The 144179-nt window shown below is 47.2% G+C and overlaps 5 protein-coding genes across 14 annotated transcripts; 4 read left to right on the forward strand and 1 right to left on the reverse strand.

Annotated features, from left to right (window-relative positions):
* The first annotated feature begins 6361 nt into the window (after positions 1 to 6361).
* On the forward strand, positions 6362 to 16379 carry RAE1 (ribonucleic acid export 1). The gene is made up of 13 exons (XM_061562358.1): positions 6362 to 6516; positions 6983 to 7074; positions 7751 to 7855; positions 8851 to 8943; positions 9082 to 9168; positions 9619 to 9705; positions 9920 to 9991; positions 10853 to 10960; positions 12098 to 12204; positions 13194 to 13263; positions 14600 to 14794; positions 15342 to 15427; positions 16176 to 16379. The coding sequence occupies exons 2-13, from the start codon at positions 6991 to 6993 to the stop codon at positions 16180 to 16182; spliced, it is 1101 nt and encodes a 366-aa protein (XP_061418342.1). The 5' UTR covers positions 6362 to 6516; positions 6983 to 6990; the 3' UTR covers positions 16183 to 16379.
* A 4294-nt stretch (positions 16380 to 20673) lies between these two features.
* LOC133349127 (transient receptor potential cation channel subfamily A member 1-like) lies at positions 20674 to 44342 on the reverse strand. Of its 5 annotated transcripts, none has more exons than XM_061562335.1 (18): positions 44152 to 44342; positions 42436 to 42519; positions 40592 to 40691; positions 39722 to 39855; positions 38365 to 38451; positions 37738 to 37888; positions 36499 to 36660; positions 35670 to 35779; positions 28840 to 28936; positions 28490 to 28515; positions 28215 to 28306; positions 27199 to 27307; positions 26019 to 26189; positions 24881 to 24951; positions 23809 to 23976; positions 22562 to 22680; positions 21502 to 21707; positions 20674 to 20841 (listed from the first exon to the last, which is right to left on the reverse strand). In XM_061562335.1, exons 2-18 carry the CDS (start codon positions 42475 to 42477, stop codon positions 20815 to 20817), a joined length of 1872 nt encoding a protein of 623 aa, XP_061418319.1. In that variant the 5' UTR covers positions 42478 to 42519; positions 44152 to 44342; the 3' UTR covers positions 20674 to 20814. The 5 variants fall into 5 exon arrangements, with proteins under 5 accessions (XP_061418319.1, XP_061418320.1, XP_061418321.1 ...); XM_061562336.1 differs by having other exon boundaries at positions 44109 to 44342; XM_061562337.1 differs by lacking the exon at positions 44152 to 44342 and adding an exon at positions 42780 to 42811.
* On the forward strand, positions 25240 to 55310 carry STMND1 (stathmin domain containing 1). 5 transcript variants are annotated; one of them, XM_061562376.1, is made up of 7 exons: positions 25240 to 25317; positions 27209 to 27309; positions 30502 to 30535; positions 47543 to 47669; positions 49022 to 49142; positions 51759 to 51895; positions 53744 to 55310. In XM_061562376.1, exons 4-7 carry the CDS (start codon positions 47592 to 47594, stop codon positions 54032 to 54034), a joined length of 627 nt encoding a protein of 208 aa, XP_061418360.1. In that variant the 5' UTR covers positions 25240 to 25317; positions 27209 to 27309; positions 30502 to 30535; positions 47543 to 47591; the 3' UTR covers positions 54035 to 55310. The 5 variants fall into 5 exon arrangements, with proteins under 5 accessions (XP_061418360.1, XP_061418358.1, XP_061418357.1 ...); XM_061562374.1 differs by having other exon boundaries at positions 25271 to 25317; positions 27105 to 27309; positions 47543 to 47741; XM_061562373.1 differs by lacking the exons at positions 25240 to 25317; positions 27209 to 27309; positions 30502 to 30535 and adding an exon at positions 46363 to 46499 and having other exon boundaries at positions 47543 to 47741.
* A 5645-nt stretch (positions 55311 to 60955) lies between these two features.
* Positions 60956 to 77488, forward strand: LOC133349152 (RNA-binding protein 24-like). The gene is made up of 4 exons (XM_061562389.1): positions 60956 to 61457; positions 66023 to 66146; positions 70423 to 70471; positions 73471 to 77488. The coding sequence occupies exons 1-4, from the start codon at positions 61299 to 61301 to the stop codon at positions 73913 to 73915; spliced, it is 777 nt and encodes a 258-aa protein (XP_061418373.1). The 5' UTR covers positions 60956 to 61298; the 3' UTR covers positions 73916 to 77488.
* Positions 77489 to 86684: 9196 nt separating this feature from the next.
* Positions 86685 to 114644, forward strand: LOC133349153 (adenylyl cyclase-associated protein 1-like). 2 transcript variants are annotated; one of them, XM_061562391.1, is made up of 12 exons: positions 86685 to 86809; positions 87931 to 88031; positions 90662 to 90739; positions 92967 to 93110; positions 94766 to 94851; positions 96452 to 96557; positions 98953 to 99154; positions 103524 to 103756; positions 106257 to 106380; positions 109288 to 109370; positions 110401 to 110541; positions 112350 to 114644. In XM_061562391.1, the coding sequence occupies exons 1-12, from the start codon at positions 86698 to 86700 to the stop codon at positions 112431 to 112433; spliced, it is 1494 nt and encodes a 497-aa protein (XP_061418375.1). In that variant the 5' UTR covers positions 86685 to 86697; the 3' UTR covers positions 112434 to 114644. The 2 variants fall into 2 exon arrangements, with proteins under 2 accessions (XP_061418375.1, XP_061418376.1); XM_061562392.1 differs by lacking the exon at positions 86685 to 86809 and adding an exon at positions 87284 to 87469.
* The last annotated feature ends 29535 nt before the right edge of the window (positions 114645 to 144179 follow it).

Below are 144179 nucleotides of genomic sequence, written 5' to 3' on the forward strand. Positions count from 1 at the left end.
CTATACATTTCCACATGATGATAAGCCACTTCGTTCAGCTGTCACTCGTCGCTAGGTAGCTTCTGAAAAAAGAGCTATAGAGTTTAGTGGACCTTTCCTGGGAAAATAAAACATAGTTAAGATTTAGTTTATATTTCACCACATTATTCAGTACTGTTTGGATCGGTTCATGTTTCATTCACCACTGATGTTAGCCCTGGATGGAGTTCACGCCCAGGACAACCAACACTTAGTGCAGTCGTGCTAACCACCGCACCACCTCTCCATCCGTGTATGAGACATATATACATCCAAATATTCAGTTCCTTACCACTGCAGTAACGTGATATATACTAGGCGTCGAGAACACACACGTGTCCTTTCATTGGTATGATAAGAGAAGATCCAGAGACTGGAGTCTGGTAGATCTCACTCTTAGCTTACAGTGTTTGAATATTAAAATCCCAATTTTTACAAAAAGTTGGCCAATGTCCCTTTGATGATATTTGATTTTCAGTGAAAGGATACAACAGATGCACGCTTGGAATAACATTGAGTTACAGGAGGAGGAACACGTGGATGAGATGAACGCACGCAGTTTAACGACGTCCACACTGGTAAGAGGAGTGGCTGGGGTGGGAGAGGGACGCGTCACGGCTCGAAGGGGCGATGCTCAACGCTCAAGAGCAATGACGGAGCAGCAGACAAGGGATGGAACGCGCCCGTGAGCACTCCACGGAGGAGATGGAGCGGTTGAATCAGATCGTGAATAGCTGCTGGGTGGATTGTTACGTCGCGTGGCTGTGAGAGGTGGCAACGGCCGGGGGGCTTGGGAAGGCGACTGGACATCTGTGAAAAAAAGCTTTGTAGCACATCGGATTCCTCCATTAGACATATTCTTTCTAGATTTGAAGCTTTCGTGACTGCAAGGATTCATACTCTTAGTTCTTTCGGTAAAGTCACGTAGGTAAAAAATGAAATTAATAAAAATAAAACAATAAAAATCACGACGTTTCGGAGGCAACACAAGTCTCCGTCATCAGGTGGGACCGTCACAGCCAGATTTGCTGCATCAAGTGAGGCAAGGGATAACATCTTGAATCCTTGCCTCACTTGATGCAGCAAATCTGGCTGTGACGATCCCACCTGATGACGGAGACTTGTGTTGCCTCCAAAACGTCGTGATTTTTATTTTATTTTTATTAATTTCATTGTTTACCTACGTGACTTTACCGAAATAACTAAGAGTAAACATATTTTGATTGATTCATCCAGCAGTTCATTGACCTTGGCTGATAATTATGATATCTCCATCACTGGTACTAATATAGAAACATCATCAAAGCGATTATTGTCTGCCGAGATGTGAATTGTGTTTCAAGTATTATTCATATTAACATATAGAATAGTAAATAATTAAATTTAAGTTTAATTTATTTGTGTACATTCTGAGCATGTGACACACGGGATAATGCAAGCGGTGTTTTTGTTTTGTATGTAAAGTGTCACACAGTGGGAGACCTCGCCGCGTGTCTCTTGCAGATCGTTCTGAATCGAGAACTGACCTCCCCAAAGTGTCACATTTGCCAACCCGGCGGATTGAAGTGCTTGGGCTTCCGATTTTGTGTAACCCTTTTCACCGATTTTGTAAACAAAACTCGTTGTCAATATTTCACCCACCACCCCCACATTTGTTTTTTCTCTTTCTCTACAATGCGGCAGGGATGAATTTCAGATTTGATGGCTTGAATATTCGAGTTTTAAGGACAATTTCACGGTTATTTTTTAATTTGAGCGGCACGGTGGCAAGATGTTAACTACCTTACCTGGTTTGTAGGAAGTCGTGGGTTCGATCCTGTATATTTGGAGTTTTCGTTTTCTCTCTCTCCCTAGGTGGTGGATTTTTCTTCGGGTCCTCCGGTTTTTCCCTCCACATTTAGAATCAACATCACGCGTTTAGAGTGTTCGATTGCTTTACATTTCCACATGATGATAAGCCACTTCGTTGAGCTACCATTTGTGGCCAGATCGCTGTTGAAAAAAAGCTGTGTGTCTCGGTTGGCCTTACCTGGTAAAATGAAAAAAAAATGTGTTTAGTTTATTCCCACAATGTACGAATGTTAAAGTGTCCTTTGTGTGCTAACATTAGTGACGTCACCCGATTGTCAATTTGGGCGTAAGTGACGTCACGGTTTGTTGTTTTTTACCGGTCTGTTCCGATTCAAAACAAAAGCAACAAAAATCCCAAATTCGAATCTTCCGAAATGTCGTAACTAGGCCTCTGCGTTTCGGAGTTTCATTTCGGAATAACCCAGTGCCGGATTAAGCTAGTGCGGGCCTGTAACATAAAACACAATATTTTTTAACTTGCATAGGTAAAGTAATTGTATTTTTTCATTTGCTATACAGCCAGATAATACGATAAATTGCTAACCTTAAACACACAGTCGTTCATGAAAGTTGAAGGCGGTATAGTACTATAGTAATAGAGAAAGTGCAGGATCACTCAACCGGAATTGATAGCTTGGAAGCATTTAGCGCGGGGCCCTTGAAAGTGCGGGGCCCGTAGCTACTACATATGCAGCTACTTGTGCTACTAGGATAATCCGGCACTGGTATAACCAGGAGTAGGTCCTTAACAAAGCGCCTATGTTTTGATTTAAAGCTTTCGTGACTGCAGGGATTCATATTCTTGGTTCTTTCGGTAAAGTCAGGTAGAAGGGAAATAATAAAATAATAAAAATACAATACAATAAAATTATCACGACGTTTCGACTGCGACACAAGCAATCATCATCAGGTGTGAAAACCACAGCAAAGAAAATTTGAAAAAAGTGGCGGGATTTTTTCTTAACGTGAGAAATAACCAAGAATATGAAGCACCTATGATTGCGCTTTACGAACCCGCGCTAGACGGCAAGTTGTTTTTAAAAATATCGGCAGGACGCCCCTTCCTTCCCATCGGGTTGGCAAGTGGAAAAACATTATCCGTGGACGAGGGCCCGACGGGTATTAAAACATGACACCATTGCTCGCATCATTGAAATCTTGCTCTATAAAGTAAATCCAAGCGATTGATGTACACACACACACACACAACTTTGTAAATAAAGAGCAGAAACAATACAGCTTTAAACTTGCCGAGCGCAAGCTCTGTAATCTATGAACACGTGGGGTCTATCCGAGGGATGTATGGTAAGAGAAAGAGCCGCGTTGTTTATGAAATAAGTCGCTGTACGATTTCCCTGTACATTGTTTGGGCTGCTCATAATCGCCAGCGTTTCTACTGCGAGTGCATGCAAACGTCCCAGGTCATTTGTGGCATGAGCGGTGGCGATGTCCCCTTGAGTGTGTCCAGTCTCCATCGGCTGACACATACGGACGTGTGTACATGTATTGTAGATGCGAGAGAAAAAACACTGACGCTTATTTTAACATTGAGAGAAACTTTGGAGAGGAAACGGAAAATATATATACTGTACTGTATATAAAATGAATGCGTGTATCTCGATACGATGTGATTTTAAAGAGGAGCATTTGACTGAAATTATTATACGAAATAAAGAACTTTATTAAGCAACCGGCTGGTGCATATGGTTCTCTTTTAATCCACGCTCTATCAGAAGTTCTGTCAAAATCAGTTCATGCTGTGAACGTATGCACTCCGTGCTGACGATATGTTTTCTCATGAAAGCTCCTACGTCTACTTTATACATCGTACTGTATATCCATGTCGTAGCTTTCCCGAGATTAAACTTTAAATAATACGACTCTTTTTTTCATTATGCAGAGGAGAGCTTCAATTAAAGTGCGCATCTGTGCTGCATTTTATGCTGCATACTTCATCATAACAACTTTAACTCGCAGTCCTTGTCTGACCGACCATACTTCACCACGCTGGTCAATGCAAGTTAGTCAAGGGAGTGTGGAAGAGCGCGGTTCGGATATCACTCGCCACTGATGTTATAGCCGTGGCCTGGAATCGAACTCAGGTCGGCAAAGGTTAATAGTGTGACGCGCGAATCATTGCGCCACGGCTCGCTCTCCCAGCATAATTCAGGAGTCGTTATTAATTAATTACCTTATATCGCAGCCTAGTGTAGTACACTGCATTTTTCGCACACCACACTTTAGGTGTGTCTCGTACATAGCTCAGCAGGTACTGTTTGTGAGAGACTGGGTCTTGAATGATAAGGGAGCGGTAGTGTAGCGGTGACTGCGCTACGAACCTGGGGACACGGGTTCGATTCCCGCTCACGGCCGACATCAGTGACGATTATTTGAACCGGTCCTTGGCCTCCGCTACCTCGACTCAGCCTCAAATGAGTACCTGGTGCGGTGTGTAAACATCGACACTAGGGAAACAAAGGTGGCCGAGCGTGGTGCTGGCCACCCACCCCCTCGTGTTACCGTGCCGGCCATCATAGGTGCTCGCTAACAGCACTTGCCCCAACAGTCTGTTATAGCCTACACGGGGGATTTTTGTCTTCAATGATAAAATAAATAAAGACATTTGGCACAAAGCTGCCAATATCACTGAATACCGATGTTAACCTTGGCCAATGAGCAAACCCACTGTGTTCCCGCTCCCTAACCATTGTAATTAATACATCGCCCCAATTGTGTCATTTCATTCGGTGATTGTAGACCAAATTAGCGCCAATTATAACCCAGCTTTCAATGTTTACCGAGAAGCGGCGTTCTCCGTTGATGGCGGTTTCTTGGAGCAGTCAGAGAGACAGACACGTGCGTCACCTCGGAGCCACTTTGCATGAAGACAAAAATAAAACGCATAAACAATTCAGCGAACAGGAAAAATCTGGAATTCCCGGAGATGCTGGAAAGAAATGCCATCGATATTTCATCAATGTTCTGCCTCGTGTGCCACCGCAGATTAGTTTTGACGGCACAGATGTCATGCATTGTTAAGCAGCTCTCCAACCAAGTTTATAACTCGTGAACAAGCGAGATACTTCATAATTAAAAAGACAAGAAAGGTTTCTACGGGAAGAAATTAATGCTGACCTGGACTAAGATGCCGTGTTTGTTTTTTGTTGTAAATTTCAACTAAAATTATTCCGTTAACTCGTTGATGCCCAGGGGTATAGTATTAACAATATAACAATAATAAAAAAATATTTGCAATTGCTGTAATGTGGGGAACAGTTGCCGCAGTGATTCGTACAACTGAACGATGGGTCCCAGCCATCTGAGTTTCATTCCGGGCCACGGCTAACAATCAAGTGGCTAGTGACATGTGAAAGGGCACCGCCGTTACCTTCGCCAACCTGAACTAGCCACTATCGTCGAGTTTACTTAAATCGTTGGTTTGTGTAGCCAATGCAATTATCCATATGTGTCTTAAGTTAAGCAACGTGGTAGTTTTATGCCACAATTCTTGTCATTAACCTTCAACGACCCATTGCTCAAACGCCTTTCATGTCAGAATTTGATCAATACATTTGTCACGTATAAATAATATACGTAGAAATAATATCTATACGTAATTAATAAATATTATCGGTATAGCGAGATGGTTACTACCTCGCCTGGTGAGTTTGATCCAGACCCTGACGCCTAGAGACTTGACGTTGCATGTCTCTCTCCCCATGGTCGCATGGATGTTTCTCCGGGTCCTCCGGGTTTTCTCTCCACATTTAGAATCAACATCACACATTTAGAGTATTTGGCTGCCATTAATTCCCACGTGATAAGCCACTTCGTTGAGCTATCATTTGTGGCCAGGTCACTTCTGAAAAAGAGCTATACAGCTCAATAGGCCTTACCTGGTAATATAAACATAGTTTAGTTATAGTGAGTTAATATCTTGGCAGCGTAATTTAAGCTGGGTTGGAGGGGGAAGGGAGCCTTGACAAATCCTCTTGATATGCAAATTCCTTTGTCAAGGCGCCCTTCCCCCTCCAACCCAGCTTAAATATACGTTGCCAAGAATGGTGGTGCTCATTCAGACGCTGTCTCTGCGAGAGACCTGTTCTTCACATGAGGACGGCTGCTTGCGTTGTGGCCGAAACATCGTGAGAATTATTGTATTATGTTTTATTTTTATTATTTTATTATGTTTTATTTTTATTATTTTATTATTCCCCTTCTACGTGACTTTACCGAAAGTACCAAGAAGATTAATTGAATTTATAAAGGGTGAGTAGGTGAGTGAATTAATGAACGAATTATTTAATTTATTAATGAAAAGTGGGGTGAGTGGGTGAATAAATGAACGAATTAATGTATTAAATAATGGTGGAGTGAGTGGGTGAATCAATGAACGAACGAATGAATGAACCCTGAGAACCAAAGAGAATGAATGAATCAATCTAAAGATTTGGGTATGAAGCTCCGCCCACTCCCACGACGCCACGTGACCTGCCCCGTCCAATGGAAGCGGCTCCCGCTCAGCTCTGCCGAAGCTCTCTAACGTTCTGCAAACGTGCTTCGTTTTGGGCTGCAAATGCGCGTCTCTCGCGCCTCCTGAGCCGTTCCCGTGTCCGGCGGAGTCGGTGTCGAACCCAGCGGGTCAAGGTGAGAGCGGACCCCGGGTGGTCGCACGAGCCGTTCGTGTTATCGCGTCGCTTCCCCCGCGGGACATGAGGCCGGGTAGGCCGCAGGTCGAGCACCGGTCTTGCCTGGTCGGGCTACCGATCCTGAGCGCGTAGGCGGCCCCCGACCGCGTGGCGAGGCCGGCGTCGGCGTAACGCCGCCACCGATAAAGACGCTTTCGAAACGGCGCGATTTTAATGTTTTTTGTGCACGTATTTATTTGCTGGTATTTTATTATTCAACCAAAAAATGTGCGAGTTTGATGTGGGGGGTTTGTTTGGAATTAATCGTTGTGAGTTATAATGAAGCTGCCCGTTCAGGATAACCGCGTGTGTGATGCGGTAGAGACCAAGAAATCCATTCAATCGGCGCCTTGGTTCATTGATCAGACTGACACCCATTTTCGCCTCTTAATTGTTGTTGTTGTTGTTGTTCTCTTTTCTTCCAGGTGTAAATATGAGTCTGTTTGGCACCAGCACGGGGTTTGGAGGAAACACGATGTTTGGAAACGCGGCTACGGACAACCACAACCCAATGAAGGTGGTAACACTTCTCTACGCGTGCGATTTTCGCCTCGATCGCGGCAATTGCAATCACCACCACCACCACCATCGTCGTCGTCACCACCGCTGGGTTTGCAGTTACCCGATGAGAGACATTTGATGAACTTAGGCAGTGAAGAGTGACGCATGTACTGCCTTGTTTTACTCGTGGGCAGTGCAACATCCCCGTGGTCACCGCTTTCACGCGCCCGTGCTGATCAGTTTTGCTGAATGGGTTCAGCTATAGAACATTAAAATATACGTTCTTTATAAGAGCATAGAGTCATTGGGCATTGTCCATGGAGTAAAAAAGCAAGAATTGGGTTGGGTGGGGGGGACTGTCTAGTTCCACTCTGGCCCGGCACCTGGGCCTCTCCAGCCCATGCACCCTGGTGCAATTGCACTGCCTGTGCACTCAATAGCCACACGCATATTCTTACCGCTGAATATGTAAGATCTTTAGATATGTTTTGTACAATTGATGTGAACAAAAGAATAACACGTCTTGCTATTCATGCCATTGCAAGAAAAAGAAAACTGAATTTTATATTTTCACTTAAAAAAATATTTTCCTGATGTGTTGCAAAAGCGTCAGTGGTTCACTGAGTGTATTAGAATGGAGGAGCGTTGCGTGTGCGTGCAGTGCTGACCTGTCGCTAACCCCCGTCTCGTAGGATATCGAGGTGACTTCTCCGCCAGATGACAGCATCAGCTGCTTGTCGTTCAGCCCCGCCGCTCTGCCCGGAAACTACCTCATCGCGGGTTCCTGGGCGAATGATGTGAGTGAGATCGTGGTGGCAGGCAGCATGCTGTGGCCTTGAGGGATGCAGTGCAGCCGAGGTGACCCGGTGGCTCAGACGTCAGAACTTAAAAGGTGCCGCAGTGGCGAGATGTTAATGCCCTCGCCTGGTATGCAAGAGCTCGTGGATTCGATCCCAACCCTGACGCTTATTTATTTGGAATTTTCGTGTCTCTCCCCGTGGTCGTGTGGATTTTTATCCAGATCCTCCAGTGTTCCCCTCCACATTTAGAAACATGCGCATAGAGTATTTGGCTGCTATACATTTCCACATGATGTTAAGCCACCATTGTTGAGTTATCATTTGTGATAGCCAGGCCCTTTCTGAAAAAGAGCTATCTCAGTGGGCCTTACCTGGTAAAATAAAATTTAGTTCAGCTTATAGTTTAATTCTAACTCCTGAGCTGCACCACCAAGAATCTGGCTTCGAATCCAGCCTGTGATTAAACCAGGTTCTCACTTGTGCTGAGTTTATGGTTTCAACTCAGGCTACCAATGACTGTTGAACCATTGCATTAATGTTGGTTATTCGCTTAATTCAGCTGTATTCATCTTTGATAATTTTAATTTCGGTTGACTGCCACCCAGCAAACATTTCAATGTCGCAGGAAGTTTGGGAGAGTGCACGTCCTAGTATGGCAAAAAAATGTTACCTGAAGGATTTTACTCTGATGGCTGACCACTATATAAGCTACGTTTGTCATTGACAAACGTGCTAAGTCGTGGGCATCAGAAGGTAGTACAGAAAAACAATCGTGGTACTCTATATACTTCCTGCCTTCACTGCACTGACAAGCATGGTGATGAAACATCCACGACCTCTTGTATGTATGTTGAACTTCTTTCGCGCCGTACGTAGCCAACCGTGGAGTGAGGAGGCCCTCATCCAGCAAAGGATTGACAAATGGCAATGCGTGTACAATTAAACATCGTAACAGCAAACAGGTTTAACGTCACTGTGTTGTCTCGCTGCAGGTTCGCTGCTGGGAAGTGCAGGACAGTGGACAGACCATTCCCAAGGCCCAGCAGATGCACACAGGGCCCATACTGGACGTCTGCTGGAGTGACGTGAGTGACATCATTCATCGTTCAACTGGATACACCCCCAATGTCGAGGATTTTACATTCTCTTTGCCCTTTTGCGAGGAGGCTGCCTGCGTGGGTTCATGTGCACACGGAGGCATTTTCACTGTGTGTTTGTTTCAGGATGGAACGAAAGTGTTTACTGCGTCCAGTGACAAGACGGCCAAGATGTGGGATCTGAACAGCAATCAGGCTATCCAGGTTGCACAGGTCAGTGGTTCGTTTACTCTTTGTGTGTAGTTGAACAGTAGAACGGAAATATATACTACACGTCGAACCCTGCGGCCAATCCAGTACTGGATGACTGCCACGCTGAGCGGGTCGTGGAGGTAATTGACCATACTTCACCATGCTGGTCACTGTCGGTTGGTAAAGGCAAGGCGCATAGAAATGGGCATGCAGATTCATAGTACAACATTGGATTTTGCTTCACTGCCCTCTGCTAGCCATCACATAGCCCTGCTGCCACCTATGCCAACTTGGCTGCGTAGTGGTCACCCATGCACACATTCCCCTGGCCTCCGAGATCTGGTGAGATCAGACCCATCCTGGGTAAATTGGGCATAGGACAGATATCACCTACTCTTATTTTAATTAAAATTGCAATTGCTTCTGTGCTGTTGTCTTGTATAACGCGTCTTGATGTTTTATGTGTTGCAGCATGATGGACCAATAAAGACAATACATTGGATCAAGGCACCAAGCTATAGCTGCATTATGACAGGCAGCTGGGATAAAAGCTTAAAGGTTTGTGCGATTGTGAAAGCTTCCGAGACATTTATTCTTCACCATGTTGTCCACCAAAAGCCTTCCTGACAAAATATTCAATTTCTGAAATAGAATGTGGTGGCACATGCAGACGAGTTTCTTTTTCTTAACCCTATAGCTTTTATTTTTCTGTCGCGCCATTATTTGTGCAATAATTATCCCTGCTGGTTTGTTTGCATTGTTGTCTCTACAGTTCTGGGACACGCGCACTCCAAACCCTTTGCTCACCATTCAGCTGCCAGAGAGGTGCTACTGCGCTGATGTGGTACGAATCCATTCACTCGCCTTTTGGATACCCAACAAAGACTTAGACGTGTCACACGATGAACCGCCGTCAGTCATTGTTAATGCAAGCACTGTAGGTTGCCGTGTGATTCAGGAGGTACATACCTCCACGTTAGAACACCAGATACGATAAAGTACAATTTGGATTCAATTAGCATCTAAAATGCATTGCTATGCAGAAACGTGGCATATTTATTTTATATAGTAGTCAGAGGCAGAGTAAAAAATTTACATCTTGAGCCTGGACTTGAACTGGGGCAGGGGGAGTCAACAGGACAGATGTCTTGGCGAAGGGTGTCCCAGACCATAGGAGCAGCAGAGGAGCATGAGCGAACTCCCATCGAGTGAAAATTGACTGAGATACAGAGTTCAATATTGAGTTTCAGCCTTCGATATTTAAAACAGATTCTCAAATATAGTGAGTTGATGATCTCAGCCAAGTAATCAATTACTACACAAGCCCCATCATGAAAATATATTTGTTGCTTCATTTGACTTATTCCAACTCTGAGTATTACAAATGTAGGATTTATTGTCATAGGACTTGCACCACAATAGTGGGACGTGGTCTGCATACTGTGAATAAGGGACCGTTCAGAGAACGTCTGAAGTAGTCTTTTCACAGGCCATTCTCAAAAGCTGAGGGACGCACCGCTGTGCGATAGTTCTGAATGGAATTTATTCTGTCTCGTGACAATGCCATTTGCACGATTGGAAGTGAAATGGAGAAAATATAAAAATGTATATTAAACAAATGAACACACACTGTGGAGTTGGCTTGCTTGTATGCGTGTAGTTATATCAGTGCGGTCGAAGTGAAAAGTGTGTGTGTTTGTCTCAGGTTTACCCCATGGCTGTGGTGGCAACAGCCGAGCGTGGGCTCGTGGTGTATCAGCTCGAGAACCAGCCCTCGGAATACAAACGCATCGACTCCCCACTAAAGCACCAGGTCTGCTTCAAACCGCAGATTGTGTCTTGCATGTGCATAGTGATTATACGTCAGAGGTCGCAACTGGGTAACCGATATCCGTACCCTACCCGGCTACCCGTACCCGGCCGGGTACGGGTACCCGTTTGCGACCCTGGTGCGGCCGGGTACGGGTAGACCGTGAGTCACTGGTGAGTAACTCTTTGTCACTCATTTCCCAACGTCTTGTCTCTTCTCACAATTCAAGTTCCTAGAATCAACCCACCCGCGCCTGCAACATGGCTTCATCCCAGAGGTCGCAATCAGGTACCTAATACCCGTACCCGGCCGGGTACGGGTAGGGTACGGCCGTGTACGGGTACCCGTTTGCGACCCTGGTGCGGCCGGGTACGGATAAGGAATCAAAACCCGTTTGCGACCTCTGTTATACGTGCATATTACTGCATAGAGACGGGAGGAGGGGGGGTGCAGTATCACAGTGGCCTTTACGCTGCACTCTGAATCTGGTGCAATAGCGCCATCAACCTCCGTTTGATTATCAGCCGTGGCTAACACCGACGACAAGCGACATCTGAACCGGTCCTTGTAATCTTAGGAACTTGCACTGAGGAAGTTATGGTCAACCCCATGACTGACATGGCCTGGTGAAGCCTTTATCCGGCAATGAACTGGCCATGAACTGTAAATTGTTATACTTAGAAAAATTACATTGTTACCTCCGTTATCGTTTTTATTGCCTCTGTTGTGCGAGTGGGCTCAGAATTTAATGGGGTCACCCAATCCACCAAGTTCTCCCCAATTAAAATTGCATCTCTGTGCTTGCTATGAGCAAACACTTAAGTTCTGTGTTCAGAAAATACCACATTATTCACTCGGGTAAGTTAGTACACAGCTTTTTTAATGACCAAATATTTCAAAACACATTACAAAATTATAATTTCTATTAGAGTGTTCCCGAGATAATTCCCGCCTTGATTTGGTATGCATTATTTTAAGCCCCGAGAGAAGTGGAAAATAAATTGTCTACCAATTAAAGTATACTATCGTTCATTCTTTACTCAATCAGGTGAAAGCCAATTACGGCAACAATTATTGTGATTTTTAGTCATCATAGGTGGTGCTTAATGTGACTTGGACGTCTGGTGTTTGTATTTGCAGCATCGCTGTGTGGCTATTTTCATGGACAAGCAGAACAAGCCGACGGGATTTGCACTGGGCAGCATCGAGGGCAGAGTAGCCATCCAGTACATCCAGCCCGCCAACCCGTAAGGGACAACAGCTACTTTCGCGCGAGCTATCACTATTCTTTCTTGCTGTTCTCGCTAAGGAGGCGTTAGAGATGCTTGGCTTTTTTTTTTCTCCCTGCCAAAGCCGTCTTAATACTCTGAACAATTATTACTACTATAATGTGATGTATAACTGTTGTCTTGAATTAAAGCTTTCGTGACTGCAGGAATTCATATTCTTTGTGTCTTTCGGTAAAGCCACGTAGATAGAAAAATAATAAAAATTTCACGTTTTTTTTTCCTGCCTCTGCAGCTCTCCCGCTATTTTTTTTCACCTGATGACAATTGCTTGTGTTGCGATCAAAATGTCGTGATATTTATTTTTTATCTACGTGGCTTTATCGAAAGACCCAAAGAATATAACTTATCATAATCCAGGTGTCACAACCACTTGATAGCATTACATTTAAAGCAGTCAGGATGACTTGATGATCCATCACTGCCTGATTTTGCTCCAGTCACTCGCTCACCAGCGGTCAGTTGCCTCCTTATAACTCCTATATCGCTACTACCATGGTCACTGTTCCCATAAACTTCACTTATTTATTCCTCCACCGATGTTGAGCACTCGGTCTACCGGACTGATTTTTTCATCTCATCCACAGTGTCTCAATCACCACACTGCAGGTCAAACCACTTCTCTTTCTGCTTCTTTCGCTTTTCCCAAGCTATTATAAACCTGCCCAATTCAATACATGTGTTCACCAAATATATAATACTCCTTAAATAGTGCTGTTCGTTGCTGGCCACTTGCTATTTTAGTTTAGTGTGTGTTTCGTTTGTTGTTCTTCCCCCGCACATCCGATTAGCACGGTTGGCTGCGTACGGTATGAAAGAAGGTCGACATACATACATTTGGGGCCTCTACTCAGCAACCGCGATTATAAACGAGTTGATGGCATCGGCCTAAAGTGGCCGCCATAATACCGAGCTCACGAGTTGCCCATGTTTCACAAATATTGTTGCAGAGCCAAAGATAACTTCACATTCAAGTGCCATCGCTCCAATGGTCAAACGGGTCCCCAGGATATTTATGCGGTGAGTGCCATCAAGGTGTTTGTTTTCTTGTGTGTTCATCATAATGAATGTCGGAGGGGGTCCCTGGCTTAGGGGGCCTCATTACACTTGTACTGAGCTGGCTCGACTGAAACTGGGTCCATATCCAGGTGTCAGCCACCCATTATTTAAACACATTCCTACGGAGTGGGCAGGTAGGAACTTGGTTGGACAGCGCATTCGTGCGATCCGTGTCACGCGGCGAGTCACGTGGTGCTGAGCCCGCCTGAAGCGCTCTATGAAATACAAATCGAGGGCGTGGCTATGCACGACAGACAGACAAGTAATCCCTGGTGGGCAGTGTGGAACTGTTGTTCCTACCTGTAACAGGGTTCTCCAGTGTAGCCTGTTTACTGGTGATTGCACATCCACAATTACTGTTGGTTGAGTCGTCATATTCCAACTGGTTACACGTTTTATTTAATTGTGATACGATGACCACCCTGCTGGCCATGTGAAAATTGCAAGGGACGGTTAAAATTAGTTCTGCGATTACAATTTCTGGGGCTTTTGGAAAGAAGGTAATGTTTCACTGCTTTCTGCGGGAGTTACAAATGCATACCTCTTTTTATATCTCATCACGTAACATTGATATCACAGCTATATATACAGCTGTCTGTCAGTATTGCTGGATGAAGGCCTCCTCGTGCAGTGTCCCAATATGAAAGCTGTTTGACCATACTTCACCACACTGGTCAGTGCAGGTTGGTGAAGGGAAGGCTCGGTATAATTTCGGATATAACTCACCACTTAGCCATGACCGGCAATTAAACTCCAGTAACAAAGTTTATAACATGAAGAGCGCTAACGATTGTGCCACCATTCCACTTGCTGCTCTCATACAATTGAGAGAAAAAAAAAGCAAAACGAAGAAATGTTGGGAAAAGGTCTTAACAGTGGTCATAATAGTATCTACAGGCCATTGCTATAGAGCAGCGGTGGCCAACTGGCATCTCTTGAGCCCACATGCGGCTTTAAATACACCCACATCCGGGTCTATCGAAGGGGCATAACATAGAATGATCAATTTCTCCTGTGCTGGAAACTGTCAGTATATATGCACACACACACATATATAGTTGACTCTTTGCAGAACTCATGGATACCTTTTGGTTCTTGGCCTGTTACAGGTTGGCCTGTTGTAGAGCAATAGCTCCTGTAATGGCCAGTTGATGCTAACCAAGCTGACCTCCGATAAGCACGGTTGGCTACATACGGGTTCGAAAGAAGTTCAACATAAATGCGTACGCACGCAGAGCTTATCTAATTGAATCTGTCATTCACCCGGTCCGCGCGTGTTGCTTTTTCGTGTCACAAGGTCAACGGAATTGCATTCCACCCAGTGCACGGCACGCTAGCGACGGTGGGCTCCGACGGCCGTTTCAGCTTCTGGGACAAGGACGCGCGGACCAAGCTGAAAACCTCCGAGCAGCTGGATCAGCCCATCACGGCCTGCTCCATCAACAACAATGGCAACATCTTCGCCTATTCCTCCAGCTACGACTGGTCCAAGGTCAGTTCATCTGCCCTTACCAGAAGCCCTTGTGTTGTTACGTGTGTGCATGCGCTCGCTCCGCTGTTCAGTCTCTCGGATCGTTTCAAGACGAAGCTAGGCGTTTAAGGATTATCTGTCGCGACACGATGAATTGCCACTATTTAGGCTTGCTATCAGATTCGAAAACCAATTAGTTTTTTGGTCCAGTTTTTTATTTCAGTCGTGTGTGCTGCCTGTTTTGTCTCGTACGTTTTCTCTCATTCGCACAGTCTTCAATGTTCCATGAGCTTAAATAGCCATTACCGTGTCTGTAATGTATCATCAGCCACGATCTGTTCTGGATGAAAGTCTCGAAACGTCTTGTTGTGTCAATGTATCCTTGTGGCTCACTTGAGACTTTAAAGTAAAAAAAAATCGATATGACAACTTAAAGCTCATGTCAGACAGACCGGGGATACAAGCTAGCCGTGTATCGACGAAAGCTGTTGAATTTATTGTTTATTGTGGGGGCTGGTTCCATCTTTCATTCATAACCCTTTTGTTTGTCTGTCCTTGGTGTTGTCAGGGTCACGAGTACTATAGCCCACAGAAGAAGAACTACATCTTTCTTAGGAGTGCCACGGAGGAGCTGAAGCCCAGAACAAAAAAGGGGTTTGTGACTTGCACAAAATACTTACTTGCATTATTGTTGACAAGTTATATACCCAAGTAAGCCTCAACTGAACCTCAATTCGGTCTCAAGAGTACTGCATTTCAATTTTGGGAAACAATACCATTCGTGAGTGTTGGGCTTTGTGTGAGAGGAAATTGGAAATCTCAAACCAGAGAAATCGCGCGATGCTTATGAGGGGGGGGGGGCAGAGGTCGCAAACTGGTTTTGATTCCTTACCCGTACCCGGCCACACCAGGGTCGCAAATGGGTACCCGTACCCGGCCGGGTAAGGGTACCCGTACGCTACCCGTACCCTACCCGAAATGAGTGACAAACGATTACTCACCAGTGACTCACGGCCTACCCGTACCCGGCCGCACCAGGGTCGCAAACGGGTACCCGTACCTGGCCGGGTACGGGTAGCCGGGTATCGGGTAGGGTACGGGTACCGGGTACCCGGTTGCGACCTCTGGAGGGGGGTGACTCATCACTGCCATCCACTGGCCACCTCGCAGCCCCATGCCTTAAACATCTGGCAAGCCCTGTGTGGTCGGTTCTATAACTACGAAGTGATATTTTCCCTTAGTTTGCAATGTAAATCAGTGTGAACAAAGTTGCAAATTAACCTTAAGAAATGATGTGCAAGTGGCCAATGGTTGCCCCCATGTCTAAGGCTTAGATTGTGAGCTCCGATGCAATTGGCCACGAGTAAAAATGTTCGCGTCAACTGTTGTCTTCTGCTTGCAGGATTTGAAGGCCTTGGGAAGATTCTTCAATGCTTTCCTGTGGTGTTGGATTCAAAGACTGCTTTACGCAAACGCCACTGGCACACAACTCAATTTTAGCGTTCTTTGGTTGTATTTCAGTTCTAAATCCCTTTGCACATCAGTCATGTCCTTATTGTAAATCATCCTCAATTCATGCTACGAATAAACATTTGTTATAAAACTACTTTCACTTGGGATTTTTGTGCATGTGTGTGTTATGCTGGGAGCGGTAGTGCAGCAGTTAACGGGCTGCGCTACGAACCCAGCAACCTGGGTTCAATTCCTGCTCTCGATCAATCGGAACTGGTCCTGGGCCTCCCCAAGATCGAGTCAACCTCGAGTACAAGGGGGGTCTCCGATAAAAGTCGGGGTTCGGGGCTGGAAAGTTGAGAATTATTACGAAATCATGTAAAACTGGGAATTTTCTCCCAGAATAAATAGCAACCAAAATACGTACTGTACATGTACTATACTTCACAATGCATAATGTTCACAAGTTCAAACACCATTAAACACTTATTTGAAAACCATTTTACGAGCATTTCGAAGCAGCCCTGTATGGTTTTAAAAGTTTTTTTTTAATAGACATTTTAAACATTTTAGTGTAAAAAGCTCAATCTTAAACAGCATTTTAAAAGATTGAACCTAAAATTTGTAAGATCTCACTTTGGGTGAATTATTTGTGTTGAAGCGTTGTGACGATATTCTGCGATAAAGTCTGCACCGATTACAGCGAGCACGATGGGACTGAGAAGATGGTGGCGCGTGCACGAGTTGTACAAAACGTCCCGCCCCCCTCAGCCAAGTTCAAGTGAGCCGAATCGAAAATAAAAATCGTCACTCCTGTTAGCCGTGCCCGGGAATGGAAGTCGGCTCGCCAGGCTCGTAGCGCAGCGCGCTAACCACGCCACAGCCACGCACAATGTTGTCGACTTGGCTCGGCTGAACCGAATCGAAAACGCCGTAGATGCGGGGAAGTTTTACGTTGTGTTCCTCAAAGCCGGCGATGTGAGTGCGAAACGACGTATATCGGGGTGACGTATATCAGGGACCACGGGTGATAAAGGCGACCGTGCGTGGTGCTGGCCACTTACCCCTTGTGTGGCGTGCCGACCTTCATAAGTGCTCGCTAACAGTACTTGCTCCTACAGTCTGTTGAGGCTATATGGGGGATTTTTGTCTCGTTTGTATTTTATACACTTCAACCCATTAAGTTTCAAATATAACTGCACTAATTAGATTCGTTTTATATACTTGAACTGTGCCAAAGACTTGCACATGGAATTCAACAAAATGTTGAACTCATTAACTGTAAGCCATAAAACAACAGTTAAAATAGACTTGTTCCTTGCTAGCTTTTGCTGTTGGACTTTGCACGAATAAAAGTTTTAAGTACTGCGAATTCTGCCAGCCACATGTTTGTGCTTTGTACATTTTAATTACCAGCACAAAGCTTCACTAAAAAGTGTTAATTCACAAGTGGGTGGTTTTGATCGGTCGGCTAAGCACAAGCGGACGACAATGTAATGTGTGACTGGGTCAAATTTACAGATACGACCCGACTAATCAACTTGAGCCAGAGCTAAAAACGTGCAGAGCTGGGAAGGATTCCACAGCCAAAAATGTTGCCGTGTTCTGGCCTTTCGTAACAAATCGGTGTACGAGTATAAGTTTTGCACTTGAAGAACAGCAATGATAAATCCTTTAGCCCGTGAGAGCCCACTAAGGTGGCATATTAACATGACCTATAAAAACTCTGGTGTATTTCTACTAACAGTGACCCAAACTCAGAATCAACTGTCATTTTGCTTATTGTGATATGGGTTGTGAACTGCACACAAACTTTAGATTGGGTACATTTTAGATTAGTCTCCAACCAGTAAGTGTTCAATTTGCACGCCCTTCATTTTTGTCGGGGCTTAATTACGAAGCTGAGGAACATACCCACACTAAGCCAAGCTGCCACAAGGCAATACTTGTATCATTGTCAAAGAATATTAACTTGTGAGCATTGGGGTGACGCTTCTCACCATTCGCAGCCCTGAACCAACTAGAAATGTCATGTTCTTTTGGCGTAGGTGAGTTTCTCCACTGGCGTGCCGCTGTTAATTTCTCGCAATTATGTGTCTATCCAACGTTACGAAGTGTAGCCGATTACAATTTCTAAATTGTTAAAACGCTTAGGATGACAGAAATTAAGGTACCAGAGGTGGGGCTTGTATTTGGTTTGGGATAGGATCGGTGACTGGTTAGGGTAAGTGGTATCGTGGTTGGGCTAGAGTCTGGTTGGCTAATCGTTAAGGTTTGAGGTAGAGGTAGGGATAGGGTTTGATTGACCAGTATGTTTAAGGGATAGGCTCTTTTTGGCTTGTGTGGTTAGGGTTATATGTATGACGAGTTGGTAATTAGTTGTGGGGATAGGGATATGGGTAAGATTAATTCCTGGCTCAAGTGGGTAAGGTTAGTGTAGTAAGGCTTGGGTCCCGTTGGCTCGTGTGGTCAGGGTTATGTGCATGGATAACCTGCGGTTGGCTACCATGCTTAGGATAATTGCTTGAGCTCTTGTCCGATTAGCGTACTCCGCTCCTGAAGACCTTCCCCCTCCACTCACGTTACATTCACTATTGCGCTGCCGCTTCCCTTCCCAGCTGGTGACGGCACCGTCCTCGGCTCGGCCTCTCGTCCACGAGCGCCTGCAGGTGGCCACGCAGCGCCCGCGCCTCCTCCAGGATGTCCCGAGCCGCCGCACGCCGCTCCGAGCACAGCGCCTGTGCCTCCTCCCGCAGGCGGCACAGCGTGGACGGCACGGACTCGATTCCCGGCAGCGCGTCCCGCCACACGGGGGGTGCCCTGGTGGAGGAATCTGATGAGCTATAAAGCTCTTCTTCTTGGTTCTTTCGGTAAAGTCACGTAGAAGGGAAATAATAAAATAATAAAAATAAAACATAATAAAACAAACTGTCTCTCTGACAGACCGGTTCTTCACCTGAGGACGGCTGCTTGCGTTGTGGCCGAAACGTCGTGAGAATTGTATTTTATGTTTTATTTTTATTATTTCCTTCTACGTGACTTTACCGAAAGAACCAAGAAGATGAATCCCTGCAGTCACGAAAGCTTTAAATCGAAATATAAAGCTCTTTTTCACATGTCCAGTCGGGATGGGTCAGAGCATTACAACAGCAAACGGTACAGAAACACGATATGGGTGCAACGTATAAGACAGGCAAACAAATTACATACAAATATACAAATGAAAGTAAATTATGTTTTATCTTACCAGGTAGAGCCCACTGAGGGACTTACTTATTTCTCAGAAGCGAGCTGGCCACAAACGATAGCTCAACAAAGTGGCTTTATACGTGGACATTTATATCAGCGAAATCGAATCTCAATGCATGTTTCTAAATGTGGAGGGAAAAAGGACCCGGAGAAAAAATCCACACGACTATGGGGAGAGAGACACGCAAACTCCAAATAGACAGGCATCAGGGTCGGGATCGAATCCCCGACTTGTGCATAGCAGGCAAGGAAGGTAGCATCACACCTCCGTGGTGTGATGCTACCATGGTTATAGTTGAAGCATCGATGCGTTCATGGCAACATGGCATACAATACAATTTGGGAGTTTATCAAGTTTTATAAATGTGGTAGTATTATTGTTCATGTTTGGGGAAGCATGCCCATGAGAGTTTGTGGAGTTCATAGCGATTTCCAAAGAAGGTCTTTCCATCTGCAGTTATTACTCTCGAAAAGATTACCCAATATGGTTACAATCTTTGTTTCATGTGTTACTATTAGATTATAGTTTCGTGGTTAAGTATGGTTTTTAAATTGTTTCTTAAAACGATACACCTCACCATATGCTGATTTTAAGTACTCGGTGCTTTTACGTAAGATCCGAGCTTCAATTGACAATAATTTTCCAGTTTCTCTGTGCACTGTGCTGTAGATACCCTTGTGTGTCATGGGTGACGTCGGCAGAGGAAAGAGGTGTGCTGATCCCTTCATTCTCACTCTTGGTCGGACTTCTATTCATCAGGGACGATACCATCCCCTCCAGCGTAGCCTGGGTAGACATACAACGTAAATAACCCTTTAAAGAACAAGCATGCATGCATCCATCCATCAACTCTTCCTGGTAACTGCAATTAATCAAATTGGCAATACATTATGAAGATAAATTATGCTCTTATTATTTGAAGGGATGTCAGAAGCAGTTCTATGAGCCCTCCTTCCGCTGGGAGTTCTCTAACCATCGGGTTACGCATTGCTCTGCAACAGTTCCAAATGGATCCGTCGTGTGATGACGCAACGCTAATTCGCAGCACAAATTGATACAACTTATGGGAGGGAAAAAACCAACGTAAAACACAAATAAATAACCACACCATGACCGCACCTCGATTTTGAGCGAGACTTTGCCATACTCCAAATGCGCCGCGTCTTTGCCGCCACCGCTACCGCCGCCACCGCCGTCACTGCCGGGCCCCTCATCGCCCGCCCCGTAGGAGCACTCGAACCGATCGCAGCGCTGGATGTGGTCGCGTGTCGCTTCGCGCCTGCGTCTGAAGAGCGGGTTCTTCTCCAGGGAGAGCAGCAGGATGGTTCGCTGCATATACTCATTGCCCACAGGGTTCAGGGACACGCTGTGGGGAGACACAAGTACTGGACACCTTCTTGGGCATGTTCCCTCCCTTGCCTCCAATTCCTTCACCAGTCTTGTCAGTCGGCTATCATCCCTTCTAGGGATGCGTCAGACCTATTCCCAATTACTGTTGTTAACAGTCAATGTTATATGACCGCATAGTTTTTCGCGGTTGCCCTGTGCAGTTCTGATGTGATTTTTGATTGTACCACATTTTGTCGGATTAATGTCTGACGTTTCGTTCTACTGGCCCGGAGGTTCTTTGGAAAGTCAACACAGGGTACAACCCGAATATGCATGAGCAAGTCAATGTGATGTGTCTAACCTGCGTACTGTTTACTCATCCACGTTTTTTCTCTGTCTCTCCGTGTAATTCCTGGCGGGCACCTCACGTATGATACATCTGTCATCGCAGATGTCATCATTAAACGTGCCTAACAAAGACTGGGAATAATGGATAAGTATAACGCCACCATCAAGTGGTGTGGCGTGATTGACGCGAGCCTTAGTGCAAGGATGAAATGGGGCCCCTTATTCATATTTTCCAATCCTCTTCGTAGCCCATCGGTGCCCGGGCCCCACCAGACCAACTGCGCCACCTGCTCACTCGACGGCCGACGGCAATCGCCCCCGCCACAGTCGGTCGCTAGGCCCAACTCACCGCTTGTAGGCCTGGTTGAGCATGGCGATTAGAATGGCGTTGTGGACGAAGATGTTGGTGATGCTCAGGAAGGAGGCGACCAGGATGTAGAGCATCGTGAAGTCGCGCTTGTGCATGGCCTCGTACTCGTCCATGTCCACGACGCTGATGCGGAACATGGTGAAGAGGGTCGCCGGAACAGTCTTGAACTGACGCTATGTCTTTATCTGGTGAAATTAATAAAATAAAGCGGTTGTTATGCCGAATAATCGCAATGCGTTCTATTGTGAAAGAATGCTATCTTTGTTTTTTATTGTGTGCATGTGTGTGTGTATATACATTGTAAAGAAAAATAAGCGGTCCTTTATTGGCAGAGAAGAGCAATATTTTGAGCCTGGACTGAAGATGGACACAGAGTTCCATACTAAGGGGACAGCAGAGGAGAAGGGGTGACCCCTCCTCTGAGCGGAGGCTAAATGTGGACTGATAGAAAGCCTTGGCTGCGGGTGAGTAGCCGGAGATGAGAGGGGAGAACTAGGCAGGGGCGACTCCATGGTGCATCTTGAAGTTAGGCGAGGGTAATCTTGCTGTTGATGGGAGGGAATATGTGAGATAGGGCGACATGCTTTTATGTATGTTGAGCTTCTTTCGCACTGTAATTAGCCAACCACGCGAATCGGAGGTGCGGAGGAAGGACAACTAAACACAAAAAGCTATTCTAAAAGAATGAGTTCGTCAATGTAGATGATTTAAAAGTGCATAGCTCCAGTGGCTTCCTTATATCAGAAGGAAGTGTTCCACACGCCGCAGAACCGTATCCGAAGTGAGAAGTTTAACCAGAACATCTGGATCATCTGAAATCTGGAGTGGGGGTTGGGCATAAAGTTTTAGAATTTAGAAATTAAAGTTATTTCGCCAATCGAGTCACTGTGAAGTAGGAAATGTAACCAGCGTATTTTTTGTGTAACAGGGGTGTAACTGTTTGCACATGTGTTTGTAATCTTTTTTTGTTGCACAAGGCTGTGTACATGATGGACACGTGAAGTGTCACGTTTTGTAGTAGAAGCCAACGACGACTTACTGCCAAATATCAGCCAAAACGAGAAGAAAAACGCGAGGAAAAACTGCCCAAACAGGAAGAACGCCTTGAGGATGTAAACAGCCATCTTTCCCAGGATGATAATCAACGGGCCCACGATCCTGCACAGAACCACACATGTGACCGGAACAAATGTGTGAACAAAAGCTCGTCAAACAGTTTCGATGACAGAATCATAAGGCAGCAGCAGCAGCGGCCACAATACAAACAGCTGCCAGTTAAAATGATGTTGCTGTGCCGAGTGATGGGTAACACTCGCCATGTCTTTGCACTTGCAGGCTTTCTACTTAAGACAGCACTGCATTATCTTTAGAGGTGACGAATAGAGTTGCCACCTCGCGAGGTTAAAAAAAAAAGAGAAAATTGCACAGTTCCGGAAGAGGGGAGGACTACATGTGGACGCATTGGTTTGAGTGTGTTGCGTTGTTGCTGTTGAGACCGGGAGATGAATGATCGATGTTCGATCGTCCCGTTGATGGCGTTTTGAGTGGCGTGTTATTATTGCTGTTACGCAACTGACAAGAGCCGGGCATCTTAATGTCCCAGGGAGACAGTACATATTTGCCAGGACAGCTAAATAAAAAATATGACGGGTGGCAACCCTAGTGGGACATTTATGACCCAGGCCACATGAGGACTACCTATTTGCTGAATATGACCCACAAACTACATTTATCCATCACTGCAATAATCTTAGCTGCACTAATCGGCCACCAGAGGGAAATATTTTCAAACTGGAAACTCCCTTTCTAAATAATGAATGTTCAGTGACTTGTTGCTGCAAGGGCCAATTAATATTTGGTCAACACGCACACGCGTGGCCGGCCATGAATATTTAAACGTCCGATTCGGCTCTCGGTAAGGGAAAAAAATTAACCCGTAAAAACTAAGTTTTTCACTATAAATCCTTTATATGCGTGGCGGCTAGAGTCCTCTCGTCCTCTGGCTTGAGATGGCTGCCACCTATGGGTCAGATGATTGCCTGCCACCATTAAGCAATTGGTAATTACATCTAAAAAACATTTTCCTAAAAAGTGTAAAATTTTGGAAAAAAATTTTCACGAAAATAAATTGTCACGCACAACGAGTCTGTGTGCAAAATGTCAGCTCGATTGGATCACGGGAAGTGGGTTAAAAAACGACCGAAAGATTTGCACGGTCGTAAGCGCGCAAGCAAGCAAGCAAACTTAATATAAAGGATTTAAAAAGGTTCCCCGCTCGCGATTTACTTGAAAGGACGTAGGTGCTTCATGTTGTGGAGCCACAGTGGAATTATGGTGATGGCAACCAAGTGGTCATATCTCCGGGCGTCGTTCCAGCTCGGTTTCAGTATGAAGGCCACGTGGAGTCCCACCAGGGACAGCAGCAGCACTAACACCAGCCAGTGGAGGAAGCTCCTGCGGAAAGCGAGGGGGCGACACTCATCCGGTCGCAGCGCTGCCTCCCCTTGAGTTGAGAAAATGGTTCGGTGATATTGCGTTGGCAGTGGTACAACAAGCAGCAAAGAAACTAATCGCGTTCGTCAATAACACTGTGGCCTTTATAATAAAAAGATAATAGGTGACATTTGCAGCAATGGACCTTCTTCACAGCACATAGAGAAGCCAGAGGTAGACTGATCACTCTACTTTTAGCCTTCCTCGTTCTGTGAGATGGCACGCTAGACGTTCGTGACACCTTTGGTATCATGCCGATGCGATAGACAAATGAAGAGTAGTTTGATCTCCTTTTGTATGGCTTTTTGTAGAGCAACCAATAAATATTCAGTGATTTATCCATTCAATTGCTTGAGTTTTCATGACGAAGATTAAAACAAACATTTCAAAACAAATAACGGTAGTATGATAAACATATTTAATTGATTTTAAAAAATATTGTAATTCAGATATCTGTCCAGAGTTGCGATCAAAACGTCGTGATTCGTTCTATTTTATTTCTACCTACGTGACTTTACCGAAAGAACCAAAGAGTATGGATTCCTGCAGTCACGAAAGCTTCAAATCAAGATGAAAATTAACATTTATTTTTTAATATATACAGATTTTGGTTGAAAAATCTTTCGTGATGTCCATGAAGAAGGTCGTTCCAATCATTTTCCTTACGATACATACAACAGTATTTCCTGCATCACATTTTACACGTGTTTATATTTGCTATATATTTTGAGTAAGTTTTACGAAGCCAAAATATTTAATGAGAATCTTGCGTGTTTTGCTCATTCATGGATTGCTTTTGGTTCACCAGTTATGAGCAGAATGAGAAACACTAATCATCTGCGTGATTGTAGTGCACTATACGTACCAAAAACCCACAAAATATTTAGCCTTGACTTTGTTTATTTTCTTCAACTCTTGTTCCAAGTAAATTTTCTCCTGCAATATAATGGAAAAACAACATCTATTGCTAATGCTTATAACCAAAACGAACAACATAATCTGACCGTCAGGTGCTTTTTTTGGGGGGGGTGTCAAATTTATTTTAATAAGCTGAACATAATAATTTAATTACCTTTGACAGTGAAATCCGATGACCATTATGCCCATATTAACTTCTAAATGCACACACTGCAAGTGGACCTCACATAGCCAGTGTTTAAACATTAAACGTTTCACATTTCTCGGGGTTATCCGGTTTCCTCGCAAAGGCAACCACACCCAGAGAACTGAGCAACCAGTCCATCTGGCCGAGCTACTGAGAATAAGGTCTTGGAGGCTAAACGAGGATATTATGGAAAAAAAGTAAGTATTTGTATTGTTTAATCATGCAACCACGTGTGTGGATGTGTTTATGTATGTCTGTGCACGTGGGGAGTGGTGGTGTTGCGGTTAGCGCATTGCGCTACGAACCTAGCGACCCGAGTTTGTTTCCCGCTCACAGTCGACTCAGCCTCAAATGAGTACCTGGTACGGTGTGTAAATATTGCAACTAGGGAGGCAAAAGCGGCCGAGCATGGTGCTGGCCACCCACCCCCTTATGTGCCGTGTCAGCCTTCACATTTGCTCACTAACAGCACTTGCCCCAACAGCTGTGTAGGCTATGTGGGATATTGTTTTTTTGTGTGCCGACCTGTGTAAGTGACCATGTGCGCGTGTATACATGATACCTGCCAGCGAGTGTTTTGACACTTCACATGGCCTGAAAATTAACCTAACCTAGAACAAAAAACTCAACACATTCTGAAAAGAAAAACCATAAAAAATGTTAAATCGTGGATGTTTTGGGAATTAACCCCTCCTCATTGCTGTGAAGAAGGCCCACAGCCTGAAACATCCGCTAAAAAATGTGAGCTTTTTGTTATTTGTACTTGTGCACCGCTGTCAAAGCAGCACCACCAAATAATTAGTTTAACCTGGAGCCCAGCACTCTGGCGACATCTCCACCACTCATTGGTGAACGGTGGCTATTGCTGTTGCTGCTGCTCACTCTTGTTTGTACGTACCTGTGGCCAGCATGGGTGGCAGAACCGGAGGTTCTGGCTCAGCTCACTGCGCCACCACTCGCGCCAGCATCGAAGGGCGCGGGACGCAGAGCGGAACTCCCCGAGTTCGGCCACCACGTTTATCGCCAGTTGGCCCAGGCACACAGTAGCCAGCACCGCACGCCACACACTCTACACACACATACGCGTGCAATGACAAAGATCACCCATATGGCCTTAACGGGCTGTTTGGGCAAGTGGCGAAGGCGAGGAAACAAGGGGGTGGGGTGGCCAACACCATGCCCGGCCGTCCTTTGTCTCCCCAGTGGCGATGTTTACACACTGCACCAGGTACTCATTTGAGGCTGAGTCGACCTAGTTGAGGTTCAGGATTGGTTCACATAATCGTCACTGGTGTTGACCTTGAGCGGGAATTAACTTGGGTCACTCGGTTCGTAGCGTAGTGATCATAAAAGTATGGTACAATGAGATTTTGCTGAACTGCCCTTCTGCTGCCACAGAGCCTACAACAACCTATTGTGCATGATGGTCACCCATCAAAACTATCCAGGCTCAAGCTTATTTAGTTTCCGAGATCAGATCAGATTCGGCGATTCGGACAATCAGTCTAAACTTTACCTCATAAGCCAGTCATCTCAAGCCATGACACCTGGGTATGTTCCGTCACCTGCCAGCAGGCCTACGACACTTGAACCTTATGGTGGAACCCTGGGGTGCCATTAGCCCCCGGGCTCTCGCATAAACTGCGTTGCGACGTCATTTTATGTCTGTTGAAGGCGAACAATACGGCAATCTATTCCTCTCGACGAGCTCTACACAATGAGCTAATCAAAGTTTTGTTTCTTCTGCGCATTCGTCCTCGCTGCGCTTGGACGACACGACAACAGAATGATCCGCGCCAGGTGGGTCGTGGCGTTTATGTGCACCGTGGGACGGAGTCGCCAAAAAAATTTTAATTACGATTTTAACTCCCGCCATAAGGTTCACTTCACGTGGCTTCAAAGTGCACTTAGCATGGCACAAGCGCCGTGCTGACGCCACCACCATATTTTGGCCAATTTTGTTGTCCTTGCCCCGCACCTCCAGATGAGCACGGTTGGCTAAGTACGGTGCAAAAGAAGTTCAACATACATACATACGAACGGCAGTTGTCAATTTGACCAATTCAATGCATCATTGCCTGTGGGAAGGTGTACACATGGCGGTTCTCCCAGTCAACGCCCATCATGAGGACCGACCACGTGATGATGAAGAATAACTCCAGGAACAGTCGAACACAAGCGCCGGCCCTGTGAGTACACAGAGTGGAGTGCGGAAGCCACAATCATTACGATCTTATTGTTAAGCTCGTCAGCAACGCTGGCGTGGTGTAAAGGTCAGCACATTGGATTTGCAATAGAGGTCGCTGGTTCGATCGCCCAGAGAAAAACAATGGGCACGTTTTTTTTATCCCGCACCCCCCGTCAATCTGACATTATGAATGGGTACACGGCAGTTCATCGACTGGAACTTTGCGTGTGGTGGGGTCAAGTGTGAGTACTCCTACCTCATATGGCCAGCATCCAAATACCCTCTAGAGGACCTCTCTAGCTTTCCCTCTCGTGTGGCTTTTCCATCAACAGTGGTGTAAGCAGGTTTGCACCATTATCTTTTATTAAACTTGTTCAATAATTTTCTGTAGCTTATTTCCATTGGATGTCACTTTCAGTGCTCTACTCTTTTCAAAGTTATTCATTTCATTAAAGATGTTATATCCATTTGTATCACTTTTCTTTAGGGATTTCAATCTTGTGCTGAGAATCGGTCTATCTTCTACCTCCCGAGCTAGATTTCTACGCATAGGGCTTGATGGAGTGATGCATCGTTACACCCCGACCATTCAAATCAGTCACCTCCCATCTGTTTAACCTATTTTGTAAGAACCCAGTGTGAGGCTTGTCATGCAGATTACACCGCAGGCACTATATTAAGGAAACCACAACACAATTTAATCCTAAAATGTACTTGGCTGTCAAATTAGAATCTCCCAGTAAGCTCGCGAAATACCGAAATGGACGTGAGTCACAAAAGTGGCCTGAAACCCGATCACCCACAACTGCCGTTTTGAGCCACTGGTCTTAGAAAATAGAGGTGGGATCATGTTCCATTGGTGTGAGAGGGTTTGTATGTTTGTGTATGTGCTGTGTGGATACTCACAGACCATATGCCTTCCATTTAATGTCGACGAGTTTTCTGACAGCGGGATGACTCGCAACATCAAATAATTTATGTATCACAATGAGTTCCAGCTGTTAAACAGCACATTAGGAAAGGCAAACACATTTAAGTGTAATCGCACAGGTGCAATGGAATAAATAAGAACATGGTTGAATGGTCTTTTCTCGATTCCATCTCAAAAAATAATATAATCTCGTTATGCGTGAGTGAGCAATGTACTGTTTTGTGATATGCCAATCTTGTTACGTGCTCACCAGAGAATTTAAACTGCCAGGATTCCCTGAAATTGGAACAAAAATTATATCAATTTACATTTATGGTAAATTATATCTGCAGTCAGGTGTGACATCTTGTGGTGCGGGATATCTGGGTCAACACATGTTTTTTCTTTGCCTCCACAAATTGGTCAGAATGGGTTATATTAACGTTTTAAATGCAAAACATTTGAGCTGTGACATTGACATGCAATATCCTGCTCGTGTAATATGCAACTGGATGAGTTCACGTATATTTCACAAGCAGAAAACAATGATTGTGAAAGCAAGAACGAAATTATGACTGCACGAGTATTTTTTTTACAAGCAGCGTCTGCTAACGGACTTACCGTTACATTCAGGGTGGCTCTCCAACGCCTTCAAATAAAAGTATTGCTTGTGAATGGAATGGTCCACAACGTGTAATTTATCCAATGCCACCAGAGCCTAGTGGAGAAGCATACGCAACCTTTACCACCAAAGGAAAAAGTTGAAGTGATTTCTTGCTTCAACGAGCATTCAGGCAGCTCATCTCTTATTTACAGCCCTGAGCCAGTGGCAAAATTTCCGCATATTCGATGGCATGGGCAGGTCTAAACGTAGGACAATCACTGTTGACATCTCCAGATAGTGGTAGCTATTACTGGTAGGAACCTCCTGGTTACACCAGCCCACAGGGGATTATCGTGACCGTCCATCCGTCGTGCATCCACAAATGGGAGGGTGGGGCTGGGTGGAGAGGGGAGGGTGGGGAGGGGCTGGGTAGGGAGGGGAGGGTGGGGTGGGGAGGGGCTGGGTGGGGAGGGTGGGGGGTGGGGCTGGGTGGGGAGGGGCTGGTCACCCCGTGGTGCCCTTATAAAACTCAACGTTTTACCTATTCACGCCGGCTTCTGCCCGCCCTCACAGTCGGCCATATTTGTGGAATACACCACGCCACCGTTGACCGAGCAACCCAACGTTCCTACCAGCTCCCTCCGCAGAAATGTGTTTTATCCATCCCCGAGTTTGATGGGCTGAGTCAACCCAGAACCAGGATTTGAAATGGCAACGTGCTGATCACTCTATTGCTGCACCACCAGGCCAGATAGAAAATTACCAACAATAATGCACAAAAGATGTGGTTTCTATACAGCAAGAGGTCAGATTGTGATCATAAGCTCAGTCTTCCCAGCATACCTTGCATATCACATCAACCTTCTGCATGTATGTTAGAATCGGTTTGTTAGAACCTTTACCCCATCACCATACAATGATAATGTAAGGCCCAGTTTCACATCAAGACAGTGGCGGCTCGTCAATAGAGGGCGCAGGGGCGCCGCCCCCATCAATATTCAAGAAATATACATATACAAAATGTATATAAAAATACATAAATAAAATATTTTTTTCATACGATGTGCCGGCTGGTAGTAAGAAAAGCATCAGCATTTAATAAAAACTGGCTTTAATCGGTCAACTATTTTCTATGTTTTTCAATGTGTTTCATGCGGGGCGCCGGACAAATGGATGTCTATGTGAGACTTTAAATTTTCGGACAGCATGTGACCTGAAGCTGGTCTCTAATTGGTTTCTTAAAGATTCTCTTCGGGGCGCAAGTCGTTGCGTCCCTGGCCAATCAGAATTGGATACATGTTATTTTATCCAATCTGATTGGTTCTCGTCACCTGTCATTCAAATTTACGCTCTGGGCCACTACTGCGAGTGCGCAGGCGACACCACTTTGACACTTGCTAGGCTGATCAAATTTTTTGTGTAAACAATGGCAGCAGTTCATCCAAATTCTGTAATTTATTTACAAAAAAACCCTTTCACAAGGCTTTCGCTGGAAGAAATAAAAAAGATAAAGGATCTCGGACCGGACCAACACGATTTACAATCCAGCAGCAGGCCAGTGACAGAGGACGAAGCTACACACGAAGCTTCACCCGCGCTTGTTATGAGAAACGGAGGTGGCTGGCTGGATGTGATGTTAGCAATTCTCTTTTTTGTTTTCCCTGTCTTTTATTTCAAAGTGTCGGCACTGAAGTTTTGTGGACAACGACGGGGGTAAGAGACCTCAAACATCTCTCTGACAAATGCAAACGTCATGAAAGTAGCCGCAGCCATATTGATAATAGCATGAAACTAACGTTTTTATGTTCAAGTAGGAAACATGCTTTTTGGTACTTTGGTCTGAAATGTATATAAAAGAGAAACATTTATGTTCAAGTAGGAAACATGCTTTTTGGTACTTCTTTTGGTCTGAAATGTAAATAAAGATCATCAAAATTTATATTAAAGTAGTCAAAATGGTTTTTGGTACTGCTTTATATTTATTTGCCCCCCTCAATAAAATAAAAAAAATGCGCCCCCCCAAAAATAAATATCACCAGCCGCCACTGCATCAAGACAATGTCTGAAATGGATAACCTAAGTAGAAATATCACCCTATGGAAACACTGGCACATAAAAAAACCTATTTGCCAGAAACACTAAAATCTGCCCAAAGATTACTGGCATACTCTTTGGAAAGGATAAACAAGGGGGTTTGCACTTATTTGTAGTAAAGTAGCTTTTGACATTATGCTGACTACTTACAATAGGCATACATTTGCTGTAAAAAATTCGTAATTTTTCCATTAAAATTGTGCAGTGGAATTCAGTTTCTGTTTACAAACATGATCCAGTTGTGTGAATTTTTAATTCCTACGGCACACTTTATCCACAGGACAACCGCTGCTGATTTCCTAAACAAATTCTACAACACTCATCTTACGTATTCTGTAAGATTGTTAAACTCATCCTTCTTATTGTGATGAGCTAACTACTGTGCCACCCAGCCAGATATAAAAAATAAACATTATTTGGCATTGTGTTCTCCACATTAATTGTACCCTGAAAATATGTTGTATTTATTTGGACTATATATTTTGATTAGTTGGGGTGAAGTGGTGGCATAGTGGTTCGTGTACTTGTGCTATGAACACAGCGACCCAAGTTTGATTTATGGCGAACATCAGTGATGGATGATACATTTACTGGTCCTGGCATCCTCTCCTTTACAAACCTATACTGACCGGCGTGGTGAAGCATGGTCCAACTACCCCCATGACTGACAGTGTGGGGAGGCTTTCATCCATAAAAGGATTGATATAATGGAGTATACAGTATTTATTTTTTATTATTTAATACCTTGCAAAAGAGACATCTAAATGAGCTTTCATAAACAAAGGAGAGATATTTAATATTTATCTAGCAATGTCTGTAAAGTCCTTTGTGACAGCCCAGTCAAGAACATTTCTGTAAAACGTCTATTTTTCTGACCTCGGGGAGACGTGGAGTGAAATGTGAATAGTAAGGTAGCACACCCGTATTTTCAATTTAAAGCCAATGCCATACTTCTTATCCTCATCCGTCAATGAGACCGCATCTTCCCAGTCCTCAGATCCATCCACTGGCTCACAATCAATCTAAACATCACCTTCACCGTCTTCAAGATCCTCCAGACTCACCCCTGCCTCCCTCTCCTCTCTCATCTCCCATTCATGTGCTCTCTGCTCGAACCTACCATGGCCTTCTGGCAAATACCAAGTCAACCTTCACTCAATGGAAGCTCACGTCTTCTCTGTTGGAGGTCCTTTGCTCTAACCCTTGCTCTGTTCAAGTTCAGCTTCAAGACGTTTCTCTTGTCATCTGATTCTCTCCCTTTGAAGTCGATTCATTCACACATCGACAATCATGCCATCTCATCTCTCTTTTTTAATGGGATGGAGCATTAAGGCCCTACCCTAAAGAATATTACAAAAAATCCTCCTCTGTAAACTCACACTCTCTGGATACACGTTTCCTCTATTTGCATAGCATCTTGAGATGGCAACTCACCCTGAACACATTCGATCTTATCAGATCTCGGTAGTTAAGCAGAATTAAGCCTGGTTAGTATTTGGATGGAAGAATGCCTCTGAATGCAAAGCTATTGTAGGTTTGGCCTGGCATGTAACAATGAGTTGCCAGTGCATAAATTGATTATTAAATCTATCTATGAAAATCTAGAGTTTCAGCCCACGCATGGAGGGTTTTCTCTATACTGTATTGTATTTGCACATGTGCAGTTGCGAGCTTTAACCAGCATGGGGCGAACAATGATCGCGTGACAGCCTTTACCAGTCAACTCCTGTTCCGCAAACGTGGCCCAAGAACATGCACTAACTTACACTGCAGGGCTATGCATTTCATATATCTTTTAGCTTGTGCATTTTTTCCTAATTATATTGTAATTGTCAACCCCAACTCGGACTGAAATGTATTACTGCTTCAGCACTACCAGTATGTTGGAGAGAAATCCCACATGTAAAAATTAAGTTCAACATACCAGTGTGCTGAATACAAAACTGGCACATTTGTTCATGACGACTTTATTTGTTTGGCTGTGTCGGTCGGAGCAAGGGTGTACGACACACATTGGCAGTTTTCTCGTGTTATCCGAGCTAAAAATATTTTATCGACCACTAGTTTGTTAGCCCGTCGTAGGGCGGAAACTGTAATATTAAAGATGTAAATTAACGTTTTATTGTGCGATTGTTAATTTGATTAGGAAATGTAGCACACCATTTTTTTCTTAATTTATTAAATTTAATTAAGGACCTTGGAAGATTTCTCGGTTTACGATATTGTCTGAATCTCTTTTCACTGCAGTTGGCTATTCTTGATGAACACTTTGATCCGCTGAAGATATTTAGATCTAGACAGAGCCACCTACAACTGGCCATAAGAAAATATGGGTTCATTGAGATAAATACCCAAATAAAATAAAAATCCAGGCACACATTAATAATGAGGGGGGGGGGGCGCATGTGGAGTGACGTCACGCGCGGGACACACACACACAGCCTTCTTTGGCTCGTTATATTCGTTGCTGCGTTGATTTCTTTATTAGCTTTACTTTCCATAAAGGTCAAAATGAAAGCTAATTTGCGTAAAGAAATTTTCCTTTCTGATCCACCTTCTTCACGCGGAGTGACGTCACCCGTTCATGGTCATTAATGACGGGTGGGGGGTCCATGTGGAGGATCCCACCTGTTCATGATTATTGAGGGGGGCTGGTGCACGTGGTCTGACGTCACGCACGTTACACACAGACATTCTTGGCTCATCATATTAGTAACTAGCCTATAACCCATCCAAGGACGGGTGTATTGCAGTAAATCTGAAACATTCAAGCGAAAATCAGACCGCGACGTCATATTCATTGCATCCGTTGGTGTGCAATTTGTAAGGCCGTGGTGACACAAACTTATTTCATTTAAAGGTTATAATCCCTTGTTCATCATGACGTCCTTTTTACTTCTATGTCTCAACAGCGTGACGGGGATCGCGTGACGCGAGGGTTCTGCCTTTGTAGCGAGGGTTATAAGTTGTCGCTGAGGAGGGAGGAGGCGCCTCCCCCCCCCAATGTGGAGTGACGTCATCTGCTCATGATTATTAATGAGGGTGGTGGTTGCCCCATGTGGAGTGACGTCACCCGTTAATGGTTATTGGGGAGCGGTGCGGTATGTGGAGTGACGTCACGCGCGTTACACACAGACATTTTTGGCTCATTATATTAGTAATAACGGATATAAAATATATTATCAATCATCAGTCGTGAAAGCCTTCGTGTCAAAATTGGAATAACTGAAATTGTAAATGCCGAGTTAGTATAAAAATAACAGGTTATTTAAAAATATATAACACGGGTGTGTGATTAGTCATTCAGGTTAAAGGAATACCGTATTGTATTGGCAGACTGACCTGGCTTTGACACCCACATCAAATTACACGTGGGTGTCATAATACGCATGGCAGTAAATGCGTCATTTTAGACGATAGATGCAGAACTTGGAGTGACCTCTCATCACACAGCGACATAGCGATTAATGGGATCATGGGAGGTTTAGAGCGAGAGGGTAGAACTCGTTATATCCAGAAAAACAATGCTTGTCACAACACATAACCAAGAACACATTTCTGCCTTTGACGGGTATAAAGTGAACCTTGGCCTGACATTCAATAGTTATTTAATCATTATTGTCTCTATTTTTCTCTGTCTTTGTTTTGCCTCTCCTCTTCCCCATCTGTTATTCTAACTGATTTGCAGTTTTCTTAACGCATTGATTTTGGTGTGGATTCAATTTAAAAGTCCACTTGAGATGACCAGATCAATTCTTCATTTGAGAAAATCGCACAGCAAGTGCTGAGAGTATTGTCTAAGACAATGGTTCTCCACCAGGGATCTGTGGACCCCTAGGAGAAAGGGAGGTGGATTTAGGGGATATTTCAAAAGGCTGAGGGGTCAGTCCATAGGAATCAATATTAGAGTGTGAATGGATAAGGGTTTTGAATTAGAGGTCGGCAAAAAAGAAAAGTCAATGGATCTTTTGGCAAACAGCAGGACAGCCGTGTGGTATATAATTTACGAAAAGATGACTAAACACACAGCACTGCAACAGGGGTGGTTACATAACCTCAGCAGTGACAAATACACAACACCGCTTGGTCTATACGAGTGAACAAATTCGTCCCGCCGATGAAGCGGGTAAATGGCAGAGACGAAAGAAAAGGGCAGGATAAAACATCAACAGGACCTGCCCCTTCCACCCGGAGCCACCTGCTGTGTCTGCAGTCGAGTATGCGGATCTCAAATCGGTCTGTCCCGCCATCTACGGACGCACCGATGATTCCACCATCTGCCGACAACTGTCATCCCTGTACCCGAGAGACCGCCACAGCCGATGACGGTGAACAAATTCAAGGGAGCTGTGTCCTCGCAAATGATGGTGACCCCTGGTCTCAGTCTACCAGGCAATTCATCTCTGCTGACTTCACACCTTCCACCCATTCCTCCTTATGACTTGTACAGCCCAAATCCATGTCTCGAAATGCATCCTATTTCATCAGATATCAGAAGCTAAGCAGAGTGCAGACTGGTGGTCAGTACTTGAATGGAAGACTTCCCTGGAGATATTAGGTATTATAAGATTGTATTGCGAGGTGGTGAGAAGCTATCCATGCAGAGCTTTCACGAACTCAGGTTACCTCACACACGAAGCCAAACACTCGTTAATGAAAATGGTAAAATATCCCAATGCAACAAGATCCTTGTGAAAGTGTCTTGAGACTCAGGCTTTCCTGCGTAAATAAAGGACATTATTATATTATTTACCACTGACGGGAGTTTCTCTAGCAGCAAGGACAAACACATCTGTCCCGTGTTGTCCTGAGCCATTGTGTCTGCACCCAGTTGCAATAGCAGGCGTGCCGTATCTCTGCGAGCTGTGGATGACACGCAGACGCGCAGCCATGCACATGAGCAGACAAATACCACTGTAACACTTTAACAGACTGTAGGGGAAAGTGCTGTTAGCGAGCACCTATGAAGGCCGGCACGTCACATGAGTGGGTAGGTGTCCAGCACCATGCCCGGCCGCCTTTGTCTCCCTCGTGGCAATGTTTACACACCACACAAGATATGGTACTCATTTGAGGATGAGTCGAACTAGGGGAGGCCTATGAGTGAGAATTGAACTCGGGTCTCCGGGTTTGTAGAGCAGCGCTAACCACTCCCCATGCAGGCAGACGCACAGGCAGACATGCACGCAAACACACAGAAACGCATGCAGACAGCCAGACACACGCAGCATTTGGCAGGGGTGGAGGAAGAACATGAGGCATATAATAATGCATCAATTCACCAATTTAAAGTCTTACTAAAAATATATATATAATTTTTTTGACCAAATGAAACTGTCACAGAAGTGTCACATTCCGAGATTCGTTTAGAAACCCTAACCCCAACCCGTGTTACAGAGATTCGGGTGTCATTTGAAGAGCGACCCACGGAAGGAGACGTTACAGGAACCGCTTCTGAGATCCCTTCAAGTGACCCTTTTCTTCATCATCACACGAGGGGAGGGGGGGGGCAGCCTTCAAGGAGAAATGTTGGTCACATGGCCGTCAAGACTGGCGAGAACGCCTGGGAGCCGCTGGCTGACCTTGCGCGGCAGCCAAGAAGAGCGGGGTGCGCCTCTTGAAGTCACGGGCGGACAGGTCTGCTCCTCGGTGCTGCAGAGTGGCCAGCGTGATGATGCAGCCGTACCGCGCCGCGTAGTGCACTGCCGTCTGCTGCTCTCCCTCCGTCTGCACCTCTGTGTCCACTAACGCCCGTGAGTGAAGAGTGCAACGCACACGGTGGGCCACGGGTATTGTACGCGAGGTGGCATCTGCATTGCGTGCTTTCGGGTGTGCTTCTGCGGCCGTCTGGAACGCTGTTCCTCCCGATATTAGGAAGCCACTGGAGCTATGCACTTTAAAATATAGATTGAAAACTAATTTCTTAAGAACTGTTTTTTGTGTTGTGTTGTCCTTCCCCCGCACCTCTAATTAGCGCACTTGGCTACGTACAGTGTGAAAAAAGTTCAAGATAGACACATCACCATCATCATCGTCATCATTATTAGCAACATCAGCAGTTGAATGAAGACCCCCCGAAGTCGTCACCAACCCTTACAGTCCTGCGATGATTTAATCACCCAGTCTCTGTGGTGGATATCCTCTCAGATGTATTCCCTTCTTTGGCTGTCACTCGGTCATGATTCCCGACTACCAAACATTAACCTTTCTCAGGACACGTCCATCTCGAGCCTGCTTTTATCAACAGTCAATATGATGTTTCTAACTATAATATGTTCTCCAATCCACGTGCTTCTCTTCCTGTCTCTCAGTGCAATTCCAAGCATGCACCTCCCCATGCTTATAAACACACATTTCAGCTGCATCGCCATTTACTTTGTCAACAACTATGTATGAGCCAAATGTCAATATCAGGTGATATACTCTGTGATTAAAAACTTTATATTCTGTAAGCGCTCGTTGTAAAGCCATTGCGGTGACAATTGCTTCACGATAAATTGCTCTAAACTTGCCCGAGTGCAGGGAATGGGAACCTTTTTTCCTTCATAAGGTGCTGAATGGGGCTTTGATGGTGTTACCAGATTGATATTGTTGCCAGGTTGTAAATATTCCCCTCAAGCAACTGATCAGTGTAGCTAAGATCCTTGCAGTGATGGATATCATGTGGGCCATTTAGAATGGGTAAGTCTCATGCGGCCACAGGCCATGTAAAATTAATCCACTGACCGTACGAAATGGAAGTTGTGGGGCCGTGTGAAATGAAGTCGGGGACCGTAGGTTATTCCACTTTTGCCATCGTGCAGCGTGGCCATTGGACTCACCTCCACTGTCAATGAGAAGCTCCACCAAGCATGGGCAGTCCACAATGGCAGCAATGTGTAGAGCCGTCCGACCAAATTTGTCTCCGAGGTTAACGTCGGCACCCTTTTCAATCAGAAACTTTGCCACGTCCAGCTGCTGCCTGCGTGCAACCTTCGAGTTACAGGAACACGCTCGTATTAAGCAACATTATCATGTAATTTTATCCGGCAGATGTTTAAAACAGTGGCTGTAAACCTATGGGTTTGAGCAGTGGGGGGGTGGGATGTGCAAGCAGGGGCATGGAGGCCGTGCAGGAGAAATCTTGAATGTATGCGGGGAACGTTAGTGACACATTGCGGCGAGAAAACACACATATACACAGCATGATACAAATGCCTTGCAACTAAAAGCATACGCACACACATGATACAAATGCCTAACGGTCCGTTGACTAGAGGCATGGATATGTGATCTCCCCGTGTAAAGTGACCCTAATCACCTTAGTTGTGTTTTTGGGGCTGGAGGGAGTGGAGGAGATGCTTGGACCAGTGGTCTTGAGTTGGGTGGTTGCCATGCCAACACGGATGAGAACCGCTGGTTTAAAATGTAAACGAGACACAAACATCCGTTGTGCTGCGATTGGTTACCTTGTGCAATGGGGTTTGGCCATACTCGTCCACACAGTTAATGTTGGCTCCTTGTTCCAGCAGAGCGTTCAGCAAGTCAAAGTTTCCCTGTGTAGAAATTATTGAACACATTGTGTCAGTACCAGCAGCGTTGTAGCTCCACACAATAAAAAATATTTGTCACTATTACCATATTGAAAGTAGTTTTTCAATATTTCTGACACCTAGTTGAGGTAAAAGATATGTTTCAGCTTTGGCCAGGTCATCATAAGCAGTAGGTACGAAACGGTGCAATCGATTAAGGAATTAACCTACATTTATTAAACTCACGGCAACTGCATCAAATCAATGCATGGATTTTTTTTTACAATTTCTGAGAATTGCATGCAAATGGTACGCGATGTTAATATTCAGGCCAATGCAGCAAACAAAACTGCACGAGAGACCGAACAACAATAAAAGAATATAAATGAGATAGTAAAAACAAGACAATAAAGATTTTATTATTGAATCAAATTGCAATTCTGAATCGTGACAATTCACGGAGTCGCTGGGTGGGAGTAAATTATCACGTTACAAATAATCCACTCCAGTCTGAAATTTCACCACTTTTGCGGTGGGATTAAGTAGGCCGAGAATCCATGGAGGGAAAGAGTTGGGGCACAGGGTAGACATTTACAGGTAAACAATTTATCATTATTGTTATATTAAATCTCCACAGCAGTTTACAAACAATAAATTCTACACAGCTGCAATGCAATTTTTATAAATTGGAACCGTCACAAGGGCTTGACGCAGTTTTAATATCATCCATTTCACATCAACTGCTGAGCTCATGGCTCCATCACCTCCCGCCGTTCCACGCTGTGTTGATCAATAAATGTTACTGCCAGTGTTATATTAATGGAAATAGATTTTTGGCCATTTTCAGATGTCGATCAATAGCACTTCCGTATGTATTTTGCCCTTGGCATGTAGCTTGATGACATTAATGTAGCGATGCCGACAGGGTAAAGCTGCTCACCATCCTGGTTGACAATACAGTCCTGATTTCAGAAAGGATACCCAGAAGCTTTTGTGAAAATCGGGATTTTATCCTCGATTTTAACGTTTTGTCTTCACGTATGATTGATATGTGCATAGGGCAGTGCTATCTGAGTAGCGGTCGTGGTTGGCAGAGGAGTGGGTTTGGCCTATGAGAAGTAGGTTGGGCCAACATCAGAAAGAGCTCAATCTCTCACTGTCTGAGAGTGGTTAGCAGGCTGATGGAGGAAGGGGTTGCCAGCTGACCATCTGTCCCGGTTGAGCCTCCCAAAAATGTGGTGGTTTTATGAAAGTGCTACACTTGCAAGCTTCCTCCAACGTCGGCAATACCAACCTCGGAAATCCTCTGTCCTCCTCTAGGCTGACAGTCCAAGAGTCGCAGGAAAGTTGTATTCACATCAGCGTCATTCTCTGTTGTCTCCAAGGAGCTCAGTCCATCATACGGTTCATCAAAAGTATTGTAGAAAGCTGTTTTAAGCATTTTAAGATAAATAAAAAGAATGATCAGCAACGTTGCACATGCTGTCAATATTGTTGGGCTTAGTATCATACTGCTACTGATTTAATGAAGACGTTTGTTTGCCAATTCTGCTTATAATTTGAGAACCGAAATTAGTACAAGGCTGGGCAGCACAACAAATATCCACACAAACAGGTGAGCTCGATTTTTTGAGAAGGCAACTGTATACATGACTGTATACATGAGAAAAAATAATAATACAATCTAGTAGGTGAAACAAAACCAAAATGGATTGATTTCTGAACTGTGGCGATTCATATAATTATTGAGAAGGGAAAATTGTTACATGCCAGGTGGTGAACACACACATCAGTCGTCCTATAAATGAATGAAGAAAGATCCACACGAAGTCCTCGACAACTTCAGATCGCCTTCCTCTAAGTACTCCGAGGTCAAGACGACTCATTTCATGGGGTTAGCGGGCTTTTGCCAGTTCAGCTCCCACGCTTTGGAACAACGCTTTGCCTTTGCTAATAAGACAATCAGAATTATTCGCTATATTTAAGTCTGTCTCGAAAACTCACCACTTTAAACTGCCCTTTATCAATCGCATAGTTATGGCCATTAGCCCTGGAGGTTCTGTTTATTTCCTGGCTTTTCATACACAGTCGCGCATTGGCACCTACGGATGAAATGCACCACTTCACAAATGTACACCAGTTGTATTACTGTGATTACACTTACAGGCAGTGGACGAGCTAGAGGAAGCAGCGCTGGTCCTTAAAGTCTCTCCGCTCAACAGCTTCTTCCGGATCTGATCAGATTCCACTGCGACATTTCCCTCCTGACAAACAAGCAGAGAGCCCTCTGTGTGCGTGTGTATCCATGCCCCCCAGTAAAACGGACTAGAACCAGCGACTGCTGTGAACAGCTGTCACCATTAAAAAATATATATATTTTCGTCTTGTTTCTATAATTCTATTCCAATTGTGCTCTCAGCATCCTGTCATGAGACAGTGTCTGTTCGGTTTAATGCTTCTAATGGATTCTTACTTTTTAAACATCTTTAAAAAAAATCTAAACACTTTATCAGAGTTCCAAAATTCAGAACTCTGGCGAGATATATTTATAAAGGCACAACTCTAATAACATAGATTATCACGAGTGCGCAGTGCATAACAGCCCATGGAAGTGGATTTCACAGAACTACTTCTGAGATCTCAAGGGACATGTTTATTGACACGAGTGCCGCACAACCCCACACGCCTTGCTTCAGTGATAGGCTTATCACATGCCAGTAAATCCTGGAATTTAGCTTGACCTGGAAGTTAGCCATAATTGTTTTATTTCATCGGAATTTATTGTGTGGTAGTGGCTAGGCTAGTACCAATCAACTCGCCGTACCCGAGTCCCCAATTTAATTATGTGTTAACAAATGTCAGATTCAAACCAGGGATCAAAGTGGTGCCAGCTCAGCATTCTGACCATCGAATCACGTGGTAATTTCATCTGCTTTGAAAGAAAGGTCACATTTCTAATTACTCAAACGTCATTCACTACAATCTAGATTTGAAGCTTTCGTGACTGCAGGAATCCATACTCTTTGGTTCTTTCGGTAAAGTCACGTAGGTATAGAATAAAATAAATCACGACGTTTCAATTGCAACACAAGCAATCATCATCTTGCTGTGGTTTTCCCACCTGATGATGACGTCGTGATTTATATTATTTTATACCTTCGTGACTTTACCGAAAGAACCAAAGAGTATAGTCAATCACTACATGGGGGCTAACTCTGACCCCTGGACACACATTACGCAGCGTGTACATGCTGCCCTGGCTGAGTTCCCTACCAGCTCAGTCCTCTAAGCCTTTGGGCAGTGCCCTGCTGCTGTGGCTGCCAGGTATTCAGAGTCCTGGCAGAGTGTGTGTATGGGAATTCGTCGTGCCTTTGGCTTACGCTTAAACGGTGAGTGGTAAAGGGGAGTCCTGAAGCTAGGTTGGCATGGACCCCCTAAAAAAAAGTGGCTAAGAGCATGGAATGTTCCATCAGTTTGTCAGTTAAAGAAGTACAGTATACATTACCTCTATGTCTAGCCAGGGTGGAAGAGTAGGCAAAATGCCCTATAGACAGGCTCTCTAGAGATCCCTTGAGTGGAGAGTCTACAGCCAGCGGTGCCATGAGCAAGACATTCACTGTTTTAACAGTATAAGTGAAATTAAAAATGACCTTACGATGAAATTGATCAATTAAATTTTGGCACAGATGCATTTCGTACTCCAGCATCTGAATGCCAGTGTGGTGAAGTATGGTTAAACAAAGCGCCATGACCGCCAGAGCGCGAGATGGCCTTCATCCATAAGTAGCTGTCCAAAGCACTGTACATTACTACGATCGTAGTAATTGTGCTTAATTTGAATACGTTGAGTCGATTCACATCCTTATTCGTAAGCCAGTGTGTATTGGTGATGGGAGATAAAATGGAATATTTGCTAGCAAAGTGAATCATAACCACATCTTTATCTCTGGATTGCTTTGGACCATTTACTAGAGTGGGGCAGGCATGAGGTATGCTTTATTCATTTACCTGCATCTCAGTTGGCTCTGACATTGTAATTTCCTCGTGCATTCTCCCTCTCTCTCCACGATTGTCTGATTTCAATTGCCGAACCTAGAGGTTAATATAAGTACAGCGGCATACGTTACATTACGTGAGGACAGACCGTCTTATGAACATGGTGAAGTGACACTCAAATGTTGTTCACCTGGGCCTCACCTTACAATCATTGCTCAACATTCACCACTCACTCTTTGGTTCTTTCGGTAAAGTCACGTATAAAGAGAAAATAATAAATTAATTAATCACTCACCACTCACCTAACACAAGTCAAACACGCCACATATACTTAGGCGCTAACACTCACCACTCACATTATGCGGCACATCATTAGTAAATTAAAACACGTAGCTGAGACAATACAAATTTTACAAAAAAGGTAACATCGTTGCCATGGTGACATCTCGAGGCAATTACCTTAACTGCCGAGCCAGGAATGAGTTAACTCAACACCAATTAATCTAACGATCACTTTATGTCATTGGCAACATCGATTAGCAGAGACAACTCCATAATTAAAATAATTAGCAATAATAATGCAAAACGCTTCCCCGTGGCAGCGATTCCACTTTAGGGATTGAATGGATTAGTTTTTTTTGGCAAATCAGGCTGAATATAGCAGCCTCTAGTGGCTATAGAACGTCATGGCCTAAAATACAATGTTTCGCTCCGGATCGCTGCAAAGTATGATCTGTTTTGATTTAGTGTACTGATCTTAAAGGTACATTGAAAAATGTTGATACTCCGACTGATGCTCCTGCTGTTGTGGAGTGACTCATGCAGCCAGCTATGGCTGCAGAGTTTGGTAGTACATGTTGTTTATGTAGTTTATTGTGAAAATAGGTCACAGTTCCTATGACCACTGTTTCATTGCTTTTATGGCTTTATTTTGGTTATTTTCGAAAAGTTTTTTGGTTTGGCCATGTTTGTTTGTTGTAGTACAGAGTTAGACCGATGGCCTTAATCTAAGTTGTCTTGTGGTTGTTGCTGTTTGACTTGCATCCCACTGGGATTTTTGCACACAGCGTTGGTGTACGGTGCTTTTTCTGCAATATTTTGCTGTCTTTTCATGGATATCCTGTTTGCACTTAGTCACATATTCACTTTAATATGTTTTCTTGTTCATGTTTTTGTTTTGTTTGTTGCGGTTGCACCCGATTCAAGAGCCGAATGGCTCACAGGGCTATACCTAATAAATGAACTTGAACTTGAGGATGCATGTCATGGTTATTAAACAGATATCTTTTGATTAGCCGCTATAGTTAGGCCTCCACTTTGACACGAGGTTCATCAACCTGTACCGACCAGGGTGGTGAAGTATGGTCAAACAACCCCTACGAACGACACCGCATGGGCGATGCACCTCATCCAGCAGTGGATTTGACAAAGAGGGCTTTGTTAATGGTTGTAAAGTTGTGTAATTGTTTCCCTGATGCACAGCTCAATTAAACGCTGTAGTTATAATCACACGTTATTCACAATAGGATTTAGCAGGATAAGCTATCGCGTTCCAACCGCGTCGGAGCTCAAATCAAACGACACATTTGAGGGAAAATAGCTCAACTACATTTCAAATAAGGCAATGTTAACATTAACGATGGCAGAAGTTACCAAACTAAATCGTTACGAAGGTTTTAACTTACAAGTTCAAGAATCGCGCGTCGCCTTCACGTGGGGCCTGCTTACCTGGTTGAATAAAGCGGCAATCAGCGGCAAATAATTAACTATCAATTATCCGTTGCTTGGTAAAAGAACATTAAACAAAATAAAATGTCAATTTACTTCAATGGAATAATAATAATAATGATAACGACTGTATTGTGTTACTAAGTTCGCTGTCACGTCACCTGTTCCCCTCGATCGCGCGGGAACAAGACGCGCACGTGACCCAACACATTTGCATAACGCGAAACTCCAAGTGTCAAGCGCCTCATTTACATATCATTTGCATACGGCGTGACAGGGCGTCCTCGTTTAACGTGGCAGATGCGTTCCTGAGTAGTGCACCGTTGAGCGAACGAGTTAAGCGAAAACAATCCCCCCATAATTAATGCAGCGATTCAGCTTGGCGAGACACGATGTACCTGTGCCGTGCTGGTTCACCGCGGATCTCCCTTGCAAACTAACTTGCAGGGTAACTCGCTAAAGTTGACTTTTCGTGTCGCAAATAAAACGCTGATTGATAGAATTGGTTACACGTCTTGGCGGTTTGCTGTGGCGTGTAAACAGCGAATACAAAGACGGTCACGCGTGGTGTGTTAGCCACACCAAATCACCTACCCATTGAAGAGCTATACCTTAATAGGTGCTCGCTAACACATACACTCAGTAGCGGAGCTTGCATCGGTGCAGGGGGTGGCTTGCGTGTGAGACACGTCAAATATTGGGGGCACCACCCCCCTCAGCTGATAATGTCATTACTACGGCACTGATGTAGTTACTACACCACTGATGATGTAGCCACTACACTACTGATAATGTTGTTACCTCGCCACTGATAAATTCACTGTTTAACAAAAAAAATGTGTTACTGGGTAGTAAGTGTTATTTCGTAATTGATTAAGCCTCAAAAGTATAGAAAATGGCTATTATTTCCCACCAACTTGCTTTTGTCAACCAGGACAGTGATATTTTGAAATTTACTACGCCACTGATAATGTAGTTAGTTACACCGCTGATAATGTAGTTACTAACTACGCCACTGAACATGTAGTTAGTTACACCACTGATAATGTAGTTAGTTACACCACTGATAAGTTAGTTAGTTACACCACTGATAAGTTAGTTAGTTACACCACTGATAAGTTAGTTAGTTACACCACTGATAATGTAGTTAGTTACACCACTGATAAGTTAGTTAGCTAGTTACACCGCTGATAATGTAGTTAGTTACACCACTGATAATGTAGTTAGTTACACCACTGATAATGTAGTTAGTTACACCACTGATTATGTAATTAGTTACACCGCTGATAGTGTAGTTAGTTAGACCACTGATAATGTAGTTAGTTACACCACTGATAGTGTAGTTAGTTAGACCACTGATAATGTAGTTAGTTACACCACTGATTATGTAATTAGTTACACCGCTGATAGTGTAGTTAGTTAGACCACTGATAATGTAGTTAGTTACACCACTGATAATGTAGTTAGTTACACCACTGATAGTGTAGTTAGTTACACCACTGATAATGTAGTTAGTTACACCACTGATAATGTAGTTAGTAACTACACCACTGAACATGTAGGTTAGGTTTACACCCATATGTTTTACACCACTGATAATGTAGTTAGTTACACCACTGATAATGTAGTTAGTTACACCACTGATAATGTAGTTAGTTACACCACTGATAATGTAGTTAGTTACACCACTGATAATGTAGTTACTAACTACGCCACTGAACATGTAGTTAGTTACACCACTGATAATGTAGTTAGTTACACCACTGAACATGTAGTTAGTTACACCACTGATAATGTAGTTAGTTACACCACTGAACATGTAGTTAGTTACACCACTGATAATGTAGTTAGTTACACCACTGATAATGTAGTTAGTTACACCACTGAACATGTAGTTAGTTACACCACTGATAATGTAGTTAGTTACACCACTGAACATGTAGTTAGTTACACCGCTGAACATGTAGTTAGTTACACCGCTGAACATGTAGTTAGTTACACCACTGAACATGTAGTTAGTTACACCGCCACTGACCACTCTCGTGGTGGGGTAGGGGACATTGTTCGTCTTGGAGACCAGGGGGGGGATAATGCACGCCCTCGTTTCTCGAGGCCCCCTAATTGCGACAGCGATCATCGGCGACGCTTGAAAAGTTTATGAAAGGCGACGTCATCTATTGTGGCAACGGACGGGGGCAACGAGAAAAGGGCGTTCGTGTGGAGCCCGAGAATGCAACCGAGCGGCGGGAGATGGTAGAGGGGACGAAGATGCGAATTGTTTTCCTTCTTGACGAGTTCAAACGCAGAGCGACGCATCAGGCGATTTGCCCGGCTGGACGCGTGCACGTGTAAGGTTTAGAGTTGGCCGTGGCAAGCGCGAAGATCGGACGTCTGGTGCGTGTGTGCGTGTTTCTGCGTATTTTTGTGTGGCTGTGTGTGCGTGCGTTATTGTGCGTTGTTGCGCGCGTGCTTACGTGTTTTTGTGTGTGTGTCTATGCAGCTAGCTCTGTGTCTGTGCTTGTGTGTTGTGTGTGCCTTTGTCTGTGTATGTATCTGTGCCTGACTCTGCATCTCTCTGTCTCTATGAGTTATGTATTTGTATGCTCTCTGTATGTTGGAATGGATGTGTGTACCGTATGTGTGTGCCTTTGTGGGTTTTACTGGCTATGTGCGTCTGTGTGTCTGTCTGAGTCCGTGCATTATTACTCTGTGTGTGTCTCCGTATGTGGCTGTGTGTCTCGGTGGGTGAGCATCTGCGTGGCTGTGTGTGTCACTTTGTGAATCATTTGTGTCTGTGTGTCTGTCTGTGCCTCCGCGTGTCCGTGTACAATAATGGAACGTTGCAAGTTGGATTCACACAGCGTCCAAACGTGACCGAATCTAAAGATGCTGTGCAGAAACAAGTGTCCATGTGTATTGTATATTGAGAAGACTGACAGTCAAAATTATGTTTGTGAGCCTGGACTTAAACAGGACCAGGGCATCGACAGCACGAACAGCGGGGGAAAAGTGACTTCCCGACCAGGACCCATATCTTAAAAAGAAAGAGAGAGTCATTGCCTGTAACATCTGGCATTTCGCCAGTATTGGTTCAAGCAAGCCTGACTGCCGATGAAGACAGTGAATGTCAAAGCGGCCACGAGTTTGCTTGCGTTGAACCAATGCTGCTTAAACTATGCGCTGGCACAAAGTCACGTGGCTGATGTGATGTGTAGTATAAAATACTGCACTTTTTATATGAAGGTACAGATATATAAAAGAGGTCAATTGTCTGTCTGATTAATTATTCCAGGCTGTGGGAGCAGCAGAGGAGAACGAGACATCTTTTTTTCTATGAGTATATCTGCACATCTGTCTGTGTGTGTACCACGTACTCTGTCTGCCGGACTAGGACACCGCCGATGCCTGCCTAAGTCCTTCGCTGACTACATTTCTCAGACATGGGCTGCGGGTCATCGAGGAAGGCCTTGGTGGGGCCCGGGGATGAGCAAAACGTGGCATGGAATGACAAGCGAAGGGTACGCGACGTATCCAACCAAGAACACCGTGACCTGGCTGTCCATTCTGCGCATCGTCGAACGTTCCGGAAAGTAAGACGCGCCCCAAATGTGTGTCTGGCGTCAAGTTATACAAACCTGGTCACACACAAAGACAAAGATCCCACCCCCCTGCCGCTCCGTGTAGCCTCCAACAGACTTTTTGGGGGGCGAGTGCTCTCAGCAAGTAAGCATCTATGAGGACCGGCACGGCGCACGAGGGGGGTGGGTGATGACGCATCAATGACAGCATTAGGATTCTACTAATAGGGTTTTTCCCCTTTTTTCTGGCAACAAAACTAACACCTTTTGCAATGAATCATGTTTACATTAACCACAATACTTGCAGTCAAATGTTTCCAGAAAAAAAAGTGGAAAAACCCTATTAGTATATTTTGGTACTGGCAAAGGAAGTCCCACGATGTAGCTGCTCACCCCAAGCTCTCATTACTCTGATAGTGCGTTGTCTTTGAACTGTGCACATTTTGGCGTCATTTGGTCGAACACCATATGAGACTAGGCTCTAAAGAAAGCTGTCTCTGGTGTGGACCAATCAATTTCAAAGACAATGCATAAATTATCAGAGTATTGTTTTTTGTTTGCATTTGACTGCAAGTATTGTGGTTAATGTAAACATGATTCCTTGCAAAAGGTGTCAGTTTTGTTGCCAGAAAAAAGGGGAAAAACCCTATTAGTATATGTTGGTACTGGCAAAGGCGGTCCCATGATGACATTAGGATTCTGTGCTTATTTATGACTTCACTCCAACACCCATCTACCGGATTGTAAGACGCAACTCCCAAATACAAGGGGGGGGGGGAGGGGGGACGGTGGTGGATGCGTCCTACGGCAGTCCGGAGAGTACGAGAAGTGGGTGCGAATCTTTAGTTCGCAATGCTTACGACCAAATCAACCCGCGGTGTCTCCCGAACGAAAGGCGCTCCATGACTATCAAATAAGATGAGACGTGTGTACGATCTCGGAGTCAATGTGTGATCATTGTCATTCTTAAACACGCCTCTGTGTCGTGCATGTGCTCCACGATCCAGAGTCGATATGGGTACCACCGCAGGACCCAAAACAGAGCGCCGCCAATGGATTTTCATGGCCAATAAGAGTGGATTACATGACAACCCGCTCAGTTCAAGTGGTTATCCCATAATTCACCGGTGTTGGCTATAATTACAACCACTAGACAGCAGTCTTCTTCACTCAGTGTATTATCCCTTCTTTTTCCATTAAAAACGATTGTCCCATCTAAGTGTTAACATTTTTTTCGAAACACCTTCGAGGACTCCGGTAACGTGCATCCCTGTGTTTGCCGCGGGTTCGAGGTGCGCGAGTCCAAGGTGCAGGATGAGGATCGTGGAGCATCGGCCACGTCCGCACACTCGGCCGTGACGGTGGACAGCGGCCTGGGCTGCGATGACAGAAAACCCCCCGGGGAAGTTAGCAGTACGTAGCCCACCGCGCCACGGTGGCGAGATGTTCGCTACCTCGCATGGCAGTACAGTAGGTCGTGGGTTTAGATCGTGACCCCTGATGCCTGCTGTGTATTTGGATCTTGACTTAAAGCTTTCGTGACTGCAGGAATTCATATTTTTTGGGTCTTTGGGTAACGTCACTTAGATAGGTTCAAAGAAAATAACAAAAACTTACGACGTTTCGATCGCAAAGGTGGTGGGTTTCCACCAATTAAAGGGCTGCCAGGTAAAAATTTGCATGTTAATGTGAGATCGGTGAGCAGCCTCCACGGCGAGCGCGCTGAGGTGGATATGTTAATGTGAGATATTAGCATGTTAATGTGAGAGATTAGCATGTTAATGTGAGAGATTAGCATGTTAATGTGAGAGATTAGCATGTTAATCAAAGTTCGGTGAGCGGCCTCCACGGCAAGCGTGCTGAGGTGGCTATTTTAATGTGAGAGATTAGCATGTTAATGGGAGATCGCAGACCCGCCGCCACCTCTAGGTCGGCGCGCGAAGTTGGCTGTGTTAGTGTGAGAAATTTAACCCGTTCATGTAAAATCGGAAAGCCGAAAATAACAACTAACATCGGAAGTTCGCAGGATGGGAACACCACAGCCAGTTATGACTTAAACTGGTTGATAACGTCCTTCCAATGATTGCTAAGTTTGTACCCATCTTCTTATTACCTGGCAGCCCTTTAATTGATGGAAACCCACCATCTTCGCAGTCGTTGCCCATCACCCACATTAACATTAGCTGCCACGCCCATGCTGCTGACATTGGCTCCTCCCATTTTAAACCTTTATAAACTGTTTGCCTTTAGAAGCTAACCACATTTTCCTGATGACGACCGCTTGTGTTGCGATCGAAACGTCGTAGTTTTTTTTTACCTATCTACGTGACTTTACCGAAAGACCCAAATAATATGTGTATTTTGAGTTTACACGTTCTCTCTCCCCTTTCCCTCCTTGGAGGTGTGGAGGTTTTTTTCCTCCAGGTCCTCCGGTTTTTCCCCTCCACATTTAGAATCATCACGCGTTTAGAGTATTTGGCTGCTATACATTTCCACGTGATAAGCCACTTCGGTGAGCTATAAATTGTGGCCAGGTCGCTTCTGAAAAATAGCTACATAGCTCAGTGGGCTTTACCTCCTAAAATAAAAATAAAATTTTTTAGTCTTTATAATAATTATTTTTTATTCTGCTTGTTTGCCTCGTTGAGTCTCGTGTCTCTCGTTCAAAATGTGTCCTGCCACGTGTCCCTAGTAGGGGCCGATGCTTGCCACGTGTAGTCCCGATTGTACAGTGCGAAAGAAGTTCAACATACATATAAGGCATGTAGTTGTTTGCGGTGTAAAACGCTCAATTTTTGCTAAAAAAAAATTTCTCGACGCCAGCGCACATGACGGCTTCAATTTGTTATCAGATAATGATTCCCTGTCGTCGGCCACAGAAAGAAATTGGAACCGCTAAAGTTACGCCACCTCCCCAGGTACTGATAAGAAAAACATCTGCTCTGAGCTCGTGGACAAACTGGGATCAGGTTATCCATACTAAAGTTTTGTTTTGGGTTAGATCGCATAAATATAAATGTGTCGTTAAACCCGCTACCACCCGACACAGCCAATCAGTACACCGGTGTGTTGGAGAGTAAACCCACGATATTTCCAATTGGAGTACGGCGTTTCACCAGTAAACCGGGATCAGGTTGTCATGCCCGGTGCTAAAGGATACACGTCCGGGCGTAATGTTTGTAATGAGGACTAACCACACATCGTATTTTACAACATAGTTACAGCGCCAAATTGTTACCATCAATTTCACAGCCAAGGTTATTGCAGGGTCACAAGAGACCTCCAATTCACTCACCTCCATCCCCCCTCCCTCTCCTACCTCTCCCCTCTCATCTCACTCTGCTCCCCTCCACGCACTCTCCTACCTCTCCCCTCTCACCTCACTCTACTCCCCTCCACTCACTCACTCTCCTACTTCTCCCCTCTCATCTCACTCCCCTCCCCTCCACACACTCTCCTACCTCTCATCTCACTCTATTTCCCTGATGCGATGCAACTATTCATTCGATCACATCGACAGACCTATTTAAGACCCATGAGCGTGCACATTGTATTGGTATTGCAAAGTGTGTGCATGGCATATCAATTAAAACGTATTTGTTTTAACAATTATCAGAGCTGGGATTTAGTCACATTCAACGTGTTTTTTTTCTTTGGTGTATCCATTGGTAACCTACCCGAGACACTAATTTAATAGCGGGTGGCTGAAACCCGGATTCGAACCCAGACATTCGACGATCCTGGCTTAGGGTTCTGACCTTTCCTTGAACCATGAGCTACTCGGCCACCACCTCCTATAGAACCAAATGAATATTGGATTCAAATAAAAGAAAACCATTGGATACGGACACCCTAATGGGCTCAGGCATACATTCTCTATCATCACCAGAGATGATGGAGGTGATGTCATCCCTCCCACCCAAATGCGTGACAATGACCTCAATGAACAGTTATAGGATCAATGAAAGTGATGTCACACCCTGCTCCTCCCATCATTCTCGCCCCCCCCCCCCCCCCCGCGCATCCCAGGGCGGCCACTCGATGGTCCGATTCCCGGGACCATGCCCCGTGCAGCTGCCAACGACATCCTGGAGGAGCTGAGGGCCCAGGGTCTCATCCAGAGCACCCCCCGCGTGGTGCGGGGGGGCCAGGCCTTTGACGTCATGGTGAGGGGTGACACTCCGTTCGCGAGGTCGTGACGTTACTGGCTCCCGGGGTCTTAGGAGATTGTATTATTATGATGTATTATTATTATGTGTTGTTATCGTCTGCTAGTCATGCTGAGCCTGGCGGCAGTCGCTTCAGCAAGCAGTGTGGAGGGAGGGCCCTGAGACACGGTCTGTCGACGAGCACGTCCATACACAGTGGGTCGTCGTGGTCATCTTGGCCCCCTGGTGTGGAGGGTGACTGCACGCGGACGCAATCTGTTAAGACAAATAGGGGTGATGACTATGACGACGACGATGATTATGTCCACAATGATGACGATACTACAGCTGCTGATGATGATACTGCTGTTGTTGCTGGTGGTGATACTGATAATACTGCAGCTGCTGTTCCTGCTACTGCTGATGTTGACGATACGGCAGCTGCTGTTGATGCAAACGACACTGCAGCTATTGCTGCTGCCGACAATGATGATACTGCAGCTGCTTTTGCTGCTACTGCAGATGATGATATTGTAGCTACTGCTGATGATGATGATGATGACGATGATGATACACTCAATGGCAATGTTAAAATCACGGTGATAATCGTGACGATGATGACGATGATGATACACTCAATGGCAAATGATAAAATCACGGTGATGATCGTGACGATGATGACGATGATGATACACTCAATGGCAATGTTAAAATCACGGTGATGATCGTGACGATGATGACGATGATGATACACTCAATGGCAATGTTAAAATCACGGTGATGATCGTGACGATGATGACGATGATGATACACTCAATGGCAATGTTAAAATCACGGTGTTGATCGTGACGATGATGACGATGATGATGATACACTCAATGGCAATGTTAAAATCACGGTGATGAGCGTGACAATGATGACGACGATGATGATACACTCAATGGCAATGTTAAAATCACGGTGATGAGCGTGACGATGATGACGACGATGATACAACTGAATGGCAATGTTAAAATCACGGTGATGAGCGTGACGATGATGACGACGATGATACAACTCAATGGCAATGTTAAAATCACGGTGATGAGCGTGACGATGATGACGATGATGATACAACTCAATGGCAATGTTAAAATCACGGTGATGAGCGTGACGATGATGACGATGATGATACACTCAATGGCAATGATAAAATCACGGTGATGATCGTGACGATGATGACGATGATGATACACTCAATGGCAATGTTAAAATCACGGTGATGATCGTGACGATGATGACGATGATGATACACTCAATGGCAATGATAAAATCACGGTGATGATCGTGACGATGATGACGATGATGATACACTCAATGGCAATGTTAAAATCACGGTGATGATCGTGACGATGATGACGATGATGATACACTCAATGGCAAATGATAAAATCACGGTGATGATCGTGACGATGATGACGATGATGATACACTCAATGGCAATGTTAAAATCACGGTGATGATCGTGACGATGATGACGATGATGATACACTCAATGGCAAATGATAAAATCACGGTGATGATCGTGACGATGATGACGATGATGATACACTCAATGGCAATGTTAAAATCACGGTGATGATCGTGACGATGATGACGATGATGATACACTCAATGGCAATGTTAAAATCACGGTGATGATCGTGACGATGATGACGATGATGATACACTCAATGGCAATGATAAAATCACGGTGATGATCGTGACGATGATGACGACGATGATACACTCAATGGCAATGTTAAAATCACGGTGATGATCGTGACGATGATGACGACGATGACGACGACGATGATTGTTTGCCCTCCCCGCACCCAACCGATGCAGGTGACGGACGCGCCCTCGGGTCGTCCTCCCGCCCGACTCGAGAGGCTCATCCTGAGCGCGGGCAGCACGCGGGGCAGCGCGGGGGGCAGCGCGGGCGACGAGAGGGGGGCAGCAACAGCAGCGGCAGCAGCAGCGGAAGAGGCTGCGGCGGCGAGGCGCGCGGAGGCGCTGCGCGAGAGGCGGGAGCGACAGCTGCGGAGAGAGGAACGCGCGCGTCGCGTGCGCGGATCCAGGGCGGTGGCGATCGAGATCCAGCACGAGCAGCACGCGCAGGAGGAGCAGGAGGGATGAGTGATTGATGGTCGTGGTGGTGGTGGTGGTGATACTGCGAGTTTACTTGTGTTGTCTTAGAACGATGGTGATTTGATATACTGGCTGACACTTGACCAAAGTGATTGATGATGATGATGATACTGCGAGTTTACTTGTGCTGTCTTATAACGATGATGATTTAATATACTGGCTGACAATTGACTAAAGTGATTGATGATGATACTGCAAGTTAACTCGTGCTGTCTTAGAATGATGATGACGATGATGATATCATATACTGGCTGACACTTTACCAAACTAATTGATGGTGATAACGACTGGCTGATGTTGATAATGGTGATGTTGTCATGCATTCACCGACACGTTATAAGTGTGGTTGATGAGGATTATTATTACGACGACGACGATGATGATCGTGATGTCAGATACTAACCCACACTTTACATGTGTGATGAGTATCATTATGGTGACGACTATGATGGCGGTGATGATGCAATACACCGGTTAACACTTTACAAGTGCAATCGTTGACGACGACGACGATGATGATATTAAAGGAGAGAGCGGCAACGGAAGCGGGGCTTTATCGCCACTGGGGGGGGAGACAAAGGCGGTCGGGCGTGGTGCTGGCCACAGACCCCCTTGTGTACCTTGCCGGCCTTCATAGCCGCTCGCAAACAGCGCGGCTCTGTGCCCCAATAGCCGATGAAAGCGAGAGAGGACCCGAACCTTCTGTTGTCATGTACCATAATGTATGCCGATGAATACGTTAATAAAACGTGTAATTATGTTAATTGGTGTTGTTCAAGATGGGAGCCGTGGCGCATTGGTTAGCGCTGTGAATCCAGCGTCTTGAGTTCGATTCCAGGCCACGGCGAGCATCAGATGCGAGTGATACCCGATCCTGTTTTGCCTCCCCATCTCCCCTTCACCAACTTGAACCGACTTGCGTGGTGAAGTATGGTCAACCCCCCCCCCCCCCCCTTCAACGAACGACACGAATTGTGGATGCTACTCTCACACAGCCGTGGATCGGTGCATTGACATGGCAGTAACTTTTATTATTTGAAAATTGTGCACTTTTATCACGTGGTATGCTCGATGTAATGTAATATTTAACTTTTAAAAAACAGGAGCTAGTTTTTTGACACAGTGTACTAACAAGTCTATCATCATTCCGGGGTAGATAAAGTGCGTACCGCTTTGTGGCGAGTCATTAGCTGTCATCTTCTGGGCATATTGGGCCTGCGAAGGGGCAATTTCCACCACTGTCCCAGGGCGCTGCCCCATTGCTCGTGTGGGCAGGAATACTCGTTTGACTTGGTTGTCAACAATAAAACCTTTGCTGGAGATGTGTCCCAGACTGTCTGTGTTCAATAGCGGTCCACATTTCGGGTATAATATTTGTGCTTGTTAGGGCAAGTGCTGTTAGCGAGCACCTATAACGGCCAGGACAGCAAACGACGGGGTGGGTGGCCAGCACCACGCCCGACCGCCTTTGCCTCCCTAGCCGGCGATGTTTACACAACGCGCCAGCTACTCATTTGAGGCTGAGTCGACCTAGGGGAGACCCAGGACCGGTGCAAATCATCGTCGCCGGTGTTGTTAGCCGTAAGCGGGAACTGAACCCGAGTCGCCGTGGCACCACCACCACCACCTCCACCAGCCAGCCAGCAGCAGCAGTAGCAGAGGTCCTGCTGCTGCTGTTGCTGCATTATTCACGAGAGACGGCTGAACGAACCCGACTCCGACGCGACGCACAATGAGACCGGCCACCGGATCGCCTCTGCCCGCCCGCCTCCTCGCAGCAGCTGTAACCCCACGGGCGCGCGAGAGAGATCCCCTCCTCCGCCGCACACGGGGAAGGGGTAGAGGGGCCACCCAGGTATCATCATTATTCTCAAAACTGTCCCATTTGGCAGATGCTGCGCGCGCGCGTGTGTGTCAGAGGGAATGTGTGTGTCAGAGGTGGTGTGTGTGTCATTGTCTTTACATCCGCCAGTCGTCTCAGTCAGTCAAGCCATGGCACGTGGGTCATCGCTATTAGGGAGACAAAGGCGGCCGGAGGTGGCGCTGGCCACCGACCCCTTCGTGTGTCGTGCCTGACTTCATAGGTGCTCGCGAACAGCGCTTTCCACGAAAGTATGTTAAGGCTATATGGGAAATCTTGGTCTTTGTGTGTCAGACAGAGGTAGTGTGTGCGTCAGAGAGAGTGTGTGTTACAGGTGACGCATCTGCCAGTCATCTCAGTCAACCCATGGCACCTGGGTCTGTCGCTTGACCTCCTACCAGCGAGCCTTCGATGCTTCACGTGGCCTAAAAGTGCACATAGCTTGGCACAAGCGCCGTGGTGACATCACCGCTGATAAGTGGCGAATGGCCGTTGTTGTTGGTGGTCTCTAACGGCACTTGCCTGAAAAGTATGTCAAGGGTATACGGGGCATCTTTGCCTTTGTGTCAGAGGGCAGTGATAGAGTAACGGTCAGCCCGATGCGCTACGAACCCGGAGTTCCGAGTTCGATTCTCGCTCACGGCCAACATCAGTGACGATTATCTGAACAGGTCCTGTGCCTCCCCCTAGCTCGACTCAGCCTCAAATAAGTACCTGGTGCGGTGTGTAAACATCGCCACTGGGGAGACAAAGGCGGCCGGGCGTGGTACTGGCCACCCACCCACTCGTGTGCAGTAAAACCGGCCTTCAGAAGTGCTACTCGCTAACAGCACTTGCCCTCTGTTGAAGGCTTTACGGGGGATCTTTGTCTTTGTGTGGTTGTGCTCATGGGGAAATTGCCAGTGAGGGGAGCGGTGGCGCAGAGGTGAGAGCACAGCTCCACGAAGCCGACGACTCTGGTTCGGATCCCGCTCACGGCCAACACCAGTGACTTTTTCTCTAATCAATCCCTGCGGCGATGAGTTAAACATGGCCACTGGGGAGACAAAGGCGGCCGGGAGTAGTGCTGGCGACCCACCCCCTCGTGTGCCATCTCAGCCTTCAGAGGGTGCTATTCGCTAACAACACTTGCCCCAACATTCTGTTGAGGCTATACGGGGGATCTTTGTATTTGTATGCGTCTGTATCACTGTATCTGCGTCTGTGTCACTGTGTCTGTGTCACTATGTCTGTGTCACTGTGTCTGTCTGTGTCACTGTGTCTGTGTCACTGTGTCTGTGTCACTGTGTCTGTGTCACTATGTCTGTGTCACTGTGTCTGTGTCACTGTGTCTGTCTGTGTCAATGTGTCTGTCTGCGTCTGTGCCACTGTGTCTGTGTCACTGTGTCTGTCTGTATGCGTCTGTGTCACTGTGTCTGTCTGCGTCTGTGTCCCTGTCTGTGTCACTGTGTCTGTCTGCGTGCGTCTGTGTCACTGTGTCACTATGTCTGTGTCACTGTGTCTGTCTGTGTCACTGTGTCTGTGTCACTGTGTCTGTGTCACTGTAACTGTCTGTGTCACTGTGTCTGTGTCACTGTGTCTGTCTGTGTCACTGTGTCTGTCTGCGTCTGTGCCACTGTGTCTGTGTCACTGTGTCTGTCTGTATGCGTCTGTGTCACTGTGTCTGTCTGCGTCCGTGTCCCTGTCTGTGTCACTGTGTCTGTCTGCGTGCGTTTGTGTCACTCTGCATGTGCTGCAAACATTCGTTGAATCTCCCCCCTCCTCCTTCAAGCCCCCACCCACCACTCTCACCCCCCACCCCCAGCCCCCGCTGGGTTTAATTTCTAATCCATAATGCAGAGACTCGCCGTCCCATTCTCGTCTCCCTTACCGTGCACGCGGAAAGAGGAGCCCCGAGCTTCGAGATGCGTCCCCCAGCCCTCAATTCATCTCCCTAATTAAAGGGATGCATTATTAATGGGCGCGCTTGAAAGTGACGCACGCATTTGCCTGGCGAGGATTATGATCTTTATTATTGTTATCCAGAGCCACTGACATATCTCCTGTTCCTCCTCCCGCAGTAGTAATGTGCAGGGCTTCGTTATTTCAGACCCGGGGGGGGGGGGGGGTCTGTCCGGGTCAGTGACCCGGACACAATGTCGCGGCGCCCGGAACACAACATTCAGTATCCCACTCGCCGCGGGAGGATTTGTAGCGACTAAGCACGTGTCACCTACTCCAGTGTGCCCAGCGACCGCAAACATTAGTATTTGATAAGAAAAATAACTCAATAAATATCAAATATACGTCAATACGTCAATAAATGAAAACAGAGAAACCAACAAAGAAAAAAATATTTCGAAAGAAAATTCAGTGAGACGTGAAGGCCTTGCCTATGCCACCACACTCATCATCACACTCATCATCACCACAGTCATCATCATCATCACCACCACAATCATCATCATCACCGCAGTCATAATCATCATCATCACACTCATCATCATCATCATCGCCACAATCATCATCATCATCATCATCACCACAATCATCATCACCACAGTCATCATCATCACCACACTCATCATCAACATCGCCACAATCATCATCATAACAGTCGTTATCAACATCATCACCACGTTCATCATCACCACAGTCATCATCATCATCAACATCATCACCACAATCATCATCATCACCAGAGTAATCATCACAGTCATAATTATAACAGTCATCATTATCATCACACTCACCATCACCATATTCATCATCACCACAGTCATCATCATCATCAACATCATCACCACAATCATCATTATCATCACCAGAGGCAACATTACAGTCATCATTATAACAGTCATCATCATCACACTCACCATCACCACATTCATCATCTCCACAGTCATCAGCACTGCACTGATCATCACCACAGTCATCACAACAGTCATCATCATCATCTTTATTAAGCGTGAAACTGCATTAATCACCCTTCGTCATCGTCGTCGTGATGATCATAGTCATCATTCTGAGGCAGAATGTCATCTTATCATCAATACGATGCCAGAGGTATAGCAATTTCATCATCATCATCATAATAAGTTATTTTGATAAGACCGCACATTTTGCTCTGGATAGGCCTAAGACATTCAATTGATATCATCATCATTATCATCATCATCGGGCCTGAGGTGTCACGATATCATTATCCTGACTGGGATATCACGATATCAGCGAAGTCATGATGCTGATCACCATCACGACCATTTTATTCGGATAGAGAATAAATAAACGATCATCGTCGTCATCAGCAGTACTGTGACGAAGAGACCCCCAATTTGCATACAATCATCATGAGCGTCGTAGTGAGAATATAGGTAACAAGATTAGTAGACTACCTGCTTGCTATATCTGTCCCTCCACACAAGTTGTTTTGTTTACACATCCCATCAGCAACACACGGCCTTCAGGAAGTGTATAATTTCATCCGCGTTGGTTTATCGCCGGCAAAATTGAGAACCGGTGTCGACATTTCAGCGTCTCATCATCAGTGTCAGGCTTGCTTAGATTCAATTTACTGACATCATCGTCATCATCATCAATGTACTAGCACTATAATCTTGCGTGAAGCAGTACATCATTTTTAGAATCATCATCATCGTCATCTTTGAAAACTCTTCATACAATACACGTGCTTGAAGATGGCCCCGTATTGGCAGGCACTTGTATTATTCATGTGCGATTGTCGCGCGCAGAGCAGCTTAGCTCCCAACGCCATGTGGCGAGGAGGCTGTATTTACACGTTTTAAAGCCAAGTCCGCCTTTGGTGGCTTTTTACTGGCATTATCAAGTGATTCGTTTGTTTTTTAGATCACCAAACAAAGTCGTGTTGACTTTGCAATTGCATTATTCATGGAGGGCGTCTGAGCGAAATAAAAAAACAATCGGCAGTAACTAATTAACAAATGACCCGCGGAATGCTTCCTATCTGACCAGGTCTCGGAAGCTAAGCAGGCGATGAGCTAGGATTGTGATTGGATGGGCGAACACCTTAGCAAGAAGACGTCGCCAAAGATGAGCGGGCAGTAGCGGGTGGTACAATACCAGGGCTTGTTGTACCGTACTTGTATGCTACCCGCGTCTGTGCTCTACCGCCTTCACCAACGCGCAGTGATCAGAACGCATGATCCATTGCTCCACCACGTCGTGTCGGTCATAGGGGAGACGGGGGGGGGGGGGTCCGGTGTTCGGCCATACTTCTCTACGCTGGTCAGTGCATGCTGGTTAACAAAAAAAGTTGGAACGTTTCTTTGGGAGGTTAATGACCGGTTACAACATCACTCGCAGACACTGAAGCGTTATCCGTGGCCGGGATTTCGAGCTCAGCCCGCCGGGTTTCATCACGCAGTGCGCGAACCACTGCGCCACCGCTCACCGCTGAATGGGGGGGGGGGGAGGAAGACGCGCATGTGGCCCTTGCTTGCAGGTGCCCCCGGGGCCCGCGTCTGCATCACGCACCGACGGCCCCCGCCAGGAAGACAACGGGGGCCCATTGTTCCCACGCAAAGCGCGTCGCCCCCCGCGTGGCGCTACCGCACCACCTCGCGCGGACGCGATTCGAATTCGGTGCGAACGCGCGGTTCGGCTCACCCATTGGTCGCCTCCCCGAGTGTCCGTGACACACTGCGGTGGGGCATCACCACCACCACCTCCAACCACCCCCACCACCACCACCCACCACCACCACCACCCCCACCACCACCACCACCCCCACCACCAGCACCACCTCCACCCACCACCCACACCACCACCACCCCGACCACCACCACCCCCACCACCACCCCTTGTCCACGCCCCACTCCGTGACTCGTCCAGGTGAAGTGAGGGAGGGCGCAGCCTTTGGCGGCTCTACAGGTGAGTGACGCTCTCGGTTGTCATGGGCGGAGTGGCACGAGAGACGCCGTGAACCCGTGAGCTCCCGCGACTGCGGCCAGCCCCCCCCCCCCCCCCGCTCAGCGCGAGCAGTTTGCTTAGCCGGTGCGGTCGCCTGGTTACAAAATTGCACCATCCGAGCAACAAGCAACAGCAGAACCCTCTTCCCAGGCTAACAAATTGTGCTTCCTCCCCCCCTCCTACCTCTTACCGACAGGCCGTACAGGTTGCGCGCTGTGCCGCCGGTGTGATGCATGGTACCAGGGGGGTTCTCAGTTATCAGTGAGTTCATAGTCGTTGCAGTGGCGTGGTTTCGTGGGGATGCGCGTCGGGGCATCATAGGTGCAGAAGGGCTGTACGTGCAGGTGTTGGTGTGGGGAGTAGCGGCCGCTAGTGGCTGGCCAGGTGGACCACCTCTCCCCCACCTCCCGGGTAGGAGGGGAAGAGCAGGAGAAGGAGGAGGTGGTGGTGAGGGTCTCCGCCATGCAGCCGGACACCACGTACACCAAGATATTCGTCGGGGGCCTGCCCTACCACACCACGGACGCGTCCCTGCGCAAATTCTTCGAGGCGTTCGGAGAAATCGACGAGGCCGTGGTGATCACGGACCGGCAGACGGGCAAGTCGAGAGGATATGGATTCGTAAGTGTCGGCGCGTGCGCGCGCGTGTGTGTGTGTGTGTGTCGTCATCATCATCATCACCACCAGCATCACCACCAGCACCAACATCACCAGCACATTTAAATTAATTTCCCAACTGAATATTCGCGGGGTAGAGTGCAGTGGCTGGCACGTAACGTACACGTAAGCACAGCCACAGCGAGAGTTATACTGGACATGGTGTACCGGGTACAGATACATAATTTACGGATCGCCGACTCGGATAGACACGGCTGAAGTTAAGTCATGGAGTTAAGTCACGAAGTTAAGTCATGAGTTAAGTCATTAAGTTAAGTAATGGCGGGACATTTTAACGCTCTCAGAAACCTCTCGTGAAAGTAGTCTTTTGGTGACATTTCCATCCACCCAATTCCCTCCGTATGCTGACAAACGACGGGGTGACGAAATCAGCTGGTCTGCAGGCGCCAGATTGGATCGTTACGACAATCGTGAGAGGTGGCCGCGTCGGCTTGGCGAGGTTTATCATTCAGTAGTGGATTGATAACGGCTGATTTCACGTTGGACTTTGTAGAAGTGTATGCATATGTACATCTGTGCTGCAGCCCTAAGTACTTTATGAAGAGTGCTAGGTAAGATAGGAGGATGGCGAAGGCTGGGAGGCGCAATTAGGTGTTTGTCTTATCACGTGAGTGGGGATCGGTGGCGCAGTGGTTAGCGCACCAAGCTACGAAATCCGGCCTCTTGAGCTCAAATCCGGCTTGCGATGTCACTCACACTAGTGACATCGCAACCTGTCACGGGCCTCCCCTAGGTCGACTCAGCCATACCATTTTAAACGTCAGCACCGGGGAGAAAAAGGCGCTCGTGCGCCCTTGTGGGCCTTCGTAGGTGCTCGCAAAGAGCACTCACCGCAGCAGTCTGCATGAAGGCTTCACGGTGAGATCGTTGTGTTCGTGCAACGTGAGACTTCGCCCCGTACCCAGTGCGCATCGCTCATTCTGCGCGACGGCCGCTCCGCAACGCGTGCGCTGTGACAGCGTGGGCTGCAGAAGTTGTGACTTTCACTGAGCGGTGAATGATTGCGTCGACAAGCCCGGCAAAGCCCGTCCGTTAAGGGAGCCTCCCTTGCACGCGGGCCCACATGCGCCCGTGGATTCGTCCGCGTTCCGTTGCGTCGCGATCACAAGTCGCGGTGAGATTCGCGGTCGTGCACTCGCGGCCGTGGCGGTCACAATAAGAAATTGGAACTCGAGAAGCGAGCGGTGAACCACCGTGTGCTATGGAACGGCATCGGAAGAGGGCGTCACGGCATTGTTTACGAAGTCGCTTCGATATACGTGGGGGGAGGGGGGGTGGCTGCTCACGTGGCTTGCTGTAATCCAGCACTGTGCAGGCAGCAGCTAGTGTTGGTGGATCACCGCAGAGACGGTGTGGATAGCCTTGCTCGCCAGGAGAATGCGCTACAGCAAAGCGGGGAATGATCTCCATCTGTCGCATCTGTATCAGATACGAGCGTTGCCCCGCTCGGCTACTCGGGCGTCTTCCCCACGTGGAAACACGGAGTCACTTGGCCTCGACTTGTAGAGGACCGCAGAGCTTGGAGGTAGAAATCTGGCGCCAGCTCACCGCGTTGTTTGCTGCCTTCGTCCATGGTTCGACCTCGGGATGCCAGTCATCACCCGCCACGCTTGTTCGCCATGGTCGTGAGTCTAAAGGGGACGTGCATAAATGACGTCACGCACATGGGGGGGGGGAGGGGTCAGACATTTGTGACGATGTGTGACGATGGGGGGGTGGGTTGAGAAATGTGACGTCACATCAAAATGCGCAACTTTAAATAAATATAGACAACACATTATACTTAATTAAACATAATGTTTAATAAAAGTTTTTTCCTACAACAGCAGAGTACAGCGCCACATTAAAAACGCACTACAATGACAATAGTTTAACGCGATTTGAAGCATGTTTTATATATTTTTGGGGGGGGGGGGCAGAGCTTTGTGACGTCATATTTGAGGGGGGCTCTGACTTTTTGTGACGCCGTGTGACGAGGGGGGGGGGGGGTCAAAAATCGTCCAAAAACGCGTGACGTCATTTATGGACGGCTTCCTAGCGGAGTGCGCCAATCACTGCACCACCGCTCCCCTCACAACAATTAGAGCCACTATTCGCAAACCAAGTGACGGTGACGTAAGCATAGCGCTTGTTGTGCCAGGCTAGGTGCCCTTTGTTTTTGTGCCAGGCTAATACAACAAATACAAAGATTCCCTGTATAGCCTTAAACGACTGTTGGGGCAAGTGCTGTGAGAGAGCATCGACCTATGAAGGCGGGCACGGCACGCTAGGGGTTGGGTGGCAAGCACCACGCCCAGCCGCCTTTGTCTCTCCATGGCTGATTATTTTTTTTACACACAATGCACCAGGTACTCATTTAAGGCTGAGTCGACCTAGGGGAGAGGTCTAGTACCGGTTCAAAAATTCGCCGCTGTAATTGAATCACACAAAGACAAAAATCCCCGCTATAGCCTGAACAGATTGTAGGAGCAAGGGTTGTCAGCGGGCGCCTATGAAGGCCAGCACCACGCCCGGCCGCCTTTGTCTTCCTTGCGGCGATGTTTACGTACCACTGCACCAGGCACTTATTTGAGGCTGAGTGGACGTAGGAGAGGCCCAGGACGGGTTCAGATAATATTTCGCTGGTGTTAGCCGTCAGTGGGAATCGAACCCGTGTCGCCACGTTCGTAGCGCAGCGTGCTAATCGCTCCACACACGCGCGCGCGCGCAGAGGAACGCGCCGTTCCACACAGGCAACGCATATATATATATAACATCTCTCTCTGTCCAGCGTTACACTTTGTTCTTATTAATACCATCCGTGCGTCTGAGCGCATTTAAAAACCCATTACAATTACGATAATTAATAAATGGGCTGGCTAACGAGCGCGCGTGTCCAATTTGCGTTAAAATTGCCCTCGCCCAATAATGGGTAACCGTGATATGCATTTCATTTCATTTTATACACCACGAGCGGCGAATGAGGAGGATTTGACTCGCGGCCCTTAGACGAGGAAGGGGGCAATGGAGTGAAGGAGGAGTAGCAGCCCAGCCACCATCATCGCTCCACGCACTCATCTCGAAATTGCTTCGTAATTGCTTCAAACGCTCTCTCCAATTGCGAGCGGGGACACAAGAGCACGGGCTGTGTGTGTGTGTCTTTCTGTGTGTATGTCTCTGTTTTGTGTGTGTGTCTATGTTTCTCTGGTTGTGTATGTAAAACTGGAGCGTGCCACTAAAAGGTGGCGCCTTACCATCAGCCCCACCAAAACGAAGCACCTGACTGGGTATTTTGTACCATGGGACACTCCACCCCCATAACTCCCAATTGGTGATTGGGCAGTTGTGGAGAGAGTGGAGAGTTTCTCATACCTGGGCAGTGTGCTCATGACCGGCTCCGGTTTGGCAGCGGAGGTCTCACAACCGAATCAGTCGAGCGGCAATATCTTTTCATCGGTTGCATAACGCTGTGTGGTAGCTGCCTGGTCTGTCGCTCCGCACGAAGCTTCGGGACTTCTCAGCCACAGTCATTCCCTGCCTTCTCTACGCTTGCGAAACGTGGACCCCCCTAATGGAGCATCTTCGCGGGTTAGAAACATTTAGGCTGGCCTGCCTACGATCCATCCTGGGTTTGACCAGGCTGGATTGTGTGAGGAGCTTACAAATCTTTGATCTGGGCAAAGTCCCATCGGTGAGCTCCTCTGGCAGGCAAGGCTGCGTTGCTTGGGTCATGTAGCCCGCATGCCCAGCCACCGCATGCTTAAACAGATTTTGTCGGCCGGATCGAGGGGGCTAAACGGGCGCGGCACGGGCTGGAGAAGAGATGGAGTGATGTGGTACAGGAGGACGTGGAGCTGAGTGGACTTGCTGATGACTGGTACCGGCGGTGTCAAGATCGGTCATCTCGGTCAGTCGACCCGTGGCACCTGCTGGGTCTGCCCTGTTACCTCCTGTCGGCGGGCGTTCGACACTTCACGTGGCCTCAAGATGCACTTGGCCTGGCACAAGCGTCGTGGTGACGTCACCGCCACTTAGTGGTGAATGGCGGTTGTTGTTGTTATATGTCTGTTGCTTTGTGTGTGTGTCTGTGTGTATGTGTGTATGTCCCTGTTTTGTGTGTGTGTGTGTGTTTATGCGGGTGTGGAGTGGTAGTGGAGCGGTTACCGCGCTGCGCTACGAACGCGGTGTGCCTAGTTCGCTAACCGCTCACGGACACCAACGACACCAGTGACGATTATCTAAACCCGTCCTGGGCCTCGCATAGGTCGACTCAGCCTCAAATAAGTACCTGGTGTGACGTGTAAACATCGCCATTCGGGAGACAAAGTCGGCCGGGCGTGCCGCTGTCCACCCACCCCCTCGTGTGCTGTGCCGGCCTTCATAGGTGCTCGCTAACAGCACTTGCCCCAACAGTCGTTTAAGCCTACACGGGGGATCTTTGTCTTGTCTTTGTCTCTATGCACGTGTCCCTCCCTCCACGCGTCCCTCTGTCTTTCTCCTCGTGTCCCCCCCTCCGCCCTCCGCGCCAGGTAACCATGGCTGACCGTGGCGCTGCAGACCGCGCGTGCAAAGATCCCAACCCAATCATCGATGGTCGCAAAGCCAACGTGAACCTCGCCTACCTGGGCGCCAAGCCACGCATGCTGCCCCCAGGTGAGCCTCGGGGTGGTGGTAGGGGGGGGGATTCCGTCAATCCACTGCTGGATGAGTGCCCTTCCTATGTCATGCGGGTATTGTTGAAGATGTTTGACCATTCTTCACCTACGATGGCCAATGCCCCTTTGTGATGGCTGAATGAATGAATGAATGCACGTGCGTGGTGAAGCAATCATCACCATCGTCGGCCATGATTAATCCACTGCTGGATGAAGGCCTCTCCAAAGCGGATGCACGCCACCACCTCTGGTTGTACTGGGCGTGATGAAGTATGTATGGTCTACATCATTAGACCTCCTTTGCCAGTACCAAAATATACTAATAGGGTTTTTCCCCTTTTTTCTGGCAACAAAACTGAAACCTTTTACGAGGAATCATGTGTCCTTGAAGCCGTCTCTGGTGTGGACCAATCAGTTGCAAGGACAATGCATATATTATCAGAGTGTGTTTTTTGTTTGCATTTTGACCACAAGTATTATGGTTAACGCACACATGATTCCTTGTAAAAAGGTTTCAGTTTTGTTGCCAGAAATAAGGGGAAAAAACCCTATTATTATGTATGGTCATATAATCTCCATGACTGATCCGGCATGAGGAGGTCTTAATCCAGCAGTGGAATTGGAAAAAGGGATGTAAATGATAACATTGTGGATGACGCGGATACGCCGTCGTACGTGTTTATTTTTGCGCAGTCACTACTGACAATTCCACGTTTCTGTGACAGCGCGCAGTGCGATGGCGTCTCACTAGAGGGCGCTAGTGTTAGCGACCACGCCTGGATCACGGTCACGAATACATAATAATATCACGATGGTGATTGCTTATTGCAAAAGGGTGATTGGACGATGATTGAGTGGATTGATTGTGATGACGAGTGATTGATTGGTCGATAATTATGATGAATGAAATGCCGCTGATGATCAATTTCATAGTGACGGTCGATGTTGAATTATGATAAGCATTGATTGGGTGATGATGTCACGATGGTGGTGATTGAATAGGTGATGCTTAATTGGACTATTATTCGATTATCATAATAATGATCGTAACAATATGTGGTGTACGGTACGGTGTCTGATCATTATTATTTTACAATCATCATCATCTGCTTTACCCGGTCTGGCAATAAACCAGGAGGTGTTAAGATGTTCAAACACCAAATAGACACCTATTGCTCTGATAATATATGGGCATTGTCTTTGAAACGGATTAGCCTACACCAGAGACAGCAGCCTTCTTTAGGGCCCAGTCTCAGTCGTGTTATACCAGAGAACGCCAAAGGGCAAAACGGTCCCATAGATATCATCATCTGCGTCGACGTTTACCGCTAATTTAACTTATACCCTGGCAGTCATCACCCACGGCGAACTTCTTTCGCACCGTACGTAGCCAACCACGCTCATCAGAAGTGTGGAGGACGGACAACAAGACTAAGCACAAAAAAGCATATCTAAGTAAATGAGTTTCAACGTACTGTAAATTATTTAAAAGTCCATATAGCTCCAGTGGCTTCCTTACATCGGAAGAGCGTTCCAGACGGCCGCATGGTGCGCATCTGAATGCGCGCCATGCGGTGACCACCGTCTTTGCCCGGTGGCCATCCAAAAGCCGCCGGTGCGGGGATGACCGGGTAGTTTGCTCCTTGACGAGGTCAGCGATACACTTGTACATCTCGATTGAAGACTCATTTATTTATAACTGCTTCTTGTGTCGAGTTTGTTGTCTTTCCCACGCACCTCCGATTAGCACGGCTGGCTCCGTACGGTGCGAAAGTTCAACATACATACATAGACATAAGTTTAAAAAAAGTACACTGCCTTATCTAAGACTCGTATATGCACATCCAACTCGTGGGTCTAATGTCCACGAGCTGAACGTTGAGGCATGACCTCGAGCGCCGCGGCTGCGTGAGGATAGTAAACCGTGACGTCACACCGTCTCCAAAAAATGAGACGCGAGACGGATGCGGGCAGCAGCACTGGGCCACGAGCCACGAGGAGGCCTTCATTCAGCAGTGGATAGACAATGGCTGATGATTATTAATGATGATATCATGACGATGATTTCATTATGACGTTTGGTGATGATAACGATTTAGTGGATGATGATGCTCATCATCATCATCATGTGTTCTCGGCGTAAACGATAAGTGATGTGTGCACCACGAAGCGACACACGCAGAGTGTACAGGCGGTGCAGTTGCACTGGGGGACGAAGATTTGGAGGGGTCAGGCTATAAAAAAGGTTGGGGGACTTCTTAAACAGCCCCCCCCCCATATTTAATTCTTTTTTCTATTGGTTCCATCCTAACCAAGCTAACACCACGTGATCTCAATGTGATTTGTCTCTGCAGTAAAATCCCACAGAGCACCATGATATTCGACCAATTCCTTGTTTTAATAGATATATAATAACTGTAGATAATTGTATAGTACTCTCAGCATAATAACACCAACCAGATGAGATCCCATTGAGGCTACATTTAACGTTTCAATTGAGACGGGGATGAACCAAATGTAGTCCATTAATAGTAAGAATAATACTCTTTGGTTCTTTCGGTAAAACCACGTAGGTAGAAAAATAATAGATCACGACGTTTCGATCGTCATCAGGTGGGACAACCACAGCAAGAAAAAACTGTGGTTCTCCCACCTGATGACGATTGCTTGTGTTGCCATCGAAACGTCGCGATCAATTATTTTTCTACCTCCGTGACTTTACCGAAAGAACCAAAGAGTATGGATTCCTGCAGTCACGAAAGCTTCAAATCAAGTAAGAAAAATGTTCAGTCCTTTGTCTCTCCACTGCTGAACGAAGGCCTTCAATACGCCATGTCAGTGAGTTGGTCAAGTGGCTGGATGTTCCAGGACCTGTTTAGACATCACTCGCCACTGATGTTAGCCGTGGCCGGGAGTCAAACTCAGTTCGCCGGCTGCATTAACGTCTTGTGCTAATCACCGCCGCACCATCCTCGCAGTAGCGGCGGCTTTTGGATGGCCATCGGACAAAGACGGTCACTGTGTCGCGTGCTTTCAGATGTGCTTAAGCGGTCGTCTGGAACGTTCTTCCTTCCGATATTAGGAAGCCACTGTAGTCATGCACTTGTACAGCTAGATTGGAAATTAATTTCTTTAGAAGTCCTTGTTGGGTGTGTTTAGTGTGTTGTCCTTCCCCCTGCACCTCCGATTAGCACGGTTGGCTACGTACGGTGCGAAAGAAGATCAACATACATACATAGCAATTCGTACAAGCACAGGTACACGTATACTCTACCGACGTAAAATGAGAGCAATATTAAATCACCGCAGGATGAATAATACGGATTTGTTGAACGAGCGCTAGAAAAACACGACGTCAATCTTAACAAAACAGTACGAACGGTAATAAATAAACAATTGCTGTATTGCATGTTGTATTGTTTGACGAGGATAAAATATCAATCGGTGAATTGAATTAGCACGCTAAACAATGACGCTGGGTCTGTACGACATGTAGACAGGCCATCGTTATTACCATCATCCTGCTATTGATTTGTTTAAAACACAGTTCACTTCGAATTATTATAATTCAAGACGCAAACGTAGCGCTGATTCACCCAGTAGAGCAACAGCCGTGCAGAAAACCTCAACACATTCCTCAATAACACTGTGGCCTTAAAAGGAAACAAAAATAGGAGTGGACGCTTCGAACAATAGCACTTCTTCACAGCAAATTTATATGATTTTCCATGGTTTTATTTGCCATGTAGAAGGGAACATTTCCCGAAACGCCATCTATCTATAATATATGTGTTACGTTTAAGTGCCACGGTGTTAATTGTGCTTGTGCACCATTGCCAAACAGCAGCAGCAACAGCGTCATCACCAAATCGCGTGTTAATTTTCTTTTCAAAGTAGACTCTACAGTACGTGCACTATCCAGGCTCAAAAGCCTGCCCAGCTTCCGAGACCTGACGACGTCAGCTAGGAATTCAGTAAGGATTATTCGGTCATAGTCAATCAGCATCGGCGCGCTTTTATTCATTTGTCACACAAGCTCTCCCTCATCATCCTCCCCTCCGGTGGCCCCTGAACGCCATTCAGACGGGCCCCGTGTCAACGCGACTGTGCTTGGCCGTCTATAAAAATAGCCCCCCCTGCCCCCTGCCAAAGTCCACGCTTGTCTCTTGCCGAGCAAAGATCGTGACATCCCAGGAGCGGGGACTGAGTTTAAACCAAAAGCAATCGCTCCAAGTTCGTCTGACTAACGCGCACTGCCCTTTGCTCCTTTGAAGGTTTTGCCCTGGGAATTCAACACATCCTGCCCCTGCCGAGGCCGTACGGGTGAGACGCTCATGGTGCCCTGGCCTCCACACTGCTGCACAACACGTAGTACACACGACACTACACAATGCACTATACACCACGCAACACCAAAGAGAAATATCCCCCCTATAGCCTTTTTTAAAGACTGTCGGGGCAAATGCTGTTCGCGAAGGCCGGCACGGCACACGAGGGGGTCGGTGGCCAACACCACGCCCGGCCGTCTTTGTCTCCCTAGTCGTGATGTTGACTAAACACCGAATTCATTTGAGGCTCAGTCGACCTAGGGGAGGCCCAGGACCGGTTCAGATAATAGTCACCGGTGTCGACGTTGAACGAGAATCAAACCCACACACTGCAACGCCACACAATTACACCACACAACAACACCACACAATACATTACAGAATACACTACACTATACACTACACTATGCACCGTGCCAGTATGCCACACGCCACAACACACACAGCAGGCAAACATCACAACACACACTACACCACACAGCACTAGTATGTAACACAATACAAAAAGACGTCCTACCAAACATCACAACGCACCACGTAACATAGCATACTGTACCAGTACACCATGCACGTACCATAACGCACAATGTACCCCACATCACACCACACATCGCACCACGCCACGGCTCATTGTTAATTCACTGCTGGATGAGCGCCTCCAAGCAACCCGTGTCTGTCGTGGGAGTCGAATTGGTCATACTTCACCACGATGGTGAATGCATATTTTGAGCAGTTGTTTTGGGTGGCTGGGATCCCAGACGGGACCAAAAGCACGTGCAAATCACTCGCCGGCGATGTTAGCTGTGGCCAGGAATCGAACTCGGGTTGGTGCAGGTCAATTGCGAAAGCCTCGACATGACCACCCCCCTCCCCCCTGCTGCACAGATGCTGTGATTGCAAATGTTAACAATCCCCACGGTAAGACGGGCAGCCATCGCTTTCACCCTCTTCAGTCACGTGCTGAGAATCAAGTAGCAGAGTCGTTAACAGACCAGTGGGGTGTCCGTCAAACGATCGCCCGGGAGCGTCAATTCAGCAGATTAGGAGCTCCCTGAAACGCGTTACTCGCCAATGAGTGTCGACCCGCGAGCCGTATCACTTTTATTTACATCGCAGCATCGCGAGAGGGTGTTTGCGGCGGCTTTCATCCAGCAGCGGATTGACCATGACTGACGATGATGATGGTGGTGGTGGTGACGCGCCTTTGACGGGGAACCACAAATCTTATCGGCTTCCAAGCGGCGCGTGACCCCCAGCTCCAGCTCATGGAGCCGCCAACGGCAATTCCCATTTAAGGGGCCTTTGCAGACAGAATGTTCAACACGGCCATATAAGGCGTCTGGTATACACAGTGCAAACGGGCACAGTCGCCGTTTCACTGTAGGGGCGTGGTTTTTTTTTTGGGTTGAAATGTTAATATTTAAAACAAAATTAAAGGTCACAGCAACAGCTGTGGCAGGCGGTATTTAAAGTTCTCACTGCACGTTTGGATAAGTCACCACGTTACAAAACGTACGTCACAGTACAAGAGTGCGGAACTTTGGTGATACATTGCCACGTTGGCAGGTGGTGGTAAAGGCACAGATAACAGGGGGCTCGATGCCATTCGTCAATTGAACTGCTGGCCCCAGAAGGGGAAACTCTATTAAAAGGCGACGTTTCAGGCAACCGGCCCTTCTCAGAGCGGGAGAGCTCAAGGACCCAGTGCCCGATTCACCACGTGTTTACACTCTCTGTCAGGAAGTGTGATCGACAAAAGTGCGATTGCCAAATGAGAACGCACGTGGCACGTGTGCGCGGGTGAATTATACTCGTGAGTTGCCTGCGAATGTGTTGAGTTTTGAGTCATTTGTGAATGCCGACTTCTCTTGTGGACTTCGCTCCGGGGGCATTAATGACGCAGTTTTAGCCGCGGTAAAGTAATGTTGTTGTCAATGATTCCTATGGCACGTGGTTGTTATTTCCCGTTCGGGGGAAATTAAATCCGTGCCTGGAAACAAAAGTGGTGGCCGCGAGGCCGTTTGCGGCCGGTCTCCTGCTCCGCATGGCTGATGATGATATAGAGAGAGCAGCAGCTGTGGTCGGGCCAGATGATTGCGTTCACGAGCCGCGGAGTGGTGAATCGCTGCTGTGGCGATGCCTCCTCCTTCGTATGGATAGATCCCTGTGTGAGCCTATGGGTCTCGGTGTAAGTCAATGGGTCTTGGTGTGAGTCAATGGATCTGAGTGTAAATGTATAGATATCTGTGTGAAGTCTATGGGTCTCGGTGTAAGTCAGTGGGTCTCGGTGTGAGTCAATGGGTCTGCGTGTAAAAACTATAGATATCTGTGTGAGTCTATGTGTCTCTTCGTACAGGAAAGCCTCACCGCGTCTCAGGGCTCGTTTACAGGAGGGTCTTGCGGAGTTCCTTTTGGCAGCACGGGGCGATGCTTGCGATGTGCTCTACGTTCAAATTGAGTAATGTAGGGGTGTGATTTTTTTCTTCCAATTTGGACCGTGACGCTGGGCACACACAAATTGCCTATTTTTAGGAGTGACCACACTGAGCCTTCCACGTCCGCTGGGGGCAAACTCGGCAGTAATAACCCGGGGCGGCCGCAGAGTGCCGAACCGTGAACCTCCGCAATGTCCACCGCCGTGCCGTTCCTGCCATCACCACTCCCAACTAATTTCCCTACCTCTCTACCTCCCTCCTTCCCCTCCCTCCCTCCCCTCCGTCCCCTCCCACCCCCTCCTTCCCTCCATCCCTCCCCTATCTCCCTCCCTCCTTCCCCTCCATCACCTCTATCCCTCCCCTCCTTCCCTCCCTCCGCTCCTTCCCTCCCTCCCCTATCACCCTCCCCTCCCTCCCCACCTCCCTCCCTCCTCTCCCTCCCTCCCCTCCCTCCCCTCCCCACCTCCCTCCCTCCCCACCTCCCTCCCCACCTCCCCACCCTCCCTGCCCTCCCCTCCCCTTGCGATTCCACCCGGGGGCGTCTGCGTCTCCGCGCCAGTCTCTCCGCCCAGTACCTCTACCCGCCGCAGTTCCTGCCGCCGGGCGTCTTCATCCAGACGCCCGGCGGCTCCCCCACGGGAGCTCCCCTCAACCCCTTCCTCGGGGTCGACTACTCGGGCGCACTCTACGCCCAGTACGCCCACGCCGCAGCCGCCGCCGGCACATTCGAGCAGTCGTACCCCTACGCCGCGTCGCCCGCGCCCGGCGGGTTTGCCCTGCCGCCTCCCCACGGCTACCACCCGCAGCAGCCGCCGCCGGGAAGCTTCGCCGGCCCCGGGGGGTGCCAGCAGCCGCCGCCTCCGCCGCCGCCGCCGTTGGCCGCGGCTGCTGCGGCTGCTGCGGCCGCAGCGGCAGCAGCAGCAGCGCACGCGAGCGGAGCGACCGGCGGTGGGCTGCTGCCTCAAGTGTTCGGGCATTTCCAGTCGCCAGGGGAACGCATCTGAGCTGCCCCCCCTTCTTCTTCTGTGCTGCGATCAGCTCCGCAGTACCCCCCGCCTCCTCCTCATCATCTTCATCATCATCAACATCATCAACATCATCTTCATCCACCCTCCTCGTCAGGGCTTCATTTCGGATGGAATATTGTCTGGAGCTGCCTGACTTTTAACAACTCCTCGGAATCGACCACCAACCCCCTCCCACCACACCAGCGGGGGAAGGGAGACATATTTTCCGGAGCTCGCCCCGTTCAGCTCCAGCAGACATTAAGCCCCGCTCCTGCTTATTCCCACCACCATCATCATCATCATGATCCTCCTTGGATGAACAAGGGATGCATTGGGTGCAGGTGCTGCCCTAGCACGTGACCTTCTATAAATTGGTGCAGACTAAAACTCAGGGGTAGGGCGTGACACCATCAATGCAAAAGAACAACTTTAAACAAACGTCTTAAATAATTTAGAAAGTGAGGCTCAGCCTTCTCTACCCCCCCCCCCCCAATTCAATGTTACAGAACCAGCTCGTATGTGAATGTGTTTGGAAGTGTTACATTACAGAAGGTGTTTTGAAAGCCTGAGGCCCGCCTCCCTCCACGTGGCCATTGCTGAGGCCACCTTGGAGCTAAGGCCCATGGAAAAAAACCATCCCGGCGTGCTCTCCACTCTCTGTGGCCCTCGACACGACTACGTCTGAATCGGACGAACAAAAACACAGGGCATTGAAGATCATCGTCGGCTGTGAACTATAGATTGTTCACGCATTTGCCGTTGTACGCGTGAGTTGTCAGATTTAAAAAAAATGTGCACCCAATACAGCAATCCAGAGAGAAGAACAGAACCCAATGAAAACGCGAGTGGAAGGCAACAGAGGGCTGAGGACAACGGACGAAGAGGTGGACTGATGATGGGGAGGAGGAGGAGGCATCGGAGTAGATACATCACCAGCAGATGGGATATGATGATGATGACGACGATGATGATCGCCAACAGTTCAAGTTTATTTGTGTAACCAGGTGAGAAGTGGAACAACCGCGATGAGTCCCATTCGCGAGAGTGACCTGGGCCACAAAACATTACCAAAGCAAAGCAGATATATTAAATATAAATATATATAAAGTGCAGCGACGAAACAAAGAGGAATGAGGGCAAAAACAACTGTGTCAACAGTGGCGGACGGCTGCTGCTGTCAGAAGTTCGCGGATCCAGTGGCGTTCGTAAAAAGGGCTGAATGAGAATAGAGAGACACGTGCGTTGTATGTCATTTACATGTGTCGTATGTCACGTGTGTTACATATATATGTGAAGAAAACGCATTATGCTCTGTTGGGGAACAGTATGGGTTTTATATATCTAGGTGTGGTAGATCAAAGGTTGAAAACTCACTCGTTAGAACTGCTTTGTTGTCCTACCCCCGCACCTCCGATTAGCACGGTTGGCTACGTACGGTGTGAAGGAAGTTCAACATACATACAAAGGTCTGGAGGCAAGGGTTGGTGGATAATATCGGTAATTTAGAACTCCTGAAATTCGCTGATCTGCGAAGTGGTGGCCAGGAGACTAGCAGTACAGCAAGTGTGTTCAAGAACCTATCCGTGCAGAATGTTATCTCCTCGCAAGAATGATGGTGTCTTGCAATTTATTCCCGGATACAAAAAATAAATGCTCGTTAAAGGGAAATTGGCCAAACATCGCCAACTATACTCAGCGATGATGATCTCCTTAAAAAAAAAAAGTTTCTTGTAGCATTCTGGGTAATACATTAAATAAATCGCCTTCCATTCTGTATCCTCACATAAATATAAAGTATTCCGTAAGTCTGTTGACCTTAGGACGTCCAGAATTGAGTAAATAGTCAGTATTTGTTTAAGCCCACGAACTTTGAACTGGTTTCACCTTTTCATCGGTGGCTCATCAGCAGGTTTCAGGCATGGCACACGGATGTTGCTGGCTTACCGGGCGTCATTGGTGCGTGGCCCCTCTCTACACCCTCGGTGGTCACCCAACAAAAATGTATTGCAAAACATTTCACAAGGCATTACATTCGGGCTGATGCAACGAATGACTAATTCTTCATTGGTACGTTAAATGAATCACTTTCCAGTCCCATAACTCCACAAGATCGGCCTTCCAAACTCGTGTTTAACCAACAGCATAATTTGTTGGAACACGCAAACTCTTTGCCCGGATGCACCCTTCTTCGGCTCATCAGCAAAGTCACGGCAGCGAGATGTTAACTACCTCGCCTGGTATACAGGAGGTCGTGGGTTCGATCCCGACCCGGACGCCTGCTGTATATTTGAAGTTTGCGTGTTCTCCCCGTGATCGCGTGGATTTTTCTCCGGGTCCTCCTGTTTTCTCCTGCACATTTAGAATCAACATCACGCGTTTTAGAGTATGTGGCTGCTATACATTTCCACATGATAAGTCCACTTCGTTGGCGCTATCATTTGTGATGGGCAGGTGTGCTTCTGAAAAAAGAGCTGTATATATATGGAGCTCAGTGGGTCTTAGCTGGTAAAATAAAAAAAAATAGTTTATAGTTCAAAGACTGCTGCTGGTGTGCGCACTGCGTTTGCACAGGCTGCGTCTGCCCTTGTACAGTGCTTAATTTATCTTTCGCGAAGTCAAGCGGGCACTGTTTGTCAGCGAGGCTGCTAAAGCCTTCCAATCGTGAAGGAATCATCTGTAGAGGAAATCACTCGAGTGACATCCGACCCAGTTATGAAGTCAAAATAATAACGGTAGCAGGACTCTAATGAAGTCAGTTTAACACGTAGGCTTTCGCGACCAATATGCATAATACAGGTTTTTTTGGGGGGGTTAGATCGCGTAAATATAAATGTGTCGTAAAACCCGCCACCACCCGACACAGACAATTATTAAGGGGTTTATCACGTAAACAGAACATGCCAGTTCGTCACTAGTACAGCACACCGGTGTGTTGGAGAGAACATTCACAACATTTACAATCTGAGGACGACGTTTCGCCAGTAATTACAACCGGCATGATCAGGCAGCAGCCAGATCTGTAATGTAGTCCTCTTCACGCCGTGTCGGTCTTGGGGTGGTCGTTTGACCATACTTCACTACGCCGGTCAGTGCCGGTTGATGAAATAAAAGTTGGCAGTGGAGCGAATTCAATTTGATGACCGGCTCAGAGATCACTCACCACTGATGCTAGTGCGCTAATCACCGCGCCACCACTCCGTCCCGGATAATTAAAGTCCTTACGTAATTATGACATCGATGATAATGGTGCTTAATATGTTTGCGTTTTGGCTACTGGTGTGATAATGAGACTTAATCAAACGAGCTGCAATTAAGCAATTGGCTTATATCGGATTAGCTGTTTTTTTCTTTTTGGCACCTAGCCGTAATCTCCCGGCTGTCTGTCACGCCTGAACCCACGCGTGCCGGTGACGCTGGCAAAGGCGTCTGGCTCATTGATTGTTCTGAGCAAACTGCGCGCATTTCCGCAGGGAAACTGTTGATGCCTGATGGGCAAAGGAAAGATATTGCCAGTCCACTGCTGGACGGAGGTCGCCCCATGCCGTGGCGGATACGAGAGGGGTGGTTTGACCGTACCTAAGGGGCCGTCCATAAATGACGTCACGCACCTAGGGGGGGGGGGGTCAGACATTTGTGACGATGTGTGACGAGGTGGGGGGGGGTTGAGACATGTGAGGTCACATCAAAATGCGCAACTTTAAATAAATATAGACAACACGATCTACTGAATTAAATCGACTTTTTAATAATTTTTTTCTCTTACAAAATCAGAGTGCAGCGCCACATTAAATACGCACTACAAGTACAATAGTTTAAAGCGATTTGAAGCATGTTTTTTTTTGGGGGGGGGGGCAGAGCTTTGTGACGTCATATTTGAGGGGGGGGTCTGACTTTTTGTGACGCCGTGGGACGAGAGGGGGGGGGGGGCTCAAAAATTGTCCAAAATCGCGTGGCGTCATTTATGGACGGCCCCTAACCACACCGAACTCAGGTCTTAATCATTGCACACACAAAGCGCTTGCCACAAATGAACCACAACTCCTCGCTGATCTCGGACAAGGAGCATCAACCATCATCACGGGAACTACCGGTGGTCATCCTCGCAGCGGCAGTGGCTTTTGACTGGACAATGAACACAGACGGTGGCCACCGCATCGCACGCTTGCAGGTGTCTTTCTGCGGCCGTCTGGACCGATGTCAGCTCGTAGCTGGAGATTGAACTGAGCGCGTCAGGCTCGTTGTGCAGAACGATGCCTAAACAACTGCCCGACTGCTTCTCACCACATGTCGATACAAAAAAAAAACCTGAAAATTAAAAATAGAGGATAAAACATTAAAAGATGTCCATAATGGTGCCATCCATTATTAAAGGATTATAATGAGACAGCACTTAGAGCACCAGGTCGATACATTTACAAAACAAAGACAAAGATCCCCCGCACAGGTTTAACATACTGTTGGGGCAAGTGCTGTTAATCGGCACTTATGAAGGCCGGCACGGCACACGAGGGGGTGGTTGGCCAGTACCACGCCCGGCCGCCTTTGTCTCCCGAATGGCGATGTTTACATACCGCACCAGGTACACCTTTACGTATGTATGAACTTCTTTCGCACCATACACAGGCAACCGTGCTAATCGGAAGGTAGCGTATGTCATCACCTTCATCATCATTAGCACGGAAGATCACTCCGCTGCTGAATTAAGACCTCCCCCCAAGCCATCGCCACCCCTCACGGTCCTATGATGTAACGATCAAGCCCAGCACGTGCACGCGAGCTGATTTTCATCGCTCCATCTCGTCCTTCATTGTGATTTATAACATTTTAACGCGTGTGTGTGTGTTAGGCCATGCGAACAATTACATGTTTCTATTGGAGCTTGGACGATTAATTTGGTTAATCGACGAAATATTTTGAATCGATCATTTTTTGCGGTGGCCGTCCTGCCGCGCTGCTTCCGACCTTATTACAGATCAATTCAGACTTCACTGGTCACCCCGTACCCTTATACATCTCAACTTTCATCCTACAAAGTCCCATCACAAGGGAGAAACACGAACAAATGGACAAAAAACGTGCCCTATTGAAACAAAAAAGTGCCCTATTGAAACGGCTGTACGCCGTATGGACCTTAAAACTCAATTTCCCTGCACAACAATATGGGCAGACCGTATGGGTTGACAGGTATGAAGGCGGGAAACCACCTGCAAGCCACGCCCAGCGTGACGCATTTATATGATGCCTATGACGTCACCAAGGCCTGCCCCATCACCTCCCATCCAGGGGCACATGTGGGAATTGAGGGATGACTTCGTTTTTTCTCCCCAACCATGAATGTTATCCGATTAAATCGAACCGATAGGTCGTAGAGTCATGGATTACTTAAAATGATCGTATTATAGCCCCAGCTCTGGGCAATTCCAAAAACATTCCCAGCAGACACTGCGTGATGTTTCATGTTATTTTTATTAAGCCAACGCTGACATTCGCGAATGAGATTTATGCATTAACCCCACGTGCTCTTACAGAACAAAGGCGATTGTTTTAGGTTGAAGAGGAATAACGTGGAGACATTGTGACCGGTTCTCCGTGGTTGGAGATTACTCGGGCCCGTTAAATACGATGACATGCCTTCTTTGCACGGTGTGTGTGTGTGTGTGGATCTGCGTATGTATGACGGGTGAGGAGCGGTAGTGTAGTGGTTAGCGCGCTACGCTACGAACCCGGCGTCCCGAGTTTGATTCCCGCTCACGGCCACCACCGGTGACGATTATCTGAACCGGTCCTGGGCCTCCCCTAGGTCGACTCAGCCTTAAATGAGTACCTGGTGTGATGTGTAAACATCGCTACTGGGGAGACAAAGACGGCCGGGCGTGGTGTTGGCCACCCACCCTCTTGTGTGCCGTGCCGGCCTTCATAGGTGCTCGCTAACAGCACTTGCCCCAACAGTCTGTTAAGGCTACACGGGGGGCCTTGGTCGTTGTATGATGGGTAGACGTGGTCACAGCGGTGGCTGTTGAGTGAATGCGTGTGAGCGTTAATATTAGGTGTATACACTTGATAGAATTTAGACCGTGGTGGGATGAATACACGACGGGAGATTAGAAACGTTAGCATAGGTGATGTTATTATATTGTATTATTAACGTGGTAATGTGTAAGTACAGTACCACCGTTACACCATGGAAACAATGCATTATTGATAACCCCTCTGTCACTGTCTGGCTGGGTGAAAGCCGCTCAATTATATGTTGATCATGGGGCTTTGTTGACCATACTTCACCACGCTGGTCATACGATGGATGGTGAAGATAGAGGCTTCAGCACCGCTTCAGGTGTCATTCACCACTAAAACTCACCTTGGCCTGGAATCGAACTCAGGTGGCCGGGTTTATGATGCTTTGCTCTAACCACTGTATCATCGCTACGCTACTACCACGGTAATTGCCTACAATTATCGTATGTCATATACAAAATGACATAAAGGTCTTTGCAACAACAAAAACATTTCCATTTCCTTGTTGGCTAGGGGCTATTAACATTTATAATGTATGAAAGCATTAAGTTATGAAATTACACAGCCCCGCTTCCACACGACGCATATGTGAGTTAGGCATAGTGCAAGCATTTATGCTATATTCCACATACTAACGTTTGTTAACAGTAGGTATGTTAATAAGGTTATCGATCTTTTTAATAAATATATTCATTGGTATAATAAAAAAGTGTGCGTTCCAATTTGTGGTTTAATATCACAATCACGCGTCAAACACGAAAGGCTCAGCTCCACCGGTGTATTTTTCAAATTTATTGCATTTTCCTACTCGAGCGGTATTTTAATGGGATGTTTGTCATGCTCGGTTGCCATTATAAAATTTGATTCCTGAATCAATCTGTGTGGAGCTTTCAGTGTAACCTGCTCGTGTGTTGTGGTGGGGTTTTGCCTGCCTCTCTGGTTTCCTCCCACTCGAAGCCACACATTTGTTGGTGGAATTGGCCAAACATCGCAATGCAGCGGGGGGGGCCCTCGTGAAACTCAACGAGGCTTTCCTGGGTAAAACGATGACATTAATGTTATTGTTGTTGTTTGTAAAGTTTAGCCGGTGAACCTCTGTTCAGGCCATCACGTTACAAGAGGTGGTGTGGCCCACAACATACACACCCCGCCGCCTTTGTCTTCCCAGGATTGGTAATGACGACCAATACTGACACCATGTGCTACTCATGTTCGGCAGAGTCTACCGAAGGGAGGCTCAATCCACGTTCAGGTAACTAAGCGTCGACTTGTTTCTGGCGTGGTGGAGAACACCTCTTAGCCCGGGACCCGGCTCCAGACAGGGTTGATGGATCGTGCTGAGATCATGTCTGTAAAGCTTCCGGAAAGTAACAAAAAAACTCAAACACATTCGGTAATAGCACTGCCTTTAAATGAAATAAAGATATAATTATCGATGTTTGGGACAATGGACCTTCATGGCAAGTCGGTCGCAGTAGCGAATTCCCCACCTTCAAATAACCGCCCACTACCCACGTGGTGTGGGGAGGCCCTCATCCAGCAGTGGATTGACAGAGTGGTCGACACAGCCCGTGAAACGGTGGCATATGTCATATCGGTACAGTACTTCACACAGCACCAAACATATATCCGGGGCTATTTCCAGAACGTTTAGACCTGAAGTAGGACTTTATTATTTTGGGAGGGGAAATGGCAGTTAGCATGAGCTGTAGAACGAACTGGCTGTGCGTGTAAGTGTGGTCAATACTCTTCCGTCTCATGCGTGGTTTGTTCTGTGAGCACTTTGGTTTCCTGTCAAATGCACGCTTAGAACGAGGAAATTAACTTTTACCCAAAATTCTCCTGCGATGCATTCAATCAGGAAGTTCAGTAGGCCAATGGAGTAAATGGGGTCTTATTTTGGAGGCCATTAAATAATTCAGTCCACCTTCCCCAGAAATGTCGAAAAATAGTCCTCACGTGCGTGAATTTCAGCAGCGGTTCTCATTTGGGTAAACTGGTCTCTGCCGTAGCAATGTGGAATTTCCATCACTGTTCTCAGGACAGCCAATGTTGATGAGCACAGTCTCATTAGGCTCGTGCGAATGATTGTGGAATTGGTAGAACAAGTCTACACTCCTCCATGCTGTTTTCGGCGTACTTTTCAAATATTTTATTCCGTTATCTTTGTCAGCGTATGGAAAGAAGCATGCAGAGGTACATATTTGGAATTACGGGAAGGACACATTGATGTAGTCACATTGACAGTTACAAAATACATGTAAGTGGGCTTGAGTAAGACACGCTGCTTGTACGGACGATCGCCGGTGGTCAAGACTCATGACGGAGTGGCAGCCAAAGGTAGGGAAACGCATTCGAGCGGACATCCAGCATGGAAATTAAGTGATAAAATCCGCTCATTTGCATGTTCCAAATGGATCGATGCTTCACAAGACCGAGGCCTTTATCCAAAAGTGGATTGGTCATGCCTGTTGATGATGATGATGATCGAGGAAAGCCACACCGAGTCTCAAGACTGTTTTTCAGGAGGGTCCTGCAATGGGTTGTTCGACCAATTGCTATTCACTTGTTCCACTCTACAAATATTGGAAGAGCCAACTGCCTTCCTTTCTCTGCATGTTCGGATGCCAGAGAACCAACTATTCATATGAGCATGAACATTATGAGAACATTGATGTATAGCTTCTATTCATGGTGCTGAATACATGCACCTCCTTAATACCTGCAGACATCAACTGCATTACCAAGTGACAATCCGTTGAGACGAAATTTCTCTGGATGGAAGATCTGCAAAAAAGAGATGCCAGTGTCAGTACGTACATTTTTGCGCCAGTTATTCACTCGTGAATCGGCCTCTAATAAGGTAGGGCAACTGATAAGGGGTTGGCAGGAATGGGGTTCGTAGCGCAGCGCGCTGACCACTGCGCCACCGCTCCCCCCGAATGACCCCCCCCCCTCCCCCCATAGCCCCTCCCCCCCATAGCCCCACCCTTCTCCCCCATAGCCCCACCCCTCCCCCCCATAGCCCCACCCCTCCCCCCCATAGCCCCACCCCACCCTCTCATACGGAACGCGGAAGTAGTGCGGGAGGCATTCTGGGGAAGCGCATCGGCGAACTGAACTCTGCTCCTTACGGTATCTGCAGCTCGGGTTGTGTCGGGCAAAGTTTCCTCGCGCGGGGTATCTCTAACACACAACCCTCCCTCCCCTCCCCCAGCATCTTCACGACCCTTGCAGGGCAGCGCGCGCCGTCTGAGTGCTTGCAGCTGCATCGCCGCAGTGTGTTGGCAGCCACGGTCCGGCGGTAGGCCGCAGCCGGCGTACGGGCCCTCCCCGTTTTCCTAGCCGCCGCTGCCGGGCTTTAGGGCGAGGTAGGCGGCGTGGCTTCCCACATCGGTGCCGCTCACTCCACCTTGAGCCGACGAAACGCAATCCGTCGAAGGGACGGAGTTAGCTTTGCAATGCTGCCAAGTTTGCAGAGACGTTGTGAACGTGTTGTATTGCTTGTGGAGATGTTAAAATGTTTGAATCGGCGAGGACGGGTGGGGCTTTGGAGGCGGAAATGGAACGCCGGAAGGGCGGGTGCCTCTGAGCTCGCTTGAGTCGCCACTAACCCACCACCACCACCACTACCCCCGCGTCAATCTGTTAAACAGCATTAAGTCCTTTAACCAATTTGGTAAATATTTGCGACTGGTTTCAAAACGATTGTAAGTTCGTTTGTGTTGTTGTAAAGGAGTTAGGTTCGGAAAGTTCGTGCAGGGCTGAAGACTGTGCTAACCACTCGTACCTTCTGTATGTGATTTGAGTCTGTAAATATTATTTTCTTGTCTATAAATCAACGTTTACGTGCATTCTTACGGTTATTAGTATATTATGCATAGCGTTACTGTGTTATCCTTGTGAGTGTGTCTATTATTCGTAGTATTGCAGATGATAATACTATTCGCGCAAGCAGGCATTACTCTATAACTATTATATTATTCCTCTTCCTGCATTACTCTTGTTTGTAGGATATTATTACTCTGAGGCTATAATAACTAGTTTAGATTGTACTTTTAGATTGAATATTTGCTCGCCCAGGGTCGTGTGGGTTTTAGGGCTGTCAATTGTTCTAAGTTGTTTGCAAGTTGCAGTTTATAGTTGCTTGGATATTGACCCTCTGGCCTGTAAATGTCCCTCCGATCTCCCTTCCATCGTTTTCTCGTCTTTTCTCTTAAGTAACACTGTTACAACCCACATAATTCCTGGAAATAAACTATGGTTTACTCTTGCCCCCTCCCCCCCCCCCCCCCACTTTGTTTCCAAGATATCGAATGTTACCATGTTGTTATCTGTAGTGCGTCAAGAGATGCACGCGTTGCGAATGTGAATTCTAACGCCAGCCGGGTTGAATGACACGTTAACGTAAAGTCGTAAACGCAGGGTAGAACGCGTTATTATTACTCAAAAGCTCTTGCTTGATGCAAATCACTTCCTGGAGGAACTAGGGTTTCTTACGCATTTAATGAGTGCAGTTGGTTTTCGCCGCGTTTTACTTTTATGTTATAAAAAGACTACAATAATTTAAGTTTGGTCGTGTGCTTAGAAAGTAGTGTGGTATGTTTGGGGGAAACTACGAGCTCTTTTTTAAGATAAGACTGTTTCCCCTAGAAGTCTGGGACGAATAGGGAAATATCTCTTTCCTTGTATGTGTTTTAGCGTGCACCGTATCTGCAAAGTGCACCTAGCCTGGCACAAACACCGTGGGGACTTCACCACTTAGTGGCGCTTGTTTGTGTGTGGGAGTGAATTTCAAAGTTGTCTTTTCGCTCGCGTGCGTCGTTGTGGAGACGTTTATGCTGCGTGTGTATTTTGACTTTGTAGACTCATGCGTTTTCAGCTTCCCCGATATTCGTTTAAACCCAACTTGGCAGTACACTGTACCGGTAATTGTTTTAAAACAGTTGAGCAGCAGTCACAGGGCGCGGCTCCCGCATCGGGAGGTTACAAATTCACATTCTCAGCGGAGGGGTCAGACTCAACCATCATCCCTCTATCTTCCTGCAGGGGTCTTTTTTTTATTACACGCTTTCTTTTAACTCACTCTGTCTGTTGTTGTCGTTGTTCTATCCTCAAATCTTGTAACTCAATTTTAACCCACTTCCCAATGTGGTATCGACGGCAAACTTGGTATACTTATGTCATGCTGATGACAATACTACATTCTAGCATAAACATTTTCAAAATACATATATTTTTTATAACATTATTTTTTACATGTTATGTTTCGGCTTGGGTCTAATTGTCCACAGTCAACTGACGTTGGCTGTAATTGGCCACGGCCCCTTACGTTATGGCAAGCTTCGGGACCACTTCCTGGAGTCGTGGAGTTCTGCCATTACTCGTACATTTCATAAAATCGTGTTTTTAAAAACGTTTTTTAAAATATTACTTATTTTAAAATATTTCCCGCAGTATGCGAACCGAACAACAGTTTCACCTATGATAGGGAACGACTCGCTCCCACCACAGGAATGTGGAATGTTCATTACTGGCTCGGGGCTATTTGAAGAGGAACCCTTAGCCCCCACAACCCAACTCATTTGAGCGGAACACCGCGTTCACTTCCCATCAGATAGGAAAAAATTGCGGTTTACAGAGTCACGCCTCGTTGGGTAATAGACTGTACAGGACAACTCTACTTCTTTCTAACCTTCACGGCAGTATTAAATGAATCATCGGTCGCCTGGAATAGGTTCTTGAACGGTAAAGCGATGAGGCACGGGTTTAATGTGTGTGTATTTTTATACATTGTACGCCAATTGACAAAAAAATGGGACGAGCATTTTGACTGCCAAGTTACTTGAATTCTCAACCGGGTGAGAGCCGATTGATACCACAAATTGCTTTTTTCAAGGGATACCTGGGGTTACAAGGAAATCAATACGAGTTAAAATGTCAATTGCACAGCGGTGAACACTCGAAGAAGATGCGGTGTCATAAAGCCCTGAAGCTTTTTTAAGAAAAACGTAAAAACTACAACGGAAAGTGAAATACTGCGCATTATACCGCTTATCGGAGGTTAAAAAAGTGTTAGCGCACTGACTTTTCCGTAGCAAAAAAATCCATTTCACTGCAGCAGGTCGACTTAAAGGGCACATGTTAGTTGTTAATATTCTCGTGTACCCTCCACATAACTAGAGTTATAACTAGTTATAGTTATATAGTTATAACTAGTTATAACTATAGTTATGTTATATGCAGGATACACGAGTCGCGTTGTATGTCTTGAACTTTTTTCGCACCGTACATAGCCAACCTTGGTAATCGGAGGTACGTTGACACGAAACTAGGCAAATGTATGTTTGGTATGTTTGTACTATGACGATGTGCAGTGGTGTGTGCACGACGATGCAGCCACGGCTAAGAGTGGTGAGTGATGCCCCCCCTCCCCTTTACTAACCCACACTGACCAACGTAAAGTATGGTCAAAGAAACCCCATGACTGACACGGCATGGGGGGGGGGGGAGCCCTTCATTCAGCAGTGGATTGGCAAAGGCTTGAACGTAGCTATTGCGATGATTATTATTATTTACCAAGTCTCAGAACTTTTTCCCCAGGAACGTGCTGCAATGAGGACGTTTGGCCCAATCACTTTTAATGAGTATCTTTTGCACCCGCCGTTGTACACATACCCACCGCTGCCACGCCTGCCGCTGCCAGCGGCCGCTTACCATCGCGCCGTTTCCTTCCTATCCACAGTAGGCGGCTCCGTGGCAGGATGGCGCAGCTGGACGGACTTGTGAATCGGCTGGAGAAGGTGACCGCTCGGCTGGAGAAGGTGGCGCTCCACTCCGGTGTGGCAGGAGGAGGCGCCGGCGGTGTCGGCGCAGGTGAGGCGTGCATTTAGACGACGTCCATCGCCCTCCGCGCTTGAAGACGTGGCTCTCCGCGGTTGCTCCCAGTTTTGCGGCTGCATTGGTCGTCGTCGGTGCTTGTGTGTGTGTTGTTGATTGGCTGTGGAGGAGTTTGTTACATCATTGCGTTCCTACAGGTTCGTGGGCTGCTGAACTGGCCCGTTTGGTTTGCAAGCAAACATTGCATGTGGCCGCGTGCCACAAAGTGAAGATCGGTTTACGATAAAAAAATACAAATGAATGCGTTGTAAGACTACCCCGTATGCTTTGTTCTGTATAGCTCTTTGCTGAACAAGATTATGACAATTGCTCCTTTTGTCGAAAGCATTTGCGTTGGTAATGAATATGGTCGGCCTTTTTTCATTTCTCGCTGTTAACACAGCTGCTTTGTAAAGCGTCACCTGTGCGGCGGGGGGGAAACAATGTGCGTCTGAAAATGAGTAACCAACAAATGCCGTGCTTGCGAGCGGATTGGCCTATGGGAACCCGCGGTGCGATTAGGTGCCGCGCCCAGTGACAAATGCTTTGGCATAGGTGAGACGACAGACAGTGCGCGCCCGCCAGTGGTACGCTTCGCAGCCTGCCGAGACGACGCCTCCCGCTAGCCATACTTTGCTAAAATGGCAGATCTTCAAGGTAAGGGGCGGGGAGGTGCTGTGCTGTATACATATTTGATTCTGAAAAGCATATCGATGTGTTTGTAAAAAAAAAGATTCTTCAAATAATATGGTACGTGTTTATTTTTAAGCGTTGTTTTTTTGCAATCTGAAAGAGTGACGCTCACATTCTTTGAATATTTTAACGTCCGTGAACTGTACGCTTTTGGCAGAGACTCTCGTGTGCCGTGTTTCACTGGCCTAAGCTATTTACTCGGTGGCCCATTTTAGCGTCTAATCTACGGGGCGTGTGGGCTGCATGTCCGAAGTTCAGCCAACGTTGTTCCTTGTTCTTTGTTCGCCATCTTCGCCACGCCCTACCGTGCAAAACCCTATCTCCTTTTGACTGTGTAATATACTCAACATTCCCATTTTCTCCTCCTCTCCCTCCTGCCTTCTCCCTGTGGCCTCTTGTGTGGCTCTGCCGTTTCCCCCTCCCAGCTGACGCGCCCTACGTGGTGGCGTTTGACACGATCTTGAACGGGCCGGTGCACGAGTACATACGGCTGAGCAAGGAAATCGGCAGCGACGTGGAAAAGCACGTAAGGAGCGCGCACACACCTGCCCGTGCCCAGAACTGAAGCATCAGTAAATATATATAAATATATAAATGGCATGTTTCAAAGACACGTGCAGTCTGCCGCTAGGGGGGGCAATATTGGTGTCGTAGTTTTGTATTCGAGAGATTTAAGAGTAATTTTCATAATTTGATACATTTGGAACGTGACGACTGCCTTCAACGAAAAGCGCAACGAAGGGCTGAAGAGATGGGAATAGCAACGTGTGGATAAGCGAACATGTGCAAGTGAAATGCATGATATTTACCTTGAAGAAAAAGTAAGTAGTCTTGGATCGGTGCATTTCTGCCATAATGGATGATGGCCAGTGGTTGAGACCTACAACGGTTTGGTCAGCCAAAGGTTGGAATGCCCAAAGGGATGTCCAGCATGGAGATGGAGCAATGAACTAACCTCACGTGCACTTACTTGACTTGTTGCATTGCAGATGTGCAAAGGCATTTATCCAGCAGTGGATAGTACATGACTGACGATTTATATTGACCCGCAAAAATGCTAACTGCTGATAACATGCCATTACACGCCTTCGGCGCTGTTACATTTGCATTTTAAAAAGTTTTCCATTGGGAGAAAGGTAATTGCTTTTCATCTGGCCTGCTGTAATGGTGGAAACATTTTATAGCTTTGGTGTATGTCCATCCACGGTTTTTTGTATGTGGAATGTCCCTATTTTGAATACTTAGTGGCGGTGTTATATAATTTAATGTAAAGTGCTTGGTCCGAATTTCTTTGAAACATCTCCATATTTTTATACCCAAGGAGTTTCGGAAATTGTGTTAGACTTTACTCTTGTCGAACACTCCAGCCCATCCCTATTGTGTCTGGCTCATTGTGCAGGTGTGCGTGTGGTAATGTTTCGGGTAATTATCATGCCCTGAGGATTGCTGCCGGCTTTAATTATCTATTTGTTTAATTCTAAGCTCACCTAGTTGATGAGCGCATTATTCCAGTCTGGTGGGGAAAAAGAGAATACATTAGTGCCAGTTACGTAAGTGTGTTTTTGATCATGTTGCCATTTTCATTGATGTCGGTGACAAGACAGTTTTGTTTTCATCATTTTTATATTGTATTCTTAAAAAAAACTAAAATTACTGCGTGACATTTGTCGTCGGATGGAATAACAAGCAAACCCAATTTCAGGTGCTCTTAATTATTGTTCGGCGTAGGGAGGGGACCATCGTAAATTTACACAATTCATAACAAGCACGCGTTGTCAACATGAAATGAAAAAAACCCGAGACGGCGCATTTTTAAGGAAGTCGTTTGACAAGTGTAAACCCAGCACTGTAATTGTTTAGATATTTTGCTCAAGAACCTCTGTCCCGTAGCTGCCTTGCCTCTAAACAACCTGATGCTTTACTCTGCACATATAGTTGGTGAAGGGGCAGGGCAAACCATGGCCATTAAAATTTAAATTTTAATAGCTGTGAATTGTCAATCCTTAGCCGTGGGTGTTAATGCATTTAAGCTCTCTTGTGAACATTGAATATCCCTTGCAAAACATGGTGATGGTGATGGGCGTACACCTGCAGGAGTTAATTGAGAGGTTGTGTGCCGAGCGTGGTGTTGAGGTCCCTGTAATTAGCGCCGTTGTGTTTGCAGACGTAGGCTTGTGGTGACATTTGAGATGTGCCTTTCAGCAAGAGTCCCCTGACCTTTTGAGTCCCAGTCCCGCTCTGTTTCACCAAATAATATATCAATCCCCTGTTTTAATATATATTTCACCCCGCCTGCTCAATATTGAATTTATCCATTTCGGGGATATCATAAGTCTTCCAATACCGTTTGTAATTTGCGTGCGATTTATGCATGCGGTGTAAGCCTGTGTGCTGCCTTGGAGCGATTCATATCGTACGATTTAAATTATGCTAAACGGCTTAATTATATCGCGCATAAGAACAGTAACGTGAAACTTAAGTGATTCGATACCGATATCTTGTAAAGTTTACAAAATCCGTTGGTAATTTGCGCGAGCAACTATACGAGCATGCGCTACGAACAAGGGCTTAACATTGTGCCCGTGCAATCCTGCTCTCATCGGCTTAAGTAAACCAAACTTAGGAGGCGGTAACGTGGTCCTAAATCATTAAATATTGATATCGTATAAAGTTTACGAGATCGATTTCCTGCCACGCTTATTCCAACGGTGTCCCCACTTCCTCCTGACCCCCAGGGGGTGGTCACGACCCCCACGCTTGGAGCGCCTGTCCCGGTGGCGAGTGGCGGCTTAAGCGTGAGCCGAGGAAAGAGCTGAGGCCAAGGCTATCGAAGGCGCGTTAATTCCCAAAGCAGATTTGCGTTGCTTGCCGAATGTGCGGACGTTCAAACAAAAGTCGTTGGTTTCTTGGGGAGAAAAAAAATCCTCGCTCGTTTGCCCTACGGCAAAGTTTTACATTTGTTGTCTGAACACGCAGATCAACGTTGTCACCGTGCCAGATTTTTCTGTTGCTTTGTCTATGTTTAAAAAAATATATAATATCTCGGTGTTTTAATTGTATGTGGTGTTTTTATCCTCGTGTAGTCGTCGGGCGATTTCTTCATGTGTTTGATCTCCTCCGTCGTCGGACACTACTAACTTTGAGCGACGTGTGTAGGCGGAGCAAGTCAACAGTTCGTTCCTGGCAGAGCGCAGTTTCCTGGTTGTGGCCTCCAAGCACAATCAACCCTCGGATGTGAGTGGGGCCTTCACGTTACAATATTTCACCTTTGGCCATCAAGCCAAATGTCCAAAGTGTGCTCACCTCAAATGAGCATTGAAGCGGTGCCTATCCGTTTACAACCCTGCTCTTTATAAGATTATTTTGCTGTTATAAATATCCACATGAAAATCTGAAAAATAAGTTACTACCTCTGTGAGCTTTGCCTGGTAGGATGGGGATGGTTTAGTTGTATTTATGTGTGTTTGGGTGATTTGTTTACCTTTCTTGTACTTTGCACTCCTATTGTTTTTTTGTATTGTTTGTTGTAATGTTCTTCACATCTGTCAAAAAAGGGTTATCAGATTCCTTCAGTATACATAAATACTCTGATTCTGAGGTGGGGGCGATTCTATACAAAGGATGACCACAATCGGCATCGATACAAAGTAAGACCGATTTTATCGACCCTGGAGGGATGATGGGCTGAGTCAACCCCCAGCCAGGATTTGAACCCTCACACTTCCCCATTGTGAGTCGCTTGCTTCTGCCACTGAGCCACCTGGCTTGGATGGTGGTTTGCACTGTTACCCACTGAACTATACAGCGCCTTTTCAGAAGTGACCTGGCCACAAATGATAGCTCAACGAAGCGGCTTATCATGCGGACATTTATAGCAGCCAAATACTCTAAACGCATGTTGATTTTAATGTTAAAGTTGTTGATGCTACTGTCGGCAGACAACACATCCCGGATTTTCAACATTTTCCGATACTCTGGAGAATATATTTCAGCACGATCTCACTTTGGAAATGCATAAACATGGGACTTTAAATTAAGCCATCACTTTCCACATGCCATTAATATTACCTTCAGCCTCCTGCAGTGTGCGGTTTGTTTGCATTTTACCATTCGCCTTGAATTCAAAAGCACTTTAATTCATTTCACGTTGTGTGCATCTGATGATTGGTAATGATAGGAGTCCTAAGCCGTGAAGAGGGCTGAGCCCGCTATGAGCCTGACGTTTCGGTGTGATGTTAATATTCAAAGAGTCTCGTTCTCATGTCATTTCGGAAGCCCTTGTATATGTAATCAACCGATAGCAGCCTCTGTCCGCTTCCGCTTGGATATGTCATAACACTATATGGGGCGGGTGGGGGGGTAAATCATTTAGTTCATGAAGTAATAGATAAAGGTTCAGTCCTGCAGTTGCTTGCTCACACCACTGCTGGCAGAAGGGAGCTATAGAGAGCTGCTAGAGGTTTTTTGCCCTTCTCTTCCATGATAGCCGGTTGTCGTGTAAGAGGTGGGGGCTACCCACGCTTTACCGCACCACACGTGAGCTGCGGATTGACTAACTGGGGGTGTACCCATTAATAATCCACGGTGGTGAGATGTTAACTGCCTCGACTGGTATCCAGGAGGTCACGGGTTCCATCTCGATCGTGACGCCTGTATATTTGGGCGTTTGCATATTCTCCCTGTGGTCGCATGGATTTTTCTACGGGTTCTCCGGTTTTTCCCTCCACATTTAGAATCCACGTGCGTTTAGAGTATTTGGCTACTGCTATACATTTCCACGTGATAAGCCACTTCGTTGAGCTATCATTTGGCCAGGTCGCTCAGTGGGCCTTACCTGGTAAAATAAAAATAGTTTTAATTAGTTTTGTTCTACTGCTTTGTGGACAGAGAAAGGAGGCTTCAAGAAACGTTCCCAATCATTTTGCTGCTGCGCCAGTTTGAACCAGTGCCCTCTGGATTGCCATTCCGGTGTTCCAACCAATGACACGACGGCAGACGCTCTCCAAATCCACGTGTTGTATTGTATGCACTCGCCGCAGAGAGCCCCATAAACTTGCACAGGTTTAAGAGAATCGCACAGAAGGCTCGTAAACTCGCTCGGAGACCTAGGACTGGCAGCACAGCAAGTAGTTTTTTGTGAATGCGTACCTACGGAACTTTTGAGCATTCTCCCTTCGCGTGCACAGGCTTTTCTCCTGGGCACTATAGGTTTAAAATAATCGCTCCTGCCAATTACGATTCTGCACGCGTGTATCGCGAGATCAAGGATCAATTTCGATAGAATGCGCGCGCCCACTCTCCCGGTGCGTGAAGCAGTTTCACCCCAGCCGCCTGCCTCTTTAACCCGCGAAACGAATACGTCCGCCGTTGCTGTACCCCGACCCGCAGGGGGATGTGGCGGCATTTTTATTTTATTACGCCGCGTCGAGCCCCAACTGTTTGTGGAATTTGTCCCGCGCAGGAGGAGCTGAAGAAGCTGCTGAAGCCCATCTCCGATCAGATCCAGGCGATCCAGGCCTTCCGCGAGGCGAACCGCGCCAGCAAGCTCTTCAACCACCTGTCGGCCGTCAGTGAGAGCATCCCCGCGCTGGGCTGGGTCACCGTGGTGAGTACGGCCCGAGCTGTCGATAATGACGCCCCCCCCCCCTCCCGCCTTCTCCCACCTGGGGTTACGTATTTTTTCTCAGGGTTGCGGATTTTATTTAACCGTGCTCGTGAAAATAGTTTGTAGCTTTCGACATTCATTCGTTGTGCCCACCCCCCCCCCCGCCCCTTTTGGCACGTGGGTTTGTGAGCTGCTCTTTGCTTGTGACCGGTGTACTTTAAAAATAAAAACGGATTCCCCCCCGCCCCAACCTCCCATGTAAATCTACACCCCTCCCCTACCTATGCGGGGTCCCCACTTGGCATGGGCAGCGGGCCCCATATCCCCCCACCCGTGCAGTCCCTTCGCGCCAAATTAACATTTTCGCGGAGTTTCTGTTCCCCTCCCCCCACCCCTTCCAAAGTTCGTCGGCTTATTGTACCGGACTCGCGTTTTGTAGCAATAATAAAAAAAAACTGATGACATTTGGTTTTTACCACGTTTTAGGTAGGTAAGCAATAACTTACACATACTCGCCTAATTAATGCAAGTTTTTTTATTCGTGTTTTTGTTTCATCTGGACCATCCCTCGCCTCCTGTACTCTACATTATCAAGAGTTGACAATTTTTTTTTCCTTTTGAGGTTAATAGAGACACTTTGTTTGATTCGCGCTGAACTGCCGACACACCCGGCTGCAAGCGTTGTGTTGTTGTCAAATTGATTCTTGATCTCACGAGACCTACGTTGAATCGTAACTTGGTAGTGATCGATTATTTTAAAGCCAGTACCCAGAGAAAACCTGTGCATGTCATCCGTCGGTATGCATTCACAAAACCACTTTCTGGGCTGTCTTCTCTTGGCCACCTTTGTAGCCCACATGGGATTGATAGATTTACCACAAACACTCGTCTCCCGGGCCCTGTGTTACAGCTGCCACTATCACAATGTTATTTTCTAAACGGAGGACGTGGGTCTCATAAGGTTTCAATAGTTAGTAATGTTTTTCTATAATTTTGAATTGCATGCGCATGGATTGTGTTTGCGTGTGGGAGTGGAGGTGCATTGGTTAACAGTGACATGGTGCTGGTCACAATCCCAGCGAAATTGGGTTCCGTGCTCAGCCTTTCATATCGTCGATGGGAAATGGCATCCGAACTTAAACCTTGGGCCGCCACCCTCCGAGAGATTGACTCGGCTTAAAATGAGTGCCTGTTATTATGTTGTACTGGGGAGAGATGGCCATGCCACTTCCCCCTATGCCAAGCCGGCCTTGACAGGTGCTGCCTGTCAGCAACTTGCCCCAACAGCCTGCAGAGTCCGAACACAGCAGAGCTTTGTCATTTTGCTTTGTGTCCTCACATCAGAGCAAGCCGATGGGCTGCCAGTGCTTGCATGTGTGTAGCCCTTTAATACAATCACAAGCCTACGATGCTTGTGACCTGCTGTCAGGTATTACTGGCTTGCTCTGGCCTTGGGTAACCTTGTCTTGTATTCTCACGCACAAGCGATTATTATTATTATTATTCTGGTTTACCCAGGAAAGGCCCTTTGTAGGGAGGCCCTCATCCAGCAGCGGAAGAACAATAGGACTATACGCGTACACTATAGGACTATATCTGTACATTGTCAAATATCGGTTACGATCCTGCCGTCTTCTCTTCCTGCCCAATCGCAGTCCCCCAAGCCCGGTCCCTACGTGAAGGAGTTGAACGATGCCGGGACGTTTTATACCAACCGCGTGCTCAAGGACTACAAGGACAGGTACGTGTGCAAGCACGGCCTTTTCCGTGCGTGTGCAAGCATGGCCTTTTCGGACCGCCAACAGATTATCATCGGCCCGATGCAGCTCTTGTATATATGCACCTGCGTTTTGTGTGTCTCTAGGCATCACCTTTTGAATTAGTGGCGGTATATTGCCAGGATTGATGACATTTTTGGCAGAGAGCATCGATGCAGTGGTTGGCACAATGTGCAATGAAATCGACGACCCAAGTTTAATAACCCGGCCACAACAACTAAACAATTGGTGGCGGGGGTAATATCAGAATCGGTCAGCAACCGGTCCCGACCAGCGTGGTGAAATATGGGTCGAACATCCCACACTCCCAACACGGCGTAGAGGGAAGCCTTCATCCAGCAGTGGATTGACAAGGTGCCTGTAAATAATTGATTTTAAAATAATGAAATATTCGTGACTGATGTATTTTTGTTTTGTCGAGCATAGTTACATTTGCGCAGGTCAAAAACCTCCAGTATATATTTGCGTAAGTCCAGTTGTTTTTACGTAACGTGTGGTTTCAATGCGGTCGGGTTTTTAACTCTGCCTTCAGATTCACCCTCCCCCCCCCCCGCCGTCTCCCGTGATAGTTCATCGTTCATTTGCAATCAATTAGCGTAGGCGCACAGCGCGTATCTCGCTATCCGCATAATCATTAGGCCACCCGCCGCGTTCGTGAAATTGGGGAGGTTTGGCCGAGTTACAAAACTCGGACACCCTGGTCGGTCACGGGGACCCAGACACCCAGAGCCTCGCAACGTAATGATTCAACATCCGGCGAATCAACTTAAGAATGTTGAGATTCATTTTGTCTTGTACGCTCTTGTCACGCAGACATGGGCGGCATCTTAATTACAAAGCCGTTAAAATGTGTAATTTCACTGCGTTTGTAATTTTGTGAGTGTGATGGGTAATTTTGGAGTTAAATTACATGAGGCATGGTTCAGTTATCATTTGTATCTGCAGTACATCTCCTCCATTAACATGCAAACTGAATGTATTTTGTCGATCTGAAAAAAAAAAGTTGTTCGTTCTGGGTCTCTCATTGGGACTGTCTTGTCTGTAATGTCTTGCGTGTACTGGCTGTATCTGTACTACCTGGTTTGTTCTCTCATTTAGTCACTCGGTTTAAAGAGTACATTTTGTGTAACGTTTGCATGCATTGAAGTCAACATTCCCGCACTTTCGATTCGATATATGTACCGTCAGCAGAATAATACATTTTAGTCGATGATTCCATGGCTCATTGCCTAGTTATAAAAAAATTACTTAAAGCAAGAGTAACGTTGGAATAAATTTCGGTGGGTTCTAAATGTTGGGGGGAAGGTGGGGGCGTAATATGTGGCATAGTGGTTAGCCTACCGCCCTATGAAACAAGCCACCTGAGTTTGATTCCTGGCCATGACTGACATCAGTGGCGACTTGTATCTGCATCAATTCCCCCCCTCCACTGCCCCCCACCCTTCTCCATCCAGAACTGACCAGCGTGGTGAAGTGTGGTCAAACAACGCCCCATCTATTGGTTGGATTAACCAACACAGCTGTACGTGTAAATGTACGGATTGCCTGTCTGGTTCATTGCAGCGACAAGACCCACGTGAACTGGGCACGGGCGTACAGCAACATTTGGACGCAGCTCCAGGCCTACATCAAGGAGCACCACACCACTGGCGTGAGCTGGAATAAGTCTGTAAGTCGTCTCACAGCAATGCTTGCCCCCCCCCCGCCCGCCCTCACACTCAGAGAAGTATCACCCGTATAGCCTTAAACAGACGGTTAGGGCAATTGCTTTTAGCGAGTAGCGCTTATGAAGGCCGGCATGCCACATGAGGGGGTGGGTGGCCATCACCACGCCCGGCTGCCTTTGTCTCCCCAGTGGCGATGTTTACACACTGCACTAGATACGTATTTGAGGCTGAGTAAACCTAGGGGAGTCCAAGGACCGCTTCAAATAATTGCCACTGGTGTTGGTGGCCGTGAGTGGGGATCGAACCCGGTTCTCCAGGTTCGTAGAGCAGCGTGCTAACCGCCACACTACTGCTCCCCACGCACGCACTCTGGCAAACACAACGGGGAAATAATGATCCAGGCCAGGGTCTCCACAGGAGGCTGTGCCACTTGAGATTCGCGCAGTTAACTGATTGATTGATCGTCTCGATTCCATCGCGCGTTAAAAACCCGGCGGCCGCTCTTTTGGGACAGGCGCTGTAAAGAAAAAAAACACACCGCGCCCTTTCCCCGTTTTATTTTCACCTTGCCACGCGCCGCGCAAGCGAGCATGGCTGCCGAAATTACTTTTAACGCCACGGCGCCCGGGATCGCGAGCCCCCCCCCCCCCGACCCAGCCTCTGGGCGCCAGCTGGCTCCGCGTAGCTACGTTCGCAGGGGTTAATGTGCCCAACCTGGCATTAAAATTCATGTGCAAGGAGAGGAACAAAAAAAAAAATCCTTTTTGGAAGGCGGTGGAAAGTGAGCTGAATTTAAAATTCCGGCACACATTGTGTACTTAGAGAAAAAAAATTTAGTTGGGGAGAATAAACAATTAATCTTTGCCCGTCGGGCTCGGCACTCTTACATGTCTCCCGGCAGAAGTGCTGCTGAGGAGTTGATCAATAATTCTCATAAATGGCCTAAGTGCTGGTGGAGACAATAGCTTTATTGGTGAGGATGTGTGTAATAAAACGTAATGGTGCCGCCCATTCAGTTGCTTTGTTCATGCACCTTCTGGTGGAAAGGCCTCCACTATAAGATAAGGGATATTTTGACCTAATCTTACATGCTGACCCCACTGCCGTTTTGGGAAGATGTGGGAGTTAACCACACTTTACGGCACACGACCTGCCGATCAACTTAAGCTGCCTTGTGCCTATTTATTCTGCTGGGTGGACAGAGGTGAGGAGAGGAGGGATGATATTTAATAACCATGCCCATTGTTTGAAACTGCCGCACCCCCGGGAGAGGTTTGTCCGATGATAACATGAAATTATTTCTAACCAGGTGAATGCCCCATTGAGATGAAAGGTTCTCTTCAAAGGGAGACATGGATCGAAAACCTTACAAAGGTTAAATGTACAACTTGAGCTTTTAAATCGTGACAAGCAAGCAAAACTACAGATCAAAAAAATATACCAGGGCAAATCACAAACACATACAAGATTGTAAATTTTGACCACGCAGAAATGAATGTTGCTTTTGACTGGAAATTCAATTCATGAAATCGGACTGTGGTAAAGTGCAGTTTTAAATGTTGGAGAACCAGAATTCAAACAAATGGATATAAAAACATTATTGTGCATTAGAAAGTCGGTAAGATGAAACCCCAGGTGTAAACCATTCCTCAAACAACACCAGCTCCCCTTAATTCATAATGTCAGATGAATGAATATAACAGCTTGATAAGAGCTGACGTTATCAGGACTGTTTTTAACCCAAATACAACGGTGAGTTTTCCATCGCTTACAGAAAGCGCTAGAATTTGTCTCTTATCGCCGTTAGGCAGTGCCAAACTTTTCCCCACCAGTGATGATGGAGCGATTGTCCACACAAATGCCTCTGATGCATAATGGTGCGTTGGGCAATGATGGCTACACTGCCATGCTGCTGATTCATGAAAATAATGAAACCGGTGTACGGCAAGACCTCGCCTAACGCGTTGATGCTCACACTGTAATGCTTTTTTGCTATCACGCGGTTCTTAAATTCGGGAACGCTTTTCGCACAACGTGGAATGCGCGCGCCGTTATAAAAGGAACAAACCCGTTATAACGTAGAAAGCGCGTGTTATAGCGCGGTTTCTGAGCGGTCGATGGGGAACTACTTTCCTGAGCTGTGGAGCTAAGCGGTACAGCGATACGGTATGCAGAATGATCCATTAAAGTGGCAGCGTGTACCCTCAGTGTGTGTAGTAGTACATCATATCTCGCCAAACTTTCTCGTGGCATATACGGGGAACTTATTATTTTAGTTTGAACGTGGCATTTTTCAGGAACGCATCTGCCACCCAGTTAATAAACGAGGACTTTGCCGTCCGGTTATCTTTGTTGTCCTGCTGCTGACGGCCATCTCGCTGTCTTTGCGCTGCTCAGGGGAGCCAGGCGACGGCCGCTGCATTGCCGTCCTGCCCGTCCGCCCCCCGTCCGGTGGCGTCGGGACCCCCGCCACCCCCACCCCCGGGCCCCCCGCCCCCCCCCGGACTCGCCACGGCCCCCAGCGGCGGCGCCGGCGACGCGGCCAGCTCGCGATCGGAGCTCTTCGCTCAAATCAACCAAGGGGAGCACATCGCGAGCGGTGAGACTTCCAGCGGGGCGAGGCGGTCACCGCCGACGCCCGTGTAGGGATTTGTTTTTTAACTCAACCCCCTCTGTGCTGTGCTCCAGCAACGGAGGGCTGCTCTCGATCGGGGCTACTCACTGGGCGGCAGGGTTGCCGTCGAGCTATTTCTGTTCCTCCGCTTAAGGTTGTCCCTGCCTGGAAGGAGATTGTGTTTTCGTCACTGAATTTTCTATGATTGAAGGAATCGGATTCACTTGGCATGTTACGATGCAGATAAAATTGTAACAAGTTTAAAGTCTCATTTTTGCTGAATTTTTTTTTCTTCCCCAACATCTCATTTTCACTGTTTTGTTTGTCTCTACCTCCCCCTTTTTGGTATTGTGAGTATAGAAATCTCTTTTAATCGATTTAATTGATTCATTGTGTTAGATCTACGAGCAAACCACGGTTTACTCTTTGGGAAGTTTCTCCTATTCCTATGCTGCTTCCACTGTCTATATCATTATTATTGGAACTCCGTCCCCTGATTGTCTGCCCGATTCACAACCCGCCCACGTTCAAGTCCAGCCTTAAGACTTCCCTCAGCTCCTGAACTCAATCCTCTACGACCATCGCGTCGTATTCTCATCAAGCGCAATTGATGGAATTGACCGTCGTTTTAAGAACGGGGACGATGCGCGTGCAACATTTTACACGCTCGGCAAAAGGCAATACAAATTACCTCGAATGACGTGCACGCAAATCGGATCGACTGGTCATGGACGAGCCGGGGGAGCAGAGAAAGCACACTAGGGGGGGGGAGGGAAGTGCTTTTGAAGTAATTTCTGCTCCCCACGCCGGGCCCCCCGCCCCCCCCCCGCGGGGCTTCCAACTCCGCACGCGTCCTTTGTGGCCGGCCAGCACGGTGTCCTGGGGTGCCACGGTGGCGAAGATGTGTTGACTACCTCGCCTGGTATACATGAGATTGTGGGTCCGATGCCAACCTTGTCGTCCGCATATTTGTAGTTTTCATGCTCTCCCAGTGGTCGCGTGGGGTTTTTCTTCTTGTCATCTGGAGAAAAACATTTATAAACGTGTATTTCCAGTATTTGGCTGCTTTAAATGTCAACGTGATAAGCCACTTCGTTGAGATGTCATTTGTGGCCAGGTCGCTTCTGACAAAGAGCTATATAGCTCAGGGGGCCTTACCTAGTTTAATAAAAAATAGTTTAGTTTAGCTCTTGCGAGAATTCATAAGCGATCCCTCGATTCTGCTTTGCGCCACAAGTGGGACATTGTAGCTTTGCACCGGGGAAAGATAATTAATCGCCTCCTATAAATCACTTTACCCTGCCGTTGTAGACGGTGCGACGGCTTCATTTAGATGGTTGGTGGGCACCGCTTGTGTCTCCCCAAATGACAACAACAACAATAAATCGTAATAGAGGTTTCTTGGGTTAGATTCTGTAAATATAAATGTGTTGTTATACCTGCCACCACCCGAAACAGCCAGTTAGTAAGGTTTGTCACGTAAAAGAAACATGCCGATTCGCTACTTGTACAGCACACCGGTGTGTTGGAGAGCAAATCCACAACATTTACAATCGGAGTACGACGTTACGCCAATTACTACAACTAGCATCATCAGGTGGACAGCCAGAGATGTGTTGAACTTGTTAAGCTGAATAATAAATCAGCTGGTGCTTATTCAATGCACGTTTTTTTTTAAAGCAGTTCAGCGTTAATTGAGATTTTTTTCTCCACTGCAAACATGGGTGTCCATCCGAAAAATTAATTATGAGGTTTTTTTTTCCATTGAAATTAAATGTCAAATTTGTGATGTTGGTAACGACGCTGGCATGTAACGATTAATCTACTCGTGCATGTAACGATCTAACGTTTAAAGCTTACACGGGAGAATATACTACTAAGTACGAATGAGACAAAAAATAAATTGCTTAATTCGTATATAGGCATTTTTAAGTGCTGTGCGGAAGCCGCTCGTTTTAAATGACTTCTCGGGTTGTTGTGGACTTTAGACGGCTTTAATTTTTCTTGAAAGATTACAGCGGTTCGCACTTTGCTTGCGAATTTAATTGGCACGTAGAAAAATACTTTCCATTTATCCGACATTCATTTAGCCTTTGTCATTTTAGTGCCCCAGGTTACTCTTGCAAATGAGACTTCTATCCTGGTCCCTTGAGTTTCTCACCGCCTAGTTAAGACTGCAAAGTAAACTTGAAACTTAGCTTCCACTTTACAGCAGATGGCGAGCCTGAGTAGTGAATCTTCCACAGTCACCGCCAGGAATAGCGGAGTCAGAAAATGTATTCTAGATTTGAAGCTTTCGTGACTACAAGGATTCGTACTCTTTGGTTTTTTCGGTAAAGTCACGTAGGTAAAAAATAAAATAAACGAAAAACAACTAAATTAAATGGCGACGTTTTGGGCGCAACACAAGCGTCCTTGTTCAGGTGAGGACAACGTAGCGAAAGCACAACCGCTTAAGTGTGTCTAAGAGATGGCTGTGACGAGGAATTATATAGCCGCGGGGGATGGAGGGAGGGGAGGGGGCCATGGTGAGTGTATGGAACGGGCTGTGGGCTGGGAGGCAACGATGTGAGGAACGGGGTGGGCGCAACGTACGGAGTCAAACTGAAGCTTTGTGATGCCGGGGGCGGAAGCAGATAAGGAAGCTAAGATTAAGCAGCCTTTTTTTATGCTGCCGGAGGGTGGGGGGGGGGTAAATTGCGCAAGCTGAAAACAACGTGTGGTAATGGTGATGGTAGTGTGTGAAGCTGTGTGTAACAGACTCGGAATATGGATATGATTATGCAAATAAATCTAAACTGGCTGTCCAGCAGTAAACTGCACGGCAGCTAAAGTTTGAACTTGGTTAATTACATCCTTCCAATGATTGCTCAATTTGAATCCATTATCTCAGTTGAAGTTATGTCAGAAAATGTATGTTTACTGGAGGAATCCGATGATAAGCTATCATAGCTCTTTGTCACAGGAATGTTGGCCGAAATTCTCCTCTGGCTCTGGCAAGCACGCTAACTGCGAGTGTTATGCAATTAATTTCTTTGTGAAGTAAGAAATACACCAGTTTGAACATGAATAACTTAAGATATTACATAATCGGTGAATAAACAGCCTGAGATGTTTTATGAATTGAGGATATAATGCAACAAGCAAGATAAGCGCTGAGTTTGGATATAAGCAATGGTAGATGCAGACATGTAGAATGCCTGAATAATGCATTCAATTAATTTTACATTGCACGATGTTAATCTAGGAATGTATCCTCCGCCAACTCGAGGGTATTTATCATTGTGTACACAGATGGGAGCTTCTGGAAACGACATTTCTCAGCACAAATCCCTGCTGGCTAAATACACTCAAGTTAACAACAACACCAACACCGTTAGTGGTTTCCTGGTCAGGCAAGTTGTGGGGGCAGTGGTCTTATTCTATTCGCAGCCCTGACCCATGGGGGTGTTTGTTCCATATTCCTATGGCCGAGGTGCGTACATTCGAAGGATCTCCGCCGCGGATTTCCAACCGAACGGTGTGGGCAATTTTATTGACGAGGGAGGCAAACAGCGCCGCGTTCACTCGGGACCAGACTCTTGACCTCCCGACCTGCGGAACCCCACACACCCTCGATAACACGGCCGCCCGGGCGGATGGAGAAGCGGGAAAGGCATTGGCCTTGCAGGCACAGCGGAGGAAATTAGACCGAGCGATTTGACTGCCAGAACGAGTGAAATTCCGGTTGCTTGACCAACTGACTTAACCGACAGCTGTGGCCTGACCCCGCGGCCCAACAAACTGACCTCGTGACTGAATAAAAGCCGCCCCCGACCAACCGGCCCGACCGGCTCGACCTGACGGAACTGATAACCGACCATCTAAGCCAGGGGTCGGCAACCAAAATAACAAGAAGAGCTGTTTTTTAAGAATTTTGGAAAACAAAAAAATCAGTCCATAAGAAGTATAACCCGTAAAAACAAAGTTTTTCACTATAAATCCTTTATATGCGTGGCGGCTAGAGTCCTCTCGTCCTCTGGCTTGAGATGGCTGCCACCTATGGGTCAGATGATTGCATGGCACCATTAAGCAATTGGTAATTAAATATAATATTTTTGTCCTAAAAAGTGTAAAATTTTGGAAAACATTTTTTACGAACATTAATTGTCATGCACAACGAGTCTGTGTGGAAAATGTCAGCTCGATTGGATCACGGGAAGTGGGTTAAAAAACGACCGAAAGATTTGCACGGTCGTAAGCAAGCGCGCAAGTGAACTTAATATTAAGGATTTCATGCGGCTCCTGAGCTGCAGGTTTGCCAACCCCTGGTATGAGCCAAAGACCTTTCTTTACCCTCTTATCACTTCCGCAGGCCTGAAGCACGTCTCGGACGACCAGAAGACTCACAAGAACCCGAACCTGCGCACTCAGGCGCCAGCAGCCGCCGCCCCCAGCCTCTCTGGGCCCAAGCCGTTCACTTCGCCCAAGCCAGGCACAACCGGCGCCGGGAGGGCAGCCGCTGCCGGAGCGAGTCCGGCTGGCGCCGCCGCCGCCGCCAAGAAGCGGCCGCCGGTGCTGGAGCTTGATGGCAAGAAGTGGAGAGTGGTGAGAAAATTAACAGAGCCACATTTGTTTGGGTGAAGGCGCTGCGTTTTTCTTATTGCTTTTATAGCAATATTCTTTAGCCGGTGGCTTGTAGTGGGGCCGTTGTTGCCCACAAAAGGCTCTTTGACTGCTGAGAGATGCGGCTTGCTGCGACCATGAAGGGAGATAGATGAGTGAGATGAGAGAGATATGAGAGAGTCGGAGGTGAGGTAATGATTTGTTGAGATGAAATCGGACATGAGGTGAAGATGACAGCAGCCCAACGTCCAAGTGCTTTGCGGATCATTGCACAGTGGGACAGCTTGGAGAGGCATTCACCCAACAGTGAAATTAATCATGAGGATAAGATGGAAGCGAGACAAACTCGAGGGATGATGGGCCCGCAGACGAGAGGAGATGGTTTGGTTGTCAAACGTATGCACGCTGCGACGTCACGTGACATCGTCACGTCTCTATACGTGCCACTACGGCGGTATGACATCACGTGACATGTGATCCCACGTGGTTCGCAAAGACGCACTAATTTTATCATCTGGCCTGCCGGAAAGTGATAGTTTAAAAAGCCTTATTTTTTGCAAGCTGTATATGTTGCAGAGCTTCGGGAACATTCAAACTTCTTTCGCACCGTACGTCGCCAACCGTGCGAATCAGAGGTGCGGCAAATTAATGAGCCAATAAATAGACTGCAAAGTGTTAGGATCAGGTGCGTCGTTGTGTGGGGCTCTTGTGTGACGTCGGTGCAGCGATGTCACGAGAGCAGAGCGGTGGCTGTACCCTCACGTGGTTTTAAAGTCTTATTGTTCTTATCACTGAACTTCAAAGTGGCTTCAACAGCCTGGGCCGCCACACAGCCGCGACATGTATCGAACAGATAAGAGCTATTTATTTTTAAATTGCTTATTCCTTTAATTATTTTTCATAAGCCCTTAATTAAAATGATTTCCTTAGGCAGTTTGTGGCTAATGTGATACACTTGTAAGCAGCTGGAGTGGCTAATTTGTTCATGGTTTTGAGTCGCATAGGAAGAGGGTTTATACTTATTAAAAGAATTGCAATATTTGGCATTAATGGATTATAGTATAATAATAATGTGTAGCCTTCGGTCAAAACACCGCTGGATGATTGTCTCTGAATGCTATGTCGATCATGGGGGTTATTTGACTATACTTCACCACGCTGGTTAGTGCAGGTTGATGAAAGGTTGACCCAGGACTGGCTTGAATAGCATTGGCCACTGGTGTTGGCTATGGCCAGGAATTGAACTTGGATCTCCGGGTTCATAGTACAGTGTGCTAACCATTGTTTCACCTCTGCAAACGCTGAATATGGAATGGTTTTATTTCAGCTCAGCCGTTGACAATCATAATCTTTATTTAGATTGCTGGAGGAATCCGATAAGATTGTAAAGCTCTTTCTCACACAGATGATCAGTAGGGGCAGCAAGTTACAACAGCAAACAATACAAAAACACGATAGGAGTGCACAATAGAGAAAAGGTAAGCAAGTCACTATGAATAAATATGAAATATACATAAAGTAAAGAAGTAAAAGTAAACTACTATTTTACCAGGTAAGGCCCGCTGAGCTTCGTAGTTTTTTTTCAAAAGCGACCTGGCCATAAGTGATAGCTCAATGGAGGGGCTTGTCACATGGAAATTTCTAGAAGGCAAATCCTCTCAACTCGTGTTTCTAAATGTGGAGGGAAAAACCGGAGGACCCGAAGAAAAATCCACACGATCCAATTATATTACTACACGAATATAGCACTCCCGTTGTGAACATCTTATTCGGCCACAAATATATACTCCGAATTATATTCCACAGGCTGTAGTGACACACGTATTGTGTACTAGTATATTTCTTGTCAATCCACCGCTGGTACGAGTGCCTCACGCCATGCGGTGTTGTGCAAGTTAATTGACCGTATTTCACCGCGGTGGTTTGGTCAAAGCGGCGAGGGGCATAGATGTTTGGAGCTTAATAAAATGCAGTGACATTTTTTTGCACTGCATCCTGCTAGGAAAATAGCCCGAGCAGCAGCCTACAAACGCTTATTATGAAATCCATGGTGGTTGCCCATCTTACATGCACGATGAACACGGGAAATCGTCACTCTTCAAGATGGGAACGATGCTCCGGGCATGTTGTTCCCTCTGTGCATGTGTGCGAGTGTCAAATGAGTGTGGGGAGCGGGAGCGTAGCAGTTAGCGCACTGCGCTACGAACCCGGCAATCCAGGTTCGATTCCTGCTCACGGTCAACACCAGTGACGATTATCTGAACCAGTCCTGGGCCTACTCTAGGTCGACTCAGCCTCAAATGAGTACCTGGTGCGGTGTGTAAACATCGTCACTGGGGAGGCAAAGGCGGCTGGGCGTGGCTTTGGCCAACCTAACCCCATCGTGTGCCTTCCCGGCCTTCATAGGTACTCGCAAACAGCACTTGCCCCAACAGGCTATATGGGGGATCTTTGCCTTTGTTCTGTGCCTGCCCCCCTTTAGGAGTACCACGACAACGCAAGCAACTTGGTGCTGAAGGACACGGAGCTAAAGCAGGTGGCGTACATCTTCCAGTGCAACAACAGCACGGTGAACGTCAAGGGCAAGATCAACTCCATCACCGTCGGTCGGTCACGCACGCACACTCACTCACACACACAGGCGTTATCCGTACAGCAACGTTGATTTCGAAGATAAATTCTGCCCACTCAAAAGCGCTCCGATTTATCCCCGGTGGGCGGCCCTGTTGTACCGGCTAGTGATGTAACATTGGCCTAAAGAGGTAGCCTATAGGTCTGCCGCGGATGCGACTATCTGCGTTGCTCCTCCTTGTAAACGTATCGGCCTCTTTGCAGCGGTTCCACGCTTTTGGGTGCCATTAAATCGCTAGTCTCGTTCCATCGGCCATAGGTTTTCCCCATTTTTTTCTCGCAACAAAACGGGTGTTAAAATGTTAAACACCAAACTGAAATCTTTTGCAAGGAATTATGTCTGCATTTACCACAATACTTGTGGGCAGAATGCAAACGAAAGAAAGCCATCTCTGGTGTGGACCAATCAGTTTCAAAGACAATGCATTTCTTATCATAGTGGTTTTTTTTGCATTCTGACCACAAGTATTGTGGTTAATGCAGACATGATTCCTTGTAAAAGGTTTAAGTTTGGTGTTTCAACATCTTAAGACCTGTTTTGTTGCCAGAAAAAGGGAAAAAACCTATTCTCATATTTTAGTCTTGGCAAAGGAGGTCCCATGATGACACACTTCACTTGTTCAAATCCATCGGCATGAGGTCTCGATTGAATTGAAAGCAAACATTTACACTTCATTTGCGCAACTCGTAAATTGTTTTGATTCATTACACGCCAAACCAAACGTCCCAAGTGATGCGAAAAAGGGTTTCTCATTACGCGCGCCGTGGTTATTGAACCTGGCCCGTCTCTTCTTCTTTCACCGCGTTGGCCCTAATTTTCATCCGAAATAAAAGCCCCAGCCTTGGTGCGTTACGTAAACGGAGCGTATCCGTTCACATCAAATGCGCGTGCCGCAATTAGACATAAATTGTGCTCCCGCTAACAGTATAGCTGAGGGCTTCTGTTCATTCATGGTGCAAATATAATAATAGAAGCACAAGTTACTGTAGCAAAATATATATTTTTGTTGTTGTGTGAATCTGCCCCAGGCACGAATCGCTTCATCTCCTCCCGTCTTGCGTACTTAAACTTTGGTGTGATGAATTGCTTGGCTCTGAGCGCGCTAACCAATTCTCTAGCTTAATTTAAACGTTTAAATGCGCACGTTCACTTTAAATTATAAAGACGGCATTATCGCCCAACTCGTAAAAACCCACAGAACGCTGCAGGGTTGTTCATTTTTATCTGCAGTTAAAAAAGAAAACGAGGAGAGACGAACATGATTGCGGCATGCCGCGCGTACAATTTTCATCCTAAAGTTTTCATATTTTAAATTGGAAAAAAAAATCTGAAAACGTGGTTTTCCTCCTTGTCGAAGTACCGTCATTAAAACTGTTACTTCAGTTTCGATTTAAAGCTTTCGTGACTGCAGGGATTCATCTTCTTGGTTCTTTCGGTAAAGTCACGTAGAAGGGAAATAATAAAATAATAAAAATTAAACATAATAAAATAATTCTCACGACGTTTCGGCCACAACGCAAGCAGCCGTCCTCAGGTGAAGAACAGGTCTGTCGGAAAGACAGCGTCTGAATGAACACCACCAGGCTTGGCAGCGTATATTTAAGAGGAATTTAGCATATTTATGGGAAATGCAGATATGGGATTACTCGCTACTTGTGGAATGCGTAGGAGGTGGGGGGGGTTTCAAAGTCATATTATGCCCGTGCATTATGCAGGATTAGCAGCATCAAAGGGAGGGAGTAGGGTTAGCATTAATAAAGGGAAGGAATGTTAATAGTATGGAGCTGCAGCAGCTAAACCACCACGTAAGAAACTAAAATATAAACTACATCAGTTGTTTTACTTTTGCAAGTGTGCACATATCCATTTGCCAATTTTACATCGGTTGTGCTTTTGGCGGTTTTGTGAAATGAAGCATCGATTGAGGACTCTCTCACAGGGCAGGGCCTGCCCCCCCCCTTGTGTTGTTAGAAGGCCTGCCGAAGCAGATGTGACAGAACAACTTTCGAGATCCGTTTGAGTGACTTATTTTGAAATCGACATACCAGGCGGGGGGCGCTCATTCCCACATGTCCTGCCTCAGGAAAGTGTTCATAACGTCCGAGTCAAATGTTTCTTTTTGTTTGTCACAGCTGGATTTCAACCAAATTAACAGCAATTATTACATTTATTGGTGGGTTTTATAATAAACTCAACACGTTCATCAATATTTCCCTTTGAAGAATATATATACTGTAATTGGCAATATTCCTTCACAAACAGAGCGCCCTTTGCTCTTGTAAATGTTTGCTTTTTTTTATTTGTGCATCTGCACCACTGCCAACACAGTATCACAAAACGCGTTTTGTTTAACGATGGGTTTTAAAGTGCATTCAAGGTATGATTTGAGAAGCCCGTTCAATCCTAACTGCGTGGCTCCTTTGATTCACGTTCAAGGATCTCAACAGAGGAGGCTTGTGGCTGCCCCCCCCCCACCCACCAGAGCCACCCAGCCACAACAGAAATACTATTTTATTATAAAAACGTTACAATTTTTCGACAGACCTGGTTTCACCTGAGGACGGCTGCTTGCGTTGTGGCCCAAACGTCGTGAGAATTATTTTATTATGTTTTATTTTTATCATTTTATTACTTCCCTTCTACGTGACTTTACCGAAAGAACCAAGAAGAGAAAAAAACGTTACAAGTTAATTTCCTTTAACTCGGTGGAAACTCAAAAGAGACCAGGATAGTGTCGTTTGCAGGAGTGACCTGGGTTTTGTTCACTGGCGTAACCTCGTTTTGTTTGCACGAGTGAACGGTATCGTGTGTTTACACGAATCGGACGCAGTGTTGTGCGATGGCAAGCTCTGCTTCTTGTGTTGTCGGCTGCCCCTGGCAGATTCCTGCAAGAAGCTGGGCCTGGTGTTTGACGACGTCGTGGGGATCGTGGAACTCATCAACTGCAAGAGCGTGCAAGTGCAGGTGGGCTTCAGCACCTGTGGCATGGTGTGCGGCCTCCCGCAGTCATTTTTTTTTATTATTAGGAATACATTTTGTTACTTTGGAAGGCTTTGTTTAATCATCACAATCCATGGGTCGATAGCCTGTAGGTGTCCACTGCACATTTAATCATTTATTTCCACTTTCCCCTGTCGTGTGCTCAAGTTGTGCCTCATCTTTCTGGCACAAGTCTTATGTAATCAAGTCATTCTCTTTGTTAAATAGTGTCTGCTAACATAAAAACTTGTCAGTTCAAAACTGATTCGTTCATCAACTTAACGTTTCCCAGCATCCCACGGTGTCTCCGTGAAAAGTGCGGTCGCAAATAACCAGTCGTTCAATCTCTCTGCCCTCTCCCTGTGCTCTGAAGGAAGACCATTGCTTTGAAACGTCAGCCTGACATATACGTTTCTGCCGTGTTAAGGCAGCACTGTTGGAAGCGAGGGCTGTGTTTGTGCGTCGCTGCCAACGCAGTCTCTCAACTCTCATTGCTGCCACATTTTGTTTCTTTTCGTTGACTTGTATCCAGCCATCGGTGCAGCGGGGGGGGGGGGGGGGGAACATTGCTTTCCGATTTCGTAAACGCGGTTATTTCGGTTGAGTTACGTTTTTTTCCCTCCCGAGCGAAATTTTTGTGCAACGCTTTTAACGCTTTGTCTGTGTGTGCGTGCGTCATTTTTTTTATGGTAGCTGCGTAATCGACACGTTCAAGTGAATTACGGCTAAGCACAGAATAATAAAACCCAACTCAACTTTAGCACGAACACGCCGTATTATTTTGGCTGCTATTAGGCAAGATCAATTAATGCGGTTGAGTGTTTTCTTATTTGTGCTTGTATTCTACTGGCAATGCAAACCGATGTAACTTTTTATTCTTAATTGAATGTGAATTGTGGTTAAGCAACGGTCTGAAGTTTCAAATATTGGAGTTCCGGACATCATTTTGGTTTGGCGTGACGACGTGACACCAACTGCGCCCACCACTCTTCCCCCTTTTCTCGTCCGCTCTCAGGTCCTGGGCAAGGTCCCAACCATATCCGTCAACAAGACGGACGGCTGCCAGATCTATCTGAGCAAGGACTCGCTGAGCTGCGAGATCGTGAGCGCCAAGTCGTCGGAGATGAACGTGCTCATCCCACACGACAAGGACTTTGTGAGAGACGCACGAGCGCTTGTGTACACGCATGCACGTAAACTGACAGATCTGCCCCCGTGTAGCCAACATCGGCGGCCCCCAACCTGTGGCACGTGCCAATCGGAGGTGCGGGGGAAGGAGAACAAACTAAACACACTAAGCTGTTTTAAACAAATGGCTCTTTAATCTTCTTTTAAGAATGCATAGCGTTCTCGCTCTTGCGTGTACGCGCACGAGTGTCATGGTCAATCCACTGCTGGATGAAGGCCTCTCCAAGCCCGCCGCCACCTTTCGCGACCTTGCGATGCAACAAATCCATCCGCCGCATTTGCAGTATGCAAACAATCGTAAAAATTTTAAGAAATAAGAAAAATATCTGTTTGGAAACTATACCCACACACAGTTGAAAGGTGTGGTACACTATGAGAAAAGGTTGGGCACCTCTGGCCATGCAATAGATTATTAGGGCAAGCGCCATTAGCGAGCACCTATTAAAGCTGGCTCCGGGTCACAATATCAAATGGTTAACCGCGTGCGTTCTCTGATCCCGTGCGCTCTGCTTTATGCGTCTCATTCCAAGCGTGCACCTCTGCTTATTTGTGTGTACTTTATTGAGTCCTGTTTTCTCTCTCTGCGTTTCTGATCCGTGTAATATACCGGGTAGAATATGCACTGTTTAATATGAAGGAGTGTGTCAATGTTTCTAATTTGGTGTACCCTAGGTGCTTTGATGTATAACAGCATATAGATTGGCACTTGTCTCATCTAAATCTAGAATGTTTGCCACGGTCTCTTTGCCTCTGAATAATATTGATTTTCACAAATATGTTAAATAATTGCTTCATTTAGTTTGATTGCCCAATCGAATAGCATTGATTACTTAATTTTGTTGCAGTTGATTTTTTCACACAATGAAGTATTTATTCAGCTTGACTGTGCATTTTTTAATAATGATTACACCCTTAAATTGTTGTTAGATGCTAATGGAAATTTTTTTCATAAACATTTATTCTATAAAAATTGAATTTATAGATCATCCAAATGTGTGTGAATGGCATGATGGGAAAGAGGTGGCACAGCTAACATGGAGGGCTGAGGCCAGCTCCGCTGAGAACCCGGGTTTTAATCCAGATCTCAGCCACCTGGGCTCTGAACCGCGTTCTCAAGTGCTGGGAGTTGATGGGTCTCAGCCCAGTTACCAGTGACATCGCACACGAAAAACAAATCGATCACATTACATTTCATTCCCTCAATTTGGCAAAATGTGATCTCGTGAGAATTAAACATATCTGGTTTTACCGTCATGCGATTGACCTCACTGTCTGGTTAAAAATATTGGTGGTCAACTGTCCAGGCTCACAACCTCTGCTTGGCTTGTGAGATATCCACGATAAAGGAGAGTTGCTACTCCACACTTCAACAAGACGCGGGTAGCACGCATGTGCGTCCAGCTATGTTCTACCACCGGATGGGGAGCGGTGGCGTTAGTGTTCAGGGCGCTGTGATACAAACCTGGCGACCCGAGTTCGATGCCTGCTCACGGTCAACACCAGTGACAATTATCTGAACTGGTCCAAGACCTCGCCTCGGTTGACTCCGTCTCAAAATGAGTACCTGGTGTGATGTTTAAAAGCCACTACTCAGGAGGCAAAGATGGCCGGTTGTAGAACTGTCCACCCACCCCCTCGTCTGCCGTGCCGGCCTTCATAGGTGCTCACAGCTCTTGCCCCAACTGTCTGTTAAGGTTATGCGGGAAATCTTTGTTTGTCTTTGCTAAATGCCGTCCTTCCTCTCTCTGCCTCTCTCTCTCTCCCCGGCCCCAACAGAAAGAGTTCCCGATCCCGGAGCAGTTCAAGACCGTGTGGAACGGCAAGAAGCTGGAGACGGTGGCTACCGAGATTGCTGGTTAAGCCCCCTTTCTCCTGGTGGCATGCGCCGCTCCCCCCAAACCCAGCAGTGATCCCAACCAGCCAACAACCCACGGCGGGGCCAGTACACACATGGCAATTTGCACCAACTCTGCCCTGCGCAAGCAAAGTAGTGAAAAAAATAATCTAAGCCTATCGCACGATTCTATAGAACACTTCCAAGCATGATTTAATTAAGTGAGAGAAGCTGAGATTTAGAAAATGTTCAAAAGTATAATGATTTTGACGTAATTGTTTGGATTTGTTTTCGTTCTGTTTCTCTCCTGAATTTGATACACATAAAAAAAACGGTATAATGCACGTGGCTTTTGTCGGGTGAAGTTGGTGCTAATGCCTGAACCCATTGGCGCTTCCAATGGGAATAAAAATCACACCTCGGGGAGAGATTAACCTTGGCACTTCGTATTGTAATCGTGCATCAAGAATATTTTTGCAGGCAAACCGGATGCTTATATTGCACTTTCTGGATTGCTGCTTTGGTCGATATATTTTTTCTACTTTTGCTAGGTTACTGCTCCGATAGATCCCTGGACCTCATCAGATGTGTCAACTAACTTGAATGTCTGCTTTTCTAGCGCGATACGATTGTGTGGAATTATAAGACCGTTCGTGCTGTGTACGCCACTTGCGATGACTTCGATGCATTTCCACGTTGGCCAAGGTGGTGTCACCTTTTGAAATCAAAGTCAGCTTCATTCCTCTATTAAATTCCTCGTTACGTAATGGAAACATTCCTTGAAGATTGATTCCCGTTGAAAATCGTGTTCTGTCCACCCCCCCCCCTCAGTTTTTGTCGTACAATCGCATAAAATGCAAATATATATTGACTTGCCAAATATTTTAATGAGTTTCATACTGCCAAGTCTATTAACCAACTTGATTGTTTTTCAGGTCAGAGGTACAAATAATCCAATTCAACCACTTTGCGTAGTGTTATTATTGTTGCCTGTTCACTTATTTGCTTTCACTTTAAAAGTCTGCCCCAGACGGACTCTCGCCCTCTGCTTCTTCGTCAACGTGTTGCCACTTAAGTCTACTAAGAACGGACATTCCGCTAAATCGACCGCCTCCTGCGCCCAATTTATTTTGTGTGTAAAAAAAAATCAATTTCATTATGACGAGCACCGAATTCGTGCAGGAGTCTGAATATGGTACGGCTTGCCAGACCGCCGGGAAACGCTGATTTTTTTTTGCCTCCCCCCCCCCCACTGATTCACGCTCTCAAGCCTAACCAATCGCGGGATGGCGTGTTACTTGATTTTGGATGAGAACCTCTTGTGTTGTTTTTTTTATCAATTCTCACCGGGTTTTTTTTTGGTTAGTGTCACTGCTGAGCTTTGGGCCTAGTTTTGTCTCCTCCCATTTCATTTTGCCGACACTTCGTTACGTTTCTCGCCGTCATCGATTTGTTACGATTTTTTGTCTTAATCACCGTTTGCTAAACGTTGCTTTCTTCTTGTGGTTGTTGCGATTTTTACTTTAGCTTCACTGGCTACTGCTGGCTTCTTAAAAAAAATAAAAAAGCACTGTTCATTTAGCGAAAAGATGTAGAAAACTATAGAAAGTTTCCTTCATGATGACAGTCGTGAGACTTATCACTGACCTGACCCTATATTGCGCTAAATCATGTGCACCCTTTAGTGGCAATAACGCAGCACGGATCGGAATGTAATCTGCGTCAGCGTCGCGTACGGGCAGCACTTATTAAAGCCGTCTCCTGCGAAGACGCCCGCTGTACGTAGGGAGGACCCCCCCCCCCCCCCCAACACACGCTGTGCGCGCCTGCGTGACCTTCGCAAAGGAATGCCATCGACTTGTCATCAGCAGCAGAACCTTCACGGTGGCAAGTTGTGGGCGCTTTGGTCTGTCCTAGATGTTCGAAATTGGTTAAGGATCCACGCAAGAATTCATGGGAAATCAATCGGCCGAGGGCCCTACCTCCAATACTCTTTGGTTCTTTCGGTAAAGTTACATAGGTATAAAATAAAATACCTACGTGACTTTACCGAAAGAACCAAAGAGTATGGATTCCTGCAGTCACGAAAGCTTAAAATCAAGACCCTACCTCCAATGTTGCATCAAGCGAACTCGTGGGTGGGTTTTTTTCCATCTTCACAATGATTTTGACCGATGCACATCCACGGCTTGCTAGCTAGCCTGGCTACCTGCTAGCAATCCCGTGGCCACGCGAGTTCGCCGTAGAAAAACCAAGGCGCCCCCCCCCCCCCCTCCCGTTCAGAGTTGGGCGTCTTGGGCTCGAATCTCCATCTCCAGACCTCATCCACTGCCTCTCCCTCGCTGCCCCGGGGGACTGGGGTGGTTGGTGGGGGGGGGGGCACTCCCCGTCGCGTGGCAGGTGCACGCGCGGCGCGTTACCCAATTTACATGCAAATGAACGAGAAAGTTGCGCGCGGTGTAACGTGCTGGGGGGGGGGGGGGGTCTGCTAGCCGTGGTGAGAGCGTGACGGCTGGAAGCTTTGGGAGAGCGCGCGGGTTTTGGCAGATGGTTCGCTCCTATCCGTCGTGTGGAGTGGTGGAGCGGTGGGGGGTACGGGAGCTGGTGTGTGGTGGGGGGTTGGTGGTGGTTGAATGCATTGGTGCGGTATAGCTTTTCTCCGGGCCTTCCGCACGAAAGGTGGCGGCGTTTGGACATTGGGGGGGAGGGCGACTGCGGTGTTTGTCCAAGGTGTGGTTACTCTTGGGAATTATGTACTTTGCAACATATTAAAGTGGCAGTAACAATTTCGGAGTGTTTCAATGCACTGTTTTAACACTGTTGGATATGTACGGTGCGAAAGAAATTCTACATTGTGGTTCATCTGCCAGTCATCTGGGTCAACCCATGGAACCTGGGTCTGTCCCGTGATCTGCCAGCGAGCCTTCGACCCTTCGCGTGGCCTAAAAGTGCACCTTGCCTGGCACAATCGCCGTGGTGAAGTCGCCGCCACTCCGTGGCGAATGCCTGTTGTCGTGTAGTGGTGGTCAGCGCACTGCGATCGGAACCCGGCAACCCGGGTTCAATTCCCGCTCACGGCCACCACAAGTGTCGATTATCTGAACAGGTCCTGGACTTCCCCCGAAGTCGACTCATGGTCCGATGGTGCGGCGTGGAAACATCGCCATTGGGGACTCAAAGGTGGCCAAGCGGAGTGCTGGCCACCCCACCCCTCGTGTGCCATGTCAGCCTTGATAAGTGCTCGCGAACAACGCTTGCCCCAATTATTATAAGTCGACACGGGGGGGGGGCAGCAGTGCAGTGGTGAACGATCTGTATCTGCCTAAGATGGATTCCTGTCCATGCCTCCCAGCCGCAGAGAACGTCGGTGGCGACTGGAATTTGAACCCGTCTCCCCCCGTGTGCTCGGCCTGAAATTAGCACCTGGTGCAGTCTGCAACGGGCGAAGACGAAGGCAGACCGGGGCATGGTGCTGACCACACAACTCGCCTGTGCTCTGCGCTTGACCTTTAATCGGCGCTCGCAAACGGCGAATGGCGCGGCACTTTTGACCGCAGCAGTTGATGCGCACTGCGTTGATGGAGCCGAGTTCCACCCCCGGCCACAGCCGACACGAGTGGCGAGGTGACATCTCAACCGGTCCCGGATGGGCAGGCCCCATCGACCGGCCAAACTCGCACTGACCGTCGTGATCAGCTGAGTTCAAATAAAACCCCCACGGTATGGCGACACGTTCATCCGGCAGCGGATTGACTGCGGGCTGTAAATGAGGGCACTGCCTCCAAACAGATTTGATGATCTTAATTTGGAGCTTTCGTGACTGCAGGAATTACTCTGGATCTTTCGGTAAAGTCACATATAAAGATAAAAGAATAAATTAAATACTAGCATACGACGTTTGGATTGCAACACAAGCAATCATCATCAGGTATAAATGAAATACTAGATTTGTGTTTCTATTTCATTTATACCTGATGATTATTGCTTGTGTTGCAATCGAAACGTCGTATGCTAGTATTCAATGTATTATTTTATCTTTATACGTGACTTTACCGAATGAACCAAAGAGTAGATTTGAGGATGTTATACGCATTGGGGAGCAGGGGGGGAAGGGCGGTGTTTGTGTTGCGTTCGCTGGTGTTTTTTTTAAATACCCAATGCCCAGACAATGCACTCGCCCATTCGTGATAGTGTGGAGCGTTGCGGCATGGGGGAGACGGCTCATTGACAAGCCACGAGGCTCACTTGTTGGGCCGGGCTGTCTGTGGCCGGACGTGGGTGGTGGGGTTGTTATTGCGGCGGCGGCAACGGCAGCCGCGAGCTTTTACCGCAAACCGCCTCTGTGTTAGGCCTTTCATGGCACATTTAAGCAACAGCGCATGCCGCGTGCTTCCTAATTAAGTTGGTAAATGTTTCAATTAATGGATTTGTTATGCATGCCTCTTAAAAAATCTGCAATCTCTTAAAAACATTAAGGGTGGATATGGGGGGGTACCACCCCCCCCCCCCCCCACAAGCATGGACATTTAATGTTTTTGTCCGGAACGGGGCATCATTGCTACAAGGGCAATGTTCTGCGTGTGACGTCTGCAGAGATTCTGAATTTAGGAATGTATTACAGAAGGTTTTCAGTGTGTGTGGGGGGGGAGATAGTGGAGTGGTCAGCGCGCTGTGATACGAACCCAGCGACCCGGGTTCGATTCCTGCTCGCGGCCAACAAGAGTGACGATTATCTAAACCGGTCCTGGGACTCCACTAGGTCGACTCGGCCTCAAATGAATACCTGGTGCGGTGTGTAAACATCGCCACTGGGGAGACAAAGGCGGCCGGGTGTGGTGCTGGCCACCCACCCCCTCGTGTGCCGTGCCTTCATAGGTGCTCGCTAACAGCACTTGCCCCAACAGTCTGCGAAGGCTGTACGGGGGGGGGGGATCTTTGTCTTTGGGCACAATGTACCTTGGTTGGTAGAGTGGCAAGCAGACTAAAATCATGAATTTGTCATTGTAATAGTTATTGTAATCGTTAAACTATCATTATTGTTACCGTCATTGACATAGCATCATCATCATTCACCGTCATCATCATCCGTTATTGCCATTAATTATCATCATCGTCATTGCCAACATCATCTTCCCTCTGGGATCAGCAACAATGAGCATCGCCCGTTAGCGTCGCATCCAATTGCGGGAAAGCCGGGCTTGAAGTGCCCCCTTGGGCTGGGCGTGTTTTCTGATGCAGCTGGCAGGAGGATCGTGGAACAGGCGCGCGGGGCAACCGTACGTCGCACACGAGGGGCCTCTTACCCCCAGCGCATTCACTACGGGAAGCGATCGTTGATGGGGACGGCGCATATATTACACTGGTCAACACACTTTTTCTGGCATAAGGTATTCCAACGGGTTCAAGGTAACTTTGGGGTGCTGATTCCAAATCTGGCATCAGTTTGTGTCCATCACATCAGGTTTTTGAGATATCAAATATTGCATTTTCAATAAAAACTGCAGAAGAAAAATATTAAATAAATGTGGATATCTACATAGAATGATATTATAAACACACTATCCTAAAAATACAGCACCATATTTTAACACTAAAGCAGTCCCTAACTCGCAACAACTTGCAATCATAAGTGACAGTTAATTTCGGGTAAAATCAATGAAAATGGGGTATGCCGATAGCATAAAAATGCGATGTGATAGAGCAAATCTGAGATCATATTTGGAATCAGCACCCTGAAATTTGTCTAAAACAGCTGCAAAAATTCAGGCCAGAAAAAAAAAAATTTTGTTGACCAGTGTTATTTGTGTTCGTTATAAATTGCTCCCAGGCTCAACTGGCTTTTAAGCCGAATAAGAGTCGCGCGTGACGACCCTGAGGATGATGATGATGATAATGCATCGGTGCACTAGTGGTGGCACGTGACTTGGAAAAGAAGACGCGTAGAGGCCACCGAATTTGGCAAACAACCCCGTAAAGTCCAAATGCGTCTCGGTCGTCTTCTCGCAACACGCGGGGGGTGACGTTCGTTTAAAGTCGCCATCGTCGGCCACGATCAATCCGCTGCTGGATGAAGGCCTCACCCAACAGCCGTCGCCACCTCTCGCGGTATTGCGTGCGATGCAACAACAACAACAGCAGCAGCAAAACAACTCACGTAGCACCTGCACACGAAACTAAAACTGATCTATTTTTCATTTTAACCCGGCGACCCGTGTTCGATTCCCGCTCACGGCCGCCAACGCCAGCGAAGATTATCTGTGCGAGTTCTGGGCCTCCCCTAGGTCGACTCGGCCTCAAATAAGTGCCTGGTGCGGTGTGTAAACATCGCCACTGGGGAGACAAAGGCGACCGTGCGTGGTGATGTCCACCCACCCCCTCGTATGCCTTGCCGGCCTTCATACGGGACTTGTGATAAGAAAGATCAGTATAGATCATCGGATTCCTCCAGTATGAACACGTATTCTGATTCTGATCGGTGCTCGCTAACAGCACTGGCCCCAATAATCTGTCTCGGGTTATTCGAGAAGGATCGTTCCCTTTGTCTTACGGGCTGTCCATAAATGACGTCACGCACCTGGGGGGGGGGGGGTCGGACATTTGTGACGATGTGTGACGATGTGTGACGAGGTGGGGGGGGGGGGGTTTGAGAAATGTGACGTCACATCAAAATGCGCAACTTTAAATGAATATAGACAACACGTTCTACTTAATTATATAGAGTTTTTAATACATATTTTTTCCTACAACATCAGAGTGCAGCGCCACATTCAATGACAATAGTTTAAACCGATTTGAAGCATGTTTTATTTTGGGGGGGGGGCAGAGCTTTGTGACGTCATATTTGAGGGGGGTCTGACTTTTTGTGACGCCGTGTGACGAAGCGGGGGGGGGTCAAAAATCGTCTAAAATCGCGTGACGTCATTTATGGACGGCCCCTTAGCTCACGTCTCCCTGCCATGCACTCTTCTCTCCAGCAACCGAGGCTCTCTGTTGAAGTCAAGCAGTCAACCTTCGCTCGGTGGAAGCTCGTTCAAGTGCAGGCTCAAGGAGTTTCCTTTGTCAACTTTCAGCACTGCCCATGATTGATTGTGCCCCCCCCCACCTCCGTCTCGATCTCTCTCTTTGGTGAATAAATATGGACAACTGTGTTTGTACAGCATTCTGAATGTCCGGTGACATTCAGACGATATTGTGCATACCAAAAATAAAGTTGGATAGTTACATTGTCATTCGAGATACTGACATCAGTGTTTCGTGACTGTTTACGTTATGTTTATGAGTTTTATTGTTTTGTGAATATTGATTAAATGATTTTTGGAAACATCAAGACAAGTCCACCCGTTCAGCCGACTTCACACCGTTCGATTTTTATCTCTGGGGTTTAAAAAAGGTAAAATCTACAACTAGCAAACCAAGGGACCTTGAATAAGTTAAACATCGATCTTGATTTGAAGCTTTCGTGACTGCAGGAATCCATACTCTTTGGTTCTTTCGGTAAAGTCACGTAGGTAGAAATTAAATCAAATAAATCGTGATTCATTTTCTTTTATACCTACTAAAATAAATCGTGATTTATTTTCTTTTATACCTACGTGACTTTACCGAAATAACTTAAACATCGTGTCATCATCCATCCTCACAGCTGTGTTGGAATTTTTGATTATCGTAAATGATTATCGTGAATGACTGAATATCGTGAGTGATTAATTATCGTGATTGATTATCGTGAATTATTGATTATAGTGCATGATAAACGACATATAGAGGTGTATTAATAATTCGAGAATATCTAATCGATACCATGAAAAAAGCCTGAAACTTATGAGTGCAGTACATGCATTCTTATTGAATTAATGTCAGTATCTTGAAGAACATTAACACCGCTCACCGTTCTTTTTCTTATAATTCATTTTCGGACGTTGTTTTATTTTCATTGATAAATGTGTTGCACACAATCGGCAAGTGGACAGGAAAGGAGTCAGAGGGGCTCTTGATCGTGCATATTTAGGCTGAAACTCTCTCTCGGAATCCACCATCCATGGAGCCGGTAGCTCCATCCTCCTGCTCGCCCCCTGTTTTGTGTGTTCACCAAACCGTACAATGGCAGCTGCGGGTGTCGCGAGGCCACGCGCTAATTTCCCATCATCGCAAAGTGTAAACATTGTCTACGCAAACATTGTCTACGCATCATCATTGTCTGTGTAACATTGTCTATGTAACATTGTCTACGCAAACATTGTCTACGCAAACATTGTCTACGTAACATTGTCTACGCAAACATTGTCTACGCATCATTGTCTACGCATCATTGTCTACGTAACATTGTCTACGTAACATTGTCTACGTAACATTGTCTACACAAACATTGTCTACGTAACATTGTCTACACAAACATTGTCTACGCATCATTGTCTACGCATCATTGTCTATGTAACATTGTCTACGTAACATTGTCTACACAAACATTGTCTACGCAAACATTGTCTACACAAACATTGTCTACGCAACATTGTCTACGCAAACATTGTCTACGCAAACATTGTCTACGCAAACATTGTCTACGCATCATTGTCTACGCATCATTGTCTATGTAACATTGTCTACGCAAACATTGTCTACACAAACATTGTCTACGCAAACATTGTCTACACAAACATTGTCTACGCAACATTGTCTACGCAAACATTGTCTACGCAAACATTGTCTACGCAAACATTGTCTACGCATCATTGTCTACGCAACATTGTCTACGTAACATTGTCTACGTAACATTGTCTACGTAACATTGTCTACGTAACATTGTCTACACAAACATTGTCTACGTAACATTGTCTACACAAACATTGTCTACGCATCATTGTCTACGCATCATTGTCTATGTAACATTGTCTACGCAACATTGTCTACGCAAACATTGTCTACGCATCATTGTCTACGCATCATTGTCTATGTAACATTGTCTACGTAACATTGTCTACACAAACACTGTCTACGCAAACATTGTCTACACAAACATTGTCTACGCAAACATTGTCTACGCAAACATTGTCTACGCAACATTGTCTACGCAAACATTGTCTACGCAAACATTGTCTACGCAAACATTGTCTACGCAAACATTGTCTACGCATCATTGTCTACGCATTATTGTCTACGTAACATTGTCTACGTAACATTGTCTGGCATTCTTATTCAGCCGCTCGCTGCTCAGCACCCCCCGCACCCCCCCGCACCCCCCCGCACCCCGCCGAACTCCCCCCCGAACCCCCCCCCAAACCCCCCCCGAACCCCTCCCCGCACCCCCTCCCGCACCCCCCCGCACCCCCCCGTATCTCTCCACGACCCACCAATCGAGGCAGGCGTTAATTGTATATTTCTCCGTGCACCCGTTGCGTAATTCAATTCGTGCACGGGGCCTCTAATTTAGATGAAGAATCCCACGCGCGTTCTGCAGGTGGTGCCGGGCAAGGCTCGCGGCTCCTCCTGCATCGTGGGCAGTGTTCACAGCTAACACCCGGGGGTCACTGGGGGCCGATGCATATTATCATGGGGCACTGCTCTGCGTCGACACCACCACCCTCTCCCCTCCCTTTCCTCTGCCCCCCCCCCCCCACACACACACGCGCACAATTTTGCAGCGAGCAGCGTGTTTCCCTGACGCAGGCTGACTTGTTTTTTGCGACATGATTCGTTGCAAGTGAGCGCGATGTGGCACTTGGCGCGATATCCACACGCTTGCGCGGCCGTGCCGGCCTTCATAGGTGCTCGCTAAGGGGCCGTCCATAAATGACGTCATGCACCTAGGGGGGGGGGGGTCAGACATTTGTGACGATGTGTGACGAGGGGGAGGGGGTTTGAGAAATGTGACGTCACATCAAAATGCGCAACTTTAAATTAACATAGACAACACGTTCTACTTAATTAAATTGACTTTACAATACATGTTTTCTCCTACAACATCAGAGTGCAGCGCCACATTAAATACGCACTACAATGACCATAGTTTGAAGCGATTTGAAGCATGTTTTATTTTTTTTGGGGGGGGGGCAGAGCTTTGTGACGTCATATATGAGGGGGGGTCTGACATTTTGTGACGCCGTCTGACGAAGGGGGGGGGGGGTCAAAAATCATCAAAAATCGCGTGACGTCATTTATGGACGGCCCCTAACAGCACTTGCACCCCACAAGTCTGTTACGGCTACACCAGCAGTGCTGGATCACGGGCGATGTTTAAACACAGACGAGGAAGACGCAGAAGGCGAGAAAGAACCAGGCAGGGGGTCACCAATTGAAATGACCCGAACTTCTCGCTTCCGAGATGTTTTAAAATAAAATCGCATTTATTTATTTAGTTTCGTCCAATTATATTCCAAATTGTGGTATGAAAAGGAATGACGTTGGGCCAAGACATTTGCATTCAGAGCGAAGAGATCTGGATGCCTCCGGCGCGTGCGGCGTGGGACGAGTTGAACGTTGCATCTGCATGGTCTGAAAATGCCACGATGCTGATTTACTAAGGCACGTGTGGTTTTTTTTGCGCGTGTACGTGCTTTTTACCTGTTTGCCAAGATATTAACCTGAGTGTGTACCCATTAACGAGGTAAGGGGCCGTCCATAAATGACGTCACGCGATTTTGGACGATTTTGACCCCCCCCCTCCCTCGTCACATGGCGTCACAAAAAGTCAGACCCCCTCCTCAAATATGACGTCACAAAGCTCTGCCCCCCCCCCCAAACCATAAAATATGCTTCAAATCGCTTTAAACTATTGTCATTGTAGTGCGTATTTAATGTGACGCTGCACTCTGATGTTGTAGGAGAAAACATTTATTAAAAAGTCTATTTAATTAAGTAGAACGTGTTGTCTATATTTATTTAAAGTTGCGCATTTTGATGTGACGTCACATTTCTCAAACCTCCCTACCCTCGTCACACATCGTCACAAATGTCTGACCCCCCCCCCCCCCCCTAGGTACGTGACGTCATTTATGGACGGCCCCTAAAACCCCAAATATAAACAACTTTGAGATCTCGGTCGGACGCGTCATTCATTTCTGTGTGGCTCTGGTGACGTCAGCGACGTGCCGTTTTGCTCTGTTTTCACACGCCACTGTTGTGTCTCCATGAATTCCATTGAAAATAAAAACAGAATTTCCTCCCCATCATCAACGAAGCTTCGGTCGTTGGTGTGTCTCTCCAAGGTGATAGCTGTTCGTGTGTGAGTGTGGTCATCTCAGTCAGCCAACTCATGGCACCTGCTGGGTCTGTCCCAAGACCTCCTCCTGTCAGCGAAGCCTTCGACACTTCACGTGGCCTCAAAGTGCACCTGGCCTGGCACAGGCCGCCGCGGTGACGTCACCGTCACTTAGTGGCGAATGTATTGGTAGTGGTCACCCACCCCCTCGTGTGCCGTGCGGCCTTCACATGTGCTAACAGCACTTGCCCCAACAGTCTGTTAAAGGCTACACGGGGGACCTATGTCTTTGTTTTGTCAGTCATCCGAGTCGGCCAACGCACGGAACCTGGATCTGTCACGTGGCCTCCTTCGACATTTCACGTGGCCTCAAAGGTGCACCTAGCCTGGCACAAAGCGCCGTTGTTTTGTATTGGCCTGCGAACAATTGGCAACGTTCTGAGAGGACATTGGACGGTGCCGAAGGAAAGTGGCAACCGCCCCCACAGGATTGGGAGGTGAGAGGGGAGCGTGGAGCGAGATGAAAAGAGAAAATTTGAGTCTCCACGCTGTATCCGATTCTTGTTTGACTCTGTCAAACAACGAAAGGGGTCGACTTCGCAGATACGAGAGCCGTTACATTTAATCTTGCGTTCCCTTTCGCGTGGTTTTGTTCAAATTTCAGCGTTTTTAATCGAACATTTTTTTTTTGCAAGTGGGTGCGATGAATGTTAATGAGTGACGGTCAATCTCAAGCCGGCAGCGGACACTCCGATCTTGTAGCGAAACATTGTTGCGTGTCCAAGATGTCACCAGGGCCAACGCTGTACCTCGCTTCCTTACTTCTGCTAGATTCCGCTAGACCAGGAGTCGGCAACCAACACAAAAAGAAGGGGCATTTTTTTATTCGGAATTGCGTAACAAACTCAATATGTTTTGAGTCGCAATGCGCCGTGTGGTGAATACGAGACGGTGGGCCCTGAAATAAATAAACGTCACGAAAGCAGCTCCTTAAAGATCCCCAAGTTGACGACCCCTGGGATAGATTCAGCAGTCCATAACCCGAGAATAATATCATTGTCATCATCACCTCGACCTCGCTATAGGTCTTCCCCTTGTTCTACGGTCAATTCGTTCAGCGAGGATCACCCTTACACAGTCCACATTACCACCTCCTCCTCCTCCTCCATCGGGCTGTCAGAGTGAGTTTCAACGACCTCCACGTCACATCCACGAACATTGGAACGGGAGCGTTTTTTTAAACTTAGTGTCTAATGACATTCACTAAACAACAGAAGTTTCAAATGACAGTTAATTGACTGTCATATGTTTTTTGTTTCTTCGGCATATTTCCAGAACCTTGCAGCGTCCCTCCTTGCAATGATTACCCCTCTAGCAGGGCACGTGGCACGGTAGAGCGCCACATGGTGTGCAAATACAATGAAGAAGGGGCATCGGCCGAAACGTCGCCCATTAAATAGGTTTCCTTTTAAGGCCACGATGTCATTGACGAGTGTGAGTTGTTGTTGTTGTTTGTGTTTATGCGCCGTTAACGCGATATCGTCAAGTAAATTGGTGGAGTGGCGGTTGCCGGGACCACGTGCAACAACTCTGTGACGTCATTTATGCAGATGGCGTTCGCTAACGCCAAGGGAGATGCAACGCTCACTACGTGAGTGTCGCATTCCACATTTCTCGCTCAATGCATTATCTGGTGATGCTGCTGGTGCTGCGTTGGCAGTCGTGCACAAGCACAAATGACATAAAAAAAAGACAACACATTCATCAATAACACTGCGGCCTTAAAATTAACACATTCCTGCGGAGGAAGCTGGTAGGAACGTTGAGTTGCTCGGTCAATGGCCAGGGTCAACGGCGGCGTGGTATATTCCGCAAATATGCCCGACTGTGAGGGCGGGCACAGATCGGCGTGAGTAGGTTAAACGTTGAGTTTTATAAGGGCACCACGGGGTGACCAGCCCCTCCCCACCCAGCCCCACCCCTCACACCCCCTACCCAGCCCCATCCTACCCACCCAGCACCTCCCCACCCTCCCCACCCACCCCACCCAGCCCTTCCCCACCCTCCCTTCCCCACCCAGCCCCTCCCTCTCCACCCAGCCCCTCCCTGCACGACGGACTGACGGACACAATAATCCCCTGTGGGCTGGTGTAACCAGGAGGTTCCTACCAGTAAAACAAATATATAATAGGTGACGTTTCAGGAAATGGCCCTTCGACATAAAACACATAGTTGTGACGTTGAACATGCAAAGACCCTTGCTAGGTGGTGGTCTGCGTTGTGATAGGTTTGCGTTAATTGCGTGGCTGAGTTTTGCGTGTTTTCGTGCAAATGGGGAGCGGTGCCGCAGAGATTAGCACGCTGCTCCTATGAAACCGGCGACCCAATTCTCGCTCACGGCCAACACCGGTGACGATTTTCTGAGCCAGTCCTCGGCCTCCCCTAGGTCGACTCAGCCTCAAATGAGTACCTAGTGCGGTGTGTACACATCGCCACTGGAGATACAAAGGCGGTCGGACGTGGTGCTGGCCACCCACCCCCTCGTGTACCGTTCCGGCTTTCATAGGTGCTCGCTTACAACACTTGCCCCAATAGTCTGTTAAGGCTATACGGGGGATCTTTGTCTTTGTTTTTTTTGGGTGCATCTGCGAGTCATCTCATTCGGTCAACCCATAGCACCTGGCTCTATCCCATGGCCCTGTTAGCGAGCCATGAATACTTCACGTGACCTTACAATGCACCCAGCCTGACACAAGCGACTTAGTGACGAGTGGCGACTGCTGTTGTTCCAAGTCACGGCTAACATCAGTAGCGAGCGGTATCGGAACTCGTCCTAGGCGTCCCCTTCGTCGATTGAGCCTTAAACGAGTAAACCTCATGCGGTGTGCAAACACCAGCACGAGGGAGACAAAGGCGGCCGTGAGCTAACTACAACCCGCTCCTGGCTCGCATCGCCGTCCTCAACAGCTGCTAGCCATCGGCACTTTTTTTTCAAACAGTCCCCTGTCTATCCAGACTCCCTGTCTCTCTCTCGCTCTGCTTTTCAGCGACAGCCGCGAGTAGCGCAAGGTGGTACACTGCTTTCTGAGTGGAATTCTCCGTGCGCATGACGAGGAGAGCTGGGGGGGGGGGGGGGCACAGCGCACGCGGAGTGGACGCGATTTTCCGTAGGAACGGAAAGCAATGATGATGAGGACGAGGAGGCAGAATTGCAAAATGAAATTCGGACAGCCCTGATGGATGGTGATTGGTTTGCGATGGCGCCGCGGCGTTGGCCTCTGCGTGTGTTACATGCTAATTACATGCGATGGGACAAGGGCAAGGGATGGGTTGGGGGTGGGGAGATTGGAGGAGGAGTGGGGGGGGAGTTGGGTGATAGGAGTGAGAGATGGGAGGTAGAGAGGTTTCGCTATAGGGCGTGGTGGGTGGCGGGCGGGAATAGGGGACGTCAGTCGAATTCAATTTAAATCATTGAACTTCAAGGGTCCTTTAGAGACTATATAGCAATTGCGAGATGAAACCGCTTAAGACATGGCGCTTTGTCGCAGGATAATGAGTGTTTACTCTTGTCTTTGACCGAATTCGCCCGGAATGTGTTCCGCTCTCATCACAGCTGGGAAGCTAAGCCGCAGTTGAGGCTGGACAGCGCTCTGGATGGGCGGGCAGGATGCGCGCTTGGCGGGGTGATCTCGTCAATTTGTCTCGGTGCTTAATAGATGCTCGCAAATAACCAAACAGCACTTCGACAGTCCGCATGGAATAGCTGCGTGGAGGGGGCCTTTGTCTTCGTGTGTTTGGTGATGTGTGGAGCGGTGGTACAGTGGTTAGCGCGCTGCGCTATGAACCCAGCAGCCCGAGTTCGATTCCCGCTCACGGCCAACACCAGTGACGATTATTTGAATGGGCCCTGGGCCTTCCCTAAGTCGACTCAGCCCTAAATAAGTACCTGGTGCGGTGTGTAGAGATCGCCACTGGGAAGAAAAAGGCGGCCGGGCGTGGTGCTGACCACCACCTCCTCGTGTCCAGAGGTGCTCGCTTACAGCACTTTCCCCAAAAGTCTGCCCAGACTATACGGGGGATCTTTGTCTTTGTGTTTGGTGGTAGTGGGGAGAGGTGGCGTAGCGGTCAGCGCACGGCGATACGAACCGGGCACCGAGAGGACCGACATCGACCGGTCCCTGGGCCTTCCCTAGGTCGACTCGACCTTAACGTGAATACCTGGCGCGTCTGTGTGCACGTCGTGGTGAGAGCGCGCGTGGTTCTGGTCACACCACGAGCCGAATGGCTCACAGGGCTATACCTAATAAATTAACTTTGAACTGTTGAACTTTGAACACCACGCGCTCGTTCGTACCCTCCTCGTGGGCCGAGTTGGCCTTCACGGGCAGTGCCGGATTAAGCTCGTGCGGGGCCTGTAGCATGCGTTATTAAGGGGCCCTAAATAAAAAAAAGACGTAAATATTAAAACACAATGATAATTGGTTTTTTACCCTTCTATCTGGCAACAAAACTGACACCTTTTTACAAGGAGTCATGTTTGCATAGACCACAATACATGCAGTCATAATACAAACAAAAGACATAACTCTGATAATGTGCACTGTCCTTGAAGTTGATTGGTCCACACCCGAGACAGCTTTCCTTAGAGCCTAGTCTCACATGGGTTGGACCAGATGACAAATGGCGTCATCTGGTCCAACCCATGTGAGACTAGGCTCTAAGGAAAGCTGTCTCGGGTGTGGACCAATCAACTTCAAGGACAGTGCACATTATCAGAGTTATGTCTTTTGTTTGTATTATGACTGCATGTATTGTGGTCTATGCAAACATGACTCCTTGTAAAAAGGTGTCAGTTTTGTTGCCAGATAGAAGGGTAAAAAACCAATTATCATATTTTTACTGGCAAATGAGGTTCCCATAGTATTAAAACACACATTTTTTACTTGTATCTTAAAGGAATTATATTTTTTCATTTGCTATACAGCCAGATAATACGACAAATCGCTAACCTTAAACACCCAGTCGTTCATAAAAGCTGAAGGCGGTATAGTACTGTAGTAATAGAGCAAGTGCAGAATCACTGAACCGGAATTGATAGCTTGAAAGCATTTAGCGCGGGGCCCTTGAAAGTGCGGGGCCCGTAGCTACTACATATGTAGCTACTTTTGCTGCTCGGATAATCCGGCACTGTTCATAGATGATCGCTAACAACCAAACTATTTTCTTTATTTTACCAGGTAAGGCCCACTGAGATATGTAGCTCTTTTTCAGAAGCGACCTGGTTATCACAAATGATAACTCACCGACGTGGCTTAATCATCGTGTGCAAATGTATAGCAGCCAAATACTCAAAACGCACGTTTATGAACGTGGAGGGGACAAAAACCGGACGACCCTGAGAAAAATCCACGCGACCACGTGGAGAGAGAGAGAGAGAACATGCAAACTCTAAATATGCAGCAGCAGGCGTCAGAGTCGGGATTGAACCCACGACTTTCTGCATACCAGGCGAGGGAGTTAACATCTCGCCACCGTGGCGCCGTCTGCATGGCGGGGGGATGGGGGAGGGGGTCTGTGCCTTTGTGTGTGCGCGCTTGGTGGGGTGATAAGACAGGCAGGGCATGGGAGGGGCAGTGAGGGGGGGCACCCCGGCTAATTACAAAGAGGAGCTGGCTTGCTGGCTGTCTTTATTGCTGTTGCTGCTGCCCGGTGACTCCATTCGTGAGGCAATTACCGCGACCTTGGTTTATCTCGCGGCCCCTTGTGAAGGAAAAAAAGACACGTGACGGAAAGATGGCTTGGCAATCTGATGGGCAAGAGGCGCAGAGGCCCCGAATAGAGAGAGAGAGAGAGAGGTGGAGGAGGAGGGGGGGGCGATTTATTTATTTAGTTCAACACCAAAAGGAGGAGTGGTGTGGGTGTGAGTGAGTGTGTGAGTGATGCTGCGTTGGCTGGGCCATGTAGCCCGCATGCCAAGTCATCGCATGCCTAAACAGCTTTTGTTCGGCCGGATCGAGGGGGCTAAACGGGCGCGGCACGGGCTAGAGAAGAGATGGAGTGATGTGGTACAGGAGGATGTGGAGCTGAGTGCACTTGCCGATGACTGGTACCAGCGGTGTCAAGATCGGCCACTGTGGAGGAGGCTCGTGAAGGACGATGCTGGGCAGTTGGAGGCAGTCGCCCTCCAACAACAACGGAGGGCGGAGGAGCGACGCTCACAACAACGAGCGGAGAGCCGGACGGCTAAAACACAGAAAGTTGGTACAGTAGGGGGCACAGGTGGTGCATCAGCCAGTGATCTCACTCAGTCAACCCGTGGCACCTGGGTCTGCCCCGTGACCTCCTTCCAGCGGGCGTTCGACACTTCACGTGGCCTCAAGGTGCACATAGCCTGGCACAAGCGTCGTGGTGACATCACCGCCACTTAGTGGGGAATGGCGGTTGTTGTTGTGAGTGTGTGAGCTCTTTTGTGATGGGGGAGCGGTGACGCAGCGGTTTTGCGCGCTGCGCTACGAACCCGGCCAACCAATAACAGTGGCTAGGTGGACTCGGCCTCAAATGAGTACCTGGTGCGGTGCGTAAATATCAACGGTGGGGAGACAAAGGTGGCCGGACGTGGTGCTGACCACCCACCCCGTCTCGTGCGCCGTTCCGGCCTCCATAGGCGTTTGCTAACAGCACTTTCCCCCACAGTCTGTTCAGGCTATACGGGGGATCTTTGTCTTTGATGCACGTCTTTAGTGGTGCAGTGCTACTTACATTTCTATTCCAAGTCACGGCGAACGTCATCGAGCAGAATCAGAAAAAAACGTTTCGTGAATCTCTCCCCCGCGCCCTCCGTCTCGCCCACCCCCGCCCCCCACCGCGCGCCCCCCCCCCCCGCGAACCCCCCCCCCCGCGCCCCGCCCCCCTCGCGCACCTCCTCGGATTCTTCCGACAATCGGAACCATCGTCGTCTGGCGAGAACCGCCACGCAAAGGTTCATCATCAAACCTTCAGTCAGTTACACGCTGCGCAGATTGGGGGGTGAGGTGGGGGTGTGTGGGGGGGGGTGTGGGGTGTGTGTGGGGGGGTGTGTGTGGGGGGGGGTGTGGGGGGGACATTTTCATTGCGGGACGCTCCCGAAGCAAAGCGAATTGACGGCTCGAAAAACTCTGTCAATTTGTTGCGAATTTGATTTATTTGTTGTAAAGAAATCGCGAGTTGATTTTGCCGAAGGCCCGAGTATGCGGGAGGGGGGGGCTCGTACGTGAGAGAGGTTTTTGTTTGTGTGAGTGGATCCGTCGTGGATAATTCTATGTTACGATGATGTTAATGCGATATCAACGCTATGTTAATATCATGATAATATTATGTTAATGCTGTGTTAATGCAATGTCAATACTATGTTAACAATATGCTACCATGTTGATGCTATGGTCATGTCAATAATATGTTAACACTATGTTAATTATACGTTAATGCAATGTTAATACTATGTTAACAATATGCTATCATGTTGATGTTAATTTACGTTAATTATATGTAATGCCATGTTAATGTGATGTTTAATGCAATGCCTAATGCAATGTTAATGACATGTTAATACTATGTTAATTCTATGCTAACACCTTTGCGTGGAAAAGAGCTTAATCGCGGGACTTTATTTCTTGCCAGTATCAAAGTTTTAAAAGTAAGAATAGGTTTTAGCCTTTCTGGAAAAAGGTGTCCTTTGGTGTTCGAACATATTAACGCCTGATTTATTGCCAGAAGCGGTAAAAACCTATTCTTATTTTTCATACTTTGATATCTGGCAAAAGGGTACCCTATGATAGAGCTGCTCAATCCGAGCGCCAAATGCGTTGATAAGTGCATTGCCTTTGTACTGTTCGCTTTTTAGCGTTCTTTGGTTTCACACTGGTGAGACGAGGCCATAAAGAAGGCTGCTGTCACTGGTGTAGGCCAATCAGTGTCCAAGACAATGTTTCTATTACCAGAGCATGTATGTTTACATGTTCACAACGAGTATGTGATTCCTTGCATAAAGATATCTATTTGGCGTTTCCACATCTCAACACCTGTTTTTATTGCCAGAAACGGTATTTTTCATGAAATTAGCTGCATAGCTCATCGGATTCCTCCAGTCTTAATGAGGCTATGACGGTGGATATTTGTTTTGGGTTGTGCGTGCACATGTGAGGAGCGGCCTATCGTCTCTTCAGTTGATTTCTCGCGTATCGAATAATTACAGAAAAAGTGAATCCCTTCATTTGCGTAGCGAGGGGGTTCTTGTGCACCACACTCACGTTCCACACGCACCACAAATTGCTCTGGCAGGTGACATTGGCTTCCCCAGCCTCGTCCCTTGATGGGGTTTTTTTTATCGCTCGCCAATTACTCTACAATAAACCCGTGAAGTAAAATTTGGTGAATCGCCTAAATTGACCTTAATGTAGCTCTAATAAGTAAAACAATATTTTGGTTTGACAGGCCACGAAACAAAATTTTCTAGCATGGCACGAGAGGAATTGTCGTATCACCGAGTGTGAAATCGGAGGTGACTTGAAGTGATCTCGGGGGCAGTTCTTGCGGTATCTGCTTCCACGTGACATTTTTTTTTATAATAATAGCACATGCTCACGCTCACCGCAAGAGACGCGCACACGTTCATCTCACTGCAATGCCCATTGCAATAATCGCCAAAGAACGGCGTGAAAACACATTTTTGTAAAATGTTTCAATTTAATTACATTTTTTCTCAACCAATAAGCGGGCGCGCGCGTGTGTATGTGTGTGTACGCGTTCCTTCGTGAAAGGAAGGCTAATTAATTGCACGCGCTCGCACAAACGAATTAATGAATGCACCTACGCGTTGATTGTTTCCGCAAAAAAAAAACCCCGCCGCGCACCCCAGAGCTGCTGTCAATTGAAATGCCGCGTGCACCCGAAACAGCAATTGGTGGCGCAGACATTGGAGCCAATTATATTGACTCTGAGAAGCTGGTGGCTGCAGCCTTCACAAGCCCCCCCCCCCCTCCTCTGTACCTCCCACCTCTCACTTCAAAGCCTCTCACTTATTATTGCAGCTTTTCTCATTTCCCAAAACAAGCTTTAGAGACTCAGGCGGAGGGCTAAAAATAGCACGAGGCACCGCGGAAACCAGTGCCGCCGCCGCCGCTGCTGCTGCATTTGCTGCAGCCAAGAGCCGCTTTGCAAGCGATGAGCCAGCGATGCTTTTGTCTTGAAAGACCTCGTCGCTATCGGTCGGGTGGCAAGGGGGGGGGGGGGGGACATGGCTGATAACCCGCACATATCACGATCCGATTAGACGTTACGATTTGCACCCTACCCCACTCGCCCCTCCTCCCCCCCTTGGCTACAGCGTCGCTCCAGCAAAGCTGCGGTTGTTTGTGCAGCAAGTAGCCATCCTAGCATTACGTTGTCGTGATGTCGATGTATCTGATAACAAGTCCCCCGATTGCTATGGCCGCTGTGCCTATGTCGTGGGTCGTTGCTGAACGCTGAATACTTCAGACTCTGTTACTCGCCGTGCAACAAGGGGACTGTGTACCAACGACGCGTGGAAGAGTAGGCCAAATGCCCTCTCTCCAGAGCTCTTTCACGTGGAGGCCCTTCCACGACCGAGAAATCGCAGGCCTGGAACCTTTACATTGGCCAATTCCAGTTGAGGATATTGTGGGTTTCTTTGCATTGCCAAAGGGGCCGTCCATAAATGACGTCACGCGATCTTGTACGATTTTTTACCCCCCCCCCCCCCCACTTTGTCACACGACGTCACAAAGCTCTGCCCCTCCCCCCCCAAAAAAAATACATGCTTCAAATCGCTTTAAATTATGGTCATTGTAGTGTGTACAGTATTTAATGTGGCGCTGCACTCTGATGTCGTAGGAGAAAACATTTATTAAAAAGTCTATTTAATTAATTAGAACGTGTTGTCTATATTTATAAAAAGTTGCGCATTTTGATGTGACGTCACATTTCTCAACCCCCCCCCCCCCCGCATCGTCACACATCGTCACAAATGTCTGACCCCCACCCCCTCCATAGGTGCGTGACGTCATTTATGGACGGCCCCAAAGTCGTATTGCGTGTTGCTTTCGTCTCTCTCACTCTCTCCAATAACCCGCGCTTGGAAGCAGAGGGTCGCGTCGACTTGCTCAGAACAAAGTGAAGGGATCAAAACGCGGCCGTGAGCCGGCTCCGCTCCAGGCGACTCAGAGCTGCGCCGAGCTCGTTGACCGTGGCTCCGAGCCGCAGCGGCGTGATTCAAACGATCGGCACAGATATCGATTGAGGACCGACTTAATAATAATAATTATCATAATAATGATTTGCATTTGTAAAGTGGCGCATTTCATCCGTAGACGCACACCCAATGCGCCACCACCGTGTATGGGAAGGAAATACTGCAGGGTCTACGGCCAGAACCAGCGGGGTGGGTGGGTGAAGTGCAGTTTAAAAAGGTGAGTTTGCAAGACAGACTTAACATATTTATCGATTACGATTGTCTAATAAGCGAAAGAAAAACACTCAAAAACTTGGGAGCTGCACGGTGCTGGCAAAGTCCTTGACCTCGAAGTACTGGGAAGATGTGTGATGGACATCGTTGGAGAGTATAAATATGGATCTGTTCCTGTCAACATTGCCATTGAGTGCCTTGCAGGTCGGTAGCACGGATCTTGTCGTCCGCTCGATACTTCGCACGTGAGCGCTCGTCTCCGCCACACGAGGTGATGGTGGTGATGGTGGTGGTGGTGGTTACCTTCAGAAGCTGTTTGTTGTGTTTTTTCAGTAGTGCAGGGAGGGGTGATGGTGATTTTGCTTTACAGTCCTCTACTGCTCACCGCATAACCCACACATCAACAGCAGTCTATGCCCACCTGTGCATGGTAGTCACCCAATACAAGCACTACACAGGCTCAAAACTTGCTTAGATTGCAACATGTGACAAGCTCGGCTAGGGGCGGGGCGGGTGGTCGCCCAGGTCCAATTCCATTTCTTGGCCCGTGTCAACCGCGCTCCGTCACACGTGAAGAGCTCATCTCGTGTCTTGCTGTGTATGGGTGCGTGCGCGCGCGCGTGTTGGTGTGCTTGCTTGTTTATATACAGTGCCCAGGCACGCACACACGATGTAAGCATTATTGCAAAGTGCCAAATGACCTTTGATCCGTAATACATTTCCGAAGGTGTCCGTGAACAACCCGATTTTCCGGGTCAACCGAGTCTTTCCGCGGAGCTCAATTTAGAATCCCGAATTAAATAATTATTGCATCCTCTTCCTTGGCACCACCACCACCACTACCGCCACCACCCCCTGTTATTTTTCATGCACTTTGATCGCTGGTCTTTCAAAAATAAAAGTGTAATTTTAATGATCAACCTGCAGTGAAAATTGTTGCTTTCTCGCAGCAAGCGCTGTCTCCAGTTCCCAGAAGCCCCGGGGCCTGAATGTATCATGTCACTCCGACAAACATACGAATAATAATAAATAATAATACGTAATAATAATAAAAAATAAATTCTTTTTTTACCTAGGGAAACAAAACCTAGCTGAGTCTCAAGACCGTTTTTTTGCAGGAGGGTCCTGCCACTGCTATGTTTGACCAACTCCACCCACACAAGCTTTTTCTTCGTGTGAGAGGGAAAACGGAGAAACCGGAGCATCTCCTGGCCACGACTCGCAACCCCTCGTCTACCGCACCTGACAAGCCCCTGGCCGTCTAAAATCGTCGTCACCTGTGGTCAATCCACTGCTGGATGAAGGCCTCCCCAGGTCGCGACTTGCGTTGTAACGATCCACGCCTGCACCCTGCACACGAGCCTTCATCGTTGTCCGAGCCTGTCCATAGACGTGGGGTTGTTTGTCTTTTTAGCACCCATCCAATTGCGAACCAGCCTCAAGCCCTGCTTGGTCTCTGGCAGCTGCGGCATTTAGGCGTGGTCTGGTGGGGTTGGCGTGCTGTTGCTGTTGATGTCACCACACCGCCCCACACACTCGGCGAGTATCTGTCTGTCTGTTGGCGAGTCCTGTTTACTTTAATGCGAGCCGTTACATTGTTTCTAGATTTGAAGCTTTCGTGACTGCAAGGATTCATGTTCTTAGGTTTTTTTCGGTAACGTCACGTAGGTAAAAAAAATTAAATTTAAATTAATAAAAGTAAAATAAAATAAAAACCACGAGGCAACACAAGCTTCCGTCTTCAGGTGGAACCGTCACAGCACAATTGCTCTTACTTGATACAGCAATCGTTACTTGATACAGCTACCGTGCTGTGACGGTTCCACCTGAAGACGGAAGCTTGTGTTGCCTCCGAAACGTCGTGATTTTATATTTATTTTACTTTTATTAATTTAAATTTACATTTTTTACCTACGTGACTTTACCGAAAAAAACCTAAGAATACGTTACATTGTTGTCTTGCTGTCTTTGGCTAACTTGTATCCCTCCTACAGACATCTCCAATTCTGTAGGGAACTTGATTTAACTTACGTATTCCTATTATGTTTGTCTCGTTGGTCTCGCATGCTACTCTACGAAGTGCTCCTCACATTTCCCCCTAACCCGTTCCCACCGGGCGTAGTAATTTCTCGTCGGTTTGAATCTGAGACGGCGAATGTTGTAGTTCTCCCCACCCCCCAACTCAATTAATATTTACGCGTTTGTTCCGCCAATCCATTGTTTTTGCCACGAAACATCTTTCAAAGTCGCTCTCGAACGAAGAGGATGACTCAGAGGCGCGAGAGATCCGCAGACAAGTCTCGCTCTCTCTCTCGAGCACATGGCAAGTGTGTGTGTGCAGATCACACGTCCAGGTGTACGTCCACGTGTACGACCACGTGTACGGCCAGGTGAGTCACGGGGTAGCGCCACCGATGCTGCTCGTTCCCGCCGGAGAGCGGACGTAGGATGCGGTTGTTGGCAACGCAGTCGGCCGTCTGGTTCGGGTAGCCCCCAATCGGCCCCGTGAGTTGTCTTCAATTCTCCACTCGTCGAGGAGGTGCGCGGAGCGACCTGTGAGAAGGCGGCAGCTCCACAGCGAGCCGGCGCTAACAACAATTGCCTAAGCTCTGCCGTCCTCTGCATATGAAGGTGTCATCGGCCTATGAGTGAGTATGAGTGGACATCTGAGCCCCGGGCGAAGAGTCACGCGTGCGAGAGGTGGTGGGGGGTTGGTGGGGCAACGTTCCATCCCAGACAGACGGAACGGGTTGATGTGTCCACATGTTTTATTTTGTGTCTGTGGTGCCGCCTTCATACTGGCGAGCTCCTCGATGACGCCACACGGGTAAAGAGAGAGGGAGTTTCGCGAGGTGATCCATCAACCCTCGCCGCTGCAGGATTCGAGGCCACGTGCAGCCTGGCTAACGTTGACGACGGCGTCTCACCTGCTCGGACACTCCCATTGTCGGCGCTTACTTCGTGTGTAGAAATCTCAGTGCGGCTCTTCCAAAAAAATGTTTTGTGATCGGTTTTGATTGTTTATAAATGTATGTGTTTTGTTTTTATGTAGGCCCTTTCTCTACGGAAACTCGAGCTCACTCCATCGATAATGATGATGAGCAGGAGGATGATGATGATGATATTGATGGTGATTATAATATGCAAGCAGGGCTTTATGCCGGTTGCTGTACACGCGAAGGCACTACCGCATACACGAGCAATCCTTGTCCTTCAGGGGCTGAGCAAATGCAATCTTCACCGGTTTAAGTGAATTAACTCGAATTTGGTTTAGATTAAAGAAAATCAATGCTGCTTTGTTTTGAGCATCCAGCGTTTTTCTCATTCTCTCTCGCGCGCTCTCTGTCTCTCTCTCTCATTACAGCCGAGGCTTTTTTTTGCTCCTTTAAAAAAAAACTGGGTTGTAAAAAGCTTTTAAATGTCTCCACTCCTCGTGCATTACGGAGTCACGGGAGGGGGGTCACGCGCGTACGTACTGCGATCAAAGTCCGAATTTAATCGAGAGAAGTAAAGAGAAAGAAACGCTTTTAAGGATGATTACGTTCTCAATGTTTTGGAAAGCTAAGTCGGATAGTTTGCACTGGGCGTTGTCTGATCTCGCACTGCTGAGACGAGGCCACGGAGAAGGCCGCAGGCCAATCGGTGTCAAAGGCAATGCGAACATTACATTATCAGAGCGTTCTAGATTTGACGTTTTCGTGTCTGCAAGGATCCACCATACTCTTTGGTTCTTTCGGTAAAGTCACGGAGGTGAAAATAATAATAATAATAAAAGAAAAAATCTAAAAGTGAAAACAAGTAAATTAAATCACGACGTTTCGGGCGCTTGTGAAGGATGCTTGTGTTGCGCCCGAAACGTCGTAATTTAATTTACTTGTTTTCACCTTTTTATTTTATATATTTTTTTCACCTACGTGACTTTACCGAAAGAACCAAAGAGCATTATCAGAGCGTGTTTATTTTGTATGTTTTGCCACAATTGTGTGTGGTCAAATGCAAACTTGATTGCTTGAAAAAGCTGTCTAAACATCTTAACTCCCGTTTTATTTAGTTCCGTTTATCTGTTGGAGGAAACCGGAGAACCTGCATGAAAAACCCCACGTGTTGACCACATGGGAAGGCACCCGAGTCGGGAATCGAACCCAGGAGCTTCTTCCTGCGAGGCGCGAGTGTTTCACCACGGCGCTGCCACTCCCTGTAGCGACGTTAAAGCTTCCCTGGCCGTATCGTGGCCTGTGCCATCGCGGCAGACTGCGGTTAACAGGCATATCGGCAATCAGAAATGACTGGCAGTAAGCGCGGAGAATGGAGATTATGTAATTAATCATTTTAGTGGCGGTCGCGATCATTGGGTCGTATTTTTTTCCTTGTTGTTCAGTTAGATGATCGCGGCTGGCGTCGAGAGCGTTTCGCCCGCCAGTGGCGATTAAAGCGTGAAACTAAATTAAGCGAGATTTCGAGAGACACCTTACACGGTGTTTGCGTTCCAAGCGGGCGCGTGCTGATTCACAGAGGTGCCCATCACTAATTACCCACCGCCGGCTGACGATTCGCTCGCTATCATCGCAGTGCCCTGGCAAAAAAAACAAAAACTTGATCACCCAAAAAGGCTCCGTAAGTCCAGGAAAAACAAGTCGGTGATTTGCTGCTGAAATGCGCATTGAGGCAATGGTGCTCCTCTCACCCTATACAGCCCTGAGCATCCAGTGGTGGAAATTCCACATTCCTATGGCAGGGATGGGTCTATCCCACTGGGCAACCACTGCTTAGTGGTGCAACAAGGCAGTTATTCTTTGGTTCTTTCGGTAAAGTCACGTATAAAGATAAAATAATAAATTAAATTAAACAAAGCAGTACTATATTTTACCAACCCCCCGGAGTGCGATGATGGGCTGGGTCAACCCCGCAACGAGGATTTTAACTCTGATTGGCGGCTTCCGCTCATTCTGCCAGCTGAGTCACGTGGGCGATGGACAACCCACGGTGGACGATCTTGCGATAGGAAGGAGGGGTGGGAGGGGTGGGAGGGGTGGGAGGGATTTCCATCTAGCAGCGGATTTATAATGTGCTGTAAATGATGATGATTAAAATGTGTGTTGCACGTGTTCTTTGTAAATTGCGATGCATCTGCTGAGGAATGAGAACCACGGGATGAGCAAAGAAATTATTACGCCGTGACACTCTCCGCAGAAATGCAATTTTAAGTAACACAAGTATTAAGGGAATAATATAAATATAAAATAATAACGCGCCGGTTTTTTTTGTTTAGTTATATAAACCACGGTTCTTAAAACTGTCCAATAAAAACGAAGAGATTCATGGGAGCCTTTGCCGAAAGAAGAAGCCTCCAGCAACTGTGGCTGTGATATCGGACAGAACGTGAATCCCAAACGCTTGTGCTCATTATAATAAACAAAAATAAAACGCGCGTCGTAATGCCTGGCATTCTGCTGTGCGGATAATTGGATCGATTTTAGTCATGGTTGCTTGCAGGTTTAAAGAAGAAAAATGTACTTAGTCACACGCAACGCAGGAATGCGAATGTCCGCCGTGGTTGTTTTTTTTTCTGATGGACAGCCACGAGCGTCATATACTTATTGGGGAAATGCAACAACAAAACACAGTATATTTAAAAAATATATATATTTTTTTTAAACTGAACTATTTACATTTTACCAGATAAGGTCCACTGAGCTATATAGCTCTTTTTCAGAAGCGATCTGGCCACAAATTATTAGTAAACGAAGTGGCCTATCGTGTGGAAATGTATATCAGCCAAATAACAGAAACGGGTGTTACTAAATATGGAGGGAGAAAACCGGAGGAGCCGGAGAAAAATCCACGCGACCACGGTGAGAGAGAGAGGGAGAGAGGGAGAGAGGGAGAGAGACACATGCAAACTTCAAATATACAAGGGTTGGGATCGAACCCAAGACCTCCTGTGTACCGGGCAAGGCAGTTAACATCTTGCCACCGTGGGCGGCCGTTGTGCCATCCCTGGGCCATGTGTGATCTGCTCTGAGCTGCCTCTGGCGAGGAAGCGAGCGCAGAGTTGGGCACGATGCACACTGCACACTGCACGCTGCACGCTACGAGCTCGGTTGGCTGAGCAGGGTGCGAAATAAATTCAACATGCATAGTTTGCTGTCCTAAACCCCCACGCCCCCCGCCTCCGTACCTCCGATTAACACAGTTGGCTACGTACGTTCAACGTACGTACATGATCAAATAATCGTCGGTAGTAAGTTTACGAGACCACCCACAGCGGCCGGAGTTGTCTGCTCCCCATCCTCCTCGTTCGACAAACGATTTGGAGTGTCCGTCTGTTGGGGGGTTTGTTTTTAGGAGTTCAATCTAAATTTGTCGGGCGTGAAAACGTTAAAGTCATGGCAGCGGCGCCTATAAGACGGGCAACATTTTGAACGGTAGCTTTTTTGTGTTGTTGTCTCTTCTGTGTTCTAACCCCCCATCCACCCACCACCACCACCCGCCCCGCTGTGGCCTGTGGCTTGCGGGCATTATTAAGTTCCAGCCGTGACGAATCTCGCAATGGAAAAGGGTTTGTTGTGCTCGGCGGTTGCCAGGTGCGGCGCTGTCTGCAAAGGACATTTCCCAAGGTGGGCTCGTCCATCGATGACGCCACGTACACAAAGAAAAAGATCCCCCGTGTAGCCTCGGCAGACTGTTGGGGCAATTGCTGTCGGCGAGCGCACACAAAATGACAGACAAAGATCCCCCGTGTAGCCTTGATAGACTGTTGGGGCAAGTGCTGTCGGCGAGCGCACACAAAATGACAAAGACAAAGATCCCCCGTATAGCCTTAACATACTGTTGGGGCAAGTGCTGTTAGCGAGCACACACACATACAATGGCACGCACACACACACAGACAAAGATTGCCCTATAGTCTTAACAGACTATAGGAGCAAGTGCTGTGAGCAAAGGCAAAGACCCCCCTATAGTCTTGACAGACTGTGGGAGCAAGTGCTGTGAGCGAGCATGCGCACACACACACAGGCATACACATACACACACACGCGTACATATATCTCCCGGTGCAGAACATTCCACAAGATTAAAAAAGGATCCTCCCACGCTAATCGCCTGCGTCGAAATATCGGTGCTGCTTTTTCTTCTTCATCGCCGTCGTCTTCTTAGGGACGAGGGCCGACTCCTCGTTATGAAGGGTGGAGGACGAGAGAGAAAGAGGGACACGAGATTGGGGGGAGGGGGGGGAAATGGAATTGTATTTGTTGAAATAAATTATTTAACGAGGACAAATCCGGGACAACAACAATAACAACAACAACAATCTCACCATGAATAGCAACCTTCGATTGTGCTTGTCGAGTGAGATTAACCAAAGCCCTGCTCTGGATTAAGTTCTGCTGTTGTTGTTGTTGTTTAATCTGTGTATGCGCAAACAAATCTGTCCGCGTTCTCTCCGCGCCGCGATTTCTCTGCTGCCCGGTCGTGACGGACGGACGGACGGATGATCTAAGAGCGCAAAACTTTATCGCCCCCTCCCCCTCCTCGCCGCCCCCCGTTTTCCCCACTCGAGAAAAAACTAAAATAAAACACGGAGAGAGAAGAATAAAGTCGAACGCTGCTGCTTGTTTTGTTGTTGTTGTTGTTATCTTTCCGTCCTCTCAGGGCTAAGTCATTCCATCGCATGCGCCTTCCATTCTTTTTTATTGATTTCATTTTGGGTTTTTTTTGGTGGGCTCTCCATCCTCGAGATGTGGATGGAGTTTGTTTGTTGTTGCTGTTGTTGTTTTTTTTGTCTTTAGCCCGGCATCGCACGGCTAGACGAGAAGCCGTTGTTATTTGGCAAGAGATGTATTTATTTATTTGCTGACACAAACAGCGGCGCTCAAATCAGACACCGCACACACACAAAACAAAACAGAACCGCGCGCGTGATTCTCCCAGAAGCCTCCGCCTCGAATCCGAGAGGGAGCAGGCGGGCATCATCATTAGTATTACTACAATGCCCCCCGTTGGCCAAATGGAAACAACCGACATGCCTGCTGGCTGGCTGGCTGGCATGCTACACTTTTGAGAATTGGTGATGCATGGGGGGAGGGTTCGGGGAAATGAGGATTCGTGTGAAAGATGTCTTTGTTGCGGAGGTAAAAAAAATGGGGGGTGGGGGGTTTGTACGGCTGGGATAACTCAGAGGTCAGAGGTCGCTGAGCTGGCATCGCTGAGATGGCGAGTTCAAAATAAATGCGGCTAATCGTGCTTGATTTAAATCGGGTTCTCAGGCGTCGCGAGTCGGTGGTCAGAGATAGGTCGTCAACGAGTGCACACAACAACAACAATAACAACAAATCCCATCACATCACATTTGGTTCTGCACTTGACTTGGCAAAAAAAAAAAATCCAGCTCCTGAGAATTCAAATATGGGTCTGATTTTTTTCACGCGTCGAACATTCGTCTCCTCGTGTAGCAGTGCAGGTGGGAGGGGGGTGGGGGAGAAGTGCTGAACTCTGTACTTTGTGGACCAGAGGTCACTCGGAGGGAACTCAGTGGTAGCTCCGTGAGATCCGCTTCTGTAGGCAATAGAGGGTTGCGCTGCTCCGCCGCATAATAGCGAAACGATTTTAAAACATAACATTTTATATTATCAAAAAAACCCACCAACAACAACAAGTCAGTGATTTCCTGCTCCACCGAGCATTGGGGCTCATCTCCAGTGTCCAACCTTGAGCCAGTGGTGGACATTCCACGTTCCTATGCCGGGGGTGTCTTTATCGACATGACAACCACAGCCAACTTTTCATGAAGTGTTGCAAGCCACAGCGATTGAACTCGCAAACTTCGGATCGCGTGCTTCTCGCTCTACCGCTGAGCCAGCCTGTCTGGGTGTAAAAAATATATTTTGTTAAAAACAACAAAAACAACAACATACATCTACGTGTAGAAGAAACAATCGGAGGGAAAAGTAAAAAAAAATCCGCTCTGCTGTGCTCGCAATGCGAGAGCGTTCCGCACGTAACGTGTGCCGTCACGTTGACCTCGCTCGTAAATTTCTGCCGAGCTCCGACAGAGCTGGACGGAGCCGCCGTTCGGAATCTCGCCGCATGCCGTGGTGATGGCGCTGTATATTAAACCGCGTGGTTTATGGGCCCCGCGTTTCTCAGTTTCTCTCTCTCTCCTCTCTCACAAATCTGAGGCGTAGCGTCGTGTGGACTCTGTTTATATATAATAACAGAATAATACATCGTGAAAAGTAAAAAAAAAATCAACGCACGGCCGCTTGGTTCGAACCACCGGAGGTACGCGTCGAACGTCGTGCACGGGTCATGCCCGATGTACGTTGAACTTCTTTCGCACCGTACGTAGCCAAGCGTGCTAATCGGAGGTTGCGGCCAGTGCAGTGGACTGTCTCTCTTCGGAATCGAAGCTGCACAGCGCTAACGCTCGGCTCGCCCCTGACCCCGCAAACTCGACCGGCAGGATAGGCTACTAAAGAGGAACGGGCGCAGTGGGTCACCTGCACCGAGCTACGGGCCCCGAATGCGCCGAGCTCGATTTTTGCCGACAGTTGCGGGCGTAACGCGAGCGGTTTTGCATGGACCGGTTAGATCTGAGCGTCTGCACGCGAGATGATTTCACGGCAAATCTCAACTCGCTGCGCTGTCGTGAATGGTGATCCCACCCCCACGACGGCTTTCTTCACAGCCGGTTTGGTGTTGTGCTACGGGGAAGGGCCGTTGGCCGAAACGTCGACTATTGTTTAATTTTTAAAGCCACACATGGTTATTGACGAATGCGAGTTTTCTGTTATTTTCATGTATTATATTTCTCTTTGATCCGTGTTATTATTCTCATGTCTGTGTGTAATATATAACTTTTTACATCGCATTTAAAACATAAATATTATTTTAACATTATACAGCTCTCAAGCACTTACACCATCTCATTCATTCGTTTTAATTTGCGCTTGTGTTGGTAATGTTGCGAGCGCTAAATTAAATTGAAGGGGGGAAAAACGACCTCGTCACGGCGCTCTGTAATCTCCAAACGAAAAACTAAATATCGCCGATAAGAGAGCGAGAAGAGATTTAGACGCAGAGCGCACCAATCACAATGTGCACCATCCCTACACTCAC

The sequence above is a fragment of the Lethenteron reissneri genome, chromosome 29 (assembly GCF_015708825.2).
Source record: "Lethenteron reissneri isolate LAM-NWPU_2019-01 chromosome 29, ASM1570882v1, whole genome shotgun sequence".
In the NCBI taxonomy this organism is placed as follows: domain Eukaryota; kingdom Metazoa; phylum Chordata; class Hyperoartia; order Petromyzontiformes; family Petromyzontidae; genus Lethenteron; species Lethenteron reissneri.

Bases quoted from the DNA above. Each gene is read 5' to 3' on its own strand.
- RAE1 (XM_061562358.1), top strand. From the start codon at position 6,991: ATGAGTCTGTTTGGCACCAGCACGGGGTTTGGAGGAAACACGATGTTT. The intron at 7,856-8,850 runs GTGAGTGAGATC...GTCTCGCTGCAG, and splicing joins CGGGTTCCTGGGCGAATGAT to GTTCGCTGCTGGGAAGTGCA. The intron at 8,944-9,081 runs GTGAGTGACATC...TGTTTGTTTCAG, and splicing joins TGGACGTCTGCTGGAGTGAC to GATGGAACGAAAGTGTTTAC.
- LOC133349127 (XM_061562334.1), bottom strand. From the start codon at position 42,645: ATGTTGAGCAATGATTGTAAG. The intron at 40,692-42,435 runs GTAAATGAATAA...CTTGTTTGTCAG, and splicing joins CAGAGCCAACTGAGATGCAG to GAGGGAAATGTCGCAGTGGA. The intron at 28,516-28,839 runs GTAAGTCCGTTA...TTCCAATTTCAG, and splicing joins GAGCCACCCTGAATGTAACG to GGAATCCTGGCAGTTTAAAT.
- STMND1 (XM_061562374.1), top strand. From the start codon at position 47,592: ATGGGCTGCGGGTCATCGAGGAAGGCCTTGGTGGGGCCCGGGGATGAG. The intron at 49,143-51,758 runs GTACGTAGCCCA...CGCGCATCCCAG, and splicing joins ACCCCCCGGGGAAGTTAGCA to GGCGGCCACTCGATGGTCCG. The intron at 51,896-53,743 runs GTGAGGGGTGAC...CAACCGATGCAG, and splicing joins GCCAGGCCTTTGACGTCATG to GTGACGGACGCGCCCTCGGG.
- LOC133349152 (XM_061562389.1), top strand. From the start codon at position 61,299: ATGCAGCCGGACACCACGTACACCAAGATATTCGTCGGGGGCCTGCCC. The intron at 61,458-66,022 runs GTAAGTGTCGGC...CCTCCGCGCCAG, and splicing joins AGTCGAGAGGATATGGATTC to GTAACCATGGCTGACCGTGG. The intron at 66,147-70,422 runs GTGAGCCTCGGG...GCTCCTTTGAAG, and splicing joins GCCACGCATGCTGCCCCCAG to GTTTTGCCCTGGGAATTCAA.
- LOC133349153 (XM_061562391.1), top strand. From the start codon at position 86,698: ATGGCGCAGCTGGACGGACTTGTGAATCGGCTGGAGAAGGTGACCGCT. The intron at 86,810-87,930 runs GTGAGGCGTGCA...TCCCCCTCCCAG, and splicing joins CGCCGGCGGTGTCGGCGCAG to CTGACGCGCCCTACGTGGTG. The intron at 94,852-96,451 runs GTACGTGTGCAA...GGTTCATTGCAG, and splicing joins CTCAAGGACTACAAGGACAG to CGACAAGACCCACGTGAACT.